This window comes from Vulpes vulpes, unplaced genomic scaffold, assembly GCF_048418805.1.
Source record: "Vulpes vulpes isolate BD-2025 unplaced genomic scaffold, VulVul3 Bu000000661, whole genome shotgun sequence".
In the NCBI taxonomy this organism is placed as follows: domain Eukaryota; kingdom Metazoa; phylum Chordata; class Mammalia; order Carnivora; family Canidae; genus Vulpes; species Vulpes vulpes.
In genome coordinates, this window is record NW_027325741.1 from 13,618 (window position 1) to 157,796 (window position 144,179).

The window sequence follows — 144,179 nt, forward strand, 5'->3', positions numbered from 1 at the left end:
CCACTACGAGCAGTGATGAAAAGGGTGCTCTGAACGCTCCAGTGGGTGGCTGTCAGGGCGCTCGCTGCCTGCTGGAACCCACCGACAGGCCCCTGGACGAGTGGCAAAGCCCTGGCTTGTGTTCCGTGCGCTGGTGTTAACACCCGACGGGCGGAGAAGCTCTTTTTTGGATGTGGTGGTGTCCTCTGTTGAAAGATGAGTTTGCCTGACAGGCAGATGCTGCTAGAAGACAGACACCTTCTCCCTTCTGTCGCCTTCGCTTTCTAGAGGCTGGGTTCCCGGCAAGGCCTTAGGCAGGTTTGCCCAGAGGGAGTGAGGTGGCAACTGCAATCCTGTGGGAGGCACTGGGATGGGGGAGGACTTGGAGAAGCTCTTCACAGGGTCTAGGAGCTGCCCTGGAAGGCAGGCAGCTAGGATTCGGGCTCCACACCAGTAGGGGGGCAAGTCCTCAGTGGACAGAGCCAGGCCCAAGGCAAAGGTCAGGGCCCCCCCAGCAGTCACCAAAGCAACAGGCGTGCCTGGCTTCCAGGGGACCGTGCATGACTTTTCTTTCCCCAGCTTTTTTGGGGTATAATCTACAAATTAAACTGTAAGTATATTATATTTAAAGTGTGCGATGACATGATTTGGTATATAAGTGCATTGTGGAAGGATTCTCACTACTGAGTTAATGCACACATCCATCATCTCACATCGTTACTTTTTGTTTGTTTTCTTTTTTTAGTGAGAACACGTATGATTAATCTCTCGCCAGCTTGGTAGGATGGGGGTGTGGAGAAGCTAGAATTTGATTTAGAAAAAGAAATGTGACTTGTCTTTTGGAGACAAAAATGCTGAGATCCCCATCATAGACAAGATTGAGGGAGCCAAATAAGCCAAATACACTTGGCGCCTTATCTTCTCTGGGCTCCGCACTATGACGTGAGGTAGGTAGGGCACGTGCTACTGCTATATTCTCATTTTCTCAATGAGCAAACTGGGTCTTCGAGTGGTTTAGTGTCCCACGGCTACTAAGAGGGTCTTCTCCTTTTTCCTCCAAATATCACTTCCAAGATTTGTCTCAGAAAAAAGGATATAATTGCTTCTCCCTCTGCCTGTGTCTCTGTCTCTCTCTGTGTGTGTCTCGAATGAATGAATGAATGAACAATAAATAAATAAATAAATAAATAAATAAATAAATAAATATCTTTAAAAAAAAGAAAGGGTGGTGGGGGATCCCTGGGTGGCTCAGCAGTTTAGCGCCTGCCTTCGGCCCAGGGCATCATCTGGAGACCCGGGATCGAGTCCCACGTCGGGCTCTCTGCATGGGGCCTGCTTCTCCCTCTGCCTGTGTCTCTCTCTCTCTGTGTGTCTCTAAAGAATAAATAAATAAATAAAAATCTTAAAAAAAAAAGAAAGAAAAAGAATATATTGGATATGATGTCATGGGAGAGCTTGCTACTCTTAAGAAAGTAAGGGGATGGGTGCCTGGGTGGTTCAGTCAGCTGGGCGTCTGACTTCAGCTCAGGTCATAATCTCGGGGTCCTGAGCTGGATCCCCACATCAGGCTCCCCACTCATTGGGAAGTCTGCTCCTCCCTTTCCCTCTGCCCCTCCCACTGTTCATGCTCTCTCTCAAATAAATAAATAAAATCTTAGGGAAAAAAAGAAAGTAAAGGGATGGGAGTATTTTTGTAATTAGATTCCCCCAAGCTTGGACTCAAAAGGATGCACAGTGACTCAGAAAAATCCTTAAAGTGAGGATGCCTGGGTACCTCAGAGGTTGAGCGTCTGCCTTCAGCTCAGGTCTTGATCCTGGGGCCCTGGGATTGAGTCCTGTGCTGGGCACCTTGCAGGGAGCCTGCTTCTCCCTCTGCCTGTGTCTCTGCCTCTCTCTCTCTGTGTCTCTCATGAATAAGTAAATACAATCTTAAAAAAAAAAAAAAAAACTTGTAGTGTAGGGAATGGGCCCCCTGCATCCATTGCAACCTTCTTCTGTCATTTGCAGCTAACAGGATGTCCTAAGCTCCCTTGAAGCTAGGGTTCTGGCTATGAATTAGATTCCACGCGTTTCAAGTCTTTATGTGAGATGGAGCAGGTGAAAGCGACACAGGGCCATCTTTCCCCTCCCGCCTCAGCTGCTGCATTGGCCCACATGGGCACAGGGACAGGGATATCCTTGCCTGGCCCTTAGCTTCATGGGTGTGAAAGGCAGTAGCAGCAACTCACCAACAGCCATGTCTTCATCCCTGCACTGCAGCTCCGAGGGGAGCTTTGGAAGTCAACAATTCCAGTGGCGGCCTCCTGATTTTCATTTCCTGCTCAGAGACATTAGTTAGCTGACTCTACTAAGACAGTTTTTACAATAGAGGTAGCTAGATTTAACTCCTGCAATTAAAAAAAATTCTGAGACAGTGGAAGGATGGGGAGACACCATTTTATATATTTTTAAAACATATTTTTAATATCTTAATATAAACATTTTAAAAATATGTATATATTTATATATAAACCCATAATTTTAAATATACAAAAATATTCATTATACATATTATATAAAATATTTCTATAATATTTATATTTATATAAGCAAATATAAATATTATATTATATAATATAATATATGCACCAGAGACAGCAGCTCCTTTGGTGAGTCAGTTCAGCAGTGTTTTTCAGAGGGCGTACTTACAGGACTGGTCTAGAGCCCACCTTTTAACGCTTTAAACCCTGCATAAACACAATACATCTCCTGTATTAAATCTCTCTCTACTTGAAACAGAACAGTTATGGGTTTTGTATCGGTACCTTGAATGATACACAAAGTTCCATAAGATAACATAAGCCTTAGAAAACTATACTGGAAAATGAAAGGGGGGCAAACGAGGCATGTGATTAGTACAAAGTGCGTATCATCACACTGTCTCCATCTGCAAGTGGTGGATCGCTCATTTGGTTCTAACCTTTCTAGGAGTGACTCCTGAGAGGAGAAAGAAGCATTTGATTTGCAAAATTCATTAAGCCAAAACATTCCATTTCAGGGAAAAGCACCATTTGTTTCAGGACCGGAAAGAGAGTTCTCTCACGGGTCTTAAAAATGCTGTTAATGACAATAATGTAGTAGGAGTGATCTGGGCACAGTATTTCACTAATTGATTTAAAAACAAAACAAACAGAACCCCAATACTGGTTAAAGTGGGGGGCAATTATTTACCAAAACATCATGATACAGGCACACCTTATACCTTTTATTTAAATTAATCCTATGAATATATGTTTGTTTCCCAATCTTTTGGTAGGGTAAGGCCCTTTCTTTGATTCTGAATCTTCTGCTTTGAGTTATGGTGTCATCTTTCTTCTGTAAATCACATCCACAATACATCATGACTTGAAGTTAAACTGGAGCATGAAATTAAACAAATTGTGAAGTATTTTGAGTGTGTATTTCTTCTGGGGTTTTTATAGTTTTTTCCCCCATTTTAAAAATTGTTGTTATATTCATACCTACACTGAGAGCAATTTTTCTTGGCTACTGATCTTTATGAAGTTTTTCCAAATATTTTCCTTTATTTTTATTAAAATAAATTGCAGTCATACATATTGGAGCATTTTAATGTAAATATCAAAATATATTACTGTGATAAATTCAACTGACATAAATATGTTTGGAATAAAACAACTTGGCTGGTATGAGCACAAGTGGGAGGGCAGACTGGAGAAGAACCCTATTGGCCCAGAGTGTCCAGAAGGTCTGGACATCAGTCTTTATGATTCACAGAGGGTCTAGAGGACTCTGGTGAAAGTCATGCTCAAGTAAGACCATGAGCTGAGTACCGTACTGCTAGAACTTAACACAGGTTATCTCATGTAATTCAACAAACAGCCTATGAGCTAGGAGCTGTTGTTATTTCTATTTAACAGATGAGACAGCTGAGGCTCAGAGAAATTACAGGACTGGCCTAAAGTCTTATACTTAATAGATGGCAGGGCTGGGATCAAAACTCAGGTCTTCTCAGGGCACCTGAGTGGTGCAGTTAAGTGTTCACCTCTTGGTTTCAGCTCAGTTTGTGATCAGGATTGTGAGATTGAGCTCTGAAACAGCTCGGCACCCAGTGGGGAGTCTGCATGAGGTTCTCTCTACCTCTCCTCCTGCTCTTCCCCTCACCACTCCCTCTCTGAAATAAGTAAATCTTCAAAAAAAAAAAAAAAAAAAAACCAAACTCATGTCTTTTCAACCAAACATTAACCACAATAATGTTCTTTTTTATAATATTCTTAATCTAAGGTGGAAGCCAATGGAATATCCCAATGTCTAATTCAGCAAAAGAATTTCTGGGGATTATGGGACAATATAAACCTAGTCTGTGCGCACAGCTTTCTTCTGTTCATGGATAGAACTTGACGTTCAAATGAGAGGGGAGATGAACTAATTATTCTTTAGACAATTGTGCATAAGCATGGTTTCTATCTATGTGGTTTTCAATGGATTCTGAATGTCAGGGAGTTGGAGGTTACCCTGCCTGACAAGTACCTGGAATGCAGCTATTTTCACTGTCAGGATAAAAGCAGACTAATGCTTTACTAATCAGCCCAAAGAGGGGCAAGGATTGACATTCATGGGAGCAGGGGAGTTGCGATCATTGGGCAGCAGTTCGAAGAAAAGGTGATAGCCTATTGTAGTCTGAACAGTTCACATCTAATGTAACCATGGTGTGGTTTGGCTTTATTTTACTCAGAGACAACTGAGCTCTAAAGCATGGGTGTGATTGAGAAATAACTCCTTTCTTCCAATTTCCCTTAGACATCTAAGAAAAGCTAATAATCTTACTTTTTAAATGCATTGAATAAAAACCAATCCAGGCAAACTAATATTCCTTCTACTTTTTTTGTCCTTTTTTTTTTTTTTTACCAACTAAAGGATATTATACTTCCGGTCTTCAATAATGAATGCATGTACCCGCCTAGCACCGCTCTGTACCCTCTCCTATGGATCATCTTTATTTAATAAACTGAATAAAATGTATTATCACATACTTCCTGTTGATTTAGCTTCTTACCCAAACAAAACAATGCATGATATCCTCTACATTTGTTAGAAGTGGACCAAAAATATTAGGTCTTAGACTTCCAGTAGCCAATGTGGCAAGCTCTTATCTAAAAACATCAGGTTTTTGGCATGTCCATCCTATGGGAAATCATATGTTTAATTTATATGGGATGATCTGTCGTGATAATCACCGTATATTGGAAGTTAAAAATGTAAGTTGTAGTATTAATAATATCCCCATTTCTTTAAAAAATTTTTTAAGATTTATTTATTTATTTTATAAAGAGAGAGAGAGTGGAGGGAGGGGCAGAAGGAGGGGGAGAGAGAGAATCTTAAGCATCACTCGTCACTGAGCATGGAGCCCTGCTCAGGGCTCAATCTCATGACTCTGAAATCATGACTTGAGCTGAAACCAAGAGTCAGATGCTCAACTGACAGAGCCACCCAGGCGCCTCTATCCCTATTTCTTAAATAATAGGAATATATATATATATATATATATATATATATATATATATATATATCGAAAGGTATGGAAGGAACCATACCAAAATGATCATTGATTACCTAAGGGACAGTAACAGCTCAACAAATCTTTTCAAAATAATAGTATATGACATACAAGTTAAAAAGAAATTTGGAAACAAATTGGTGCTGGAGAAGTCTGGAAATATTGCAGACAAGGAAGGTGTACTTTCTTCTCTGTCTCCTTACTAAGTCAAAAGGGGAGTCTGCGGTTAAGTGGCTGGGGACTACCCCTGAAGTGCTGCAGGCCTGGGTGTCTTCCAGCAAGAAGAGGCATGAGCCACAGCCAACCACAGCAGGTGGGATGGCATTTTAAGCTTCTGAACTGCAGAGGACTTTCAGTGGTCTTTGTAAGATGAGAGAGTCTGGGGGTAGCTGTGGGACGGGGGTGTAGAAGCCTGGTAAGTAGACTTCAGGGACCCCATTGCCACTGTTTTGGAATTTTCATGTAACTTGGGCTGCAGCAGAGGCAGCAACAAAAGAAGTTGAAAATTTCCAATTCCACTCAGAGGGACTTTGGAGTCAAACAGAATGTACTTCATCTCCCTCTCACACAGCTTCCTCATCTATGTAACATAGATAAATTCAGACCTTTTAGGGCTGTTAGGAGCATAACAAGAAATAATGCAGCTAGGTACTTAGCATTTAATATATGGTCACTTAAAAGAAAAAAAGGGTCACCTACATGGTAAATAGAGGCACAAGTCGGGCAAGTGACAGGCTTGGAATACCTTCCACTATACCACTGTCTTCAACTTTCTCTGTCACCTTGAGACATTATCCATTTCAGAGACCTGGGTTAAGTGGTCACCAACATGTGTTCTGAGCACCTGTTCATCCTGGGAACTTCCTCTTTCCCTGAGAAAGTCATCGCATTTTGCCAGGCTCCTTCCTAAATGCTCATCAGCCTGGGAGGAAAGAAGGCCAGTAGGACACAAAGCTCATGTCTAGTGATCGTGATGGTGAAGACCCCCTTCTTGGATTGTAGGCCAGGACAAAATGCAAGGCCTTTACTGACCCAAGCAGTCTGTCTTGATCGAAACAGGATAATAAATACACAGACAGGAAGTTTGACATGATGTTCAGAACCCCAACTCTGAAACTAGACTCCCTGGATTCAAATCCTGCCCCAGCCCTTATTGACTATGTGGCCTTGGTCAAGTTACCTGCCCTCTCTGTGCCTTAGTTTTCTCATCCATAAAATAAAAACTATTGCATATGCTTGTTGAGAGGGTCAAATTAGTTAATGTACGCAAAGCACTTAAAACATAGTAAGAGCTATGTAAGTGTGCACTATAAGTGAATACACATGCTACATTTCTCACCGACATAAATCGATGACAGCATTCTTTTTTACTGAATCTCTTTGAGGTCTCTGTAGCCTTCTGATCAAAGCCACTCTATGTATTGTTAATTGATTGGTTCCCCAAATGAAAACTATTTTCATATCATATTATAATGCCAACTGGAATGTTTAGAGGTAAGCAGTAGAGAAAGTCAGTTCCCTCATACCAGTTCTCTATGTCAAACACTCTGCAAAAGTAAAAACATATTTTTATTAGAGGCAAATGATGCCATGCAAGGGAGATTGGGCACTCAGACCAGGCAGCTTGCTGTGTGGACACAAGGGTTTTTAGCAGCCCTAGAATGCTTATTCACATCCTGAGACAAGCAGCCATGAAAACGTCCTTTTGCCTGTCCTCATTCTTCATTTGCTATAGAATACGAGTGGCTGCTAAGCCACAGACCACAAAGAAAAAGGTCAGTCTCATAAAATACGCCACAGTCCTGCTGATGTGCTTGAAAAAGCACGCACACTTCAAAGCCAGCTACGGACGGAGACACATGGGTGAACCACTTGAGAACATTTATTTCAACTAGGAACATTTACCCTGAGGACCCAGCCCTTGTGAGGTTAAACCCCTCATAGAAGAACCCACATCATAAAAGCTGCATTTAACCAACAAAAGTGGAATCAACAGTGAAGGAGACATATGGCTAACAGCTTGTTAATTTATAACCAACAATAACAACTGTTGAAGCGAAGGCAAAGTTGTGTTTTCACCCCCTACTCTCACTGAACCGAAATTCTTGATTTGCCCTCTCTCTCCTGCTCTTCTCTGCACTTCAGACCCCACCCCCTCTGCCAACCCAACATTTTTTCTTGTGAGGCTCAAATGAACAACTGTTGTTTGAAACATAAAGGGAAAAATGTTCCTGGAGAGTATGGGGATCTTTGCGTGGTACAAAAGGGAGTGGACAGATGAGGAACCTGCTAGATCAATAGATGATTCTGGAACCTCACATTTAGTTTTTACTTCAACTGCCATTCTCACCAACATTTAGAAGAGCTGGTAATGAGTATCAAAGTGGTTGATTTATCTTTTCTTATATTTTTGAAGGTGAATGAAATGGTTAAAAGATCACCCAAAGCCCAAAAAATGAATAATAAGGGACTTGCCCATATACCAATTGGATTGGTGACATTATTGTTTAGAATCCTAGGATTCAAAGGTCAAGCAAACTAGCACTTGCCTCTCAGCTCCACTGCTCTTAAACATGAGGTTTAAGCAAGATAGTGAGCCTCTGAGAGGCAAAGTTTTTCATCTTTATTTTTTTAATGATGTATTTATTATTTATTTATTTATTTGAGCAAGAGAGTGAGAGGGAGAACAAGCAGGATGGCAGGGAGAGGCAGACAAGCAGACTCCCCAAAAAGCAGGAAGCCTGATTCGAGCCTCCATCCTAGGACCACAGGGTCATGGCCTGAGCTGAAGGTAGATGCTTAACCAACTGAGTCACCGAGGTGCCTGTTTCTTCATCTTAAATGGAGATAAATCATAGCTACCTCCGGGTGGTAATGTGAGGTATAAATAAGGAAATATGTATAAAACAGCCGATGTAGATCCAGGTACACGGTAGACACTCAATAACTATCATTATCATTATCACCATCATCATCATCATCATTGATGATGATCCAAACAAGGTAAACCTATCAGTTATCACTGTTAATTTTATGACCAAAACATCTAGAAAGATCCCAGAGACAATAAGTGAGACTGGATGAGTGTGTGCATTCTGTAAGAGACAGTCAGACGTGTGATGTCATCTTACAAGGCAAGAATATTGAAAATTAATCCATGGAAATTATTTTAATATCTATTAACTACAAACAGGTATGAGAGAAATTGAGGGGAGGATGAGGGCAATGTTCTAAACTGAATCACAGGGATGGATGAACAACTTTATAAATTTAATAAAATCACTGAATTATATACTTACAATGAGTGAGTTTTATGATATGTTAATTATACCTCAATAAAAATGCCAAAAAGATTCTCCATGGACAGGAGCTGAAGGGGAATTCAGATAACAGGAAAACAGAAACTGCCTTGCATGAAGCATAAAAAGACAAAAAGAAGGAAAATGTGAAAGTTGGGTTAGAAGACACTGAGAACAGAGTAAGAGACTCTGTGGTGCACTGAACGGGAATCCCAGAAGAGAAACATGATGGGCAGAGGCAATTTTAAAAGGGCTGACAATGTCACAACATTGATGCAAGACACCAGTCCACAGATTCTAGAAACCAAAGAATCCCTCAGAAGATAAATAAAAAGAGATCCGAGTTTAGATAGACGATAGTGACACTACAAAGACCAAAGGCAAAGGGACAGTGTTAAAATCAACAAACAAAGCAAAATAACTATCCTTAATTTTTTTTTTTAATAAGTATCCTTAAAAGAGCAAATTGATCTGACTTCTCAACAGCAATGATGGAAACCAGAAAAGAGGAAAATAAATGTGCTGAGATGAATGTGCTGAATATAATTGGCATTCTTAAATTCTATTTCCAGTGAAAATACTGTTCAAGATTAAAGGTGAGGGACCCCCCGGGTGGCTCAGTCAGTTGACCATCTGACTCTTGGTTTTGGCTCAAGTCATGATCTCAGGGTCCTGAGATCAAGCCCCAAACTGGGCTCCGCAATCAGCAGGGAGTCGCCCTCTCTCCCCTCCCTTTGCCCATCCCCCTGCTCATACACACTCTCTCTAAAATAAATAAAATCTTGGGGGAATCCCTGGGTGGCTCAGTGGCTTGGCACCTGCCTTTGGCCCAGGACACAATCCTGGAGTCCCAGGATAGAGTCCCGCGGTGGGCTCCTGGCATGGAGCCTGCTTCTCCCTCTGCCTGTGTCTCTGCCTCTCTCTCTCTCGCTCTCTCTCTATGTGTGTGTGTATCATGAATGAATAAATAAAATCTTTAAATAAATAAATAAATAAATAAATAAATAAATAAATAAATCTTAAAAAACAAAAAAGAACAAAGGTGAGATAACACCTTTAGACTCCAAAAACAAGGAGATTTGCCACCTACAGACCTTTACGACAATCCAATTCCTCCTGATGTTGGGTTTTTGTTTTTTTGTTTTGCTATCACTGAAACTCTACATTTCTCCATGAGTTGGGCCTTGATAATCAATAATTAGATGCAATGCCTAACTTCAAGAATCCCCAAATCTAGATAAGAGTTATTAGATTTAGCAAACAAAATAAACCCAGTTTAGTGGATTTAACAAAAATGCAACCCAGTTTAGTTTGCATTTCAGATAAATGATATTAGTATCTGTGTGTGCCAACTAGCGCACAGGACATTTAACTAGGTAGCCTCTGTTTTACTGGCAACCACAGTCTATTTGAGGGGAGAGATGTCAAGATAGCACTGGAAATTGTCAGCTCATAGGTGACGCCCACATCCCAGGGTGGGGACTGGATGAGACAGATCTGAGCTTGGTGAGGGCATGTCAGGTGAAAGAAGACAGTAAAGGACCAGGCCCAGCATTCCAACCTTCGAAGAGTGAAAAGAAGAAAAACAGAGAAGAGGAGGACAGGGAGGGCAGGCCAGAAGGCAAGTTCCAACGAGGAGGACTTTCCCATCACATGAAGCTGCATTCATTCGACACGTATTCAGTGTCTGCTACAGACCAGAGAGCATGGTGGACATTGTTCTAAATAATAAGAAAAATTGAAAAGGGTGCCCTGAAATTTGCACTTTGGAGATTGTATTCTTAAAGTTCCTCGAGAGCCAATTTTACTACTCTAGTGAGGACCAGGTCACCGGCTACAATATGGAGGGATTTTGAGGCCTTCCTGTTATGGATTGAATTGTGTCCCATCAAATTCATATGTTGAAGTCATAATGGTAACTAACTCCCAGGACCTCAGAAGGTGACCTTATTTGGAAATCAAGTCATTGCAGATGCAGTTAGTTGAGTTCATACAGGAGTAGGTCCAACAGGACCACTATCCTTATAAAAAGAAGAAATTTGGATGCAGACATACACACAGAGGGAGAACACCATATGAAGACGCAGAGCTCTGCAAGTCAGGGAATGCCTAAGATTGCCAGCAAATCACCAGAAGCTAGGAGCGAGGCATGGGACAGATTCTCTCGCAGCACTCAGAAGGCGCCAACACTGCCAACACCGTGTTCACCTCCAGAACTGTGAGACAATACTTCTCTGTTGTTTCCACCCATTTTCCCCCGCAACATGCAGTACTTCATTACAGAAGCCCCAGAAGACTAATACTTCCACAAAAATCTCCTTGGATGCTGACCAGATGGTACTTCCTGCTACAGCTTAGCTGGTCCCAAGTTCCCTCATGGGGGGTGTTTCCCCATGCAGATGCTGCCCCACATCAGCCCTCTCCTAAGATCAAGCCTAGAATGGTGGAGGTCTCCCATCAGCAGTTTCTGTACTCCCAGTCCAGGGACTTGTTGGTAGCTCCAGTGCCTTTCCCCCATTCCAGCTATGGAAAGAGAATTTCTGCCCCTGCTCCTTCCTGCCTACACTTCCCCATCCACCCAAGTCCCCCTTTTGTCTACTTCTTAGCTCCTCGCTCCCACAAAGCAGCTGTGCACCCCTCACCAAGCCTGCCCAAAAGAAGTTTCCTCGTTCCCCTTTCCCTTTCTCCCGAAAGAAAGACTTAAAAACCCTCTGACACACCTCCCACACCCTTAGTGAGTGTAAAATAAAGTCCCACTCTGGGTAAAAGTTGTGTTTTTGTAGAGTTCCTATCTTTCCTGGACCCATGTCTTCCCAGATGGCTCTCCCTTACTCCATGCTGATGGGATGTTTAATTATTCATTCAAAAATATTAATCACTCATGAAGCACTGTCCTAGAATCTTCCTGAGTGTCTGAGACAGAGACCACCTGTGTCTCAAGAAAGTTGAAATGTGGTAATCATCTAAGGGTGACAAGGCTTAGGCTAACTCCAATAGATCTGTATGGGCTCCCTGGAGAAGACTGGGACTTCTAAGGCACCTTGGCTCTTTGAGAAAGAGTGATAGATGAGCGATGTCTGCACGCACATGCAGTGAGGGACGTCAGAATGGGAATACTCGCCACCCCCAAAGGACAGTCTCCAATCTGGATCCAAATTCTGGCTCCTTGTCACTCCTCCTAAGTGAATTTAGGGAAGTCTTAAGCTCTCTCACAACCTCCTGAGCAGTTTAACCTTTGGAGTGTTAGATAAATATTTTAACAAGGAAGTGATGATCGCTAAACCTAGCAATCCTAGCACATAGAGGTATTTTATGTTCACTGATTTTAAGACAGGACAGAGTGGGGGATGAGGAGGAGACATACGAACCAAAATAATGACCGTACAAGACAGAAGAGATTTTAAGAGCAGTAAGTATGAGTAACGCCATGGGAATCGAAAGCCATCTTCCAACTGAGATCATTTCCCTGGTCTTGAAAGGTGGCAGCTGAAAGGAAAGGAACAGACAATATGAAGTCTGAATGGGTGGAGGCAGAAAGAGTGGGGCATATTCATGGGTATATGGTAATGTAAGAGAAGCCAGGAAGGAAGGCTTGATCAAGGACAGGGAGCCCTGCATTCCTGGCTAAAAAGTTGGAATTTTAATAAAACACAGAAATCTCCATAGCAAAGTCAAATTTCACAGCAAACTAGTGCGATATTGTTTGCATTTGGGGGAAAAAAAACAACTAGAAGCAAATGTTGACAGTACCGTTCCACATGGGATACCAGCTGGGTTATGCTGGTACAGGAGCATCTTCTTTGTTCCTAGTAAGCCTAACTAGTCTTGACAAAAGTTAGCATTTGTGAGCACTATTTATGTATTAGGCATATGAATGTGGTGTCGACAGCTTCACATTAGTACATTGAGGCAGATCATACTATTATGGAAACTAAGATTTCAAGAGCCGATCTGCCCAATATCACGCATTTTAGTAAGTGGTCAAGACAAGGCTGGAACCAGGACTTGAGCCCAGGTTTAGCCAGGACATCAAGCACCTTGATGCTACTGTGTGATTAGAAGCTGAGCCGGTTGACAGACACATGAAAAATGCTCCACATCACTCGGCATCAGGGAAATACAAATCAAAATCACAATGAGGTACTACTTCACACCAGACAGAATGGCTAAAATTCGCCAAGTCAGGAGAGGACCGATGCTGGCGAGGACGCAGAGGAAGGTGAGCCCTCTTGCACTGTTGGTGGGAATGCAAGCTGGTGCAGCCACTCTGGAGAGTAGTATGGAGGAGGTTCCTCAAAATGTTGACGATAGAGCTACCCTATGACCCAGAAATTGCACTACTGGGTATTTACCCCGAAGACACAAACGTAGTGATCCAAAGGGGCACCCACATCCCAATGTTTATAGCAGCAATGTCCACAATAGCCAAACTATGAAAAGAGCCCAGATGTCTATTGAAGATGAATAGATAAAGAAGAGGTGGGATATATACAATGGACTACTACTCAACCATCAAAAAATGAAACCTTGCTATTTGCAATGATGTGGATGGAACTAGAAGGCTCAGAGAAAACAATTATATGATCTCATTTGCATGTGGAATTTAAGAAACAAAACAGGATCAGAGGGAAAGAAAGGAAAAAATAAAACAGGATGAAATCAGAGAGGGAGACAAACCATAAGAGACTCACTCTTAAGTACAGGAAACAAACAGGGTCACTGGAGAGGAGAGGGGTGTGGGGGAATGGGGTAACTGGGGGATGGGCATTAAGGAGGGCACAGGATGTAATGAGTACGGGTATTATATAAGACTGATGAATCATTGCTCTCCCTCTGAAACCAATAATACATTATATGTTAATTGAATTTAAAGAAAATTGAAAAGAATTAAAAAGAAAGGAGAAAAGCTGGGGCCAGTCAGGGAACTAACTAGAGCCTAATAACACAGGGGCTGTCGACGGGCTTTTAACTCAAGATTTCACACAACGAAAAAGTCTAAATAACACTGAAAACATTCAGAAAGAAAGGACTTCTTTGTTTTGTGGTCAATTAGCATTCATTCCTGTCTGTAATATAATAATGGAAAAAGCTTGGCAGAAATGTGGGTGCTTTCACAGAAAATTGAAGTGTTCCTGGCCACACCATTCCCTCCGTAAAAGGATTCTTCTTCATTGTAGGTCGCACCTTTCACCTTTCTTCCTTTTCCTTTCTGGAGAGAACTTCTGTAGGTTTGGACGCCACGTCAATAAAGAAAATCAAAACTGATGGTGTTTTATGTGCCTAACTCATTTTTAGGAGGATTCTGTGGTTCAGGGTTGTTGTTTGTTTCAAGATGGGAGGACTCGCAGGCCCTGGACAGGTTTCCCTGGTCTGGACAGTATTTCCTAATCACAAAGGATGCTCCGGCCACAGGACAGGACCCAACTAATTGGCACAAATCACCTTCCTCCAAGCAAGAGACAGAGCTTAACTGTTCCAGAAGCAAGTGAGAATAATGGTTGAAGGGTAGAGCATGAACATCTCATGATGGACCAAAACTCTTTTCAAAATCCAAGCCAACAAGAACACACACCAGTGTCTTGGGAGTCCTCATGTCAACCCTGTGGATTACTTTACAGTTCACGTTCATTTTTAGGCAATCTCTTTCAGGAGGAAACATGCCAGTTATATCAGACTGAACCACATGAAATTGCTATTTAGCTATCATTTTGCCCACAAAAACGGTCATTTCACACAAATCAACCTAATTATAATCATAGCAATGCGTAGTATTCTCAAAATGTTTCCTATATTTATTTTTCAATTTACACGGGGACACTGGGTTGCAAAAATAAAAGGAGAAAATACAGCACATACTAAATTCTTAATATATCTGTTGAATCTTCAAGTATATAAATCCTAGTGATGCGACGGCCTTGCTCAGATCCTAGGCCCGCCAGGAACAAACTTTCTAATGTCAGAGTGAATGCACTTTAACACTCTGAGGTTGGGTTTCACTAAGCTTGAAGAAATAACCAAACAATTCCACTTGATTTATATATGTACATTTTTATTAGAATTCTTCAGAACTGTCAACAATTGGACAACATACCAGGAAGAAAAAAAAAAAAAAACACATGGAATACCAACATCCTTTAAACTTGCACCGCTTACTTATTTACACATAAAGTTACTGTATATATAAAAAATATTTTCAAGGACTCATGGGCTTAGGAATATTCAAAAGACATTATTGCTACATTCAATATTAAAAAAGAAAAAAAGAAAAAAGAAAAGAAAAAGCACGGTTTCCTTCAATCCTGTCTGGCTCTTCATCTATTTCTACAACACAGCAGACTTGAGCCAGGGTCGTATCCAGAAACTACATCTTGTGGGTCTCCGCCCCCCTTCAAATATAGGAACATGTACAATTTATAGATGAGTATATACAGATGCTGGCTGGGGAGGCCTTCTCTCCAATTCTCAGCGTCCTAATAGCAAACTCTATTTACAAACCAGGTCAGTAGTACAAAGGCTCATGCACAGCAGCGAGTCTTTATTCATGCTCAGGGAGCATTTTTCCATGGCCTATGTCTCATTCCCAGCATGAAATACTAGATTTCTTAAGCCCAGACATTCATAAGCTTCTGCCCTTTGTTCTAATAACATTCCATTTTCCACATCAAGAGATCAGGTTTCAGCTTCTAATCTTGCTGCATCATCATATCATTATGGATGGTTAGGAGGCCCAAAGGCGACCACTGCCATTTATTCAAATAAACTATCAACTGTGCTTTTCAAACAGAAACTGGAGAAGCCTTGGAAAGGACTCGGGGTGTCTAGCCCATTCCATCCTCCCTTGCTCCAAGTCTGTATTATTTTTTTTTCATTAATGGGGGCTGCCTTGCTATTGGGAATACAATATGCAGTCTGAACTCTTACAACAGGATGGTGGCTGATGACAAAAGTCACTGGCCACTAGTTAGAGTGTGCTTGTAAAGAGGGAGGGACAGAGGGGTGTCCGCTACCCTGGAATAGGATGCAAGCCGAAGGAGGACAGAATAACCAGTATAGGAACCAAAAGAACAGGGATCGCTCTTGTTGGGGAGACCCCCGGCACTCCTCCTGCTTCACACATCTTCGTGTACCAGCAGAGGCTGGGTGGAAGACGCGCTGCTGCCCACGGAATTGATCCGCACGGAATGGTCCACCACGGGGCGCTCTGGGTTGGGGCTGCAGTTCGCGAGGTTGGAATAAATCTGAGGAAAACAAGTCCACAGTTAATATGCCAGTCCCCACAACGGACACAGCAACCAGGGGGGGGGCACATCTGCATTCTCAGATCACAAATAACTCACAAAGCTTCTTAAGGAGAAGAGATTTACAAGACTTTCACAGCCAAAACCCCATATTGATGAAAGAAAATATAAGCTTTGTCTTATTCTTCGTTTCCCCCAAGGTCTGATGCATAAGAAGTGATGGCCAAAAAAAAAAATTTACTTTTTTGCTGGGACACATATGGAAACAAGTACTATCTAACCTATTAAATGGGTTTCTAAACCTCTGTAGCCAACTATAACCCAATGGCTGATGTCATTTACTGGGGAATGGGTGGCCTTCCCAGGGGCCCTCTGCTGAGAATTAAACATATAGGTGGGGAATGCTGTTTAATTTGAAACATGCTCTGACACCCAAAAAGAGCAAGCTTTAACCCCAAAATACCAGTGGTATGCTTTTAGAAAGGATAGCTCCAGGCCAATCCATCCAAAAAGCAGCTTTAAAAAAATCTGAGTTAAAGTAAGGATCACTAATTCTTCCGTAAGAGGGGGAGGAGAAATAATGGATTTGAGTTTTTGAATTCCACCCCTGCCCCCCCAAATCACTGGCAGGGATCTCCCAAACTCAAAAAGCTCTTCATGCTATATGGCTTGTGGGCATGACAGCTAGCTGCCATTTCTGGCTATGCTTGTTTGAGCAGAAGGCTTATTTCACTGCCGTAACAAGCTGTCTTTTCTGTGCTTTTATTCTAGTTCATGTTACCCCAACCGTCCCAAGGCTGAATGGCCCGGACACGTGAGGCAGAGACCACGCCGACCCCATGATCAGCATTTGGGGTGGGGAGGAACCATGGCAAATCTGTATGGCAGGCTCAGGACAGGGGTTGGCCCGGAAGAACCTGTTTCATTGCCTTCCTAGACTCCCCGAAGCCCAGTACACTGCTTAAGCCAAGGAGAGAAGGGGTGGATAACAGAACCCCCCGAGCCTGAGAACCCCAGGAGAAAGCAGGGAGGTTCTATGGCTGGCGGGAATGAACTCACATGATTGGTGCTATCTGAAATCTGCTTCTCAATTAGCTGCACGATCTGCTTGAACGTCGGCCTTTTCAGGGGATCAGCATCCCAGCACGTCTTCATGATGTCATACCTGCAGAGCGAGGACCATTTCCTGTCACTCCTCAACGCCCTTAGCCTGGCTTCTCATGGTGCACGGTGTCATGCGACAGTCTCAAAAATAATTCCAGGGCCATGCAAACTGGACGTATCATGCATGAACTAAAACACCGTGCATGTGAAAGGCTGCTGAAACTTTCTGCATATTTGGTGACAAGAGATTATGAAAAGAAGCTACAAAAATGACATTTGATCACGACACGTCATAGGAAGGAACCAGGAGACACTGCTGTTTCAAACCATGAAACCCTAGTGAAAACCCTCAACACTCAGGTTTCGGTCTTTGAAAAGGAAAATAAAAGGGGAAGCATGATCTGAAGGAAATATCTCGGCCCTTACATTTCAGCAGGTGCATGCTCAGGGCTGAGCATCCGGAACCCTTCCTTGATCATCTTGTAGAACTTTGAATCGACTGGCATCCCAGGGTAGGGGCTGCTTCCTGAGGCACAAACGGTTTGCAAATCAGCATTAATAATAAGCAAGCAGGACCCTGCTAACCCCTTAAAGAAGAGCTCTCGCCCAACCAAGGTGCCTTTGCCCAGGCGTTTTACCTAAAGAGAAGAGCTCCCACAGAAAAATCCCATAGGACCAGACATCACTTTCAAATGTGTACACACAGTTGAAAATGCTCTCAGGGGCCATCCACTTCACAGGTAGCCGAGCCTGTAATGGAAGCACAACAGATCCGGCAATGTTAATTAAGAAGCTCAAAAAAAAAGAATAGAAAGTATTCCTACAGACATCGCTCCAGCTGAGGGGGTGAGGGTGAGAAGGTGACGGCCATCTCACAAAGGCCTTTTACCCTATGACCTCAGAGGACTCCTCCCCACTTCTGAAATAGGTGGCTCACATGGTACTACCCTCATCTTCAAGATGGGGACATTGAAGGACACCTGGGTGGCTCAGTTTGTTAAGTGTCTGCCTTCGGCTCAGGTCATGATCTCGGGGTCCTAGGATCAAGTCCCACATGGCACTTCCCGGCTCAGTGGGGAGTCAGTTTCTCCCTCTGCAACCCCCACTCTGCTCATGCTGTCTCTCCCTCTCAATTTCTCTCTTACAAAATCTGTAAAAAAGGCGGGGGGGGGGGGCACCCTGAGTCCATACAGCATGGTGGTTAAGGGCACAGATGTCAGAGACAGACACACGGGTTCTATTCTTGGCTCCACCACTGGCCTTGATTAACACAGATTTGTTAGTTGCCACTGAATATGTTTTCCCTTTTTTCCTTAATAAGAGAAACATGGTCCTCCTACAATAAAAACTATACATTCCCAGCTCCTTTGCGGCTTAGCAGAGCCATGTGACTCAGGGTCAGGTCATCTGTTGGAAGATAAGAGACTTCTAATAAGACGTGATAAGAGACCACTAAGTGGGAAGTATGATATGGCAGGTGCAGGGAAGCCTTCTTAAGACATGGCTGGCGTGTGCCCTTTGCTCTTTTCCTTCTTGTCCCTCCTCCATCCTACCTCTGACTCTGGTGGCTGGCTATCTGGTGGCCATCGTGGCCCAAGGAGGGCCACACCAGCGATGGTAAGAAAATAGAAGAGTAGATGGACTTGGTCCCTAGTGCTTCACAGAAGCTCTACACCTGCCCTGGCCTATGGCTACGACACTTCTTTGACTCTTCTTTTGGGTTTTCTCTCACATGAAACCCAAACTATCCTTTACAAATACATTGCAAACGTCACTTAAGTATCTGTAAGTAAGCCTCAATATGTTCTTGTGTCAAGAAGAAATAACGTTTCAAATTTCATGAGTCATTTTGCGGGTTAAATGAGATCGTGTGGGTGGCCAAAGGTGCTTAGCACAGTACTGCTGACTCACTAATCTCTAAGCAATTGCCTCGCATAAGCAGACACACAATGAACAGTAGGGGCTTATGGTGACCATGACTATTCCAAGGTGGCGAGCGGCAGTTCGGGTTTTAAATTCAACAGCTGAACCTCACATCCCAAACCCTTTCTGCTAAAATTGAGCCAAACTTGCTGTGACTATTCCTCTTATAGACACTGTGGGTTCTTGGATCTTAATCTACCATAAAAAGCTACATCAATCCTTCTCTTAATCCATTTAGGGTTGAAAACTGGGAAGACCATCTTTTTTATAGCGTTAAAGTTATTTTAGCCAGCAGGAAAAAATAAAGTAAGAAAGAGAGCAAGTGGGTGCCTTGGTGGCTCAGTGGTTGAGCATCTGCCTTCAGCTCAGGTCGTGACCCCAGGGTCACGATCAAGTCCCGCATCGGGCTCCCCATAAGGAGCCTGCTTCTCCCTCTGCCTGTGTCTCGCCTCTCTCTGTGTCTCTCATGAATAAATAAATAAAATATTTTTAAAAGATAGGAAAAAAGCCTTCTAGTATCCCCTTCCCAGATTTTATGCTAGTAGTCCCATGGGGGCTCTTAACCTGAGACCTACTACCGGTGTCTTGGGTTCAGGGGCCTGTGAAAGACCTTTCTGAGAAACCGACACAGGGACATCTCAGTGACTGGATATAGTGAATTTGGGGTGGTAACAAGCTGTGTGAGCTTGGTGAGGAGAGATTTGTAATTGGTTAGTTCAATGGCCCTGAGCTGGAGCCCCCGATCTTGAAGCCAGGTGGGACCTAACCCATCCTTTTTCATTCCAACTATGGTCACTAACCAGTAACAAGCTAGTAAGAAGCTGCAGCCTAACAACCACTGTCATGATTATTTATATTCCAAATCAGCCATCTATAAAGAACAGTTCGGAAGAACAAGTGCCATGTATTAGCTGCAACGTGGCTGGCACTGTTTTAAGCACTTCACATAGATTAACTCATTTAATCCTCACAACGTGATGAGTCAGGTGACAGTTATTATTCCCAAGAGGAGGAAAACAAGCAAAGTTGAGAGGCACTGGGTAATTCTTGCCAAATAATAACACACAGCCACTTAACGATGGAACCAGATTCAAACTGGGGTAGACTGGGTCCTGAACCTGCTGCCTTCCTCCTCGTGCCCTTCATTCTTTCTTCCAATACTGCATGGACCAGAATGGAGAGAACTTGCTTCCATTAACCCTCATAATGATGGAACCTAGTTTTAGAAGAGGTTTATTCGAAATGCATGCATTGAGGGGCACCTGGGTGGCTCAGTGGATGAAGCATCTGCCTTCAGCTCAGGTCATGATCCCGGGGTCCTGGGGTCGAACCCCTGCATCAGGCTCCCTGCTCGGGCTATTTCTCCCTCAGCCCCTCCCCCTTGCTGGTGCTCTCTCTCAAATAAATAAATAAATTAATTAATTAATTAATCAAACAAGGAAAGAAATACATGATTTGATCAGGAAGTAAAGCCAGCAGCATTTCTACAAAACCAAGTCAAGTACAGAGATGCCATGGTGATGGAGGAGAAAATATTACATTATCATAAGGCACATAAATAGTTACCTCCAGAAATAAATCTGGACTGGGGAAATGGGCCTGGGCAAATAGATGTAGAAGAATACATAGATACAGGACTATATGGCTTCCCATACTAATGGGACGTTGCTCTGGAGATCGTGGGCTCTGGTTTCAGCCTTTACCGACCTGTGTCATCTCAGACTTAGCTGATGCTTATTACTAAAATATATAAAATAGACTGAGTTTTAGTTTCTCCAACGCTGAAAATGTGAAGACACTGCACTCCAATGCCAGGGGCTTGTTCTGATGCTACATGGAGAATTGGCAGGGACATAAAGCACTTTGAAATAAAATCACTATGTTCTCTAACCCAATTATTACTTACGAACCTATTTAATATGCTCTCTATTGATTAGAAGATCCAACATTCTACATACCTAATTCTGAACATTATCTTAGATTTTAATCTTTTGCGCATAGCATGTCAATCTCCAAGTTAAAATTCCCCTGCTGTGACCTTCAGGCCCACATTTGTTTCACTTGAACAAAATAGAGTTCATTGCTATTCTCAGGCTATAATGAAAATTAAGGCTATTTCTGTTTCCTTCACATGCCCCATAATTACACAATTAGAATTAGGAATTCTATTATCGGAATGTTAGTTGTAGTAATGTTCAGCCTACCATGCAAATTTTGCTGAAGTACACTTAATTTGACTGCTAAAATACATGGTATCTCAAAGGTAGGATTTGCATTAGGAAACTCATAAAAAGCAATTCTTAGAAAAACTTGAAACTAAAATCCTTCACTGGACTGTCAAGCAGAGTGGGTACTCACGTTTCCTTTGACCACATAATTAGAATCATTCTTGATGTCTCTGGCTAGACCAAAATCACAAATCTTTGTGATTCGACCATGAGTAAGGAGGATATTTCTAGCAGCCAAGTCTCTGTGAATACACTATTAGGAGAGTGGGAGAGAAAAAGAAAACCATTTACATTTATTTTAAACTCTTCAAGAATGAAAACTCTGTTCAACACGAGAATGCTGCTATGTCACACAAATCCAGTACCTTGGCTTTGCCTTGAAACTCTTCGGTGCACCAAAAATAAAGATCTAAATTATGCTCTGAATGATGTTCAAAATTTGTGTTTCACATCGTTTAGGACCTTAATTACGATAATCACTTTCCAAACCAACTCGAATAAATTTTTTTTCTTCTTATGACTCGCTTTCATTCATAGGAAAATACATTATAAATAGTCGTATCATATTTTTTAAACCAAAACCTCATTTTTCATGCTTCTCTTTGTCCTTTTATAGAGTTTTTAAAATGTCTTTGCAACTCCAATTTGATGTCTCCCGAGGACACAGGGAAGAGGCTCTTTATTTCAGCCATCCTATATCCCTCTTTTAGTTTCGTAATTGTTTGGAAATGTCACCAATGACACTTAAGGGTAGGATCTGTTCCCTCCTCCTGGTCTGCTAGTCTCATTTGCTACTGAATTCCTCTCACCCTTCCAGAGACCATGTTCCTTGCTTTGGTTCCTTCGTTCTCTTCCCATTTCTACCTTTGTCCCAAATGCTTATTATTCTCTCCGATTCCTTATTCCCCCACACTTCATGAAGCCACACGATATCTGAGGCCCCTCTTCAACAAGACCCAAGCACGTGCTTCACCAAGCACTGCAATTGCATGAGGTACCTCCTCCCTTTGCTGATGAAACCATTCTCTATTTTCTAAGAGCAGCTCCTGTATTCTAAGAGCCAGGATTTTTAAATGAATCTGCTGCATTAAAAAAAAAATTCATAGAAAGTTCATTTAGACAGGCTTACACTTTAAAGCTTATAAATGAGAATAGGAATTCCAAAAAGATAGCGGTTGGAACATGAAGAAATGAAATTTCCCCTGTTTTAGGTTACCACACTTCAAAACGACACTGTGCATTCTAACTATGAACTCTAAAATGCGCCGCTGGGGTTAGGGGGTTTTGGGGGTTGGCACGGCGCGGGGGGGTGGTGGCAATACTCCTCGAGAACCACTTCCACTCACATTCTTCGAGGCCAGGAATGCCATGCCCTTGGCCACCTGGTAAGAAAAGCTCAGCAAGTCCTCTAGATCTGGAGCCAACTCATCATCTTCCATGATGGCGGGAGTCACATCTCTTTCTATGTATGAGCCTGTTAGGAGAAGAAGGACTTTCTTAGCAATTAAGCCTCAAAACTTGGAAAACAGAAGACAGCACAACAACAATACCAAAGGTTGGTAATAAGGAACTGATGTGACCGCGCAGGCAAGTCACCCACCTAGCGTTGAGGAAAGTTAAGTGCCCAAGCACCAAGTTAATATTCACAGGCTGGGGCTTCAGGGGAGAAGGATGGTGGATAAATACACAAATCTCCTATTATTTTCTTTTTGATGTGTAAAATACATAGTTGATACACATATATCTTCATTCGTGCAGTGAGATGCTCCTATACGATAACGAACACTCTCTCACCCCAATGCTCACTTGGAACCCTGACCTGCCACTGACCAGTGGCTTTGCCATCGGGCCCTCCTAGAAAGGAGAACCAGGGGAATCCCTGGGTGGCTCAGCGGTTTGGCGCCTGCCTTTGGCCCAGGGCGCGATTCTGGAGTCCCGGGATCGAGTCCCGCGTCAGGCTCCCGGCGTGGGGCCTGCTTCTCCCTCCTCCTGTGTCTCTGCCTCTCTCTCTCTCTATGACTATCATAAATAAATAAAATAAAATAAAAATTTAAATAAAAAAAAAAAAAAAGAAAGAAAGGAGAACCAGTCACTATGGGGCATGGTAATGTATTTCCCAGCAGTATGAGTAAGCCTTTGTAAATGAAGCTGTTTTTATTATTTGATAGGTACCCACCTATTCTTGCAGATCTCCTTTTGTCTGCCTTGGTTGGCACAACGTAAGAAACGCCGGGTTTCATGTCCATGTATTCATTAGTACTGTCGCTGCTGTGAGAGATGAAATATCCATCCATCAAATTATGACTGAATAAAATGGGAAAATGGGGGAGTTCCCATGGGGCAAGCTCTATCTCCCCACTGCCTTTTTACGTAAGAGGCTGATTTTATTCAGAGAAAGTATTACTAGGTTTGAATGAAGAAAAGCTTGTTCATTATACAGGAGTTTTTAATATTCAACATCAGGGCCCGATGCCCAGGAATGAGACGGTCTCTTTTGTGTTCATAGATGGGACTCAGGTTAGAAATGTCCCATCTCTTGACACCAGAGGTGTAATGGGAAACAGAGAACCATAAACAGTATCCCCTGTTCCCTCAAAGTCTCTAAATTAGCCCCAAGAGACAAGATGAAAGACACAAGAAAGACGAGAAGAGCAAGAGCTCTGAGATGTGTGATGGGGAGGAAGGCAGGGATCGCTAACATAGAGCGACTGATGGAAGAAGGTTTAAAAAAACCAAGTTTAGTTCAGATAAACACCAATAATTTGGATGATTTTCTGAACCATCTGGACCTCTTGAATCTGCAACATTTGGCTGGAAAGTCTTCAAGATTTCTAGTACTTCCTGCTTCTGATTAGCATAGAAACACTATGACAACAATCTCCTTCAGAGTGTGCTGGTGGTTCCAGTCCCATATGGGATCCCAAAGCACAAAGAACACGACATCGGATGGAACAATTTGAGCCATTATTTCAGCAAGTTGAAAAACATGTATGGGGCCAAGGTTTTAGAAATAAGGCAAAGTGGCTCATTTATTCACATAAGGAGCATATGCTCTGGAGAAACTAACAAAAGGTGGTTTGTAATGTGTTTTTACTACCACTTGACACTACCCAAGTCTATAGGACTAAAAAAAAAAAGGAAAATGAAAAGGCTTCACCTGGGGTGAAGAAACCCTTTAGTCAAGGGGTACAGAAAAGGTCTTTAAGAAGTAACCACCCATCAATAATAGTTGCTGAGGCCTTCTTGAGGGCCTGGAGCTAAGTTTAAGAAACACAGTCTTGCCATCTCAAAACGTAGGGGACAGAACGAATAGAAAGGAGAGGAAAAAATCCACCACACAACTTCAGAAATATAAAGTATAAGGGATTGGGCATGATGAATAGGATTTCTGTTGGGCTGGGTGCATCTAGGAAATCTTTCTCAACCTTTGGAAAGAACAGGCAAGGCCAGGCAGAGAGGAATCCTATTCTGGTTGTTAAGCCACACTAATTGTTCTTAAAGGAATCTGAAGCTCTTTGTACGTCATTCAAATTCAGAAGGATATTAAAGAGGAAAAGAGATGAAAATAAGGTACAGAATTTTTAAACACGTGCTAGAATCGTGCCTTTTTATAGCATGACTGAGTTTTTTTTTTTTTTTTTTTTTAAAAAGAAGGGCAAGGTATACGGAAATAATTCAGCGGTAGATGGTGAGAAACCTACGTGCAGAGATATGTTCAGAGCTCTTTTGCCACTCCGTTAAAGGTTTTCGAGAAATTTACCGAGACAACTTGACAGACTTTAGCATTTTCCCTACAAACAGTGTCTCACTGCAGAGATCCATACAGTACCAAGCCCAACAGAATAAATGAAAGGACACACGAGAATAGAGCCCTGATAAGTGAAAGAATTATTCAAGTGAACAGAACACTTTGAAAAAAAAAAAACTAAAGATGCATTAAAAAAAAATCAATAAAAATCTAAGTTCAACACTATTTAAATCTTTACAAACGCTATTCAAACTTCCTAAATTGTTGACGACACCTAAATGATTTAATAATTCTGATTTGGCGCCTCAAAGTACCTCTGTTCATTTGTTTAAAGAATCAGCCTTGATTGCAAACCCTTTCGACCCCCTGAACTGCCTGTTGACAGCTATTTATGTAAATCAGTCTTACCAGGAAGACTCCTTTGAATGCAGAAGGTTCTTATAAAGTGCCACTTCTCCGTGATCTTCCTGCTTTGAGCAAATAAATGAATCACGTTTCCTTCGCAAAAAATTCAAAAGATCACCATAGCAACAATATTCAATAATGACCAAGGTGGGCCCTGCAGATATGTAAGAGAAGGTTAAAGAGAGGTGAGCTCTCTAGACGATCCTGCCCCCTTTAAATAGACTCAGGGGCCATCATGACCGTTTTCATTCAGGTTCATTGATAAGGCAAATACTTAGCAGGCTTAGCAAAAACCAGCATTCTGAGGAGGACAACTCAACAAGTAAGCCTCCTTTTACCCCTTCCTAAGTGAGGTCAGTGCTCGGGGCCTGGCCTGACTTACATCCAAGTTACCAACTTTCAACAATATCCTACGATCATCATAATTTCCTGCACGAATCCTTCCATCCACTTCGGTCTGCAACAGGGCTTCACGCCCTCTCCTCATGTTATTATGGAAATGATGAAGGGCAGAAAGTGCAGCCTCAGAGGAAAACCAATGGCACGGGATGGCCAGCTGAGATGACCCTGGAGAGGGTGAGCACCTGGCACGCCAGGACACCACCTGCCTTCTGAGCACTACCGGCCACCAGTGTTTCCAGGGCTGTAATTAAACCTCACGCTGCAGCTCTGAAGTCAACAGGCACCCGATTAACTTGGGCAGGAATTTTTACCAACAGGTCATGATGTGGAAGCAACATTTATGGGGCTGTTTTAAGAAGTAAGTTAAGCTGTCAACTTGACCGTGAACCTCAATACATCTTGAGGAATGGCTCATTTTACACATCTCTGTTCCTTTAGACCAAAAGGTTTTCTGGAAACATCACAGAAATCCTTGATGGAAGGCTCTACCTCAGAATTGCTTCCAACTGGAAATTTACTTTTTTTTTTTTGCCCAGGTGAAGTGTTTGTCTCATTTGGTGTGTACTGGAGAACTTGCAGGCTTCAAAGTCTATCTTTAATTATGGATAGTAACCCTTTAGTGACTAGATATGCTCCAGTAAAATAGCTTGAAAGATAAAAGAAAAGTTTTCTGGAGGAGATGAGAGGTTCTCAAGATCCTCAAGAGGTTGATACTGATGCAACGCCCATGACAGTAACAAGGGTATGTCCCCATGATGATAAAACTCAAATATACATTCTTAAGAATGGCTTTTGGGGCAGGGGTGTGAAACATCTACAAGAGGTAACAACCCGGGTAAAAATCTTGCAATAAGATATAACCAAGCACTGTCGAAATCATATTAAAATCTCCCCTCTTTAGATAATTTGAAAGATAATGAAAGTTAATTTGGTCATGGCCCTACCTCCAACGGTGCATGCTCCAAGAAGATTCACAATATTCATATGATTACCGAGGTAACTCAAGACTTTAAGCTCAGACATTAGTGCTTCTCGTTCGGTTAAATGGGCACTTGCTAAAATCAGAAAAAAAATTTCATTTTAGCAAGAAGCAAATTTGGCAAGCCAATGTTGAGGGCATGCAGCCACCTGCAGAAACTTACGTTTGAGCATCTTAACGGCAACGGTCATGGCCGCATCCGACTTAATCAGGCCATATGCAGTGGCTTCAACCACTTTCCCGAAGGCACCAGCACCCAAAGTTTTCCCTGCAGAAAGGAAGAAAAGAGTAAGGGGTGGTGGTAGGACCAAAGGAGCATCTGGGTAATTTCAAAGTCAACAATCAAGGAATTGTGAAGGAATTAAGGACAAATCCAGCTAGAGACATTTCTCTATAAGGTGCTTTATGTGGAATCTATCAAAAGTGATGAAACTTCACAGAAAATACTTATTGTCTCAGTTGGAACAGAACAAAGGAAGCTAATGGGGTTCCCTAAAGTCATTGTTACATGTACACAAAAAAGGTTACATGGAAAGCCCCTGTTTCATACTGACCAAAGCTCAGCCTGTTTCTGGGAAACTCCCATTTGTGATCGTAAGGAAGCTGTGTTGGGTCTATGTAAACATAATTGTTTCCATTGATCTCCTCAACAACCTTCCACTGTACTTCATACATGGGTTTCTGGTCGGGGGAGAAAAGAGAGACAAATCATCTTTTAATGAATAACATCTCGATCATTATAGCACTTAGGGTAGAGAACAAATGAATGATTACCTGTAGATATTTGTAGGTAAGAATCATCACGATAATGCACATCATTCCAGCTGCGATCACAAAGCCAATCAGCAAAGGTGTGAACAGGGTGTGGGGATGGATTTGTTCTAAAATGAAAGGGGAATGTGGAATCACAACGTATTAGCAGGGGTGGAGCTTCATGACAACCACCTGACCCCAAACTCACCCATCCCCCACCTTACAGACCATGGCAGGATTCAAAGCCAAGGGCATCTCATAAACTCCTTGCCTTGCTAATACTACCTTCCTCTGGTTATTCAAAGGGATCTCTTGAAGGAACAACTTCAAACCAGACTACTGTGGAAGTTGAGATTTCTGTAGCCCACAAATAATTTTATGGCTGTTTTGTCAATAAAAAGCAACATTATAAATGAGCTTTGTATTTCAACTAAATTCCTGCCTTGGACAACTTTAAGAAGTTTCCTTTACGGATAGTTATATTTTCTTCCTTACGCTTTCCTGTATTTTCCAAATTTTCTACACTGATAAGAATTTCTTTTACAACCAAGAAAATATCTTTAAAGTGTTCTTTTCATTGCCTGAGGGGGGGAAAAAAAACCTGTGATGAAGAACAATGTAAGATTCTTGCCCTCATTACTCAAAAACCGGAAGTATACCACTTATTGGCACACATCTTTGCCAACTCAAGAAAACAAAACTAAGCCCTGGGAATGTAGATGCCCAGCTTCTTTGTCTTCCAGCTTCATACCAATTCATCAATGTATCCACAAGGATCATTTAACTTAATGTTCAGAGGTAGTCCCTCATGAATCAAATCTGACAGACACGAAAGAAATGGCTCACTGACGTAACTTCATAAAAGGCAATGTTAACTTTCTTGTATAGCATCCAGCAATGTGTTCAAATACACGATTTTCAAGGACTAAAATTTTAAACTCAATTTAAAAATTTTAACTGCCCTAATTCTGGTTATATCTGGCTGTGAAGCAAATATAATTCCCTATTTTCTTTCCCCGCCCCTTTTCAGTAGGAATGACTGGAAATACGCAATTCACTACATACACACACACACACACACACACACGCAAGCGTACATACATACGTGCATATACACATGTAAATATATATGTATGTGGTTAAAATCGCTGCGTACATGTTATTAACAAACTAGTACAGGATGAAACGTAGTGAGTTTGATGACAGCATGGTACAATGTGGAAATTACCAGAAATGACATGGCCATTGATGGAATGGACTTAATCATGATTGATATGGCAGGCAGAGCCTAAACATCCCCTTAAATTGGATTAAAAAGAAATATACCTTTGCTGTTACCTTTAAATGCAAAGTTAAAAAAGGCAGAACTCCTGCCTACATTGTTGTAAGCCCTACACTCGACTGTGCCATTGTGCTTGAAGGCACTATAATCGATGGAACTCTGAACCACTAGTTTTCCAGACGGTGACAGAGACGAGTTTTGCATCTGCACATCCATTGGCCCAATAGGGACAGAACATCTAGAGGGAAAAGAAAATAACAGCCCGGATTTACTCTAGGAAAATCAATCAATCAATCAATCAATCACATTGGAATTGGCATACATTTAAAACTAAGGGAGTGGGTCATAATCAGAAATGTCCTTTTTCAACCAAGGGTGTGAGGATGCATGAGCACTCCCCTGGCGCCGTGAGCAAGAGAAGCAGGGCGGAAAGGAAGAAATGGGGAGTGAGACAGGAGTTTGAATCTGGATTCAAATACCTGTTTTATTGACAAGCTACTTAAAACCCTCCAGGACTCCGTTTCTACAGCTAGAAGGTCGGGATGGTAATACCCACTTTGGAGAGTTACGGAAAGGGCTGGAAATGAATGGAAGAAAGGGAGCTGGCACACAGTAGACCTTTATAAAGTAACTGTGAAAGGGTACATGCGTGAGGGTTGAAAAAAGAGCTTAGAGGAGGAGAGAGTTCAAGTCTACAAGGATGAAGACAGAACATCTAGAGGGAAAAGAAAATAACAGCCCGGATTTACTCTAGGAAAATCAATCAATCAATCAATCAATCACATTGGAATTGGCATACATTTAAAACTAAGGGAGTGGGTCAATCACTTTGGGGAGCGGCCCCCCAAATCCCAGCAGCTGAGATCCTGATCCAGGTTTTAGAGGGAGACAGAGGCCGGACCACTGGCTTGTACTCCAGGTAGCAAAGCCCATCCATCAGGGGCTGGACCCCCATTTTAAATTATGTCCCCCATATACCTAATATTTTTCTATTCCCTTATACCTTGCTTTATTTTTCTCATTAGCACTTAACTGTTTATTTCATCTTTTGCTCACCTCTCTCTACCCATTAGATATAAACTCACAAAGCTGGGACTCCGAGGTGTGTTTGGCTCACTAGACCAGGGTATGGCATACAAGTGGCACCCCATAAATATTTGCTGTATGGAGAACAGTAACTGCTGGGGTTACTTCCACTGTAGGGGCTTTTCCAGGGGCCTCGGGTCCTTCTTACTGTTCCCCGAAGAAAACATTCCACTAAAACGCCGCTGAAAACAACAATCCTACGTAACCTCTTCCAACGTGTTGTGATAAAAAGGACTATTCTGTGAGAAATAAAATTTCTATTATTATCCTGACTATTCAATTGTGATGTTACACTGGGCTTTTAAAGCCCGAGCGCAAAATAGCATTTGATGGATAAAAACAGCCATGGTGACCCCATTTTCATCTTCAGGTAATGTGAAAGGACAATTTAAGGCTTAAGTGCAGATTGGAAGGGAGAGGAAGCACCCTGCCAGATGTGCTCTGCTCAGGGGCCGGGCACCTAATCAAGGAGAAAAAAAAAACCTTTTAAAAACACGCAGCTTACAAATGCTGTATGTATGTTGTAACTGCACGATCATTACTTTTTGGTAACTTGGCAATTAACTTCTGAGGCAATTTTTTTTCATGAAAACTACAGCCACATCTCCCACACACATTGCCTCCTGTGTACAGAATGGAAATCTAATTACTCTGTCCTGGAAAATTGCTTTATCTACCTGCAGGCTAGAAATTGCATGATAAATCCAAAAGATAACCACCAAAACAGAGAAGTAAGTCACTCAGTAATCATTTCTCAGCAAACAAAATTAATGTCTACCACGAAAAATATAGCAATTATGCCCCCCTTAAAAAAGCACATGGATAGGGGAAAAAAAAGGATAATCAAACAAAGCTTTAAAAAAAAGAATCTGAAAACCTATCTGAAGTTCAACTACCCTGCTGTCCTTCCCTCGTGCACGTTAAGTAGTAGCCAGAATAATCCTCTCACCTCTGCTCAGCTCCTGGACAGAAATACCAATCTACTGCGGGCTCTGGGAATCCTGCAACCACACACTGGAGCATGCCATTCGTGAGACTTTCATGGGTCAGGATTTCTGGTTTTGCTGTAGGAAAAGAGAAATGGCCATAGGTCAGACTGCTGGAACACCTCACCAAGGCTCCCCTCCACAGTTTCCAAATCCTTAGAACCTTCTTGAGTTTGAAGAGGACCCTGAGGGAACATATTCAAAGGGGAGCATCGGAACCAGTGAGTGGAAGGCACAGGGAGGCAGAAGCGAGGGTCAGACCAGGAAAGGGTTTCCCCCGTTTAGAGCTGCCTGGCCCCATTGTGGACTGTCCACACTGCAGGTGAGAACTCCCTGTTTGGGGTCGAGTGAACGGAGGTGGGGTTCGCAGGACCCCTGGCCGGGTTTCTGCTTCCAGTTGGGGGGTGGGGGGCAGAATTTGCAAGACTGCTTCTAATCCAAACTTTAGGATTCCAAACTGTTGTGAAGGTGGAAATCGTGTTTAAGATTCTTGCCATCAGACTTTCAAATTACTGAACCTGTCATAGAGAATTTCAAGTTATGGCACAGACTGGGATGGATAAAATTAAGAGGAGTTCTAGGAAATGAGAAGCCCCCCACCCACTTCCCCCCCTCCAAGAATGTCCTCTTTTTTAGGGGTGGGGGCAGAAGGGAGTGGGTGGAAATAAAAGAACTGAATCACCCTATTTACGGAGAAGCCAAAACATAAGAGTAAAATACAATATGGGCTTTTAAACTCCAAATTTGTATTTCAAATGCAAAATATGGACAGAAAATTTTAAGAGGAAACCAGCCCAAGAGTTTTATTCACATGTCTATCTAAACCTGTATATAATCACTGAAAAAGTAGGTTGTATCAGCAGGCATGCTCTAATTTCTGGGGAACGACAATAATCAACTGATATTCATTCAATCAAGGGTGCCTAAAAGCACTGCAAATTCTTGAGATTATTTTCTAAAGTGAAAGGAAAATGAACTTATTACATTCAGTTGTTCTACAGGAAATATAAGTGAAGGGGTCTAAGCCTTGGAGAACGAGTAAGCCGACCTGTAAGGATCTGATGGCAGGGGCGGGGATGCGCTCACCCTGGATCCTCAGTATGACATCAGACACAGAATGGGATGCACCCCACTGTGTGTGTGTGGGGGGGTGAAGGGTGTCCTGCCGCCGGCTCCCACGTTTACCAATAATCTGTCCCTCCATCAAGCCTCCTCGTGTGTCATGTGGGAATAACAACAGTCCCCATTTCATAACGATGCTGGGACAATTAAATGAGATGGAGCACCCAAAGGAGGAAGAATGTTTCGCAGACCCGAGACAGTTTTATTAACCATTAATTTATTAACGATTCAGCTATCATTTCCTATTTTGGAATACCTACCCTCTCTGGTTACCCCTCAACTGTGTTTGCCACCAGGAATATTCTCTTCAGTGATCTAAAAATCTTCAGATAGTGTGATAATGAGTGTCTTAACCCGACGCGTTGGGAATCTGACCTTGATTAGGTTGCAACTGATAGGAAAATTGTACATGGTGAGAAGATAGGGACCGACAGATCGGAAGCTCAGGAGCGTATTTCTTCAAGGGAAGGTACCAGTGTAGAACCACCTCTCAGCACCTCACCTCCTTGCAGGCAAAACGGCTTGACGGGGATCAGTGTCCACATGCATGGCACACCCACCTGTCACTCAACCTGGCCCGACGCATGGGCAGGCCATTTGGCAAATACACACAAAAGAGTGGCACTCCAAAGCGATCTCAAGGTAGGGGCATCCTTGAGAGTTTGGATCCAATGCCAGCTTTCACAAATAGAGCAAGAAGACGAGCCATCGTCTTGCGAAAGTATCCATCTGGCAAGTCTCATTTAATTATCATGGGCAACTGTGTGATTGCGCTGAAAAGTAGGACAGAACACAAAAAAACAGTGGAACTTTAGGAGAATGCTATTTGCTGAAGACGGCAGGCGCCCTAAGGCAGGTCTCTCTGGACTCCATTCAAGTGTCATCTCCTGTTCCAAGCCATCCTCAACTCTCCAAAGCCAAGTTGGTTGGTCTCTCCTCCCTCTTCCCGCAGCATGCGAGAGCACCTGACACTCTTACACAACCTTCTGGGCTGCCTCCTCCATCAGACTCTATGCTCTCAAGGGCAGAACCACATCTCCCTGATTGTACCTCTGACTCGGAGCAGAGTCTGACCTGTTGCAGACACACAAAGGAAGAGCTGTTTGAACCACTAAGTCCCCTCTAAAAAACCAAGTTCCTCGGAGTCCAAGGAATTCGATTAGAATCATAAGAAGGGACCTGGGACAAGAGCCTGATGTTGACTTTGCTGTGTTAGGGGCTCTCTTCCCACTCTTACAAGAAGCTATCCACACATCTACCTGGCCAGGTGAATTCTTCTTTAACACAGAGATTGTAGGTGAGAGGGGAGGTCTACACAGAGATGGCAAAGGTAACAGGATAGGACTTAGACTGGAATCGAGGTCCTAAGATGGATTCCCTCCCATCGACATTCCTTTTGTCACCCATCCTTCCTAATCCAAATGATTAGATTTCTTAGAGTGGAATTAAATATTAATTCAATAGGGAAAAAAAAGGCTGAAAGGGTACCTTAAGATGTTAACGATGGTTACCTCTGGGTAAAAGGATTATGGATAGTTTCTACTTTATTCTTTTGACTTATTTTCTCTCTCTTTTTTTTTTTTTTTTACGGTGAACATGTAGCTAATAATGAACCAATAAAACATTTTTTAATTAAAAAAATTGGAACAGCTCAAAATTACATAATCAATTACATTCAGCTCTGGCTACAAGTGCTCAAGATCCAAGCCTTCCAGCGTGACACCTGGTGGCAGTTACACAACGGCCAAGGCTGGCAAGTGGTGTAGTCCGGTTGGCCTACTTGTTCCCGTGTGCTGGTTAATTGGGCAGACTTTTAAGCTACCGTCTCAGGCCGGTTGTAACCCGAGGCTAGCAGAGCAGCTTTGTCCTGTTGGTCTTTAGCCTGGCCAACCAAGCCCAGAAGGTCTCTAAACATTAATGTGTGTTCGAAGTATTAGGAAAATAAAAACTAAAAAAATAAACATTTCTGCCCCCTACCCCTACCCCCATCCCAGAGATTCAGTAAGCCAAGGATCTGACCTAGCAATGCACCTTTTTAGTGGACCTACAAAAAAGATCCTGACTGGGGGTAGGATGAGGGTGAGGCAAGAGAAGCACATCAGGTGTGGAATTTAAGAAGGCACTCACCCTCCTCAAGGTCTTGCAAATACAGGGCTGGCACCTCGAGTGAGCTCTTCCTTAAATTCTACACCCCAGGCGCCTCGCCCTAATCCCAGTCGTGTCCCTAACATTGGTGATGACAGACCTCATTTTGAAAAGGCTAAATTACACGAGTACAGTTTCAGATCTACATGGCAAGTTGCACTACGAAAATGTTTAATGCATAAAGAATGAGCTAGGTATAAATCTGATTCCTAAAAATGAAAATCTGGGCTCATCTGCATTTTGTAAGTGCCTCAATGCACTGTGTAAGGCATTAAATATGCATTTTGCTTTTAAAGACACATAACTGCAATTCTCCAGGTTAAATCTGAGCTGTGGTTTCTGAGATATTCGGCAATCAGCAGTATACCAAATGACACATTCCCTAATTCCTCCCAGGTTGGAGGTTTGGATAAGCCTAAGAGGTGCATGAGTTATGTATTTCCTGCGGAGATTAAGAAAATAGCCTTTTCTCCTTTCAAAGCGTTGTGGGCCTGGGTCATTCCAGCGTCTGCAACAACACTGATCAACCTGTAGGCTGATTTCAGAGTGCTTACGACTCTACTGAGAATTTATGGCTCGTGCAATTAAAAACCCTAACCATTTGCTGATTTACCCCAAAGATATGTGATCTTGAAAAAATACTCCTTCTCACCACCATCAGGTCCAGACGGGAGGCAAGAACAAAACAAATTTTTAAGACACAGCACAGATAATAAGAGCTGGGGTGGGGTGGGAGGAGATGCACGAGTCATTGATGGGGAAGCATTTCTGAGTTGAGCTCCCCTCTTGCCCCTGAGCACCTCGACCAGTTCCTGCTAATAAACCACATTTGCCCACACTCTATAACCAGCAAAGAACATAGACTGAAGCCTCCACAAGCAATAAAAGACTAAATGAAGAGGGATCATAAGGATGCATTTTGTTTTTACGATTGTGGGTCTGCTGTAGTTTTAATGGCCACACAGCAATGCTTTCCAGCAATTTGGCCCTATTTGGGCCTGGGTCAAATCTACATTCCTGCCATAACACTGCTATGAAAAAGGAACTTAAATCAGCTAAAACAGGACTACAAAAAATTTCAGATTAACTTTCACTTATATAAGGCTATACTTAAAAAACAAAAACAAAATAAAACTGGAATAGATATCCTGAGATTTAGCCCCGCTGAATGGATTCAGGCTCCATGCTCGGCAAAGAGCCTACTTAAGATTCTCTCTCTCTCTCTCTCCCTCCCTCTGCCCTTCCCCATCCCTCTCTCCCCTTTCTCTTAAAAAATAAAAATTAAAAAAAAAAAGATTGTTAGAAACTGGCATATGGGCACTTTGATAGAAGTTTGTTTAACAAATGAAACAAAACTTCAATTGTAGTTGCCTGTATCCAGCTGTCTTTAACAGAGTTTTTACTATTAAAAAAAAAAAAATCACCCTCCTAACACAATGACATTCTAAACTAGGAGTAAGCTAACTTTTATGGTAAAGACTGAGGTGGTAAACAATTTCGGCTGTGTGGGCCTTAGGGTCTCTCTTGCAAATACTCAACTGTGCCACTGTACCACAAATGTAGCCAGACATGCAAAGCCATGTGCACAGCTGTGTTCCAATAAACTTTACTTATGGACACTGACATTTGAATTTTATCTTCACGTCTCACAAAATCTTCTGATTTTTTTCAACCATTTGACCAAAAATCTTAGTTTATGGGCCCTTTGAAAAGAGACTGCAGGCTGACTCCGGCCCTAGGACTACAGTTTGCCAACATCTGTTCTAAACAGCCAGTAAAGATCTCCTAGTCCTGAGATTAAGTTAAAAAAAATTTAAAAAGTGATACAACTAACTGCACAAAGCCTTGCCCAGCCAGAATCACGATGCTCGATTTACAGGGCACCACCGCCATGTGACCCAGACACGCAGAGGGCATGTGTAGACACACACGTGGAGGACTGGCATGTGATATAAGTGCTATTTCTCTATTCAGTAAAAGCAGTGAATTCATTTCCAACATAATTCAAAAGTGGAAGGCAAGGGTTATTGCCATAAAACCCATGGAAAAATCATGCACCTATTCTCGGGTTAATTTAAATTTACACTAAATTATAGGTGAGCCTGGATCCACGTATAAATGAAGGGAGCTAATCTGATGTAAAAACATATGGGCTCAGATAGCAAGGGAACTTCCACAGAGTCGAAGTTCCACTAACACGAGGGAAGAGTACTCACACCGTCTTTAGAAAATTATGCCCCAATTCAGGGTCCATTCCTAGCAGACGCTGACACAGTCATATAACTTAAACCTGTTTCTCCTGCTTTTCTACCATAAGCACGAAATGATGGCCAGACCACACCAACAAAGGGCCCAACGATCTAGACGGGTTTCCTGTTCTCAGTTTCGGCCTTTAACTAGATCCTCCAAATTAGCAATACACCTCACCCGACCAACCTTCTCATGATACACAAAGGAAAAAGAATACTAATACATTTCCTAAATTTTTTCAGCACATAAGAGAATCAAAGTAGACTTTAAAAGTAGGTTGCAGTGATATCCCTTTTTTCTTTCAACTCAAATGTCTACAGCAATTCTTGAAGACAGAGAGATCTTCATTATGAGAAGGAGATATTAAAGTGTCACATCAAAACAACACTCATAACTCCAAAGCATTTAACAACAAAAACTCATTTCAAATTCAGTAACAGAATCTGAAAAACAGAGCTCAGACGCTGTCAGGTATCACAAATGAACATGCGCTACCTATAAAAAGATTAATATAAAAAGACAAGAGACTACTTTTACATAGACTAGCAACCATACTAAGAAGACCTGAAAATTATTCCTTAATTTAGAACTGCCCCAAAAGCCAGGAGAGTGAAATCTTCTGTGACATATGTTTAAGACATGGGCAAGCATGAAAGATAATGACAGATGATAACCTTATTTACTGCCAGGCACTTAAGCTAGGTCACTCATTTGAGATTAAACAAGATAATTATAAACCTTAAATAAGCATTTGATGGGTTTCTTTAAAACCCCAGTCAATCATTTGTGACCCATCCCATACTATACAATGTCTCAAAACTGCACCAGATGTGGGTTTAAAAAAAAATGATGCACTATCCATGCAACAGGATACCAAAATGAGGTTGCAGACAGGTATCTCATGTCATGGAAAGGTGTACGCAATGCATTCATTATTCAGTACCAAAACACAAGCTCATGAAGCATTAGGACCTCAGTTTTGTAAAAAAAAAAAAAAAAAAAAAAAAAGTTAACAAAAAATGTTCACAAAGAACATATACAATAAGGGATATATTAAGCAACAATATAAAATGTAAACCAACTTTAAGAGGCACAATTAAAATGTGCTTCTTGTTTTTGCTTATTTGATTTTCCAGCTTTTCCTATCCTTTGTGTGACATTTTTACAATAAGAAAAAACTGTTTTAATTTAAAACTGTTTTATGTATACATATGTTTGCACTAACCAAGCTACATTTCTGGTTACTGTGATAGCCTTACAGCAAATTTTCAAAAGCAAGTAAATCAATCAGAAAGGAGTTCTATTCAGCACTGGTTTTATTTAATGTTTAAGAATTCCAGTCATTTGGGGGCACTTGGGCGGCTCAGTCGGTTGAGTGTCTGACTCTTGATTTCGTCTCTGGTCATGATCTTGGGGTCGTGGGATCAGGCCCCGGGTGGGGCTCCACACTGGGCTGGGTGTGGAGCCTGTTTGGGGCATTCTCTTTCTCTCTCTCTCTCTCTCCCTCTGCCTCTCCCCACTGCTCATGTGCTCTCTCTCTCTCTCTCAAAAAAAAAAAAAAAAAAAAAAAGAATTCCAATAATTTAATATTAGAGTAGATTTAATAGAATCCACCTAGGGGGATTTCCCTAGGGGGAAAAAACACTAAAAAGCAAAACCTCTTAAGCAAAACTCAATGGTCAAGTGTGTTAGTCATAGGCCTTATTAAAATGCTTAGCCTCTAATGCAAGAATGGTTTGGACACCCAAATGTTTGAAAGGTCCTATCAGCCCTGAAAAAAAGGGAGACAGATGGTAGAAAACATTTCTTCCTCCCAAAGAGGGAAAGTTCTAGTAACTCTGTTCTCATCTCACAGGGATCATGAAAGACACAGACCCAAAGCCCCTAAACTGAGCAATCCTTGAAGGCCAGCCCACATTACCATTTAACCCTGGGTGAAGGTCCCTGAGGACTTCCAGCCAGGTGGGTGACTCAGAGGGCTGGCTGGCCAGGGGGTCTAAGCCATCTACTTACGTGGCTGACTTGACACACCTGCCCTCACCTTTGGCAAATGTGCCACTTTGTCTGCGGGGTGCTCCCCTTCAGAGTGGCTTCTCCCTAGGAGGACAGATTGAACTATGACCAAAACTACATAAAAGGCAGCCCAGATTTTGCAAACGTGGTCAAAGAGAAACTTTCTCATCAAGAGACCTCACTCTGGATGATTTATTACTTTCACTGATACGGGCACGCTGTATGATCTATAAATAATTGCTCATACCAGACAGGATGTTAATTACATGATACGGTGATTTAGAAATAATGCATTATTTAGCATTTCCTTAAATCGTTTCAACCCACTGTTAACACTGCCGTAAATGAAGTAGAGTCGGTGACTTTGAAAGTTAATTTGGTGTACTTCTGCAGTCATTTTGGATAGCCGATCTAGCTTAACAGGACATGTGTTCCACATAAGCCCGATGGTGAAGGGCAAGCCCCTGAGTTCTCTCTATATGCTTGTCCTCCCTCCCTTTCTGTGACCACCCCCTGAGCCACCCCCCCAGTACCACAATACTCTGACTCACCTGGCGAGGTTTGTGATTAAAGGGCAGACCTTTAAGACTGGCCAGAGATCTACTTATGGCCCCTCAATACCATTTACCCCAAATTTTAGATTCACAAAGCTGATCTTGGAAAGGTTACCCGATAATGTGTTCAAGAGGCATTTTAAGACTATGGGTGAATCAAAAAAACCAAAATGAGGTGATCACCCACACCGTTAGCACGTGTATTACCAAAAAGATAAGAAATAACAAACGTTGACAAGGGCACAGAGAAAAGGGAACCCTCGTGCACTGTTGGTGGGAATGCAGACTGGTGCCACTGCAGAAAAGAGCATGGAGGTTCCCCCCGAGAAATTAAAAACACAACTACCAAAGGATCCAGCAAGTCCCACTTCTTCATACATATCCTAATGAAACAAAACTACTACCTTGAAGAGAGATCTGTACTCCCATGGTCACTGCGGTATTACTTACACCAGCCAAGGTATGGAAACAACCTAAATTTCCTTCGATGGATGAGCGGATATAAGAAAATGTGATACACACAGACACTGGATTATTGTTCAGCCTGAAAAAGAAGGAAATCCTACCATTTGCAACAACAAATTAGGTTGGATAAACCTAGAGGGTATTATGTTCCATGTAGAGAAAGACAAATACTGCATGGTATCACTTAGATGGAGTCTTTAAAAAAAAATCAAGTTCATTGAAAAAGAGTAGAAAAGTGGTTGTCAAGGCCTAAGGGATGGGAGGAATGGGGAGAGGCATTAAAGGAATACAAACAGGTGTAAGACAAGTAAGGTCTAGGCATCTAATGAATTACATGGTGACTATAGTTGATAACTCTGTATTACATAATCGAAATTTGGTAAGAAAGTAGAACTTAAATGTTCTCACCAAAAAACAAAACAAGCACCCTGCCCCCCCAAAACCCCAGAAAATCAAAAACAAGAAGGGTAAACATTAACACGTAAGCTGATGTGTTAATTCACTTGATGTGTGTGGGGGGGGGGGGGCAGTTTTTTTCAAAATGTTTACATATATCAAAATCATGTATACACTTTAAAATCTTATTTTTCCCAGCTTTATTGGGGTACAATTGATAAAATTATAAGTTTATTAGATCTTCTTAAAATCATTCCACAGGGGAAAAAAAATCATTCCACAGTTGTGAAAAAACAATTGTTTTATCATATTAATCATACTTTCCACCATCATGTAGGTTACTTCAGGATTCACATGGGGCATTTGAAATTATATGTCAAAATAAACTCATTGAATATGTACATTACTAACATTTAAGTCCACTGCAACGTTTGAGATTTAATCAAGAAATATTGGGTGGGGAGGGAAAAGAGACAGTGGATCACTTAGAGTTAAATGTGCATTTGGCTTTTTATTTGTCCTAGATCTGGTAAAAACCTCAATTGTGTGACATTTATTGCAAACAAAGAGACCATAAGTTTCTAACCAAGTATCATAGGCTACATATAGAACCTTGGTGGTGTCGGTTTTTCTAATACCTCTAAGAATTTTAGAAAGAGTAGGTCCTATTAGGAAAGCACTTTTATTATGTATATTATGTCATTGTAGCTAAATATATTTATTTTTTTAATTTTTATTTATTTATGATAGGCACACAGTGAGAGAGAGAGAGACAGAGACACAGGCAGAGGGAGAAGCAGGCTCCATGCACCGGGAGCCTGACGTGGGACTCAATCCCAGGTCTCCAGGATCACGCCCTAGGCCAAAGGCAGGCGCTAAACCACTGCGCCACCCAGGGATCCTGCTAAATATATTTTTTAAAACAAGAAAGCATGTTCGGGTAGCTCTATAGATTTTAGAACTCTTTCCTCCCAATTTTGATCTGCAAAGGAAACAAATGGCCAATTTTACCAAAGATCTCAAACTTAAAAATAAAAAAAGATTTTATGTATTTATTTGAGAGAGAGCGAGAGAGACCACAGAGGGAGATGAAGAGGGAGAGGGAGGAGCAGATTGGTCACTGAGCGGAGAGCCCGACGCGGAGCTGGATCCCAGGGCCCCAAGATGATGATCTGAGCCAAAAGCAGATGCTTAACCAACTGAGCCATCCAGGTGCCCCTCACACTTCTTTTTGGAACTAAGAACCTGAGTTCTTTTTTTTTTTAATTCAATTTCTTAAAAGATTTTATTTATTCATGAGAGACACACAGAGAGAGAGGTAGAGACACAAGCAGAGGGAGAAGCAGGCTCCCTGTGGGGAGCCCAATGTAGGACTCGATCCCAGGACTCCGGGATCACACCCTGAGCCAAAGGCAGACGCTCAACCACTGAGCCACCCAGGAGTCCCAGAACCTGATTTCTATATACATCTTCAATAAGTAGGGCAAGGGTGATTATAGTAATGCAAATTCAATGTTTTTGTTGTTTGCTTTTTTAATAAAAACTCCGCCCCACCTTCCCCCCCAGCCAAAAAAAAATGGGGTGGGGGGACACCTGGGTGGCTCAGTGGCTAAGAGTCCTACTCTTGATTTTGGCTCAGATCACGGTCCCAGGGTCATGAGATTGGAGCCCCCCTTCAGGCTCTGTGCTGGGTGTGGAGTCTGCTTAAGGTTCTCTTTCTCCCTCTCTGGTCCCGACCTCAACCCCACACACTCTCTCTCTCTCATTCTCTCTAAACCAAACCAAACTAAACCAAAACAAAACAAAAAACCAAAAAACTCCCATCAGTTTCCACTGGGAGTTCTGCTCAAAAATAGCAAACATGTCATATAGCTCTTGCCCTTTATACACCACCTTTAATGCCATGGAGCCAACTAACAGACCCATGTAAATCATAGCTTGGTTAGAGGAGTTAAAAACAGACCTAAAACATTATCAAGTTTAATATGCTACACATTTTTCTCTAACACAAACTGATAGAACATGGTATTTTTTAAAGCCTCCCACATAAGCAATTAAAACACACACACACACACACACACACACGCATACACACGTACACGCACATGCTCAATGTACTCAAATCTACATGTGGAGTTTTTAAAACAAATGAATTTTTCAACGATCAAACATTTAACCATTCAAAATCGGGGATTTTCATAAGCATTTCTCCCAGTTGAATCTATTAAGCAATTATGCAGCAATGTCACTGAGGAAAAGTCACTGAATTTCTGCACTAATATTATGCATTTATTATTCTGATTTTTATCAATTCTAATTTTTGCACAGCAGAATTCCTTCCCTCCTTGGGGCTAAGCTTATTTACAGAACAAATCACACAGTGGATCTACTTGGCTCAGCTGAAATGTTATGTCAAAACGGACACAACCGCTCCGATTTTAAATTTCAAAACTATTTTTAGCTTTTGATTTTAAAGTGTAACATTAGAAACCTTATCCAATTAAAAAAAATCGACAAAGTGATTAGCTAACATTATCTGTAAAGAGCGATTGGACACACTTCACAAGAGGTAGATGTTTTTTAAGTTTCACACAAAAATACCACCTCTGTCAAAGCATGTGGAGCTCAAGAAATCCAATGTGTTAGGTAAATGAAAGAAATGCCTTTTGTCGGTTAAGGGTTTAGAACAAACTGACAGCAACGAAAGACTTCCTGAAAAACTTCACCTAAGTGGGGAGACACTAAACCACCCTTATCTGTGTGCCCAGTGCCATGGAGCAGCTGTTCATCAGTTGATGCTGGGTGGGCATCTGAGACCTGGGCCCCCGAATAAACAAAGTCCTGCCCCAACAGGGAATCCGCCCCCTCCAAAAAAAAAAAATCATTTGGGAAGCTTAATGTGGTTCCCTATCTAGTTTCAAAGAGGCAGGAGTTCACCAGCAGAGGTGACTAACACCAATTGTGCGGATGGCAAATGAGCCTGGTAAGTAAAATGGCAGCAATTTTGTCACCAGAAAAATGGGACTTCAGAGACATCTTTGTAAGGTCAGTGACCCACAGCCTCCTTGACCTTGAAGCCAGGGAAAGACAGATGCAAATGGCACAGAGTTTTATAAAATTCCCCACTCCCAAGTAGGGCTGAAGTGAGGCCTGTGGAGTAGGCCATGGCCATGATCTGCTGTTACTGGTCCGCAAAGAGGTGAGGTGCAGCTGACAAGAAGCACTTAGCAGGAGCATCCTGACAGTCGGTTTTCTATCTATGGAATCTCCTTAAAAAAAAAAAAATTTAAACTTGGGTTTTGCATACATCTCTATTCTTATTCAATTCACTTTCCTAGTGATAGGTTCTTACCATATTTTGTAGCAAGGATTGATCCCGAATAATTTGGAAAATTAAAAAAAAAAAAAGGTCCTTTCCCATAGACAGTTTGAGAAGCACTGCACTAGAGCACCCAAAAATCCAGTTTTGGGTGGATAATATGCATATTCGACTCATAAGAATACTGATTTACCTGTAATCGTCTCTTAAGTTACTTGAATATTGAGATTTTTCAGAAGCAGGTAATTTTGCCCATGTGCGATATGCTAAGCTCTCTGATTAACATCTGAATTAATCTAGAGCTATTTGAAATGCAGGCCAATGAGATACCATATAATCAACACTGTTCTGAGGAAGGGAGACGTTAATGAGTATGATTCCCTCAAAAAAAAAAAAAAAAAAAAAAGGTAAATTCTGTGGTCAAACAAGTTTGAGCTGTATACCCCATCCCACAGCCTCCTCCTGGCACATTAAGAATCCTGACAAAGTCTGTAGTTAAGAAATTCGTCTGGCGGGGGATCCCTGGGTGGCTCAGCGGTTTAGCACCTGCCTTAGGCCTAGGGTGCGATCCTGGAATCCCAGGATCGAGTCCCACGTTGGGCTCCCTGCATGGAACCTGCTTCTCCCTCTGCCTGTATCTCTGCCCCTCTCTCTCTATGTCTATCATAAATAAATAAATAAATAAATAAATAAATAAATAAATAAATAAATCTTAAAAAAAAAAAAGGAATTTGTCTAGCTCCACAGATGTGATTTTAAGGATCCTGACAAGGTCTATAGTTAAGAAATTTATTTAGCTCCACAGATAAGAGCCTCTTGTTCTTGGAAATGAGGACCGAGTTAAAAGACTCCAGATTAGGAATCCAAAGCCTTGAGTATCACTTTTCTGTCTTCATTTGCAGCTGGATCATGCTACCCCTACCCCGTACGGCTGAGCTGCAGCACCAACGAAGTAACTTGTAAAATGACTTCACAGAAGGTCAGCTCTTTGAGGACAAGAAACTGGCACCCCTCCTTTGTTCCCACAGCCCCTCCTGCACCCCAACACACACACAAACACACACACGAAGCACTCAGCACAGTTACTAAGCTATCCCCTAGGGAATGTTCCAGATTGTCTCCTAATCCCCCACCTCCCAACACACACCCCGGATGGCTAATCCCAATGGTGGTCCTGTTGTTGACCACTCCCCTGGAATTCTGTGTCTGTGGAGGCCTCCCATCCCCTGGTCCCCTGGTCCCCTGGCTGGTGTGGTGCATCAGACACCTGCTGTCCTTCCCTGGATGTGCAGATGGGCCCTAGAGGAGAGCCAGGAGGGTGCCCTGCACGGAGCAGAAGCCCCCCAGCTGGCGAGCATGCTCCCTTGGCCTCAACCTCTGTCCAAAGCCATTTCTCTGAGATGCTGCAGGGGCCACAGCAGGGCAGGACTCAGGTGTTCAGGTTCCCACGCCCAAAGCCATCCTCCCGCCCAAACCACCTGCTCCCTCTCCCACAGTCCCCACGTGCTTTGCAGGAGGGTCTCGTTGAGCTGGATCGATATTGCATTCGTCTTAGTGAGAGAACAATCTCAACACAAATAATAACACAACCCTGAAAGAGAAAGCGCTCTAACAGAGAAATCATGACGGAGCCTGATAGCATCTCTTGCCCAACTAACACCATAATCCAGGTCCTATTCAACCTCTGGCTCCCCATTTCAACAATCAATAATAATACATTTTCCCCCCCTCACATGACGGTTATTTTTAACTTCTCTGGCTCCTCTGTTTGCTTCAACGGCAGCACCCGGAATCCGAGTGACCTCTGCAAGGTCACGTGGTCAGTGAAATGTAGGGCAAGGAATTGGTTTTCGTACACATTCTTCCAACCACCAAACCACAGGGTCTTTGTTAAGGTCAAAATTATCATGAAACATTATTTACATAGTACACAACGAGCTCAGTGCTGCAGCTGTTCCAAGCACGAGCCACAACTTAAAATAATAAAAAATAAAAAGATAAGGGACCGTTCGTTTTACTCACTGTTCACATAAACATTAAATGTCACCGAAGAATTGACATCGGAATTGGACACTTGAAATGTGTAAGTGCCTCCTTCGTTCCCTTTTAATCTGGTTAGATGAAGTTCACTCACATATCTACAAAAGATAAAATAGAAAAGAAAAGAAATCAAGCACTCGTGAATGGCCTGCCTCGGGTGAGCATCTTGTCCACAGTTTCTCTCTGGAAACACACGCCTGTGGGAGGAAGAACCAGACTAAGCACTTCACTCAGTATTAACAGGATCCATGTTAACAGATACAAACCTATAGGCATGTATTGAATTTGGGCCCAATGGCTGAGTGGGGAGAGGCTTTCATGGCCTCGTGGAGGCCGCAGCCTCTTTGGCCTCCTGGCTGTCCTCATGCCCAGGTCCCCATCTGCCCATAATCCTTCCCCGGTGTCCTGAACTCACCCGCCCTGCTGCCCTATAACGCTGTGCCCCTGGCAGGGCCCCCAGACGAGCAGGTGCCCACATGGAGGACCCTCACCTTCCTTCTTGCAAAAATCGTAATCTCCCATTTCTCCTTTCACCCCCGCTACTTCTTCCTGGCATCCTTTCCAGTATGTGCTATTCAAGCTTCTGTTTTCCTACCGGGATGATACTAGATACCGCTGTGTAGACTGAGCCCACAGGCCTGCCAAGGGAGTTCCCCACATGGGCACTGATGTGGGTGGAGCGCCCTGGGCAGCCCTTGACCCGTGTGAGCAACATACACAACCGCCCAGACATACACAGTGGCCTCTTCAGACTTTCATCTCCTCTCACAATGCACACGCCCCCGAGCGATCCACTCTCACAATCAACTCCTTGCTGTTTGCTCACAGCTTTCAAATCTTTACCTCTGGTTCAGAGTTCTTGGTCCTTCGCCTCCTCTACAGAGCTATTTGCATGCCTGCATCTCCCTGCCTCGTGGGTACAAGCTTATAATGATTCACACCTGCGACATCCTCCCAAGTCTTGCCCTTGGACAGTTGGCCCCTTTTGGACACTGACTGCCTCTCTAGGTCTAGGGCTGATGAGTGACTGCCCGTGGAGAGGGACAAAAGCTCTGGAGAGCGCCCCTGAGATCAGCCTGCCAATCACCCATCCATCCTTTCTTTCCTCCTTTACCCTTCCTGTCCTGCTCTCCCTCTCCCTTAATGAAGCTCTTGACCCAGAATCCCTGTCTCAGGCTCTGCTTCTAGGGAACCTGCCCTTGATACTTCCTACCTGAATGTCCACACTCAAGAGCCCATGGACATTCTCAAATTCAACCAACCCCAAAAACTCATGGTCTTTGCCCTCCCAACCCTTCCCACTCCTCCTTGAAAGACATCACCTCTCACCATCCAACGTAGCTGATAAATACAGAATCTGAAGGGGTATCTTCAGCTCCTACCTCTCTCTCCTATCCCCTCAATCGCTGAGTCTTACTAAAGAGGTAGCCTGGATATCTCCCGAATCCATCCTCCTCCCTCCAGCCCCTGCACCTTGACCCAGGACAGCCTCATCTCTCACCCATATTCCTACAACAGCCCATAGCTCTTCACTGGGGGAAAAAAAAAAAAAAAAAAGTCTATGAAGGCATCCACTTCTGTTAGCCATTTGACCTTGGTCAAGTTACATCAAGACTCATTTGTGTCTCAGTTTCCTCTTCTCAGAAATGACAAGAATAAAAGTGCCTGTCCATGGGGTTTGTGAGGACTGAAATTATTGACTTAATATATGGAAGGTACTGAGAACAGTGCAGCGCAGGCAAGAGCACCTGCAGCCTACATAAAGTAAGCTACTTTTATGCTTTTGCTTTGTAATTTTTATTATTTTTATTAATTTTATTTTTACTTACTATTTTCATTTTATTTTTTACTATTTTATGATTGCTACTGTTTTTTGTTAGAAATGTCTTGAGGATCAAATAAGAGATGTGGGGGCACGTGGGTGGCTCAGTCAGTTAAGCATCCAACTCTTAGTTTTGGCTCAGGTCATGATCTCAGGGTCGTGGAACTGAACCCCGCATGGGCTCTGAGCTCAGGGAGGAGACTGCTAAAGTTTCCCTAGGCTCCTCGCTGTGTGCGCTTGCTCTTTCTCTCTCAAATAAATTAAATCCTTAAAAAAAAAAGAGAGAGAGAGAGAGGTGTGATGTCATAGAACTTGGAGTGGAGTTCACTGCCTGGACCAAAGCTACTGAATGAATGAGGCTTAGTTTTCATTTAGTTGGTTGTTTTATTTATTTACTTATTTATGTATTTATGTATTTATTTGAGACAGAGAGAGAGGACATATCTATTTATTTATTTGAGACAGAGAGAGGACATGCAAGCTGTGGGACCAGAGTGGGAAGGAGCAGAGGGAAAGAGGAGGAGAGAAGCAGACTCCTCACTGAGCCGGGAGCCCAACTCCAGGCTTGATCCCACGACCCTGAGATAATGAGCTGTGCAGAAATCAAGAGTCAGAGGCTTAATGACACAGGCACCTCTCTTTTTCTGACAGTTCTCATTTTTTATTTTTAAAGATTGTATTTATTTAAAGATTTTTATTTATTCATTTGAGAGAGAGAGAGAGCGCGCGTGCACAAGCCGGGGGAGGAGGAGAAGGAGAGGGAGAAGCAGATTCCCCATTGAGCAGGGAGCCCAACGCAAGGCTGGATCTCACGACCTGAGCCAAAGGCAGATGCTTAACCCACTGAGCCACCCAGGTGCCCCTGACAGTATTTTTAAAAAGGTTTCAAAGCACTCACTTTCCTCTTTTCCTCTGAAAAATAATTTAATGTGTCCCGAGAACGTGCCATTCCCTGCTTTCAATCATCCTCCATATCAGAAATGTGAAAACTGATGCACAGACTTTTTGCACGGGTTTTAAACACGACACAAAAGGAAACACTGGCCTGAGGATTCAGGAAGGAGCCCCACACTTCCTCCTATGCCAGGTGTCCTCTCACACACTTATGGGCCACAAAAATAGGATCTGGTACGCCAAGGGAAGTGGGGGGAAATGTCTAATCCCCAGTGCAAGGCTCTTCTCTTACCTGATATTACTTTCATTGTCAGACTTGGGATAATCTTCCCATTTATCAGTGAAGGTTCTGTTCATATAGATCCACTGCTGGTGCTCCGGTTTGGGATATGCCTCATATTCAACAATCAGATCCACATTCTCTCCATCATTTACAAATATTGTAGTACTCATCATGGGGAAGATATTAATGAATCCTTTATCTAGTTATAACAGAATAAAACAGGGAGAAACTATGATCCACAACCACACAACAGAAAACACAGCTTCACCTTTGGTTATAAGGACAGCGGACTGGGGTCAGGTATTAAGAATATTTTGACTTGCCATTGTACCTTTTTTGGGTCTTTTTGCTCTTGTAGAATCACCATCATAAAGTGAGAAAGGACAGCCCTGAAATGTTCATTCTCCCACCTGTCTCTCAAGCAACTCTCTTAAAGATCTAGCACCATCTTGTTAAAAGTCTTCTAGAATGACTGGTCCTGATGCTTCTTAGGTCAAAAAACCTTTGGACTAAATAGTCATACCCAGACTCAATATAAATGTGATGATATGAAGGTGTCCAAAATCAAGATGAAGAAGAGATCCTAATGGTCAATGAAGATGTTGAAAGAACACCGTTTAGTATTTGAAGAAAAATAAACATCCATCTTCTCATCACATCATGTATCACAGATGAAATGAAGGACAGCACCTTAATAACCCTACCGTATTTTTAACTAAACAGAATTAACTCCTATCAAACTTCTAGGTGGAGAGGGGGAAGGGCAGTTTTCTAGGCTTTTTAGGAACCACGGAAGAAAAAGAATCATAAAATCATAAAAATCCCAAGAATCTGAATATATAAGCTTTTTTAAATGTCTATATAGTAAAAGTAAGGTAATAAGAAAAAGAACATGAAAATATAGATGGAAAATATTTAAACTAGTACTTAAAATAAGGCGTCACTCTTCACTTATTAAAAATAGCAAAACTTCAATAAAGCTGCTAAAAAATAAAGTATATCCATCCTGTGGAAAAATAGGAAAACTAATTTGAAAGAAACTCAATAATTTTGCAAGTGTGGTAAAAGTAGCACGCCGAATTACACGCTGTAAATTGGCACAACTCTTTCAGAAAGCATTTAGCAATATAGATTTTCTATAATTATCTATTCTCCCATTTAACCCTGTAATTCCCATTTGAGATCCCTTTTTAGTGGATAACTACAGACCAAAGGAACAGCTATCTACCCTGGACATAATAATTTTCAAAATCAGAGAACTGGTTTCTCAAGCAGCCCTTAGAAATGGTTAAATGATAATAATATAAGAAAGAGTTTGGAAAAAATTATTGCCCATATTAGTTTTATGGCCACCATTTATGGAATGTTTACTATGTGCCAAGAACTGCCCTATGCAGTTTAGCATACACTCTAATTAATAATTATGGCAAATATATAATTGTATAACAATACTGAAAGAGAACACTTAGAACTCCTAATTTATACATGAAAAATATCCAGTCCTGGAAAACTAAATGGTTAGCTACCCAAAGGCAGAGCCCAGATGGGAGTACAGGTTCATGAGAAGCCAAGGCTGGCCTCTTCTTACAGTAGCAAATTCCCTAGATTCTCTACTTTCAGTTAGAGAGAGAGAGTGACATCCTATGTGTAACTGAAACCCTGCCGCGTTTAAAAATATAAGCAATTCACCAAATCTTAAAAACAGTTATATCACATTAGTAGAAGGGTTTTCACATTTTATTCTTCCATTTCTTTCCCCAAATTTAAGAATTGTAAAATTTAAAATTACTCATTATTTTTGGCACTACTCGGTTGAATATGTTAAGGTCCTACATGAGTTGTCATTCTAGTATTTACTGCCCTTTAGTTTCCTAGAGATTCAGAATAAGAAAAAGAGTCCAACTGCACCAATGAAAAGGATGTGTCACAGATGAGAATAAAAAATCACCCAGGTGAAAGCTGGAGATGGAAACCACCACCCTGTTCTATTCTAATGCCTGAATCATAAATGAAGCTCCCTCTGCCATTTTTAAAGCAAATTTAGATCTTCAGTTAATTTTGAAGGAATAAATCTTTCATCAGAGCGCTATGTTACAGTTTCAGGTTCTTAAGGTCATAAATTGATCCCACACAATGCAAAATACTCAAATATTACGGACCACAATATTTGCACTGAAATGAGTTCCCTCATCATCACCATACATAAAATACTTAAGTTCCTCCTGAGTTTTCCAGAGCCCTTTGGCTCAATATACCTTTATGTCCTTCAAATTCATGAAGTATCAGAATTATTCAATTCAAAGAATTCCATCAGGGTTGTTTTAACATAAAGTATGATTTTTTTCAGGTACTTCTGCATTAAGAAATTGGTGATGCATTAATATTTAATCAGTACAAACGCTATGCGAGGTACTTCTATGAAATCTATTGCCTTTTCTCCTCTCTATAACCTCTGGAGTTAGAGGTAGAGTTACTCAGAAGAGAAAATGCAGGCAGAGTTAAAGTAGGGTGCATTCGAAAGTTGGGTGGCACGGCCCCAACTTAAAACCAGGTGGGGACCATCCCAAAGCCACTCCACATGGTATCCAAATCCTCCTACCCCCAGCCCCGAAAGAAATTACTTTTCTCTTTGTCTCCTCCTGTTCCATGTCCCATCCCAACCCATCCCAAAACAATAAAAAACCAGATTCAGGTTTCAGAGCCACAAGCCTTTCCAGTTACACAGTTATATTCTTGGAAATTGATGAATGGATTTTAAAAATCTGATTACATACAATAATATGTTCAAAACATCCTTACTAATTGCTTTCTGGAGCTGAAGCTGATATATCAACATGCTCCCTAATCAACTTAGCAAATTAGCACTTATGGAGTTTAATATTTTAAAAGCATAGCTTTCCATTCAAATTAATAAATGGTTCACAATCACGTTTAGGGAAAAAGTAATACTCTTTCTGCATGCTGGTTCTATCATTGCAAGTAAAGCGTGTTTCCCACGTTTAGTCTGGTGAGATGCTTTCCATTACAACATGGGCAGAAATGCCAAAATTATATGAGATTATTGTGGGATAAATCACAGACCTCTAACACTGCTTCATAAATTATTGAGGAAACATGGGGGAAAGAGGAGAAATGAAAACAAATATCACATCATTTTATTATTGCTCATGATGAAGAAATCTGCCACCCTACCAGTACTTAATCAAAGTCAAGCACAGAGACTGTACTTGCATTAAAAAAAAAAAAAAGCACAAGAGATTAAATTCAAACAATACAAAACAAAACAAAGAAATGTGTAAATAAAGCGATTTAAAAATTACTATTATTTCCAGTAAATCAAAAAAACATCCAGGACATTCACTATCTTCTGCTCCCATTAAGTAAATCTTGGAAAATAAATATTTAGTGAGATTTCCAGAGTAGGGAAGGAAACTAAACCACTTGTGCATACCAGCTATGATGGGGTTAGGATTATAGGGTACCATGACCCAGTTTATGCTGCGCAGAACCAATGATTCAGGCCCCAGGGGACCTCCTTCCTGAAGGTTCACACTATGGCCTACAAGGCTGGAGGATGGGGTAAAGTGAGCAGTGTCCTAGGAAGAAGCAACCCAACTCAGCCCTTCCTGTGACAAATGAACTAGACCCATGAGTGGTAAAAAGATAAACCAAAGGCTCAGGTGCCCCCCTAAAAGGTTCAGAGAACTACTTCAGGTTCTCAGCATCTGCACTCCTCCACTGAGAAAGTCCACACCCATTTCTAAACTCAAGTCATTCAGTAAAGACTAGAATTTTTGAAAAAGTTCTACTTAACATCTTATTTGTTTAGTAGGGAGGGGAGGGAGGGATGGGAGAAAATGACCCATTTAAACAACTTCAGTTACAAGTTTCTACTTCCTCTTTATTAAACTGGTGGAATTTGCTTTTGTGCTCTGGTTGGAAAAGGCGACAGTGATCATTTTCATTCATTCATTCATTCATTCATTCATTCATGTGGTGACAATTAAATTTCTAGTAATCTCTTCAACATTCTATTAACATAAAAGGGAAGCTATCTAGCAATTTCTTCTTTCACTACTGCCAGTAATTTATACATTCTGATAGAGATATTTACCTACTACTTCCAAGGTTGTTGTGACATTTGCTGATCCAAAAGTATTATTGGCGTAACACATGAACACTCCAGAATCATTAACTCTTGCTGAGCTGATAATCAACTTTTCCTGACGTTCAAAATTGAAGTCACCGTGATGCCAGCTATTACTCTGTGTCTGTGCATTAGTCTGCTGGTTTTGGAAAGAGAGAAAAAAAAAATCAAAGATTACCATAAAATTTATATTCAGGATCTTTCCTAGATAAATTAAAAATAGCAGCAATTAACTTCTCCATATTAACATTCATTATACACTACTTAAGTAAGAATAATAAAGCATCATGACAAGTCTGTCATTGGAACACTTCATATTACAGGATTATATTGAAAGATAGTCATTATTAATGATTGGAAAAAACATGAAAATTCATTTCATAATAACCATGGCATACATAATTCCAAATTCTCTGCAGCACTAAATATTTTAACAGTGCCAAATTTTAGAAGTTACTATATAAGAAATATTACTGAATACTGATACTTTACATTTAGTCAGCATAGTTAGGTCGTATCAAGAACTCAAATCTTCCAGTTAATCAAAAACATCCAGTACATTCACTACATTCTGCTCTCATTAAGCAGATCTTAGAAAATAAATAGTGAGATTTCCAGAGTAGGGGAAAAAAGCGACACCAATTGTTCATAGTTAGGTCATATCATTATCTCTATATCCCAGTGATTGAAAGAAAACACATCACTAATAATAATATTCTATTTTATTAACATTTATATTATTTTCACGAATAAAAATTGAACCACAATGTCTAAAACTAACTTGGAAACTCATCCTACAGTTCTTATCCAGTAGAATTTTGGCAACTATTAAAAAGAGTTCCAAAGTATGTGAGACGTCTAAGACCAAACCCCAAATTATTTAAGCATGAGTGGAAGAGAAAAAGTTGCAAATTTACTCTTGTGATATCACCATTCTACTCATATTATTTGTCTGCAGACAAGACACAGAGAGATTTCTTGTATGGAAAACATCACGGGAATAAAACATAACATAAACTATAGTCACTCTGAAAATATTAGAGGGAGTACTATAGAACTTTCTGCATCTTCCAAATTTTCAGTAAAATGAACACATTCCTACAGAAAAAAATAACAACTGGAAAAAAAAAAAAAGGAAACAGGAGCTGATGTTGACATAAAAGGAGACCAAGGGTAATGCGCTGGCCAGGCTATGGTCAACCTATTAGCATGAGACCATTCTGACACTACTGTAAATCAGAACAATCCCTGTGGAAAGCAATTTGGCTGTTTGTTCATACCCCTGATCAATTCCAGCAAACTTATCTCAAGGAAATAACTCAATTTTTTAAAAAAGCTGCAAAATATTTACTACAGTGAAATCTCAGAGATGACCTAAATGTATACCAAGTATCAAAATTATAAATGTGAAAATAAGAAAAAGGTTCATATTACTTAATAAGCATAAACCGAGTGTACCTTAAAACTGCAAACATGTGGTGATACATATGCATGGGAGCAGAGGGAAAAGAAATATGAAAAAAAAAAGTGGGCAATATAGTATTTATAAAGACCAGACACACAAAGAATACTGAGCTCTTGGAATGCTTGAGGTCCAACTTGTGTTATAAATATAAAGTATGCCCCAGATTTTGAAGCCTTGTTATGAAAAATAGTAGTGCAAAATAACCCATTGATATTTTTTATGTTAATTACATTGATAAGATAATATTCTGGCTATACTAGGTTAAATAAAATGTATCGATTTTACTCTGATCTGTCATGTGCCTACTAGAAAATGTTAAATTACATAGGAGGCTCACATTTTATTTCCCATTGCATAGTACTACAACATGCAATGGTGGAATTATATCTGTTTCTCTTTTCCTCATGTTATTATATTTTTGGAAATTTTTTTTACATTAAAATGAGCATACATAAGAGCAGACTGCCAAAGCGGAATGTTTTGAAATAAAAAGAAGAGAAACCTGCTTTCTTAACTAACTGTGAGATCTTGAGCAAGTGAAGGATACTACTAGTCTCAGCTTTTGTTTCTATAAGGAAATGAGAGGGGGGGGTGCCTGGGTGGCTCAGTAGGTTAAGCATCTGCCTTTGGCTCAAGTCATGAACTCGGGGTCTTGAGATGGAGCCCTGCGTTGGGCTCCCTGCTCAGCAGGAGTCTGCTCTTCCCTCTGTCTCTCTCTTTCTCTGTTTCTCCCTCCCTTGCTTGTTCTCTCTCTCTCTCAAATAAATAAAAGGAAATAAGAAAGCAGAGGTCTTTAAAGGCCTTTTCATTTTGAAGCACAATGCAGATATGAAGACACTCTCTTCCAAGAGATTCTTCTAATAATTGGCAGAAATCTGCCATTTCACTGCAGAAGAGCAATCAAGAAGATGCAGTAGCAAGGTGAGGGGACACTGTTTTGTCCTCTCCCAGTCCACCAGGTTACAGACTTCTCTGCAAAGACAGAGTGACAACAGACAGCTAACATACCACATTCTAGATTTGTCCTATAGATATATGTAGCCCAAGGGTCTATAACAAGGAGCTAAACAGGAACAATGAACACATGTCAGCGCAGGAAGGAATAGCTTGGTCCTATGTGACACAATATCAACACCTAAACCCAAAGACCTTAATTCAGGATGATGTCAAATAACATAATTAAAAGTAAAAATACAAGGGTTTAGAGGCACTAGGAAAGCTAACCAAGATTCACAAGTGTTGAATAAACTCCAAGACTCTCTTAGGGTTTAAAACAAACAACTGCAAAAACTCTAGAATAGTCATTTTATCCTAAATTTCTCTGTGAGTTTTAAACTTATTCTAAACGGTCAGAATCAAATACCAGGAATTTTTAAGATAATTTGATAGCGCTCACAGTGCTAAGTATTCCGAATGAAGCCAAAGGATATCAACAAAAGATTCATGGATGAACCTTGGCATGGAGCCACGAGCCCCATCTGCAAGTCACACATTACATATTGTTTGCATGTGATTTGGTTTTCCTTAACCCTTGAGGTGCACACTGGGATTTCCCCAAAGAGCTCCCAACACTGAAGGCTTATCTAGCAGCGCCAGTGGATTAATTGGGAATGGCATGCAGGACTCCTGGGAAAAGTGGTTCAGAACAAAACTGCCTGGGGCAATTGAATTTCTCATGAAAAAAGGCTAATTTTCAAGTTATACAGAAGCTCAAATACACACATGGTCTAAACCGTTCTCTCATCTGAAATCAAGGATTATGGAAAGCCAATTAATATAGGATTGCATTCCGTAGGGTTAGTCAAAAATCCATACATAAGCTATTGTTTTTATTAAATTATATGATATAGAAACTAAAACTTGTTTCTTTGAGCCACTGGTCTGAAAGAACAAGACTCTAGTACAATCCATTCTCTAGTCAATGGCAGGCTTCATTAGCAAGGTATCATCCATCACAAGTCTATGTGAATACCATCATAGTACTTTGCATTATGCTAATCACCATGGTTACTTATGGAGCAAAGAATTCTTTAAAGAGGCATGAAATTGCCCATGTTGAATACAGAGCATGAGAAGGAAGGAGAAGAGGAGTAAGAGGAGGAGGAAAATATATCATTTCTTTTCTCCCATGTAATGCATATGTGTGTTCTGAAGAAAAACCACTGTGATAGCAAATTACCTTAGATGGCCAAGATTATGCAAATAAAAATTACTGAAAATTCGGTCGATGGGAATTTTAAAGCAAAATATTTGGGAAATTAGAATTTGAAAGACCTTGCTATTAATGATTATTTAGAGAGATAGGGGGGGAAAAAAACTTCATATAACTGGCCAAATTTTACTTAAGATATGCCTTTCACAGTATCTGACATATAGGAGACATTCAATATGCATTTGTTAAATGAATGAGAACTTAAACATGTCCAAATGTTTCAAATTAAAGATAACCATTTTATTAATAGTGACTAAAACAAATAGAAAACCATTAGCAACTTGATCTCAGGTAACCAGCCTCAGAGGGGAGAAGTCAGATCAATAAAAAAGGAAACACAGCTCTCAAATGGATAGGCCACTTTGTGGGAAAGGAGGGAGCGCTCCGGTTAGTATCTGAGATCACTGACTGTTTTTAAATATGGAAGGGGGAAAAAAATTGACAACTTTTCCCAATATTTTAAATCATCTGGCCTGGATAATTTTAAGAGTCTTAAAAATCAAGGTTAACGTACGTGGCTAACAAGAAGTGTTCTTAAAATTTTCCCTACAAAAGTCAAAGAAACAGCACACGGTATAGAACAGGAGTCTGAAGTTCTCTCTTCGGTCTTCTCAAAATAAATTTACAAAATGACACGTATTTGTCGCTAATAATGAATATACACATCCACATATGGTGTTACGAAAGGGGGAAATGTGCATCTCGACACACGCCCAGACAGCCCCACCTCAGACAGACACACCAGCTGAGCCATCCCCAGGATAATTAATAGACTGTTTTAAGGGGAAAACCTTAAAATGTCCCCCACAGAGAGAACAATGTATTGAGAAAAACAAAGGAAACAAGCCACTTACCTGGCTGTTTTCCTTTATCCACATCGAGTCCACGAAACTAGACACATCTTTTATAAAGCACATCACAGAGAAGGCTTCCCCTTCCTTCAGGAGAGAGCTTGTTTTGGATACTGACACAACTGGTACAGCTCTGATGGCTAGAATAAGAAGAAACGTGGCCCTCAAATTATTTGTTCCATGATCATATGCCACTGTCACCTACTGCTTTTCCTCAAATGCACCCAACTTATTTGGGCGTCTTTTAAATAAAATCTCAAGTACTAATCAATCTGTATCACTTGCCTATCTGAAGACATCAGCAATTAAATCTTGCATCCTTCAAGCAAATTCATTAATATTGAGTGAAAAAAATAGGAATGTCTGCTTTGAGATGATAATGCTCCTGGCCAAAGCTATTTTGAAACAGGCAGAAGCCCTGGCACAGGGAAAGTGGCTTTAACCCTGATGGTTTCATGAGGACGTGACCTACGACTAATTATATTCTTTCAACCAAACAGGCATCTTTCCCATGTGCCGTAGTAATAATATCTTGCTCATTTCTGAAAAATCTCCATTTTAAATAGTCAAAGTTTCCTTAATCCCAATGAGCGCCCTTTTTCAAAAGCCTTCATAAAAACCCCTCCGTAGCAGAATGTCACCCGCTGTTGAATTTGATGAGCTCGGAGACACAAAAATCTAGACATCTTCCAGCTACGAATTTAATCAACATAATGCCACGATGATAACAAGGGCCATACTCTGTTGGTGCTTTCCTCCTCAGACTGGGAATAAGTCTGGGAATGCATTAAAATCAAATCGCTGAGGAGAAACTCAATTCCTCTATCAACAGTAAATCAAGAGGTGAATAATGTATATGCTAATCTTTCCCAACAGTGGAATCAAAGCTCCCCAGTGAGGTTCCCTTGGAAGCACACCTCATGCGGTTATGAAACTCTGGGGGTCCTGATGTTGTGAGGTTTCACACTGTCCCCGGGAGAGTCTACACACCGGTTTCTGGCAGATGCACCTGCCAATGGTGGCCGTGCACTGGTGGTGTGGGGCTTGGGGCTACGAAACAAAGAATTCACCGGCCACTGACAGTAGTTGGGAGCTGGGGAAAGTGATGAAGAGCCAGCCACCTGACCGCTGAGAGTAAGACAGACCAGGGAGAGGAGACAAGTCACCCCTCCATCAACAGATGCTCCGCCTCCCCACGAGAAAGAGAGAAAGGGCCCCTACCTGCCCTCACTTTCAGGGTGAATTTCTTGGACAGCACCGTCCTCCCCTTCTGGTCCGCAGAGCAGTGCAAGCAGAGCCGATGATACTCGCGCTTCACGTTTCTGATGGTGATGCCAGCCTTGGGATCAGCGACGAAAGTCAAGTCCTTGGGAAGAGGCTTCCCCTCGCACCCCCTGAGGGAGTAATTGGTCACTTCTGGGTCTGTCAGAGGACAGCGGACCAGCGTATCATTGCCTTCTTTCCCATACAAGGGAAGGTCAACGAGGAAAAGCTTTGCAGGATCTAAAGCATATCAAAAATCAGTCGTCTGAATGGCAGGCCACAGGCACCGAGAACATTTTTAAAAGATCACGGATGACTCCGCATTTTGTTCGTTCTTTGCAAGCATAAGTAGAATTTATCCAAATACTACGAATTGAGTAACAGTTAACATTTGTTATACACTTCCCCTGTGTCGGACACTAAGCTCGGACCATTACACTTTAGCTCATCTCATCCTCGAAGCACCCCGACATGATGGGTACATGCTTACCCCCCTGATGTGATGGGCACTATGCTTACCCCCCGCCCCTTTAGAGGTGAAGAAACTGAAGTCTCAAAAGTGACTCTCCTAAAAAAGTGACATGGCCCAGAAATGGCTGAGCGGAACTCAAATCCCTGTCCAACTGATACCATGATTTGAGCCCCTAAAACTCGGAGGGTATTTTACTACAATAGTTACTATTCTTCTACAACAGGGAATACTCAAGCAGCATGGGCTAAGACTAAGGCTGTGTGATGATACCCATTAGGGTCAGGGAAAGGTGTTCTTTCTCTCCCCTTCTGGTGGTGGGGCGGGGCCTTTCCAGAACTCCCAGTGGCCAGGACCTTTCAGCTTCTGCATAGAGCCTGGGAGACCATCAGCCGGCCACCCTGTACAAATGTCATCATGGCCCCCCCTCTTCCTATTTCTTGAAAGATATGTATAAACATAAACTTCTGGAAATCAAATGAAGCCATATTCCCAAGGGGGGTCTTATGAGTTTCGGGAATGCTATGGCAAATACTTCATCATCCGAACCAGGACACTTGTGAGTGAAGGGGAGTGCTATTAATAATTATGCCAGGACACCAGGTGTGGACTGGAAAAGCCTCGGGCAGACTGGGACCTCCTATAAGCAACGACAAACCTCATTCTGTACACACAATATGCGGCCACCCCTACCGTGTAAAGATAATACAGATAGATGGTTGGGCCAACAGATCATGTTTAAAATGTTTTTTTTTTTTAAGGGCACTGAGGGGGGCACTGGATGGGATGAGCACTGGGTTTTATACTATAGGTTGGCAAATCGAACTCCAATAAAAAATATACAAAAATAAGTAAAAATAAAATAAATTTTAAAAAATTTCTTTATTCATTGTCCATTCCACTTGGAATTCGGTGTCCCACAAAAAATCAATTTGACAGTGGTGAAATAGATTTACCATCTGATTTTAGGAAAAAAAAAAAAAAACAACTTCTAGAATGAATAATTACGCATGTCCCAGCCTCACTCCTTTGTTCTATGAATAAAGCACGTCATGAGGATAGAACTGAGGTCCGAAACCATCGCTGGTTATCATTCCATCTCCTCTTTCTCAGTTGCTGGAAGCCAGCTCCTACAATGCCCCAATCTCCTTCACTGCTGTAACATAAACCACTCAAGTATCCAAAACATCTCAAATCAGTAGTAGTTTAGTGTAGCTCTGATTTATTGAGGAAGACTTCCCTTCTAAAAAAAAAAAAAAAAATCCATGAACTCTGCGAGACTGACTTGGCTACTTGAGCAGTCTCCCCCCATTTATTCAGTCATCTACCCACTGTATGCATATGCAGAATGAGATTTCATTACCACCTGGAAATTAGAGTATCTTCTCGAATGCCAATGACCAGCACACAGGATACCTCCACAATTACAGAAACATACCCAGAGGCTAAGCTGTGCCTTATCAACGGGTAGGTCTCAGTTTACCCACGTAGGAGAATAACAGATACACTGAGGAGAGGCAACCTTCTCTACAGCGAACACGAGGGGAGTCAACTTTATGAACCCTTGAGAAAGCTAGAATTTGCACGATTCTGGTCTCCTGAACGACAACAATTACACCAGGAAGACAGGGCAGGAAACTCTCAGTGTTCTGGTAAGAAACCGAAACTCTTGAGGTCCCTCAGACCTGCAATCTAGGACAGATGTATTCATTATTCCCCCACAATACTGTGGATGAGGCCTCCTACGTAGTCCCGTTTTCACTGGACAGAAACTCAGAGCCAGGACCGGGACTCTATTCTTCCTCCTATGACCTGAGGATGCGTCTCCTAAAGCCCAAAGTACTTGTTTTTACAGCAACAGAAAGAGCCTCCTGCCTCCCACACATTAGCAAACCTCCTCTTGACAAGGATGTTAAGCAAACAGAGGCGAATCACCGAGTTTATCATAGGAAATGAGGTACGGAAATCCAACATTCATATTTTTCTTCTGTTTCTAAAAAGGTCACTATTTTGTTTTGGTTCTTTGTTTCTTTTTCTTTTCTTTTTTTTTTTTTAAACGAATCAACTGACAACTATTAAAGAACCTAAGAGGGACATGGGGTGATTTAGCTGACTGGGTTATTTTTCTGGAATTTGCTCCCTAAAAGTGGGTCAATTCTTTTTGAAGTGTTGGTCTGTTTGGGCCTTCCGAGGCCTTTCGTTCCCTGAAGTGTTTTTACTAAGTGGGAGTATCTAGGATCTCAAGGCATTAAAATGCAGCTTTCCCAAAGGGCCTAATTTATTCTCAGGGTTTACTCAGAGTGCCAGGACAAATGGGCTAACCATATTGTAATCTCATTAGGAAGAGCAGCACAGGCTCACAGACCTTCAGCTGAAGTCATACCCACAGCCACGATGTATCAAGAGATGGTGGGGGGGCGGGGGGGGGGGGACCAACAAAGAAAAATTTGTTTTAGGCTTTCTAGACCTAGCCATATTTTCTCTATGGCTCAGCCATCTCTATGTCATCCATAATTAAGAACAGGATATTAAGTTCTCTAAAGCATAGCATGAAAGAAAGCCACACATTTACCTCTGACAAACACATAAATGGACCTGCTCAAGCCATCTCTGTTGGTGCACGTGTAATTGCCCGTGTGGCCAGCCTCTGCCTTCTCTGTGATCCATTCGTTGTGTGTGTTCTCATTCAGTTGGCCCAGGGTCTCAAAAGTCCACTTGACAAATCCTGGATCGGTGCAGGACAGCCTAAGCTCGTCGCCGACACTGACTATTAACTCTGATTTTGCTGGATGGATGGATGGGAGAGACGGTTCCCCTGGACTCACAGATGGTTGAGAAGAGCCTGCCAAGAAAAATAAGAATCGTGTTGAGTATGATCTTTTCCTTGGCGAAATAAAGCAACTCTTCCAATATTGATTTCCATCTTCTGTGCGCTCTACAATAAAAATAGGACAAAGCTGCCCCACTATTTATAGTTAGAAAGAGTTCTGTTTTAAAGTTTCTTAAGTTCATCGAGAAAATTATTTTCTGCAACTCTCCATTAATCCTGAGGGTCACACTTGGTATGCAAGCCATCCTCGCGGGATGCCACGCATGGCCCTTCTCCGGGTGAAACACACAGCTGGGTCAAGTTTCCACTCTGAATATGGGCCATCGAAATGGTACTGACATGCTGACGCCCTGCTTAGAAACAACAAAAACAAAACCCCACACTATTACAAACAAACAAAAAAACCTACTGGCCTGTTACTCTTCTGGCAAAATGTACATGACCATGACATGGGTTGGCTGTGAATTCAGTTATTTGTGTGAAATTCTCCTTATATGGTTATGTTCCCCAAAAGGAGAACTATTTAAGAGTCTCAAATAATAAGGCAGCACATGAAAATCCCATTTTAAAGATCACACCATGAGGGCAGCCCGGGTGGCTCACACCTTCAGCCCAGGACGTGATCCTGGAGACCCAGGATTGAATCCCACATCAGGCCCCTGCATGGAGCCTGCTTCTCCCTCTGCCTGTGTCTCTGCCTCTCTCTCTCTCTCTCTCTCTCTCTCTCTCTGTATCTCTCATGAATAAATAAAATCTTAAAAAAAAAAAAATCAGACCATGACATAACTCATGACATATGTTGGGCTGCAGCCTAATCAAACTAATGCCTAGATAGGCTTCTTAATATAAAGATGCAAACTTTAGACTCGGAGTATGAAACTTGAAGCTTAGAAAATTCACGGCAGTCCATTCATTCATTCATTCATTCATTCATTCATCCATCTGTTGCATGAATGCAAATGTACCTGTTCCTTATTCACGGTCTGCAAAAGCTTCGAGCTGGGTGCTCGGGAAACATCCACATAAGTGCAACACCTGGTTCTTACACGCACACCAGAGTTTAGAGAATACACTACTCACATGTCACAATAAGTGAAACACAGCTGTTCTGGCTTCAAGCTGAAGAAGAAGGAAGAGGTGGGCTGGACCTTGACCATATCAGAAGAGGTGAAAGAGAAGACAGACATGGGCCGTAGATGTATACCATAGAGACCACACAGACCATACAGAGACACTCGATATTTTCCAGCAGAAAAGTGACATGCACAGTAAGATACCGAGATCTTCTGGATTCAAGGAACTCAGTGAAGAGCTCCAGTCCTCAAAGGTTGGCAGAAGGAATAAGACCTACAGTAAGGATCTGAGACTAAAGGAGCATTATTATACCATCAGAGGAAAAACACATTAATGGTTCTAGTGTAATTAAAACTACAAAGACTGACTCACATTCGACCTGGGTGAGTGAGTGGGAAGAAAGGGTCCCCGGGTGAGGTAGGCTAGAGCAACAGGGTAACAGCACTCCCCGCCGGGGGGTGGAGGGGGAGGGAGCTTTCAATCACTTCTGCAGGGTCATAGGCAAAATGGCATATCTATCCCCTCCACACACATACAAGGTCGGAGACAAGAAGCGACCTGAGTTCTGATGTTGGAGTAAAAATCCTCCAATCCAGGTGGAGAAAGGAGCAGGTGGGAGGCAAAGGCAGCAGGTAAGCCACGCCAGGAAGCTCTCCCCAAGTCTGGCATGACTGGGGGTGGGGAGACATGATCAGAAACGTGTGGGGCCAGGAAGGCCAAGAGCCCTGCTCTCAGGGGCTCCCGGGCCAGTGGATGGGACTTCTCACCTTATGACCTGCATTTCACATGGTGGAGGAAGAGCAAATAACGTGTGAAGTTAAAGACAGGATCAGGGGATGCCTGGGTGGCTCAGGGGTTGAGCATCTCCTTTGGTTCAGGTCATGATCTTGGGATCCTGGGATCTAGTCCCGCATCAGGCTCCCCCGCAGAGAGCCTGCTTCTCCCTCTGCCTATGTCTTGCCTCTCTCTCTGTGTCTCTCAGGAATAAACAAATAAATAAATCTTTAAAAAAAAAAAAAGGCAGGATAGTCAAGGGTGAGGGCTTGTGGAAAAAAGAGGCACACACAAAATACCAATCTTGAAGAGCTCTTCCAGCTAAGAGGGTATAGATTTGAGATTTAAAAGTCAAACAAAAATGAACAAGCTACAACAACAAAACCACCACCAGAAAGGAAGAGGGTGGGAGGGGAAGGCAACACATCAGAAGGTTTCAAAGAGGTGGTAGGGACTAGGGCAGATGCTGAGCGAGATCAAGAGGATGAACAAAAGTGACCAAGGGAACAAACCAAATCTATTTGGTGAGAAAGAGACTGCAGGAAATGCAAGAGTACAATTTCAGGTGAGTGGGAATTTCCATGTGCTCCCAAGGTCAGAGGCTCTACGTGTAGACCTCTGTGAGAAGCTATGGCACCGGAAGGCACAGAAACAGATCTATAGTCAAATGAGGGATCCCTGGGTGGCGCAGCGGTTTGGCGCCTGCCTTTGGCCCAGGGCGCGATCCTGGAGACCCGGGATCGAATCCCACGTCAGGCTCCCGGTGCATGGAGCCTGCTTCTCCCTCTGCCTGTGTCTCTGCCTCTCTCTCTCTCTGTATGACTATCATAAATAAATAATAATAAAAAAAATTTATAGTCAAATGAGGTGAAAAGTTCCAGAAGAGGGGCGCCTGGGTGGCTCAGTGGTCGAGGTCTGCCTTTGGCCCAGGGCGTGATCCTGGAGACCCGGGATTGAGTCCCACATCGGGCTCCCTGCATGGAGCCTGCTTCTCCTTCTGCCTGTGTCTCTGCCTCTCTCTGTGTGTCCCTCATGGATAAATAAAATAAAAATAAAAATTAAAAAAAAGAAAGAAAGAAAGAAAGAAAGTCAGTCCCAGACGAGACTTGTTGACATGTGAGGACAGAAGAGGAGAGGGACAGACCAAAGATGCTCTAGAGCAGCAGTGAAACCATCCCCTGCAGGTGCATATAGATGATGACTGGTCTCAATTCCAATTTGTTACCCAATATTTCATCTGGGCACCTTTCAACCATGGCTTCAATTGCAGCTGCGTGAGGTCATGCCAAGTACACCCCAGATTGAAGATACTCAGCAAACCTCGATTCGCAGAAGGTAACAACAAGGTCGATTACAATCATCAAACATTATTAAGCACCAATAACACATGAAGGGCTATAGGCAAGATCATCTGTCCCTTGCTGGGCTCAGCATCTAAATGCAGGGGGCCAGAATAGGAAACGAAGTGCTTGGGATTGTTTTCAGAGTCATATGCGGTGTTAAATAATGAAAATGGGCACAGCAATAAATGGAGACGCTATTATGTCAATTATTTATCCCCTTTTAAAAAGGGAGTTGTTGCAAGGGAATAGCAGTGACGTTGAAAGAAAATTTAATCCAAAAATCCTTAAAGAATTTATACTGCAATACACTTCAATCAATTTAGCTTTCTCGGGAGGGGATCTTAAGGGCCATAGGTGCATGGCAATCCAGCTGAATAACCATCGCCAACTTCTGGAGAAGTACCGTAACCAATGGAAGCTAAGCCTCGCTGCGTGACCTCAATGGCAGGCCACTCTACTTCTCTGTGACCAAGTTTCCAGATCTGGAAAATGATAAAAATACCCTCATCTCCTAGAGTCCTTATGGGAATCAAATGTGACAAATCCATGCAAAGAGCTTAAGACAGGACAGGGCACTTTGAAGATGTTGGCTTTCACACTGAGATGGTCGAGCATACTCAGTAAGAGCCTGGCTCTGGAGTTAAGACTCTAGATTTGCATCCTGGCTCTGCCAAGGAGTTAAGTGTGTGATCCTGAGGCGAGTTACTAATCAATTCTGTCTCGGTTTCCTCATTTGCAAAGGAGGGACAGCAACAGAACCTATTTCATAAGGCTGTCATACAAAGCACTCAGAACTGTTTCTATTACGTAGAAAATACATAATAAATGTTAGACACAATTATTCTAAAAACAGAACCTCTTATCACCCCTCCAGTCAGTCCTGACTCACTCACTTCCCATGAATGTAAACGGTTCCATCATTTCCCAAATGGGTTCCTGCCTGACTTCTGCCTCCTTGGCAGCAAATCCCAGCCATCTCTCCTTTGGAGCCTCTGCCTCTCATCCTTGCCTGCCGTTCCTCTCCTGCTGCCCCACCCCCGACTAGCCACCTACTACCACCCAGACAGATGACATCTTCTCCTAGGAGATCTCTGTGCTTCCAGCTCATCAAACTCCCAACTCATCAAACCTCATAGCCCTGAGATCCATCAGGCCAAAAAAAAAAAAAAAAAAAAGAAAACCACTGTCCTTCAACAACCCCAGTCCCAGCTTCAAAAACCTCTGTCAGAGGCAGCAGCAGCAGCTAAGACTGACCTCATGGATAGCTCACAAAGCACCTGCATGGGACTTAGTTTCTAGCTGCTTCCTCTGGACTTTTACCTCCCTCTCCAGTAAGACAGAGTCTTAGGCTGGCGGGCTAAGGAGCCTATAAACAACTCCATCCCTTCGTGGGCCCATCTTCCCGCCCCCATTCCCAACCCCGGAACACATCTACTCCACCAATTCACCTTCTTGCCATGTGGAAAGCCCTGTTTTCCATAGGCATTGGTCCCTAACCACGATCACCTGCCCTCACTAACTCCATCCAACATGTCCAGCCCCATCACCCATCCGTTTGTTCTGACGCTCACCATGTTCTAAATCTAAGTCCTACCTCCTCCACCTACTCCAAGGATCTTAAATTGTATTTTCCCCCTGGCAAAGCCATAAAAACATACATTTCAATCCCTGAACATAGAAAAGATCGGAGGAAGGACAGTTTCCTAAGTACCTAGCCCCTGTAACGGGTGTCAACAGTCCACTGACCTATCCCCAAAAGAGGACAGATGTCATTTCTGGTGTTCCACTAAGAAAAGGGAGTGGGGTTCTATGCATCCATTAAACTGCTATGGATGCTTCTAAAAAAGAGTCCTCCGAACTTGAGGTCATTGGTTTCTGCTTTACCTCTAGAGCTTTAGAGAATAAATTTTAAGATAATTGGCACCAAAAGATTAAGGGTTTTATTTTCAAAGTAAATTACTTATAAGTTCAACCCTCAAACTCATCCTACAAAATGAAAATAGAGCTTATATTAGAATGGGACCCTAGGTATTATTTATTCTCTTTTTCCCAAACTATCTTGAATGTTGTTATGAAGCTCTTACAATAAAGACTAGAGATTCATGTTAAAAAGTATGTACCTACCCTTATTATATTTAAAATTCAATACCAATAAGGTATTCCAACTGAGCTTAGAAATTGCCCTGAAATTACACATTTTAAAAAGGTGTCTGGTACATAGCAAGTTCTCAACAAATGTTTGTTGAATTGGGTTTTATCTACATTAGGAGTCTCTGCATTAGAAAATGTACGTCCCTAATCATGTTTGGCTAAGGCTAATTTAAGAGTTGTTTTCTATTCCCTGAACACATGTTAATTAATGAGCCAGAAAAAAAAGAAAACAAGATAGATGGCAAAACCTACCATTCTGGGGGCCAACTACTAGAGCATATGATGGTTCTGGACTAAGAATTCCAGGAACTAATCAAATATTGATATATTTATCCCAGGTACCTGGCTAAGGGCTGAACCTAGAAGGCAGTCCGTGCTCTCAAAGAACAAGAATGAGGGAGAAAAGGAGCATTTATGAACAGTCAATAAGGTTGCAAGAGTTTAACAATATCACGATAAATGCCAACATACCCTCTATAACCCCTTTCGCTCATGTAAAATCCAACCATATCCAAGAGAACCGAGAAAGTAGGGATGCAAACAGATATTTGCACGCCCATGTACACAGCAGCATTATCTACGATAGCCAAAAGGTGGAAACAACCCAAGTACCCATCCACAGGTCAATGGATGGACAAGTGGCAAGATCGTGCAATGGAATATTATTTGGCCATGAAAAGGAAGGAAATTCTGACACAGACTACCACATCCACGAACTTCAAAAACATCCTGCAGCGTGAAATTAGCCAGAAACAAAAGGACAAATGTCATATGATTCTACTTACATGAGGCACCTCGAGTACACAAATCTGTAGAAACAGAAAGTAGAATGTAGACACCAAGAGACAGGGGGAGGGAAGAATGGAAAATTAATGGGGCTAACGGGTACAGAATTTCCATTCACAACATTGTGAATACACCTAATGGCACTGAACTGGACATTTAGAAATGGTACTTTTTGTACTGTGTGTATTTTACCACAATAAAAAAAACCCTAGGGGCACCTGGGTGACTCAGTGGTTGAGCGTCTGCCTTTGGCTCAGATCGTGATCCCAGGGTCTGAGATCGAGTCCCACATCGGGTTCCCTGCGAGGAGCCAGCTTCTCCCTCTGCCTGTGTCTCTGTCTCTCTGTGTCTCCCATGAATAAATAAATAAAATCTTTAAGAAAAATCTTAAAAATTTAAAATAAATTTAAAAACCCTAACATTAAACAAAAAACAATTCTTCAAAGCCCTGGCTGGTGAGCCTCAAAGCTGCTCTGCTCTCCTGGCTCTTTCTTAGCTGACTTCTCTGACCTCTGGTATTGGCCTCAGTGAGCCCCCTGCCTTTGTTTTAAATCACACCATCTAAAAAAATTAATTGTTGTCATTATTTGTATTTGTCCCACACAGTTGTGCTTGCGGGCAAGCATACCATCTTGGTTCCCATCTCTCCGCTACCTGACACAAAGCAGGCATTCATAAAAGTGCTTTCAACTTTCTGGGCTGAATAAGCTCTAAGTTTTAAACCGGGGACTTTGAGTGCTCAAGACTGTGAGGTTCTTCTCTCTGGCACCTCTGCTCTCCTGCTTGCACCATCAGAGTCACGTGGTCTTATTCTCAAACTGTCTACAGAAGCTAGACTTGTGGCGTATTATATATACAGATTAAGTGCATGTTATGAAAATTGATGAAATAGGAGTGTGTGTGTGTGTGTGTGTGTGTGTGCACGCTGAAAAAGAGCTGTTGATTCTCTGGTAACAAAGAAACCCTCAAAGGGTGACTCAACTAAAAGGAGTGTCCAATTAAATGGGATTGAAACATGAGAACCTGGGGGGGGGTGACCACCAAGGGCAGGGGGGCTCTTTATCCCAAGTGCTATTTCATAAGCACTACACTAAAGGAAACTGAAGTTAGAAACTGCATACCTGGCTTGCATTCTGGGTGTGGTGTGTGGTGAGAACTCCCGCCCCTCATCCCAAACTCAAAGTCAACCAAAACTCAAAGAAAAGGTTCTGCTTCTCCATCAAAATGAACACAGCTGTCCATCTTTCTTAAGGGAAAATAAACTATTCAAGATACACCTGTCATCTTTGCCATCTGTCGATTAAAAGACTAATTGAGAGTCCAGGCTGCACTGGTCCTATAGAATGTTCTCGATGGCCAGTGTAAGAGCCACCTGCTTGAGTGCAAGGCGCTCCCTGGTCAGCTCCGCGGTGGCTGGACCACCCATTATTGCAAATGTTGTCCCAAAGATCCCTCCGCCCTAAGGGGTCTATGCACTTCACAAATGTCTAAGCTGCAAAGACTGGATTTATAGCCGGAGTTAAAAGTAAGGAAGTCATTTCAAAACCTTTTCTCCTTTGGACACAAATATAAGGAACCAGGTAAAATAACGGCAGGGAGGAAAACCCACGTAGAGAGGCCTATTCTGGTTTTGAGGAAGTAGAAAAGGACCTATAGCAAAGACAAAGCTCCAAGCTCCATTGTAGTCCAACTACTCTTTAGTTCATGTACTATTTATTTAAATATTCTATTTAAATTCAGTTTGCCAATATATAATGCCCAGTGCTCATCCCATCAAGTGCCCTCCTCAGTGTCCGTCACTCAGTTACCGCATCCCTCCACCCACCTCCCCTTCCCCAACCCTTTGTTTGTTTCCCAGAGTTCAAAGTCTCTCATGGTCTGTCTCCCTCTCTAATCCCCCCCCCCCCCGCTCACTTTCCCTTATAGTCCTTTTCACTATTTCTTATATTCCACGTATGAGTGAAATCATGTTTGTCCTTCTCCGACCAACTTACTTCACTCAGCATAATACCCTCCAGTTCCATCCACGTCGAAGTAAATGGTAGGAATTCATCCTTTCTGATGCACTATTTAACCACAATTTGTGATTCAGGAAAAGGGAAAAAAAAAAAAAGCTCATGATTTGTATATCCTACTGTTTCTGACATACTTTTAGATCCCCACAGGAATAAACTGGATAAAAACCAAGATGGAAGGATCCTAGTAATTGCCCACAACACCCATGAGGCTTTAAAAACAAGTAGATGATACTGGAAATAGAATAAAGCTGGGGTGGGAGGAGAGAGAGTATGAGCTCAGTGAAAACCAAACAAATCTGGAGAAAAAAAAAATGCTCTTGCCCAGAGAGGGGGTGGGGGGGCGGCACTGTAAATCCACTCTGGATCACCCTTACAGAGTGAAGGAAGCCATGCGATGGAGGATCCCAGAATGGCCCCCACTCTACTGTGGTGAGTTCATGCTACCATAAGCACTGAAATCTTTGGCTTCACCATGCATCTGTTGCATAATCATTAAAACGGTAGTGAACCAGATGCTGATGGAGGAGCTCAGAGACAAATGCAATACAAATGAAATAAAAACATGGAAAGGGGATGAACACGTTCCAGGACTCAAAGGGAGCGGCTACTCTTCGGCCTAGAGCACCATGAAAATGTCCAGAGGGATGGGGGCCCTGAGAGCTGGGCCAGTAAGACTTGGTCCATTTGCATGTGTCCATGTTTATGTGTAATCAAGGAGGGGAAAGGCAAAGGCAAAGCTCTCTGAGTGCAGAGGTGTGTGGTAGTCAGGAAAAGCTCCTCCCTACAAGCACCCCTGCTTCCTGCTCCTACCTCACCCTCAAACGGTAAGCTCTCAGAATCCAAAGCAAAGTCTGTGTCCCCAAAGCCTCACAGAGCACCAGAAATACGGAAGGGGACAATAAATGCATGGTGACAGAGTTACTGCATATATTAACTGGGGAGGTGCAGGACAGGGGAAGGTAATTTGGAACACCATCCTACAGAGGAGTGCTTCTCGGGATCTCGGGTGCTTTCACCCCACCCCGTCTTCTGGGAGGTCCATTTCTTGCAGGGACAAATCATTTTTTAAACGCTTTTATATTATCTATCATAACATGGAAAGTAAAAGAAAAATTCTGGTGGAAAAACATGAGCTTTCCGAGAAACTTAACTACCTTCCAGCCACATCCTCCCAAACACAACACCCCAATCCCTAACTTTTAACAGCACCTCCATGGACAAGATTAAACAGTCCCCTACTGCATCACAGAATTCCAGATTCACAACTCTGCTGTTTCCAAAGGATTTTCTGGGTAAGGGGGAGTTCAGATGTATCTCTAACCTTGTAATACAGAGATTAAAGCACTTACCCAGAAAGAGCTCATTGTGAAAATCTACTCGGGTCAGACAGGAGGTAAATACTATAATAATTGACACGATCTCCTCACTGTCTTAAGTCTTTCACTGTCCTAGTCCTGTGTCCGTGGACTCAAAAACCAATTCCTTGGCACGGTGCAAATTTGTACTTAGTCCTTAAAAACAAAATAACTTTGCTATTTGCGGGCCAGGGCTCGGTACTACAAAATCATACAAAACGTGTTTCAGTATTGGAGACAGTTCACAGTTTTCAAGCCTTGTACAATGATCAGCCATTTGGAAGTCAGTTTAAAATCCCAAAATAAGAAAGACTTCACTGAAACACAGTTAAAAAAAAAAAAAAAGGCAGCTCCTTAAGTGTATTCCAGCGTTGGCCTAATGATGATGAACTAATTGACAGAAGGGAACCAAAGGACAGGGAAATAAAAGCTGGAGCATTAGTCATTACTGGCAGAGAGACGGATCAGTAACAAAGCAGGCACTTCTCAAACTGTCTTCATTGATGAACTGGTAACTGAGCTCCTACCAGTGGTCCTGGGAGAGGCTGGGAACCAGGAATACAGAGCAGGGGCTTGGGGCCCAGTGGGGGAGATGGACTCAGAGATAATCACCGTAGAAGCGAGCCAGCACAGCCAACAGGGGAAACTGGGGCGGCGGGAGGGTCAGAAAAGGATTCCCAAAGCTCAAATTAAAGAATGTGTGTGACCTGGTGAAGCCCAGGGGTGGAGGAGGAGAGAGGTCTATTAGGTGTGGGAACCGCAAAAGCAACTATCCCAGACCTAGTAAGTGTGTGCTTAGTATCACAGGATCGTTCAGAATCGCTGCAGCATCGGGGTGTGAGGCCACGGGTCCTGGGGGGCACCATCACCTCAGGGCCCCCTGTGTCACAGTTAAGGGGGTGAGCCCACCCTGATGGGGAGCTACTGATGTGCGCTTGGGGGGAACCCCTCAGGGAGCAGTGAGGGTTAGGACTGATGGGTAAGGGTCTGGGCTGGATCTGGGCAGCGAAGGAGTGAGAGGAAGAAGAGAGAACACCTGTTTTTGGCTTAGGTGATGGGGAGACGGGGTGCCAACAGAAGAGAAGAGGAAGAACACGTTTAAATGCATATGTGGACCAGTGGGAGGCACTGAAACGTCCTGGAGATCAAGCCAGGGGTGGTGGCTGGTGTCAGGGCCACCAACGTCCTCCGCAGCACACCGTAGGCGATGCAGGGGGCGAGGGGTAGTAACCAGCCATGTTCATAAGATCTTCGAGGGTGGGCATGGGGAGTACAAAGAGATGGCCCAAAACGGAATGACAGGTGCAAGGTGACTGGAGTTGGGTAGAGACGGGGAGCAGAAGTGAACAGAGAACCAGGCCCACCACCCTCCACGCACAGGACTGGTCCCTGACCGACGTGAGGAGGGACAGGCCATGGCGCGTCCTGCATGCCTCCTGACAACCCTAGTCGTTCACCCCACGTTCACTCCTGGCATTGCCCCACGCCCATAGCACCAGGCTCTCCCACGGTGCCACAGTCCTGGCAGGTGGGAGAAGGAGCTCTGGCTGGCTCGGGCTACTGGGGGAGGGCAACGTCGGGGCCAGCCAGGGGCAGAGGGAGGAGCAGGGGGAGGACTCTCGGAGCTGGAGAGCAGGGGAGCCAAGGGCTCCTGGGGGGGAGGGGTGATGAGCATCCTCAGGGGCGGGGGGGAGGATCACAAAGAGCAAAGAGGATTGGAAGGCAGGCAGAGAGGACCGACCAGCAGAGAAGGCCAGAAAGTATCCCGGCCACAAGCTGGTGCGCTGTTCTTGCCTGACCTTGGGGGCTGAGGCATGTGGCTATAAGGGGCATTAGCCCACTTGGGGTTTAAAGGCACCAAAGCCAAGGTGAAAACACTAATTTCAGGTCCCTTTTGCTCTGGGCCTACTCATTTCAGAAAAATACCTGTGGCCCAAAGGGGCCAGGGGTACCGCACGTGGGTCCTGCATTCTCACGGATGTCCAAGGAAACAGTGGTTCACCAGGCTCCCCAGTGCTAAGAAAGGGATGTCCCCCCATCACCAGGGGTGGGTGCTCTTCTCCGGGGGGGGGGGCAGGGCCAGGCCGCATCACCCATCCTACCTTCTCACCCACTCGCTTTTCTGTGGGCTTTTCAGCCGGGGGGTGGATTCACCGGTGGTTTGGACCCTTCCTGCCTCTGCAACTGAGAGCGGTTTCCTCCCGGGGGCCGGGCCGGCTCCTCTCCTTTCTGCCTTAACCACGGAACCGGTAGGGTGCGTGCCTGGAGAACCCCAGGCCTGCTCAATCACCTGCGTGGAGCACACCTTTCCCGTTGCACTATTTGCATTCACTGCTTTTCCGGCCGTTACCGGGATCCCTGGTCAAAGTCTGCACACCCGGTCCTCTGCCTTAAAGCACCTGCCACTAAGGTCCCCACAACACTGCACAGCGTGGAGCTTCACTGTAGCCAGAGCCTGGATCCCTCCCTGTCACTAGGTCCTGATTCACAAGCATGCCATCTGATGGCAAGAGAAGACCCCCACCCCCACCCCTTGAGCTGACTCTGATGTTTGAAAAGGACCCCCCCAAGATCAAGGAGATGTTAAACATTCTGCCTGCCTCTTAGGACACTTACACTAAGAGGACCTAGGGGCCAAGGTTCAAACTTCCGGTAAATGCCTTTTCAAGATACAACATCTATGAAAGCTTTGCTCAGGTTGAAGGAGACTAGCAAAATTATTAATTGTTTGGTTTCTGCTACGATATGCAATATTTGTAGGCTTTAGATAAAATGTGTAACAGCCTGTTTTTGCTCTTAAGCAGTTCAGGGAAGGGTGTGAAGGAAAAAAAAAATGTCATGGTGGAGAAATGCAGCTCTGGATTCTAAATCTTGGGCAAGTCACTGAGGTTTCTCTAGGCCTCCATGTCCTCTTCTAAAAAATTATGAAGAGGTCATCAGAAGCTCTAGAATTCTAGGATCTGTTATCAAATACGTAGGCCAGGCAAGTGTCAAGATCCCGGACAGTGGCTGGACAGACCAGGTACTCAGTTCACTGCAGCAAGAATGAAGAGCAGTGATTCTCTTGTGACATAAATAATGTAACTCATCACTTACTTTGTTTTAAAACTACTGTGGGAACAACAGAATAAGGGCCTAGACGTGGAATCTGATCCCTGGCCCTCACCTCTTATAAAAGGAACAGGAAGGGGGCACCTGGGTGGCTCAGTGGTTTAGCTCCTGCCTTCAGCTCAGGGCGTGATCCCAGGGTCCCAGGATCGAGTCCCACATCGGGCTCCCTGCGAGGAGCCTGCTACTCCCTCTGCCTGTGTCTCTGCCTCTCTCTCTCTCTCTCTCTGTCTCTCATGAATGAATAAATAAAATCTTTCAAAAGGGGGAGGCAGACAGGAAGTGTGGAAAGGTACAGATCATTCAACCCTGGAAGAAAGGCCCTTCTCAGCTGATTATTTTGCAAAATTTCTTCTTGCTATGCATACGTCGCCAGCAGCAGAGGCTTTCATAGGACGACTTAATGTATTTCCTACTCACTCACTGTAAGAAAAATACAACCGAGTGTTGGAGGAAGCAGGACTTCCTCTTTTGATCTCAAAGACACACAGGGAGAGGAAACCTTTCTCAGCCATTATGAAGTCGGTCTTTGGGGAATCAGATAAGGTCTGGATTTGACAAGCACGATATATTAGGATCCATCCCTGCAACAGAAAAGAGGAACTTTCTCATTTCCAAGGGGGGTTTTCCCAATAGCCCAGTACAGCTCCTGTTGTAAATACGCAGACTTCCGTGTTTCTGAGTTCTGGAAAGCACTCACTGAAATCGGAACCAGATAAGAAGCATTAAGGGTTTGAATACAATAACCACCACAAGACCCTCGCCATCTGTGGGGTTTGGGGTGGGGGTGGGGGCAGGGGAGCTCTTGACTTCTTTCAACTTGAACTTCCTTAACTTAAAGGACTGAGGAACGACATGAAAAGGAACAGGGCAAAAAGAGTATGGGGAAGGTCATCGACCAGACAAGTCAGTGGCCAGCTCTACCCCAAGACTCACCAAGCTCCAAGGAGAAGCCCCACATGTGGGTGTCTCATCTCAAGGCCGATCCTTCAGGCTGCACGGCCCAGATCCTCGTAAGAATTTGCAGGAGGACCTGTTGGACATCAACTGCCTTCACCTTAGCATTGCCCTGGGAATGGGGAGCAGTGTGAGCAGGTGTGGCCATACCATTTCCTCCCAGCAGGAGCCAAGAACTCCTCAAAATGCAACTCCCAGGTTCAGGAGGGGGAATGAGGCTGAGCTCGCAGCCACTGAAAATGCGAAGACATAATACATACCTGCCAACCATAAGCTCTCTTCTGATTCCACAGCATCTAATTCTAATGATGTCAAATAAAATGCCAATGAGTAGGGGGTTCGGCTCACAAGCAGAAAGATAACCCCAGTGGGGCATTGAAAATTTTGCTTTAGATCGAACCTAAAATCTACCATTTTTACCATTTTTAATGATGCAGCTGAGTGGCATTAAATACACTTACAATGTTGTACCACCAACACTGTTATCCACCTCGGGAGCTTTCTTATCATTGAAACTTTGTACCCGCGGAACAGAAACTCCCCAGTCCACCACCACCTCCCTGCAGGCCCTGGCAACCACCATTCTACTCTGTGTCTCTACGAATGGACTATTCTAGAAACCTCATATAAGTGGAACCATAAAATGGTTGTCCTTTTGTGCCCTGCTTATTTAAATCGGCATCATGTCTCCAAAGTACTTCGGTGTTGTAGCATGTAGCAAAATCTCCTTTTTAAAGCGAAGTAACTAACATTCCATCCCAGTACCTACCCCGTTGATCTTCATCCATTCATCCTGACATCTGGGCTGTTTTCCTACGGCATCTTTTAAACCTTGTCTTCAAATGTGGATCTACGTTTCTGAAAGGCCTCCCTGATTAAGTTCTAAAAAGTGCTAGGAATTATGCTTGGCTCAAATAGATATTTAAGCTAATTTCCCCCATAATGGGTAAATCAGTAAGTTTTACTGATAATAAATTCCAAATCCTGCTTTTAATGGACCTGTCGGATGAAGGAAATTGCACCTTCCCCTCCATCCCATACCCAAACCGGACAGAACGTGTTTTCCTTCTTTTTCCACTTTCAAAATGTCGTTTTCTAGCCACAGGGCTGGTTTACACCAAAGGAAGTAAAAACAAAAGTAATCATTTTTTTTTTTAAGGGAATTTTATCTGAGCCAGTGGCCAGAGAAAAGGGTTAGCAGCATTGATAACTGTCTTTGCAAACAGACTTGAACTAGCGGAGACCACAGTTTAGCTGCAGGTCTGGATAACAAGCTGAGGGATTCGGAATCTCCCCCTCTCCCCCTTGCCACAAAATAGGTAGAAACATGCAAAAAACCCCTCTCTATCTGGCCTTGTAGTGCCCTGTCAAGAACAGGTTCTGGGTTTCAGGTGCTAGAGAGGGCCAGTGTCCGGGAAGGAGCATGAGTTTTAGGGTCTAGTTGAGGGCAAAGTCAAGAAAGCTCAGAGGTGTCCCTCCTTGGAGTCATGGTCCCATGCTAAAAGAAAGAGGGAACCGCCCTGGTGTTGAGGACAGAAGAAGGCAGTCGGTCGTTCTGGGTGGCCCTCAATGCTCTCATAAAATACAAAGCAGAGAGAGAGTTGCCTTCAGAGGGCTCTTCAGGGTGGGAGGCATATTAGCAACTTATTCTCAAATGATATAGTATGTATATACACAAAGGCAATGTGTCGAAATGTTGACCATTAGAGAGTCTAGGTGAAGGGTATCCCGGAGTTCTTGGGCCTCATCTTGCAACTTCTTTGACTGGATTCAGCACCATTTTCAAGGCTTGAAGCCAGCTCAGAGGCTGGAGGTGATGGTGCTCCCCTGAGCCTCTGGGAGCAGGTGCAACAGGGATGGAATGAGAAAAAGGTGTTTGGAGGCAGACAAGCATGGCTTCCAATCCAAGCTCTGGGAGACTTCGGGGAAGCTCCTTGACCTTTTCCAAGCCTCAGTTCTCACGTCTCTCACTGGAGGTAAAATATTTCAAGATTCTGACCTCGTCTCCAAATCCTGCATGTACCTGGCAGTTGCAAATGGTCCTGTTACAAATCACTTGCTAAGATGACTTGGCTGCAACAAAGGAGGGCGAGGGAGACCCAGAGAAAGCAGCAGAGCCAGGCTGGAACCAGAATGGGCCTGAGAGCAGGGGGAGGCAGCAGGGATGGGGAATGAACCACAGTTGAGGAGGGAAGATGGCATCTGATAAACAAAGGACACAGGCACCAAAACATAAAATTACAGCCATGTGTGCCATCCCCGCTCCTGGCCAGCTCAGCAGATTATAGCTATTCTGATGATAGCTGTTTGAGTGAGAAATTGTGTTTATGATTTTTGTTGCAAAACACATTGCATTTATTACATTCGCTTAATCTAAAAGGAGTTTACAATAGGTCTAAGAGTATTTTAAGCCTCAGATGTAAAAAAACAAAAATAAAAAAAATACACAGCATAACAACCAACTACGCTTGACAAATAGGCAACGGATCAGTTCTATTAATAGCAAGATTCCCATAAGCATGTCAGCATCTTTACCCTCTAGGTCTTGAAAACCCTATCTTAAAAAAAAAAGAAAAAAGAAAAATTGAGCCCCTGTTCTCCATGTATGTATTTTTATAAACTACACACGTGCAGGCTCTTGGCAATCCTATTAAATATCAGCACAGCTTACTTGGTGTCTTATACGAGACAGATGCCCCCACCTTGAAGCTACTGCCTCTGGGAAGCAAATGCCATGCTCTCTCCTTCTGGAACAGAAATAAAAAGTCTTACTTTATCCAGGTCAAGACCAACAGACTAAAATAAGGCAAAGGATGACATCTCTGTTCTATTAAATGGACTTGGAAGTGGGTGGGAAGACACATAGCGCCCCAGCATCAAACTCTATTAGCAAAGCAGGCAGCCTCCTTCTTGGAGGCTCTTGAGGGGAGTGGGGACAATAGTCGCTTCCCTGAGAACTTCTCAGGTGCCACTTCCTCCACTAGAGCTGCTGGCTTCTAGCACATGTACTGTGAATGTCTCCAAGATCATATGATCTCTCTCCTTTCCCATACTCCTGGGATAGTAATACTCAAGAACTTCTATTCTTGGATGTCCCAAAAATCAGACCCCAAATTAGAATCAGGTTGTGAGACTCCGCTGCCACTGTGCAAGGGGCTCGCCAGTCCAGTGGTAGGATTCGATGGTGGTGACAATGATCCCATAAATAAAATTTATTAGGGGACACATCTCTCCAAATGCATACATTATCCAGTCCTATGACCCAGGGATAAAAAGAGGACTGTGCCCTCCCATTCATTCCTTCATTCATCCATCTGATAATGTTTACTAAAAGCTTGCTCCTTGCTGGGCCCTTGGGCAGCAGGGAATATGCAAGGTCTCTCCCCCTCTTGGAATTTATATTGAGCTCCAGGGATGAGCATGAGGAATAAACCAATCATTATATAATTGTATAATTACAATGTGATGAGTATGATGAAGTGCACTGTACAGTGAGAACTGACCTGACCCACACTGGGGGGTCAGAAAGGATTGCAAAGGCAACAAGCCAGTTGCAATCTGAAGTGTACTAGAGACCAGGGAGGCAACAGGGTTCCCTGGCAGCTGGCAGAGGGGAGGCTCCTGCAGAAGCCACAGCTCCAAGGAGCAGGATACCTGGAAGGGATGAGGCAAGTGTTGTGTGCAAAACAGAGGTCTGAAGGAGACCCTGGAGGCCTCCAGTGGGATCTACCTGGATTTAATCAGAGAAGGGCATGGTCATATTTGTCCTTTCAAAATACCACCTCAAGGCACCTGGATGGCACAGTCGGTCAGGTCATGGGTCAGGTCAGGTCATGACCTCAGTCCTGGGGGGTCGGCTCAGATCATGATCTCAGGATCCTAGGATTGAGCCCAGGGAGGCTCCACACTCAGTGGGGAGTCTGCTTCAGATTCTTTTTCCCTCTCTCTCCCTCCCCCCTCTGCCCCTCCCCACTTACATGTGCTCACTCTAAAATAAATAAATAAAACCTTTAAAAATTACAATACAATACAATACAATACAATACCACCTCTAGAGGGGCCTTAGAGGGGCCTTCCTGTCCCCTCTCCCTCTGGCACATGCACTGTTCTGAAGGCCCCCTGCAGCCTCTACTCAGGCACCGTCCGCCAGCACTGCGATTGTCTGTTTTCCTGTCTGCACTAACCGAAATTCATATCTATCTTTTTAGTGCAACAGAAAGAGAACTGAGAATTGCACCCTGGTCTGGCACTCACAAGGCCACACGCGCTTTAGCTTTTCAATTAGCACTGCCTGACGCTGTGACAAGGCCCAGTAACTATAGACTCCTGGTTTGCAAACTTCAGCCTGTACCAGAATCACCTGGAAAGTTGTTGAAATGGACTGGGGGGCACTTCCCCGAGCTTCCCATTTCAGTGGGTCTGGGGCAGGGGAGGGGGAGTGCAGGGGAGGGAAGAGTCTGCACTTCTGAGAAGTCCCACGTGATGCCCCTGCTGCGGTCCAGGACCACACTTGGAGAAGCAGTTACTCAACCCCACAAGACCATCAGCTACCAAAAGAAACCCATGCATGGCATTAGTGCCGAATAAGAGAGAGAGAGAGACAGAGAGACAGAGAAGGAAAGAAAAGAAAAGGAAAAAAAATGAAACGAAAGGAAAAGAAAAGAAAAATTTTACCAGTATCTGTATCTTGGAAGTCAGAGCAAACCTACAAAAACAGATTTTCTTGAGTGAGCAAATCTGCCTGGCTTTTACACCTAGAAATCGGCCTCGCACTGGGTCCCCCTGACAAGCTTTGGCAGCCACTTGGGCACCAGATTTCTCGAATCCCCAAGCTTTAGAAGTGGGAAATGTTGCAGAATTCACCAGTCACAGCTACAGGACTCCAAATAGTGACACTGGGTGGCAAATACAACTTCTGCAGCACATCAGACCTCAATCTGGTGCACTCCATCTGAGGGCCCCGAGCCCAAGCCCACAGCCCCTGCTAATCCAGTGCGGGCCTCTGAGCTCCCATTTGCAGCGGGTGAGAAACAGAGCAAACAGCACAGGCTTCTCCCGAGACCGTACGTGTTCTTGCACATGGCCCTATCAAATACCAGACATTTCTTGGTGAGGAGTCAGATACCATCCACCAATTTTCTAAATTGCTAATCAGAAAATTGCTGCAATAGTTAATTCTGCATTCTACATTTGAATAAACAAAATAAAAAATAATTAGACCAAAACAATCACAATGGTCCTAAAAGCACACTAATGGACAAAATTAGCTTATTCAAATTTGTTGCGACATTCATCAGAACACTTGCTGGTCAATTTGCTTAATGAGTGCTCACTTTTCCCTTAATTTTTCTTGGGTGACATTCACTTAGAACAACACATTAAGCTGGCTACCCTTCTGCAAAGAATTCTTAATGACCAGCTCTGTTTTCAAAATGATTTCTTCTCATCTCTTTGTAGAAAATAAGAGAAAGTGTCTGAAAATGATCTTATTCTGTTTTCCAGAACTTTTTAAAAAAAGTTTCCAATATGTCCATTGAGAAAGTTTTACTCCTTCCTTATATGACTTTAGAATGATGGCTATCCTTAAAAGCAGGGGGGATAAAGAGGCCAATTCTAAAATTGTAACCTTCTAGTAGGTAATTTAAATCAATGGCCAGTTGAAAGAAACTCAAGCTGGAGGAAAGAAATTTAGTATTTTTGGAAATCTAAATTAATATTACGTCAAGCCCTGAGAGCATATTTTTTTCAAAGGACTATAATTAAAGATATGTGAATTTTTCACAGGAGAAAAAAAAAGCTGAAAGTGAAAAATGCACCTAATTAAGTAATGATTTTATCTTTATTAGATGGTATTAAAAATATTATGTGGTTTAATGCTTTTAAAACCATAAAATAGCATTCTCTCTTTCACAATTCAAGGAGTATTACACCAAACAATGGCAAAAGCGTGTCACTTTCTGTATGTTTTTCTCAGAAACAATAGCTCAGATATGAGTTTCCTGGTACTCTGATGATTTCAACCATTACATTTTGTCATAAATAAGCTTAGAAAGTTAATGCTAGGTAGACCATAAAGTGTTCAGTTCTGGTTTTCAGATAGCTACAACTACTAACTTTTCTCTCTACACCACATTTTTAATAACTTATTTTGTAAGAAAAATATTTTTAAAGTCAGCTACCAGTGATGTTTCAAGACTTTTCTACTTTGGTCCCAATTTGGTAGACCAAAAAGTTACCAAATCTTATGTTAAAAAGTCTATGTAGAGGCACCTAGGTGACTCAGTTGGTTAAGTGTCTGCCTTTAGCTCAGGGCACGAGCCCAGGGTCCTGGGATTGAGCCCCTCATCTGGCTCCCCACTCAGCGAGGAACCTGCTTCTCCCACTTTCCCCACCCCCAAAAAAGAAAAAAAAAGTCTATGTAGATTCTGGCAAGGTGGCAGCAGTGGTAGTAGCCTAATTATTGAATCTCCCCTACCTGCACCCACCCTAACGCTAAGAAAAAAAAAGACAAATAGAGCAGAACCAAAACCCCAAGAACAACATCTACAACAAACCCAAGGTGATAGAGTATTCCCACCCATCCTATATATGACAAGATGAGGAATATCAACCAACAGCTTCAAGAAATTTCAGAGAGCCATTCTGAGAACACCCCCTACAAACTGGCAGATGACATTACAGTTTTTAATTTCCCTAGTTAAGTGCAGAGGGAATTGTGACCCACAGATGTCTCAGTGCTGCAAAGTCCTGGGTGGGGGGAGGACTGATTCTTATAAAAAAACAAGAGAGGAGAAAGCCCCCATATGGAGGAGAAACTGCTGAGGATGAATCTAAGATGAGCAAAACAGGGGCAAAGGTTGGGTGGGCAGGTGGGAATGGGAACCAAAAATGTAAGATCTTAGACTTTTGAAAAGTAGAGTCCACATACCACTCTGTGAAAACAACGTAAGTGGTCCAGAATTGTGAAACTAGGAAAGCTATACTGGCCCCACTAAAAGCACAGGAAAACCCATAGTGAGCAACAGAAAGGAACCGCAGCTGAATTCCAAAGTTATTTAAAGAAAAAATAAGGAGCAGAATGACATCCCCAGTACAGACAATAAAATCATGCCAGAAAGAAGGAAAACAGATGTAAACTACAACCCGGTATTTCAAAATAAGCTAAAAGAAATGATATCAAAGAAGCTATAAAGAACCACATAAGAAGTTTTAAAACCCAGAAATTAGTTGACAGGAGAGAATGGAAAAGTGGAGGTAGTGAGGAAACCAAGAAAAGAACTAAGAAAAGAAGTAAAAGAAATGAAGGGTAAATTTTTTTAAACACACACACACACACACACACACACACACACACAGCACATAAAATGAATTGTGCCTTAAAAGAACTGGAAGATAGAGAGGAACAAAATTTTTTAATTCACATAAATGATGAAGACACTGAAAGGTTTTGGGCAAAAGTGATCATCATAGAAGACAGGCAAAGAAGATCTAACACACATATAATGGGAGTTCCTGAAGCCAAAGAAAAAAGAATAGGACAAACAGCTAAAGCTATGCTACAAGAAAACTTTCCGGAGTAATTACACATTTAAGTAGCATTATTATGTGACTAGAAAACTCAACACAGAGTGGCCGACACCATAAAATACTACTGGACTTCAAAGAATAAAAGCAAAACACATTCCTTTGGGTATCTAGGCAAACCTACCAAGTTAAATGTGAGGAAAAGAAACTCAGAGTATCAGCAGACTTGGACAACACTTTATGGCAAAAGACAGTACCGTAAAATATTAAAGATACTTGAGCAAAGAAAAGATGAGCCAAGGATTTTACATCAGCCAACCTGACTTTGAAGTAGAAAGGTGACAGACAAGCTGTTGTGAACATGTAATTCAGGAAATACTTCCCATGAGTGCTTCCTGAAGCATCTAGCAGAGAAGATGAGCTTCAGAAAAACAAACAGCCAGGAAAGACAGGACATAAGGACCAGGGGCCAGCATCAAATAGATATTTACCAGGAGAACAGAGCAGTAACAAAGAAGAGAGGAGAACATGTAATTATCATATATTCTGATAAAGCAATTTTAGTACAGCTATCATTAAAATTAGGGGAGGGAAGGAGGGGCATTTGAAAAGTAGTATATTATCAACCGATTGTATAGATAGTAACTGGAATGAAAGGACATGACTTCAAATGCCAAGCTGGGGGTGAAGAGGGAGGGAGAAGAAAGAACAGGCTTCTAGCTAATTTAAATGTTACTCACAGTAGGAAACCAATAGAAAATAGCACCCCACCACCACCACCAAAGAGCGAAACAAGGATATAGAAAAGTATCAGCATAAAAGCAACCAGCAGAATGAAAAAATACCAATCTCTGCCAGCACCCCAAGGAATACCAAAAGAGCAGAAAGAAAGTAGACTAACAGAAGAACACTCCAATTATTAAGTAATCTTGTTAGGGAAAAAAAAAAATCAAACCTGAATATCACCAAATCTCTAAATCACAAATGCATAAGAAATATAGGGAACAAAGAGCCTGTTCACCAGCACCATGGGGATGCAACCAGAAGAATCAGCAGAATCCTGCACAGGACCAGCACTCAGTTCCTTCAACGGAAATGGGGGAATAGGACCTATGGGTGGCCCAGCAGTTTAGCGCCTGCCTTTGGCCCAGGGCGCGATCCTGGAGTCCCGGGATCGAATCCTGTGTCAGGCTCCCGGCATGGAGCCTGCTTCTCCCTCTGCCTGTGTCTCTACCTTTCTCTCTCTCTATGTCTACACTGAATAAATAAAATATTATAAATAAATAAATAAATAAATAAATAAATAAATAAATAAATAAGAAATGACTTAAAGACCACATGAACCAACTGCAATATGGAAATATCATTTGGATTCTGTATCAAATGTGTACAAATTGGTGTGTGTGCCTATTTTCATACCTATTTTTAGTAACCCTAAAACTCACTTAGTACATTACCAGAACTTAATATGTAATCATATATTAAATGTTGTAGGTCATTCACCCTTGAGAACTGAGAAGAGAAAACTGCCTTTTTGAATTATTTGGGGGTTGCTGAGAATTACCCTTGGAAGTTATGACTGTCAACAGGTATTATTTGTGAATCATGCTATGAGCATTAATTTTTACAGTCAATTTGAATCTCACATAGTTATAATTTTACTATATTTTTCTTATACTTGGGGGACTATAAATTGAATAGTAAAATTCTGATATTGAATAAGATTTAAATATGCACAAATATATCAGAGGGGAGAGTCATGATGATAGGAGTACATGATGCTAAAATATTTAGTCAGATCTAACAATTATTTAAATATTTGTCAAAATGTATATGTACCATTAAGGGTTCAATACAGAAATTAAAAAGATACTCCAAGTATTTTGAACAGTAAGAGATATACAAAATTAGGGTTGATGATCATCAGAAGGGCTGGGAAAGTAGAAGTATGCAGATAATAAATTATATCATGGTACATCCAGTCCAGAGGCCAGGAAGTGGCTGCTGCACCCCCCCCCCCCCCACCGCCGCCCTCCCCTCTCAGGAAGAAACAAGAAATTACTGTTTTGGCTGTCTCAAGGCCTGGATGTAACCAGGTAGTGGTACCTATGATCCTTCCCTACAAAAACTCCTATCTATTGGAGTATGCAAATCTCCACTGCTGCCAGAGGAAGGTCCTCTGTACTTCCTCTGCTTTCCAAAGCTAATGTGAGTGCATCTTACTGGCAGAAACTAAATCTGATTTACCACTGTCATGACCAGGGAGTCTGGAAAATACAGATTTTTAGCTTTTAGAACTGTGAGACCTACAGAGACTACAAAAGTAGGTGGCAATGGATGCTGATTGCCAATAGATGGTTTTCAACTCAATATATGTCTAGTTTGCTTAAATATTTTCAATCAGTATCACTGTGTTACACTGTGTTACCTTGGCGTTTTAATGATTGACTTAGAACTCAAACTCTGTACTGGCAGTCTTCAAATCATCCATCAGTTACCCATGGTGTGAGCTCAGATAACAAGTCTTTTTTTTTTTTTTTTTTTTTTCCCAAAAGATCTCCATAAGAAGATCTAGTATTACATTTGAGAAAATTGAACTCTTTCTCGGGAATTAACTAGTTATTCCTAGTATACTAACATGGCCTATTTTATATATCTACAAACATCTGGAAAATAAGATTACAGTAGAAATATTCAAACTGTGTCTTTCCATCATTATCTGTTCACTTTGCCCATTAAAAATGTACTTTTTTTTGCTTATATATTTTTTCACTTATAAAATGAAAAAATACAGTAATTGTATAAGTGGACTATAGCTAATCATTTGGGCTGAAGATTTTAAAATGGGTATAAGGCAGTTTAATAATATGTTAAAATTCATTTTCATTAATTAATCCACTTGCAAATGAACTATAGCTACCTCAAAATGACTGCTATTGCCAGATTTAGAGATCTTATTTGTATAATCTGAAAATCATTAATGTTAATAACAAAATTAGCTTATTGACTATTTCTAAAACATTTTTCTTCTTTTTAATAAATGGCATTAGATTTTGGAGTTAATTTTATAGTTTTGAACACATATGTGTTACTTTGTTTTTGTTGGTGTCCCAAAATGAGTTTATTTAATTTTGAGGACATGGCTTATTGAATTTTTTAAATAGCAATTTTAAAAATTCCCTATTTCTTCTCTGTGCTCCCAAAGAACTCTGTGTTTCTCTGTCATTTGTTACCCGATATCTGAACAGTCTTGTCACCACGTAAGAGAGATGTACCAACACCCTCTTACAAGCTACCAGAACCTGGCAAATAGTTTAAGTAGTCACTCAATAAGCTAGTGATCCTAACAATGCACACATACACACTTAAGACCCTGTTTACTAGGAGAAAACATAAGAGTGTGATATCACCTCAAATCTATCTTTCAGATTTCAGATAAATGCCCCTGGTTGGTTGAATTTAAATCCTATGTGGAACCCAAGCTGCAGGGGGGTCTGGATAATGTTTTATGTATTATATTGTATATAATGATCTTATTATTCTAACCTGTTCTCTAATTGAGGACACCCTTGAAGGAGTCATAATGTCCCCAAGTAACAATCCTCTGTGATATGTGCTATCTACCTTCCCGTGAGCATTCTAATCCGTACCACCTCACAACCCAATAGAATGGTTATTATTATTATTACCACCATTTTACATAGAAGAAAATGGAGCTCACATGGAGGCCTCACGTTGTCTAAGATCATGTGGTTAGCAAATCATAGTGTAGTTCTAACACTCTTCTGAACACGTCATACCTGAACTCTGTATTAAATTTGTTTTTAAATAAGGCCTGAATTAGCTGCTCTTACTGGAGCAGCATTAATAGAATCATAATACAGAAATTAGATTTTTATAATTAGCCATAAATTAATCATCTGAAAAAACAAATTCCTACTTTAAGGAGAGTAATAAATACATTAGAGGTATGTATTGTGTATCTAATTCATAAAATTGGATACAAAAGAAAGCTAACCTAAGAATTTAAAAGTAGATGATGATCTACTTATATTTTTGCTTGAAGTTGTCCAGTGATTTTTGTAACAGTACAAACAGATGGTGAAACAGTATGGGAGATGTTTAGTAACTTTCCTAACCTCACAAAGTAATTTTGCAACTTTGTCCCTGATCACATCTGGGCTTATTCCATTATACCACATACATTCATGAGACATCCTCAGAAACTATAAATATAGCTTAAGAAAGGCTTTTACTATAAATTTTAAGGAGAATGCTTTACTTTCATTATACATTATTTATTATTTCCATTATATATATATGTCTCTATATATCTTTGCTCATATACTTTTATTACATAATAATTACAACTGATATATGGAAAAAATATTTACCATCTTTATTGGGTTGAATGGTGCCCCTAACCCCCCCCCCCCAAATGTATGTCAACCTGGAACCTTAGAGTGTCACCTTGATTTGGAAATTGGATCTTATGTGGAAACATGTAATCCAGTTAAAAAGAGGTCCCACTAACTTAGGGTGGGCCCAAATCCATTGATTGGTATCCATATATAAGAGGAGGAAAATTTGAACAGAGACATGCACAGAGAGAAAACACACACATAGGAGAACATCATGTGACAGTAGAGGCACAGATGGAGGTGATGAATCTAAACGACAAGAGACAACAGAGGTTGCTAGTAACTTCTGGAAGGTAGAAAGAGGCCAGGCAGGATCCTCCCCCGGAGCCTTCAGAGGGAGCATGTCCTGCCAGCACCTGGATTTCAGGCTTCTGGGCTCAGAACTGTGAGACAACACATTTCTGTTGTTTAAGCCATCTAGTTTGCAGTACTTTGTTTTGTTTGGCTTTGTCCTCCTTGTAATCAAATTATCCTATTAAAAGGGGAAAAATGCCCAAGAATGACTCCTCCACCATTTAGCCCATAAAATTAACATGTAAGTGCCATTGAGTTACATCCACAGGAGTTGGTGTGACCTTAAACATTTAGCGAACGTGTTTGACTCATGTGAAATATCAACTTCCTATGCCAAAAGAGTAAATGATAGGCAGCCCGGGTGGCTCAGTGGTTTAGCACCTGCCTTCGGCCCAGGGTGTGATCCTGGAGTCCCGGGGTCGAGACCGGTTTTGGGCTCCCTGCATGGGGCCTGCTTCTCCCTCTGCCTGTGTCTCTGCCTCTCTCTCTCTCTCTGTCTCTCTCATGAATAAATAAAATCTTTAAAACAAAAAAAAAAAAGAGTAAATAAAAAAAAACAGTAATATCTTCTTTAAGAAAAATAATTTACAAAGGTAAAATGCTTTAAACAAACACCAAAAAAAAAACAACAAAAAAACCCAGTTTACTCACTTACTACACAGCAAATCAAAGTCAACCCAAGGAGGGAAAGAGGCTCTTTGGTCAGGAAGGCGGGATACCGGGAAGACTTGGCCTTCCTTTCCTCGTACTTTCTCATCTTGGCCCCACACATTCGTTCGCCGGTGTTGGACGAGGCAGTAAGCAGCAACGAACAAATCGTCTCCTTTAGGAAACAAAATGAAATCCTGAGGTAAGAAGGGATGACGAGGCCGCCGGAGTGGCTCGGTGGTTGAGCATCGGCCTTGGGCTCAGGTGGTGGGGACCCTGGGGTCCTGGGATCAAGTCCTGCATCAGGCTCGGGCCGGGGAGCCTGCTTCTCTCCGGGTCTCTCATGAATAAATCAATAAAATCGAAAAAAAAAGGAAAAAAAAAGAAAAAAAAAAAAAAAAAGAAAGAAAAGCAAAGCAAATAACTTCAGGGACAGGAAAGTAGGGAAGCACTTGCACTGCGAGCTTACTACCGAATCCGCGGAAACCCGCGGGGCAGCCACTGCCGCCCGAGTCAGCAGCCCTGGAGCGCAGTCCCAACAGGCGGTGGCAAGAGCGCACCGGGGAGGCCGCCATGATGCTCCCAGGCGTGGCCGCCCCGGGGGGAGGAGCCCATCCCGCGGGCTGTGCCCTGGGGCTCCGTCAGGACCGGGAGACCCCAGCCCAGAGTCGGGGTGAGCAGCCAGCCCCGACCCCCCCCCCCCCCCCCCACGCAGGGCTGTCAGGCCCTGGAGCCCTGGGGCGGCCCCAAGGCCAGCAGCACGGTCCTGAGGCGGACGCCATCACCTCCCTCGGGATCCCGCTGAGGGGCCGCAAGGCATCCTGGGAACTTAGGCTCCGCCCCCATCCCGCTCTCCACCTGCTGTGACCTGGTCTCCACCAGCAGGGGCGGCGTGCGGAGGGGGTCCCCCGGAAGGAGGAAGGGCGGTGCCGGAAGTGGGCCGCCTAACCTCCCCTGGGCCCTGGCGGGTCGCTGCACAACCTGCCGCCTCCACGTGCCCGTCCTACTGAGAGGCGCCATCTTGGAGGGAGGCCCAGCGGGCGACGGAGGCCGCCGGCACCAACAGGCCGCTGGAACCAACAGGCCGCCATCCCGGTGGTTCCGGGGGCCCTTTGGACGAGGTCGCCTTCTGGTGAGAACGTGCAGATTTTCGTGGGTTTTTTTCCGAGTTATTTACCGTATCGACACGTAGGCACGTTTGAACGAGGACCTGTGAAGATAAAAACACCATTTCCACGTTTGGCAACAGAAACACCTGCTTCAGTATTTGTATTCATGTAGTGCGTTGTTTTTTTTTTTTTTTTTATCAGATATTTTGGATCAGTTTACAGACTAAAATGCAAAATATATTCATCTTAGACGGTTCCTCAGAATCAACGTTTATTTAAACATTTGTGGAAACGGTGGCTTTGTGTGTTAAGATCTGCCCGCAGAATGAATTAGCATGTCCTATGTCTTATTTTGTGTTATTCTTATCGACACATTTCTTCGTTGTGAGTGGTATTGATTCATTTTCTAGATTTGATTTCTTGAAAATGTAGTGGTGGAAATGCAGATTTTAACATAAAATCTTGGGCGGTGGGGGGAACAGTGAATCTGAAGTGCGAGGGGGATATTAAGGGAATTTTTAGCTTGATTCCCAACTTAACGGAAATGTGTCTTTCTGACTCAAAAGTCCCTTAACCGTGTAAGTGTACGGCACAAAGCACTGCCTTTTGTAAAATGAAAAATTTAGTAGGTAATTAATCATGCCAATTGTTTTAAGAAGGATATTCATTTTTAATGCGTAATTTGAATGAAAACTACCAAATTACAGAAATAACACACGAAATCTCTGGCTTATGGGCATTTGGGGAAAGCTATGGGATGGCAATGAACGTAAAACTTGCAGAAGTGATCACAAAGACTTTTTCCTCTCCTGTTAGAGAATGCCTTCGTGTTCAGATTCTGCTTTTTTTGGAACACGAAGACATTCTCTAATATACAAATCCTGGGAAATAAGAAAATGAAAGCTCCATGGGATTTTAACCCTGTTGTGGATGAAGGTGAGACCCGAGGAGGGGTTTGCAGTGTGTACTGAATATAGCAAGAACTCATAGAAGTGACCTACAACTATTAAAGTCATGAAATATTGGCCCCCTTTTTCCTGCTCCTTTGATTGGTATTTGTTTTTAAATAAGTATGGTTTTCAATAGTCTCTTTTTCTCTAAAAGAATCATGAGTTAATGGAAAAATTGGAAGCACAGTATAAATTTTTTTTTTTTTTTTTTTTTTGTACTTTCTGGTCTACCATCCTGAGGTGCTGTAGTGGGCATTCTTTTTACAACCACAAGAAAATCATCAGAACCTGATTTATCCTGGTATGTTGCTGTTACCTAATTGTCAGACATTCAGGTCTTTGCAGTTGTCCCCAAAAATATCTCTTACAGCAAAAGTATCTGATGAGAATTACATGTTACACTTAGTTGTAATATCTCTCTCATCCCTTTTAGTCTGGAATAGTTCCTTAAATTTGATAAAATTGGTATTTTTATAGATTGCAGACCTTCTTTTTTAGAATATTTCTCAAGTTTGGTGTGTCTGACACTGCCTTATGACTAGATTCAGAGCTGCATCTTTGGCAGGAATATCACGGAAGGGATGCTGTGTGCTTCTCATAGCATGCGAGCAAATAGCAGAGTATTTCCATTTGTCCCATTATTTATAGTGTTTAATAATTTAACATGGTGTCTTCCAGTCTTGTCAACTATAAGGTAACTCCTTCCCCCTTTGTGATTATGGGCATTTTGAGAAGGTGTTTTGGAAACTACATGAATATCCCATTCCTCAAAAAAAATTTCAACTCATTCATTTATTGTCATTTTGTGGTTCTCTAATTTATTTGTTGGATTATAATCTATACTGTCATTATTTATTTGATACTCAAATGATGCAGATTTGGTCAGCAGAAGCTCATCTAACCTATTTTTTTCTATTCTTTTGAGATATTTCATCATTTTTAAACCATTTTTTGCAAGTTCTATAGATATTCTAGGCTCATATTTTCCCTTCTCCAGCTCTGATAGCAGCTGCTTCTGCAATGTACCTTTTCTTTTCTTTATAGAAAACGATACACGGAAACAAGTATCTGTGTACTAGCTGGATTCATTGCTTTAGGTTAGCGGTTGTTTCTCAAGACCACAGTGACTTGCATTTGGGAATCTATTTTTGATTTACATATTCATTCATTTATCATCTATCTATCCATCCATCCATGACCCCTCTATTGAAAAACCATGAGTTCATCTCTAATCTGAATCCAACACCACAGAGTTTATTCTGAGATTTTCTTCCCTTCCATATTTATAACTACCATTGCTGGCAGTGAGAAACGTATCTACAATTTTATTTAATATATTTATACATGTGATTAATCCTCTATATGTAGCCTATGTCTGTTTGAACTGCAATCCCTTTTTCTATGTAGTTGCATATCAAAGCTCTGACACTCTGTTCTAGGTTCTAAATTATATGATACCATTTTCATTCTGCTTGGGTTCTGAAATCCCACATAAGTATGTCCCTCCACGAGGGCATAAAGTTTCAGTAGGAGAATAAATTGTTTATGGACGCAGTCAGCTATGTGTGTAAAAATCTAAACTGTCCCTGTCCTTGGAAACCTTCTCCCCGCTAAGAAGTTAACCTACATGAATACTCTCACATGTACACAAACTCTCACATGTACGCAAAGTTGTATGTACAAGGCTTCTAGTCTAGCTCAAAATGGCTTGCTGCATAAAGATCCTCCGACATAGAAAAGAGAGTCAAAACATATAAAATGAAAATAAGCACCCATAAATTAAGACAGAGAAAGAGAAAGGCATTCAAGATGTAAGCTTAAGAAAACAGAATAACTATAAAAATAGCAACTGCCAACAAACCAAAACTGTCGGGGAAAGAGATATAGGAAAGAGAGAGAGAGAAAAGGAGAGGGAGGGAGAAAAGGAGGCGAAGAAGGGGCAGGGGGAGAAGAAGAGATGACCATGACAGGGAGGGAAGGAGGGAAGTAAGAAGATGGCAGATAGATACATGATAGATAGATAGATAGATAGATAGATAGATAGATAGATAGATAACAGGAGGGAGCACATCAGACCTAAAGCATTCTATTTTAGACATTCTCACACTCAGCTATTTTCTTGATAGACATATACAGCACCTACATGCACTTTTAGCCAGATTGAATATCTTGAGTAACTTGCCTTTAGTTCTTTGTCTTTGCCCATTTTTTAAAAAGATTTTATTTATTTATTCATGAGAGACACACAGAGAGGGGCAGAGACACAGGCAGAGGGAGAAATGGGCTCCATGCAGGAAGCCTGACGTAGGACTCGACCCCAGGTCTCCAGGATCACACCCCGGGCTGAAGGCGGTGCTAAACCGCTGGGCCATGAGGACTGCCCCGTCTTTGCCCATTTTATGCCATTTTTTTACCTGGACCATTACACCAAACGTGCTCATCCTTTCCCCATCCTCAAATCCCAGAAACCCCAGAGTCCTTTAACAATGTGACAGATTTTTTTTTTTTTTTTTTGGCCATAGCACGTGTCCTTGACTTGCTCTACCTGAAAATACTGAGTGCGTTAAAATGTTCCCTTTTTCTGATGTAAACAAATATGCATGTAAGTCATTTCTTAGAAGAGAATTACCTAACAAATTGGGCAGTTAAACTGAGCTAACAATGGCACAATGGATTACTTTTCTCAGACCATATTTGCATATTAGCAGATCCCTTCTATTCTTAACCCCTCACCCAGGGCCAAGGACTAAGACCGCGTTAGAGGAGGGTAACCTCACCTTCTGCACACTTCTGTTGGATTCTGTATTGGTTTACTGCAATGTATTTGGTACGTTCTTAAATCAAAATATGTAAATGAGTAAATAAAACTCCGATTTGCATCCAGCAAAATGTAATGCACACAATATCCCACACTTGTTTGTTCATTACCATTTATTTACTTTTAAATATCACTTCAGTCTTAGGAAATAGCAGTATGGTAGCTTGAGAGAGTATATCCTAGAAACTCAGAATTACCTGGGTGTCTCATTCCACATAAACTCTTCCTTTTCCAAGTTTAAAAGGTGGCAAGCTCCACAGAAAGAATTGGCCAGTTCAAAACATTAAAGTCTTTATTCTAATCTGCAATTCTCTCCTTCACTCTCCTTTCAATTTTCTTTAGTATGTAGGAACACCTGTTATCTACCCAGGAGAACTTAATATGATAACTAACTATAGTTTTGGCAGTTTGGAGAAATATAACTTTCCCTGATGTCTCCATATTGGAACATTTTTTATATTTAAATCTCCCATTCTTCCCATTGGGAAAAATTTACTACAGATAATTCAGGAAAATTTCATTTATTTAAAGGCCTTTCTTCCTTCTGTTCAAGGATATGACTACATTGTAGGGGCTTATAGAGGGTTGCAGCATTGGTTTGGTGGGTTGTTAAGGGAGGAAGTCCCTAGCTTCATTTATGGTCATTATTCATCTAAGATGTATACACTGAAACAGCCTCACTTTCAGCTGCCTTATCATCATTGTTCTATGCAGGTAATTACAGCACACTGCATGCTCTGACAAGTCATCACCATGTTTCTCACTCTTTTTTAGCTACTTCTTGCCACTCTTGAACCACAGGAGAAAAACACTAGAACTTTGAAGCTATACCAAGCCTCCCTGCCAACATTGCCGTCTTTTCCATACAGTGGCTACCAGGAACTCCACAGAGAAGATGAGCAACTAGTCCCTCTAATTTTGAGGTATCCTACATTTATCTGGGTTTTCTATTTCCCACCACTTCCCAGCAGGATATTAATGAAGAGACCACAGTTTATTCTCAGGTTCATCTACAAGTATTTAATCAACTGTGTTCTGTTATTACTTTCTCTCTCTTTCTCCAGACCATGTAATTTTTATCTAGTCTAGGGTCAAGGATGAGGATGCCTTGTATCTGATAGAATATATATAGTTTCCAATCAATTGTGTAACCTTGGATGTTAAGCTTAAGAAATATAAAAGTCATATATTTAATTATGTTCTTCTATCTCTATCTTTCCCTGAGACAAAAAAAAAACAAAAAACAAAAAACAAAAAACATTGATCCGTCGAAGAATCAAAAGAAAATTTCCATTTTTAAAAATTTTGCTTCATAAATAAAGAATTCCTAAGGCATCCAATAGCAAATGTTGCCCTTTATGACATCTTGTGTTTATGCTCATTCTTAAAACTGATATTTAAAAGCAACTACAGAGTGTGATTGTAACTCTCAGCCTGAAAATGTCAGAAAAAAATGGCCAACACTAAACTTTGCTCTGAGAAGTTCAAAACATCATGTTACTCCCTCTACCAAACTGCTGCCTCCAAAATCCGCAATTACCACATGGGCGAGGGTAATGATAAAGACATGTAACAAACCTAAACCTGCCTAGAGAGTTTCTTAAATATGCTCATTCTTGGACAACAACCAGAGTTACAGTATCATAATTTTTAGAAGAAAGGGAGGCTAGTATTTATATTTAATAAACAATCTAAGTAATTATTTCCTTCAGTTTGGAATATTCTGTCTTAGAAGATATTATATATCATATGTGAGCTATAAAAACTAGCCATACAAATGTAAAAAATAAAAACCTGCAGACAGAGAATATTTCCAGCCAATTTGGGCTGTGTGAAAAAAAAAATCATTCAAAGGGATAATTATAAAGAATCTCAACAACAACAACAACAAAAAAATAGTGACCCTGTTACTATGTATACACACCAAAAAAAAAAAAAAAAAAAAAGCATAATAGTGCAAATCGATATTCTCAGACATTTACAACCTAACCTCCACAGAGCCATTGATGGTCCAGAGAATACAATACCCCAGTCTTTCTCCTGAGAATATAGAACAATGGAAGAATTGAGTGGGTAACAAAAACTAAACTGAAGTATCTAACTTGTTAAATAATGCTGTTTAAGGAATTTTAAATGGCTATAAAATTAAACCATTCAACAAATATTTAATGAAATTCTCCTAAATTGGGCAGTATGCTAATGTATTGAAATATTATGCTCCTACACCTACATATATAGAAAACTTGCTTAAAATAGATTTTTAAGGACACAGGTTAATGACAAATAGTAGGCATAATATGATTTATATCAAAAATACACATAGAGGTATAAACTTAGATGGACACAGACACCAAAACTTTTAAATTGATGATGTGTTAGGATCCTAGGTAATTTTTGATTTTCTTTTTATTTGTTTTCCACATGTGTTGTTAATTTTCTTTTCAGCCAGGCCCCCCACTCTACCTTGTTCCTCCCAGTGGACATGGCAGGTGCCACCTTGTTATTTTTACCTTCTTACCTGCTCCACTTAGTTTTGATGAATGATGCAGTCTTGAGAAATGACATTCAGAGTGTCAAGGGGTTTGATGATCAGGTAAGCTTTGGCTATCGTTAGGGTTTAAAAATGAGGCCCAAAAACCTGAGCCCAAGTAGGTTTTGGGTGAAATTCCTTTTACTCAAATTTTTTCTCCCTTTTCTCTCTGGACTTTTTTCTTCAGTTATCTTCTCTTTGATACCTCCTATCATCTCTCTTTTTTATCTTTCTTACGTATTTCTTCAGTTCACACTTCCTTCTCTCCACCTGTCTTATTTGTTTCCTGTGGGGTTTTTTGCCTTCATCCCCAAACCTACAACATCTTCCATTATTGCATCAAATGACCAAAGTTTATATCACTTTATAACGCATTAATTTCAGAAGTATGCGGGGAGTGCTGAATTATATGTTTTTGTATAAAATAATTATTGGTTAGAAATACAGAGTCATGCATATAACATGAAGTTCAGGGTTACCAAATGTCAGATGTTTCAGTAGATTGTTCAATTTTCTCTTGTAGGAAAAACAAAAAACAAAAGCATAAAGACATTGAGATTTCTTCACTACTCTTGACTGCAGCAACAACTTGGATTGCAGGAATAAAATGGCCTGTGACATAAATTCAGGTGGGTAGGGGGAAGTGCATTCTTAATGTATAAAGGCAAAAGATTAGTATATATATGAAAGTGGGCAAGTATGATTTTGAGGAGAAATAGGAATTTCTCATTTAGTTCCAAAGGGAGAACTTTCCATAAATAAATTAGACTTCAGAGAGAACATACCCATTGGCAGGCAGAGGCCACCCATGTCAGAGACAGCAGAAAGGGAGCCAGAGCCCATCTGTCTCATATAAGAACAGCAGACATGGCTGTGCAAGGAAGAACAATCTTGCTTCTTGCTCCCACCAGCCTGGGAGCACTTCTCTTGAAAAACTGAACTGTAATTAATGGGACTTGTTTCCCAAGCTCAAAAAATGTTTTAATCCAAGTCCATTACCTAATCATTGTCCTCTAGCAGCCTAGTATGTTCCAGTTGCCAACACACATGCCTTCATCTGCCCTATACACTGAATTTGAAATTTGTCAGAAAGAGAGGGCAGAGACTAAGAGAATTATTTCAGTAGGGAGGAGCAATTGACCTTGACAAAGAGTTTGTGTTGAGGACTCTGGAAAGGCAAGGTTAGTTTAAGGGCAGCAGGAAGTTAAAAGGTGAAAAGGAGAGTTGAGGAAATAAGAAAAAGCAGGTACATTTTTGTGAGACACTTTCACAAAGTTGAGGGAGTATTCATGGATGGCCCCAAGAAAAGAAAGCCTAGGCAGCAGTGTCCTGTCTCTTGTGTTGTGCAAGGGAACAAGACATACAGAGATTAGATCAACCACTTCGTTTTTATTCTTTCCATCCCAAAACACAATTTCATGTATTAAATCTCTTCTGTTTGAAACACCAAGTGTGGTTTCTGTTTTTCTGACTGGTACATAGGCTCATTGTAGAGACAGATGTTAAACAAACAGACACAAAAATAAATATAATCATACAGTTCTCAGGTGAAAAAGGAAAAAATACCTAAATAATCTCATAAGTCTATAGATTTATTTTGGGTTGTGGGTGGGCCTGGATACATTATGAACAATTGCTTTTATTTGTACTATTGTCCTTACAGTTTCTATTTACTTGGTTGGTTTCAATTTTCACTCCTCAGTCAATGACTCCCAAATTGTCATTACTTCTGACTTCTCTCTCGACTCTTCTATTATTATTTCCTCTCTCCTACTTCCTGGAAATCCTTCCCTGCTTTCATGTCAGATTCAGCAAGTTCAAGAATCTTATCACCTTCCCGTGTAGAATTTCTTTGTTGCTTGTCCTTTTCCATATTTGTACAACAACAGTCTCTGCATTGTCACAGGAGACAAAAACTCTGGTTCATTTCTATTAGACTAATTGGGTGAATACTGTTGCTAAACCTCACAATAAATCTCCTGGCTTTTTATTCTCCTCGACTTGGTCTATCCCAAATACATTGCTCATAAATCTTTAAATACAATTCTGGCTGCATCACTCCTTTTTTCAAACTTCTTCAGCAGCTTTCATATATCGACCACAACTCTGACATCAAGGCCACCTGTGAATCACCTATAACCATTTTTTAATTTAATCCCACAACTCTTCTGTGATCTAACCATATTGGACTACTTGCAGTTTGTCAGATGTGCTCTGAAGCTTTCCACCTGCCTGATTTTTGCTCAGTCTGTTCTCTGCAAGGAACATACTCGGCTTTTTACCTTTTGCGTCTTAAGTATACACATTTCCTATTATTATCTTAGACTTCATATTCTCTATAAAGGAATTCCTGGTGCATTTTGAATGACATAATTGTTCCATCAAATTTTCATTATTTTTTCTTTGTATAGTTCACATGACATTGTTCGTGCATTTTTTTTAAATGTGATTTTAATCTTCTCCCATTCCTCCTTGATGTTTGGGATCTCTTACTCATCTGTACATTCTTTAGTAAATGTGGTAGGTGCTTAGCACTGTATCAAAACTCCTCAAAGCAGTTTAATATACAAATAGCACCATTACAAATGGCAGCATCCAGTCAGTGAGTACAATGTAGAAGAGGCATTTCCCTTTAGCTTGGGAAGCCTTGCTTTTAAAGGGTTAAATGGACATCATGGGATGCTGTGGGGAATCATGTGAACTGTGTTTGTTCCCAGAGGGCATAATGATTAAGTACTCCACACTTCAGAACTGCATCATTGCACATGCTGGAACTAAGCCACAGAATCTGTTAGGCAGATCTTTATTTTAACCTTGCTGCATTTTCAGAGAGAGATCATTTGATAAGCTGAAAACTTCCCAGGTCAATCTGTTACAGCTATGATGATGGCTAGAGAAATCTAGTAAGCTCAGAACTCCCTTTCCCGAGATCTTTTAATCCTCCTCCTCCTTTTCCTCTTCCTTCCCCTTTCTCCTCCCCCTCCTCTGCCTCCTTCTTCATACATCAAGTTATGCTTGGAACAATCAAATCTGTTATTTCACTTCTCAAGTAATACCTTAAACTTAGAAGAATGTAGTTCAGGCCTCTTCACGAACCACTGAATACTTAAAAATGAATTTTTTTCAGGTGAAATTCTTTTTCTTCATAATAGATAAATAAATCTGTATGTGCTCTAGCTGGTGAACAAAAGAAGATTGGAAAACTGCCTGATGATGGTGTCTGTGATAGTTAGCTGGTGTTATCAGAGGATTCTTTTAAATGTCAGATCATTTAATCAGATAGTGTAAAGAGGGTAAAAATTGAGTTCTTCAATTCTTCTACCAATGGGAAGTAGGAGGCAATGGGAATTAATCATCTTGGTTCCTTATGTCATTTGATTCCAGCAGACTGAATTTCCTCTGACAAAGGTGGCATGCGGTGTATAATAACCTTTAAACACCAGCATAGCCTGGCTTGGATACAATATTCTCTGAAAACAAAAGTCTGCACCTCAACCTCAAGTTTCAGTAGCAGCATATAAAAATTCTCTTGGCAAGAACTATAAAAAGGAGATTTTACATTCAGTTTGGTCTCAGGCCTTTCAATTCACTTCTTACTGATTGTTTCTTTTAGTTTGGCTTTTGTACAATTCTCAGGAGAAAAATGAAACAAAAAGAAAATAAATGATTTTCCAATACAGACATGTATGTAGTGATTGGATGATGACCCTCTAAGTTAGTGGTATGAAAATAACTTTAAAATGAAATTGAATGGTGGGGAAAATTTTTAAATGAAAGACGGGTAACTATCATCACTTAATCTACAAATATATCTCCTCTAAATAAATGTATTAAATGACAAGAACCTGTGAAACTTGGGTAATATTTTAACTCAAACTGGTTTTCTATTAGTAAAATGTAAAATTAATCGCAATTTCTTGGAAGTTTACCTCAAGTTGTCTATCTCAGGTAAACAATATTCAAAGGCAATTAGAATTAGAATCTAACAGGCACCTGAGTGGCTCAGTCAGTTAAGCATCTGCCTTCAACTCAGGTCATGATCCCAGGCCTGCAATAGGGCCCCTACGTGGGGCTTCTTTTCCCTCTGCCTGACACTCCCCCTGCTTGTGCTCTCTCTGTCAAATAAATAAACTAAAACAAACAAACAATCAAAAAAAGCTAGAATCTAACATCAACAAAGGTGTCTTACTGAAATATAATTTTCCTTGGGGCACCTGGGTGGCTCAGTCGGCTGAGTATCTGCCTTTGTCTCAGGTAATGGTCCCAGGGTCTGGGATCAAACCCCACTTAGGGCTCCCTGCTCATTGGGGTGTCTGCTTCTCCGTCTCCTTCTGCCTCCTGCCCCCCTGCCAAGTTTGTACTCTCTCTCATGTGTACTCTCTGTCTCTCAAATAAGTAAATAAAATCTTTTTTAAAAATGAGACATAGTTTTTCTCTTTAAATTCACTTTCATTTCCAGAGGTAACTAAATCAAGATTAATTCATTTTTAAAACAAATTCAGTTTTAACAAACCTGGCCTAATTATTTACATAAACTTAGCAAGAATAGTGATTGATCATATTGATCCTTTAGAATCTGCTTTGCTGGAACTTTTTATAAGGAAACTCTAGATTAAACTTTTAATATCCTTTTGAGGCCAGAAGAAAGCCAAATAGTTGTCATCAGACTTGACTACAATAGCTGTAGGCTTGGGCAAAGTCCTCTTCTCAAGGTCCCCAAAATATCCTGAGGCTCCTTAACTGCCAGGCTACTGGCAACTTTGTAAGCAAAGTATCTTGCCAACATTTCCAAGGGGGCATCAATGGCTGCATAAAGTCAACCTCAACTCCTTAAAGCTGTCTGGTCATACCTGACTGTATGCGTGTCTCTCAAATGATACTCCAGTCAAAGCCTTGGTAATATAACCTGTGTTTCTAGTGGTGTCCTGTTACAAAGAGAATGGATTCATTTTGAATCCATTATGCAAATAACTAAAATTGCCATGAAAGAGAAGCCTTTCTTAAATCTGGAGGGTTCAGGTAGGGAGAAAAGTTAAATGATTCAATTTGTTCACAAAGGAATATTTTATCATCTTCCTCAATTCATTCAGTCCTGTGTTATTAATTTTTTGTTCTATTTGCAGCTTTCCCATTAGTTTAGTTTAATGATTTTTTAAAGATTTTATGTGTTTATTCATGAGAGACATAGAGAAAGGCAGAGCTATAGGCAGAGGGATAAGCAGGCTCCATGCAGGGAGTCTGACGTGGGACTCGATCCCAGGACTCCAGGATTATGCCCTGAGCCAAAGGCAGATGCCCAAGTGCTGAGCCACCTAGGCATCCCTAGTTTTGTGATTTTTAAAGATAGAAAATAACTATATTTATCAAAAGTCCTTTCTTTGAATCACCTTGAAGATGAACCATACTTTGCAAAAGTATCATCACAATAACTATAAATAACAAAATTAGACCTCAGAAATGGACATGGTTCTAGATCACAGAGTTCAATATAATGTATCTGACAAGGAAATCTACTTATTGTTGTGAATCATAGCATTTTAATAATTAGAGTGTCAAATGATGACCTCCTAACAGAGCATATTAAAACTTTAGAATGGTTTCATATATTTTCTAGGCTAGTTATAGCATTTACCCATAGAACATAACCTAATAAGATTTATCATCATATGTTTGACAATGTTTCCCATGTGACTTAACATACCCAATAAGGCTAATTAGACTTCCTTTACCATTTAAATCTTGGGGAAGTTTATTATAAAAACCTTAGGAAGTTTTAAAGCACATCCCTAAATAGGATTACAGATCATTACAAATTTAATATTCATATTTAACTGAGGTGGAGATAAGGGATTTTACAGGAAGTTACATGGTTGTTAGTAAAACAGCTTCCCCAACATTGAGAAATTTTCACTCTTAGGTAATCAGAGACCTGATAAAGATAAAATTTAGAAGCTTTGGTTTTCTGGGCAAATAAAGAGAAAACACTTTGTTTACATTTTCTTATCAAGAGCAGATCAACAATTCAAGAAAACTTTGTTTTTTAACAAAGAAAAAAAGCAAAATTTCAATTTTATACCACTGCACTTTTAAAAATCCATTGATTTCAATTTTATTCCTGACCATAGATAATTTTTTTTGTCCAAAAATCTCCCTTCACAAACCTTCTATAACTTTCTTCTTCATTCAGATTTTGTCCTAAGCCTTTTCTCTCTAAATAACCAATCTCATTGTAGGATAAAACTACTTGCTTTTTCCCTCAATGAAATGTGTTCCCATCCTTCCATCTTTCTTACTAAAGACACATCTTTCTTGCAGAGTGGCTTTTCTTATTTCCAGCAGTCTTAATTACATACACTTAGGCAAATTTTAACTCTTAGAAACCTTAGTCACCAGTGAAAATTAAGTAGTAATCGATTGTGAACGGTTTGTTACACCAGAATTCTTTAGATAGGCAAGTTCATAAATACATTTCGTAATTTCTAAAAACCATATTTTTTACATAGAACAATCTTTTAATAAAGCAATCATGGTTACCAACAAGCCCAAGTATCCTCACTTTCTCTGCAACAAGAAGCCAAAGTGGATAAACCTATGTTCAGTAAACAGTGCTTTAATACTTACTTAGAAAAGACTTAGAGATCCAATGAATTCAGTTTATCATTTAGCAAAACTTCAAAGTTTCAGGTTACCAAAGATTTTGAAAGCTATTTAAAAGTTTTATATATAAACCTTTTCATTTATCAAACCTTCTTCTTAAAAATTACCGTGAAAACTTTGAGACAGACAAAATTAACCATTATTTTAAGTCATTTTTTTGCTGACAAATTGCAACAGAGATAACATGAGCTTATTTGACCTTTAGTGAACCTTATTAGGATAAAAGTATTATATTTAATGCTGATAAATTGGAGGGAACGTCTATCTTAATTAAACTAACATATTTTAATAAGCTTAAATACCAATTATGTTGCACCTGGGTCTACTGAAAGTCAATCAATTTTTTCCTCATTGTCAACTTTTACCTGGGTCACCTGTGGAGAAATCTGAAGTGGGTGATTTTAAGTCCAGGGAGGGGTGCTCTTTGCTCCTTGATAGAGAGGGTAGGAGGAGCGGGAGCCAATGGTGCTGAAGGTACAGAGGATAGTTATGAGTGGGTTATGCATGCTGCACCCATGGTGGTACAGAAATAGATGAAGGAGAGGGTGGTGGCAAATAATGTGGGTACTCCTGGCTAAACTGGAGATGGAATAAAGCCCCAAGGGCAGATAAAACAGATTCTCAGTCCTAAAACTTGTGAGCTCAGACAGATGAGCAGACATGTGCTTTTCTTTCCACCAACAAAAAAGTAAAGATAGGCAATCCAGGTTAGGCCAGAGAAGATAGGGAGTCTCCCCAAAACAAAAGGAGTTTCAGCAGCTTCTTGGGAATATTCCTTAAAGTCCCAGTCCCAAGATAGACCAACCACAGACCAGTGGCTCCAGTTTTCATGCCATAAACCCAGGAATGAATGGGGCAGAAAACTCACAAAAGAGTCAGGCAGAGCCCCTGGGTGGCCCAGTCAATTGCAATTATGCTTTGGGGTTAGATCATGATCCCAGGGTCTGGGATTGAGCCCCACATGGGGCCCTCTGCTCAATGGGAAGCCTGCTTCTTTCCCTTTCCCTCTGCCTACCACTCCCCCTGCTTTTGCTCATGTTCTCTCTCTCATTCTCTCTGGTGTCAAATAAATAAGTAAAATCTTTTTAAAAAATAAAAAAATAGAGTCAGGCAATATTCATCTAGTCTTCTCAAGATATATTTTAGATATGACACAAAAGAATAACAAAAGGAAGATGAGTGACTCGGGAAGAACAGAGGGAAGCATGTATAGGATCTTGGCAGCAACCTGTTTACAGCAGAGATGGAAGGGGGCACGTAGAGAATATGATAGAACACGAGAAGGTGGCAGATCAATAGAAACAGAAGAGCTTGAGGTAGCTGACCTGATGGTGGACTGCAGGGTAGAGAGTGAGGAGTATAGACAAGTTAGGGTTTGGGCATAGGGCCATAAAAGCCTGACCATATGGGATTTTGGTCAAATGCTACAAAATGAAGAGAGTACTTAAACTAACTAGGAGACCATTACCAAACCTCAATTTCCAGTGGTGTCTCATCAGGATTATTGCAGAAGGTTCCTGGGATTCAGGGTGGCACGAGGCATTCCTCTTTCTTGACTGCTCTGAGAAAGGATGTCGAACTCCCTTCACTTCCCTATTGCGTTCTAGATTACATCGGATGCTGGTGAATAGATTGAAATGCCACAGAGATTGGGCTGCCTCTTGCCATCTTGGGGGAGTCCATATATTTGGCAACCAATAATATCCTTTGTGAGCCTCTAGTTCTAACATTAATAGCTAGGGTACAGGTCTTGGCCTTTGTTAACAAGGGGCAGCTATTTTATATCATATTAAGCATCCTATATCTAAGCTAGAAGTACTTTTAATATGGGAGTAGAACCTAGAACACCAAACAGCCCATGGATAAGAACAAATGAGAGACATGAAAAAATGACAGTCTGGAACTCCTGTCTAATCCAAGCAACTTTCGTATAAGCTTTATCCATGATCCAGTCCTGAGGGAGTGGTCTCCTGTTGAGTGAGTGCCCCAACTGGGTAACAACTCCAACTGGTCCCTTTCAGGAAGCAGGCAGTTAGACATATTTTCTCTTTTATGTTCATCTAAGGTTCACAGCAGCTTATTTAAGGGGAAACCTTACTTGGGAGTCTTGAGATCCATGGCCATCCTAAGACATGTATGGCTGTCTCATGCCCGAGAAGAATACAAGTATTGAAAGAATAGGTAAAACATGGAGAACCTGATTTTTGGAGCCCAGTGCTCTTATGACCAAGGTATTAATGTACCTATGGGAGGCAGGATTTTGTCCCTCCCCATAGCGTAACCACAGACAAGAGCACTCAATCAAGGCACATTCAGAAGTGTCATACCATTCAAGACATCTCCTGAAAAGAAGTAAGAAGTAGAGTCTGAGGGAATAAAGAGACACCAAATTGCACCAGCACTCTTGGCTTCACTCTGTAATCCCTGTGCAGAGGCAAAAATATTATAGGATTATGGAGTGCAAAGACCAAGAAAGAATTCTTGAGATGTTGTAAGGTGTGTCTTAGTAATTTTATTTAAGTGGCACAGGGACAGGACCCATAGGCAGAAAGGGCGGCACCTTTTCTCTATGAAACTAGTGGTTTTATTTTTAGTGCTCAGGGGGGAGGGGATGTGCAGGAAGTATTAGATTATAAATGTCTTCTTCAAATTTCTACTCATAAAACTACTTTTGCAAGATTTCTGTAGTACTTATCATTCACTTTGTTATTAACTATCAGGTCATGAGATTTAAGAATGTAGCAACCAACGTGTATTTGATCCTTATCAGAACTATGCAGGCAATAGGCCAGCCTTCTGGCTAAAAGTGAATATTTTTCTGTTTCTGTTCCTCATCAGTTTAACTGATAATTTCTAGTTTTATTAGTGACATGTATTTTCATTTCATATAAATCACTTCATAATGTACAAAAAAATAACAAAAACTTTGTTTCCAAGAGAAGGACAATCTAAACATTCTTAATATCCCTTTTGCTAAAGACAGCTATAAGTGTTGAAATTCTAACTATACCTTTCCCTCTCCCTCTCTCTCTATATTTATAGATATAGAGATATAATACACATACATACACACACACACACACACACACAACTTGTAACTGAGCTGACAGGAAGCATGGAATCTACAAAAAAAAAAAAAAATGAAGGTAGGAGTCCTCAGATATAAATTGCATCATCTATAGACTCACGGTTTATATTTTGTTTGCTTCCCAAAGTATTATGAGGTATAGGGGTTAAGTTTTTGGCTTATGTAAGGTAAAAAGTGGTGTAAGAGATTTATGCAAAAAGCTAGGGTCCCAAAGAGTCATACCATCCTAGTAAGGCAGAATGAGAAACAACATCATACAGAATGAGATGCCAAGAAAACTTACCTGCTTCAATTCTGATACTGAATGAAGAGCCAAAACTTCTCCTTTTTTTTTTTTTTTTTTTTTTTGGAGAGCCAAAACTTCTATCCTGAGAATTTGTAACCATAAGTCAGACTTCAAATAGGTTTATAAACTAAGTTTAAGTCACCTGAGTTGAGTAATATTCTTCATAATAAAGAAGATTTCAGTTTTGATGTTTGACTAATGAGAGCTTTCAAACCTCACAACCCCCTTTTCCACTTTTGCCCCACATTTGGGCAAGCTGATTAAAAAAAAAAAAAAAAGGGATCCCTGGGTGGCGTAGCGGTTTGGCGCCTGCCTTTGACCCAGGGCGCGATCCTGGAGACCCGGGATCGAATCCCACGTCGGGCTCCCGGTGCATGGAGCCTGCTTCTCCCTCTGCCTGTGTCTCTGCCTCTCTCTCTCTCTCTCTCTGTGTGACTATCATAAATAAATAAAAAAAAAAAAAAATTAAAAAAAAAAAAAAAAAACAACAACAACAACAACATGTCACTTCCATTGTTGCCAGTAGGAAGTTAAAACCATGCAAACCCAAGCCCTCCAATGGGAACCCTTACTCGGGTCCCACCTCTAAACCAGATTCTTTCAGTCTCACTTCACTCAAGTCATCAGAACCAACTTGCACTTGCCTTGCTTTCTGCAGAAAAATTTCATGAGGTGACTAATAAACCTTGGCATGTGCTCTCAGTATTCATGGTGTCATCAGTTTGATGTCTGAACAATACCATTGTGAGGAGTCCTCCCTATCCTGCATGGGTTGACTATAAAACATCCACACTTAAAGCTACAATGGAACTGTCGATTTTTTATTTATATATATATTTTTTTTCTGCAGTGGATGCTCTTCGTGGTGCACCAGATCCCATTTATATGGCGGGTGCACACACATGCTATAATTTTGGCTGCTAGTAATTCACAGTTGTTTCCTCCTCCAAAGATTGGCCATCATCAAATGAATACTGTGTTGCCTAGGAGGTTATGCCCCTCGGGAACCACCCCTCAGCCAGTGATTAACTGATACTGGGGGTAAGGGATATTAAGAAATATAAGATTCTGAGATTTCACTCTACTCACAAGCTAACAAGTTAGCTTGCCACAGTATCATGAATGCTGGCAAAATATATAAAATTTCATGGTCAAAGACAAAGCACTTTATCACTCACAGTAATAGCAATAGCCAGAGTATCAGAGGTGGCCTGTGTCCCAGTTCCCATAAGGCAATATGAAAAGGGCCAAGTAACACTTATGGATGAAATATATCATGTTATAGGAGAAGATATCTTGCGCTTGGGGAACAGAATCTTTTATAATGGGCTATCAGCTTACCTTAACCTTGTCCCAGAGGGAGACATTATCTTTATTATACTGAACAGAAAATAAACCTGTCCTTCAGTCTAGAGGTAGATATTATCTCCAGCTTCCAAGGCTGTTCACTATAGAAACAATTTTTAAAAGATAGTCCAGAACGATTGCAGTCAGCTCCTCTGCTCATAAAACAGGAAGAAACACAAGAGATCTATGGAGAATTAACTCCAGTAGATGGGTTTGTTTTACTAATCTACCATTGTACATTTTGAAATTTTTTATAATAAAAAAATCTATCAATAATCACAATTAATGTAAATGGAGTAAGCTCTCCAAGTCAGGAAACAATGATCATCAGAATGATAAAACCAAAATTCAAGCTATGTACAATTTACAAGAATCATGCCTACAACCTAAGGACACACACGGCAAAAAGGTTGTAATAAAATTGTATGATAATGTACACCAGGCAAATACTAATAGAAAGCTGATATTACTAAATCAAATAAGAGACTACATGTAAAAAGTCTTATAAGAAATAAGAAAAAGAAAGGTTTGGTTTGGCATAAAATATTCCTAAATTTGTATGATCCCAGAAGCAGACTTAAAATACATAAAGCAAATATTGACAGAATTAAAGCAGAAATTAATAAATTCATTATCATGGTAAGAGATTTGAAACACATCTATCTTAGTAATTGAGAGGTCTGACAGGCAAAAAAATCTGTAAGCATCTGCACAATTTCAATAAGACAATTAGCAAGTTTAATTTAATGGATATTTACATAATAGTGTATTCAATAAAAGAATAGTATGGAGCATTCACCCAACTGTCAGATAACTAAGCTACAAAGCCAGTTCCAACAAATTCCAAAGGATTTCTGTCATGGAAATCACATTCTCTGACTACCTGCAACTTTTAGAAAGAGCAAAATGATCACTAGAAACATCCAAAATATTTATAAGTGTTGAACACAACTTTTTTTTTTAATATTTTATTTATTTATTCATGAGAGACATAGAGAGAGGCAGAGATACAGGCAGAAAGAGAAGCAGGCTCCATGCAGGGAGCCTGATGTGGGACTCGATCCTGGGTTTCCAGGATCACACCCCGGGCTGCAGACGGCGCTAAACCGCTGTGCCACCAGGGCTGCCCAGAACACAACTTTATGTAATTCATGTAATAAAAAAGAAAAACTCATAATGGATATCAAATTTTATTTAGGAATTAGTGATAATGAAAATATTGCATATCAAATTTCAGGTGGTATAAGTAAAGCAATTAGTAGCTTAAAATGATAATTCTAGGGGAAAAAATACTAAATATTAATGGTACCTGTTGCTCAAGCCAAAAACAAAAGAATTGCCTTATTTCCAGGGTTCCTGGGTAGCTCAGTCAGTTAAGCATCTGACTCTTGATTTTGGCTCGGGTCATGATCGCAGGGTCCTAAGATCCAGTCCTGTACTCGGCTCCATGTTGGGCATGGACCCAGCTTAAGATTCTTTCCCTTTGTCCCCCACTTCTCCTCACCAATCTCTTTCTCTCTCAAAAAAATAATTATCCTATTTCCTCTACTTTTCTCAGCTTTTTTAAAATTTAAATTCAATTAGCCAACATATAGTACATACTTAATTTCAGAAGTAGTGTTCAGTAAATTATCAGTTGCATTTAACACCCAGTGCTCATTATATCACATGCCCCCCTTAATGCCCAGCACCCAATTATTCCACTCCCCCACCCACCTCCCCTCCAGCAATCCTCCATTCGTTTCCTATAGTCAAGAGTCTGTCATGGTTTTTCTCCCTCTCCGGTGACTTCATATTCAGTTTTCCCTCCGTTATTCTATGATCCTCTGCGCTGTTTCTTATATTCCACATATGCATGAAACCATGTGATTATTGTCTTTCTCTGATTGACTTATTTCACTCAGCATAATACCCTCTAGTCCCATCCATGTAAATGGTAAATATTTATCCTTTCTGATGGCTGAATAATATTCCATTGTGTGTGTGTGTGTATTTAATACATATACATACCACCTCTGCTTTTCCATTCATCTGTTGATGGACATCTTGGCTCTTCCCACAGTTTGGCTATTGTGGATATTGCCATTATGAACATTGGGGTGCAGGTATCCCTACGGATCAATACATTTTTTCCTTTGGGGTAAATACCTAGTAGTGCAATTGCTGGGTCATAGGGGAGCTCTATTTTAATTTTCTTATACATTTTTTTAAGATTTTATTTGCTTATTCATGAGAGATACAAAGAGAGAAACAAAGACACAGAGGAAGAAGCAGGCTCCCAGCGGAGCCTGATGAGGGGCTTGATCCCAGGACCCTGGGATCATGCCCTGAGCAGAAGGCAGACGCCCAACAGCTGAGACACCCAGGCATCCTGGGTAGCTCTATTTTTAACTTCTTAAGGAACCTCCATACCATTTTCCAGAGTGGCTATACCAGTTTGCATTCCCACCAACAGTGTAAGAGGGTTCCCCTTTCTCTGCATCCTCACCAACATTTGTTGATACCTGTGTTCTTAATTTTAGCCGTTCTGACTGGTGTGAGGTGATATCTCATTGTGGTTTTGATTTGTATTTCCCTGATGCTGAGTGATGTGGAGCATCTTTTCATGTGCCCCTTGGCCATTTGTATATCTTCTTTGGAGAAATGTCTGTTCTTTCAGCTCTTACATTCAGTTCATCAGAAACCTCTACCTCATCCTGTATCTGTCCAACTTTCTACATCTTCTCTGCAACCACTATGGTCCAGGTTACTCTGTTCTCTTGCCTGTGATATTTCAACAGCAATGGTTTCCTGCTGCCTTCTTGCCTTCCTTAGATCCATTCTTCCTGGAGTAGCCATCATGATCTTTAAAAGCATACATTGGATCACATTGCTTCATGTGAAAACTGCTGAGAAGGGTCTGCTCTGTGATTTCAGGACTGGCTTTCTAAAATTATTCTCTTCTATTCTAGTTTTCTGTGTGGGTTCTCTCCTCATACTCACAACACAGTAATCAGTAAATTAGCTGGCTGGAATATGTTCTTATCTAGAGCTCAAGGTCCTCTTCCAAGATTATTCATGTGGTTGGCAATAGTTTTCTTGTAGATATAGGACTGAGGCCACATTTTCTTGCTGCCTGTTGATTAGAATTCTCCTAGTATCTAAAGCCAGCTCTCCAGTCTTCCCTATGTGACTCGCAACTTGGTGTATTTCCTCAAAGGCAGTAGGATACTCTCTCCAACTGGTGAAGATGGATGCTAATATAACATAATGGAATAAAAGTAGTGACTATGCCATATTTTTGCTATGTAATGTAATTCAATCTGGGGAGCACCCATCATATTCACAGGTCCCACCTACACTCAGAACAAAGGGAATAATATATAGGATATGTGTACCAGACAGTGGAGTGGAAATCTTTTTTTTTTTTTTTTAGTTTTTATTTACATTCCAGTTAGTTAACATACAGTGTGATATTAGTTTCAGTGTGCAATACATACAAGTGATTCAGCATTTCCATACAACACCCAGTGTTGATCACAGCAAGTGCACTTCTTAATACCCAACATTTATTTTACCCATCCCTCCCTACTACCTTCCTTCTGGTAACCATCAGTTTATTTTCTATAGTTAAGAGTCTGTTTCTTGGTTTGCCTTCCTCTGTTTTTATTTTCCCTTTGGTTTTTTTTGTTTTGTTTTGTTTCTTACATTCCATATGTAAGTGGAATCATATGGTATTTCTCTTTCTCTGAATTATTTCACTCAGCATAATACTCTATGGCTTTATCCATGTTGTTGCAAATGGCAGGATTTCATTCTTTTTTATGGCTGAGTAATATTCGTGTGTGTGTGTGTGTGTGTGTGTGTGCGTGTACACACCACATATTCTTTATTCATTCATCTGTTGATGGACCCTTGGGCTGTTTCCATAATTTGGCTATTGTAGATAATGCTGCTATAAACATATAGTGAATGTATCCCTTTGAATTCGTATTTTTGTATTGTATTCCTTGGGTAAATATCTAGTAGTGCCATTGCTAGATACTAAGGTAGTTCTATTTTTAATTTTTTGAGAAGCCTCCATACTGTTTTCCAGAGTGGCTGCATCAGTTTGGATTCTCACCAACAGTGCAAGAGGGTCCCCCTTTCTCCTTTCTCCATATCTCCATAACCTTTCTTGTGTCAGTGAGAATCTTGAGGTCATGCTAGAATTCTGTTTTCCACAGTATTCTTTTTAAAGTCTCTCTCTCCTTTTTTTTTTTTTTTTTTTTTTTAAGATTTATGTGTTTATTTATTCTTGAGAGACAGAGAGAGAGAAGTAGAGACATAGGCAGAGGTGGAAGCAGGGTCCCTGCAGGGATCCTGATGCAGGACATGATCCCAGGATCCCGGGATCATGCCCTGAGCCAAAAGCAGACATTCAACTTCTGAGCCACCCAGGTGTCCCTTAAAGTCTTTTTTGAAAAATTAAAATAGCTATTCTATTACTTTTTTTTAAATGTAATAGTTTATTTATTTTCTGTAATTCCTCCTTGGTGTCTAATCATCATTAGAGTTGATCCCTTGTGTGGTTTCCACTGCTATTTTTCCATTCCTAGAGCACAGCCTAAAACATGGAAGATAATAATCTGCATGTGCAGATACATACATGATATGATGTAAAAAAAATATGGCTAATTGTAAGGGAGGAAAACTAATTTTCCCTTTGCCTTTCTAGATTCTTGGCTGAACAACATCCCCCTCCCCTTAATACAAGATAGATTAATAGGAGAAAAACAGAAATTTAAGAGCATGTATACCTCCTATATACAAGGGAGATTCCTGGGAACATTGACTGACTTGAAATGGCCACTACCTTAATGCCAACTTCAGCTAAAGACAAAAGAAAAATGTTAGGGAATGGGGGAAGGGGCTATTAATTGAAGTTTATCATGAAAAAGACGGTAAACAAGGGTGAAGTTGTCATGCAGATTTAAGTGTTAGTCTTCTCCACCAATAGAGTTTCTAGAAATTAGTCATAATCCTCTTTCTGATACAGAGCAGGAGACACCCTTACAAATGGAGATTTCTCTTATAATTTTTTCTTTAACAAAAGAATGACTTCTACTCCTCTAGTTTCAGAGCTTTTTCTATATCTGCTGTTTCTCTAAAATAATTAGCTCAAGATAATCCTTTTGCCAAAGAGGCATATTTTGGCATTGGCGTATTGTGCTCTTTCATCACACATTTGAGGGAAAAAGCTATTTTTAACTTACAACTTAACACCAGAATGAAATATAGATGAGATATGAAGTGAAATGTAAAGATATAAAGCACACACAATATGAAGTATACACACACATAAATACATTCTTTGCAAACTGAGGAGGTGTAGCTTTGAATGATTGAAATCCAGGACCCATAAAACATAAAAGACTTAATTAGATGATAAACTTCCTGTATATTGAAAAACACCATTAAAAAGTTTTAAAAAGACAACTACAGATTTATAAACTATTTAAAAATATATGCCATATAATTCAATAACAATAATAAATAACAAATGTATACAAAATTTTAAGATAGGCACACATACACAGATTTTTAAAAACAGACCAAGGTTGTTAACAGAAAAATCTCAAAGGAAGAAAGAAAAGGTCCATTGCTAATAAACATGTAAAAAGTGCTATAATTTTCTATCAAAGCAGTAAACATTACGACAATGAGGTACCATTTTTTTCACCTTCTTCTTGGTAAGGTAAAAACCAGGATGCTATTCCACATTGCTGAGAAAATCTTCTTAAACCCAGTCAGTAGGGAGATAAATTGAGATGTTATTTTTGACAAGAAATTAGGCAATCAATATCAAAATTTCTTTTGATCTATTAATTCAGGAGCTTGGAATTAATTAAGCATTATTTAAAATTATTGTTCTAATAAAAAATTAGAAATAAATTCTTCTTTAAATAATATATTCATAAAATGCAACGTAATTATTCATTTAAAATAAATTATTTTATTTTTAATTTAATTTTTTTAAGATTTTATTTATTTATTCATGAGAGACACACAGAGAGAGGCAGAGACATAGGCAGAGGGAGAAGCAGGCTTCTCGCAAGGAGCCTGATGCGTAACTCAATCCTGGACCCCAAGGATCACGACCTATGCTGAAGGCAGATGCTCAACCACTGAGCCACCCAGGTGTCAAAATTATTTATTTTAAAATAATTTAATTTATTCAATTAAAAATAAAATGCTGATATAGATATTTATTTGCTATCAAGTGACCGACATTTGAAATATACACATATGCAAAATTACACAGATAGACATATACAACTAATTTAACATCCTATCTGTCTGAAAGATGAAAGAAGCTTTTGGACCATTTTACTTTATAACACTTCTTTGTTTTTCTGTTTTGTTTTTTTTAATTGTATTTTTTTGAGAGGGAGAAAGGGAGAGGGAGCATGAGCAGAGGGAAGGGCAGAGGGAGAAGCAGACTCACCACTGAGCAGGGAGCCCTGGGAAGCTCCATCCCAGGGGCCTGGGATCATGACCTGACCTGAGCTAAAGGCAGACACTTAACGGTCTGAGTCACCCAAGTGCTCCACTTTTGCTTTAAAAGAAGAAATGAACAAATGAAGCTCCCTGCCCAAAGCTTAAGTAATCAAAGTTAGCACAGCTAACAATAGAAACATTGTTTATATTATTAATGCTTTCTTTGCCTCTCATTATAAATTTGTAGCTTGTACATTGGAAAACATGTTTGAATGTTAGTTTTAATGAAGTCATTTTCAACTAGCCACTAAGCCCTTTAAACTATCATTTCAAATATAAAGCATACAAATATTCAAAATCAGTCAAACATGGAAATGTCAAATACCTAGGATTATTTTTGTCTTTGACACAGGTCTAAATACATAACTACACAGTTTACCTGAACCAAACTCATTATATGGAAAAAATCACTCCTCTCCTCTCAAAGTTTTCAACACTGCTTCTAACGAGATCACCTTAAAGTCTTTTGACCTCAAACCTGTAGACTTGTGGAAATGAATAGGCTAAAGTGGGTTGAAGAGGTTATGATGAAAAGCAAAGCACAGGAAGCACATACTACAGCCTTAAAGCATCCAATGTCAATGTAAAGGACTGGATTACAAACAACCCAAGAAATAATGTGCAGCTCACTATTGCAACAGACACCTATGAAAACACCCCCAATTTTTTCATCCTAGTGACTCTCAAACTTTAGGATGCATGAGAATCATCTGGAGGGTTAAAACACATATTGCTGAGACCCATCCTCAGAGTTCTGATTTGGAATTTGTATTTTCCCAGGTTTCCGGATGCTGCTGGTCCAAGCCCACACTTAGCAAAGCACTGATCTGTTCTAGTCTTCTAGTGTACTACTTAAGAGTTATAGCTTTCTAAAGTGCAAGTAAGAAAATAAGAAGTTTACATCTTATACTTTGCAATAGAAATAGAAACAGGGTATGATTCTGTCCACTTCTGAATCCCAAAACATAGATCAGGATATAGTACACAGAAAATGCTCAATAAGCTTTGTTATTTGGTTGGTTTTTGATTTTTGGTTTGTTTGTTTTTTAACAAATAAATACATTAATTATTAAAGCAATGAATAAATTTTGGATATGAATTTCAGTGAATGACATCCCACATACAAATGAGATATCATTATTTTTTATAGCTTGTGTTTAATATCACAAATTACAGGATACATTGTCAACTTTTATTATTAAATTCCTCCTGTAAGTATCAAAGGACAACTTGTTATTATAATTGAAACTAGTATAGAAAGTGAAATATTAACATGGTTTTGTCTTTGAATAATGTAGGGAATATATAAGCCACAATAACATTACAGGGATAAAAATATCTTTAAAAATATTGACAGGCATGCATTGACTTTCAGTGCTTGAGACTGTCTATTGTGATAAGATCAAAAGTACGTAATTTTTTATAGCCTTCTCTTTGACTAACGTGGGAAAGATGGAAAAAAAAGTTTTATATAGATGAGACTACTTTTGTTACATTTTCTTTTCAAATTTTCATTATTAAGTAACAACACACTGTTGAAAGTGTTTTATGCATTATACTTTGAAAGCAAGAATAAAAATTTTAAAAACAAATCTCTTCCTATTGTAGTTATCTGATTAGATGAATAGCTATTTTTTATGTTTCCTTTTTTAATTATAAAAATATCCCATCCTTCATAAAAAAAATACACAGATAAAATGGAAAGTAAAAACAAAAAAATACATTCAAAACTTTTCACCCTCCTGCCTAACCACAACTTAGCAGATAATATTTTACTTCCTTCTATGAATCTTAAAATATATATTAGCTATCTGCATATTATTAAACATTTTTTTTTAAGGACACACATAGGCTGACATGAAGGGATGGTAAAACTACACATGAAATGGTAACCAAAAGAGAGCTGGAGTGATTATATTTACATTGCATAAAACAAACTTTAAGTGAAAAAAACCTCAGAAGAGACAAAGAAAGTCATAACAATAGTAAAGGGGTCAATTCATCAAGAGGACATAACAGTTGTAAAAATATATGCATTCAACATTGGAGCACTTAAATATATTAAGCAACTATTAACAGCATTGAAGGGAAATAAACAACTGTACAATATTCCACTTTCAACACTGACTAGATCATCCAGACAAGCAATATGGAAACATTAGACTTGAATAACATTAGAAAGCAAATTAATCTAACAGATAATAGCAGAATGAAGGATGATAAAAGTCATCTAGTCATTGCAATAGATGTAGAAAATCTTTTGACAAAATACTCTTTGGTGATAAAAATATTTAATAAAGTAGAAATAGAAGAAAAAATAACATAATCCAGTTATATATGACAAACCTACAACTAACTTAAAGCTCAGTGATAAAAAACAGAAAGCTTTTCCTTTAAGATTAAGAACAAGACAAGAATGCCCATTCTCACTATTCCTATTCAACAAAATACAAGAAGTTTTAGCTTAACAATTAGACAAGAAAAAGAAATTAAAGCCATCCACATTGGAAAGGAAAAAAGTTCAAGTGTTTTTATTTGCTGTTTACATTATCTTATATATAGAAAATCTTAAAAATTCCACAAAATAAATGCCCAAACCAATTAATTTATTAAAGTTAAAGAATACTATGTCACCATACAGAAATCCGTTGCATTTCTGTGCATTAACAATAAACTATCAAAAAAATTCCAGAAATTAAGAAAATTCTAATTACAATAGCATCAAAAAGAATAAAATACTTAGGAATAAATTTAACCATGGAGTTAAAAGGCCTGTACCTTGAAAACTATGAGATATGGATAAAAGAAACTGAAGAAGATGCAAAGAAATGTAATGATACTCTGTTTTTATGGATTAGGAGAGTTAATATTAAATTGTACTTACTACATTTTAGGGATTCACATGATTCCCCTCAAAATTCCAATGGTATTTCTCATAGAAATATAAAAAAAGAACGCATTTTTTTTAAATGACAAAGGTCACAAATAGCCAAAGCAATTTTGAACAAGAAAAGCAAAACTGGAGGCATCATACTCCCTGACTTCAAATTATTTTACAAAGCCACAGTAATCAAAGAAGTATGGGACTGAAATAAAAACAGACATGTAGGCCTATAGAAGAGAGAGCCCAGAAATAAATCCACATATTTATAGTCAACAGATCTTAGACAAGGGTGCCAGGAAGACACAGCAAAAAAAGGATAGTCTTCAGATGCCTTGGTGGCTAAGAAAGTTCAGTGTCTGACTGTGTTCTGGCTTGGGTTGTGACCTCAGGGTCATGGGATCAAGCTCTGCATCAGTTTGCTTGAGTTTCTCTACCACTCCCGCTGTCTTTCCCCTGGCTCACAACGCTCTCTCCAATAAATAAATAAATAAATAAATAAATAAATAAATAAATAAATAAATAAATGGAGAGTCTCTAAATAAATGATCATTGCAGAAACTGGTTATCCATATGCAGAAAACATAACATACCGTAAGTGTCCAAAAATACACACTATATACAAAAATTAATCAAAATAAAATTTTTAAATAGAATACATGAAAATATAGAAGTACTATAATAAAACATACAGAATAAGTGTCTTGATATTGGGCAATCATTTTTTGGATATGACCCCAAAAGCACAGGTAATGAAAGCAAAAAATAGACAAATGGTACTGCATCCAACTAAAAAACTTCAGCAAAGTAAAGGAAGCATTCAACTTGTGGAAAGACAACCTACAAAATGGAAGAAAATATTTGCAAAACACATATCTGATAAATATATAAGGAACTCATGGATCGCAATATCAAAAAACAAATTACCTGATTAAAAAGGACTTTATCCAAAGAAAGCATACAAATGGCCTACGGGTACATGAAAATGTGCTCAACATCATTAATCATCACAGAAATGCAAATCAAAACCACAATTAGTTATTACCTCACACCTGTTAAAATGGCTGTTGTTGAAAAGACAAAAGATAACAAGCATCTGTGAAGATGTGGAAAGAAAAAAAACCCTTATACACTGTTGGTGGGAATGTAAATTAGTATAGCCACTATGGACAGCAGTATCAAAGTGCCTCAAAAGTTAAAAATAAAACTGCAATATGATCCAGCCATCCTACTTTTGGGTATATATCCAAAGAATTTGAATTTGGTATCTTCAAGAGATATTTGCACTCCCATGTTCATTGAATCATTATTCACAATGGCCAGGATATGGAAACAATTTAAGTGTCATTTGACAGATGAATGAGTAAGGAAAATGTGGTAAATGTATAGAGTGGACTTTTATTCAGCCTTAAAAAAAGAGGTAAGTAAACTCTGCCATTTGCTGCAACTTGATGAAGCCAGTAGACATTATGCTAAATGAAATAAGCCAAACACAGAAAAACAAACTCTATGATCTCACTTATATGTGGATTCTAAAAATGTCCAACTCATGAAAGCAGAGAGTAAAATTGTATTTGCCAGGGATTGGAAGGTGGGGGAAATGGGGAGATACTGGTCAAAGGGGACAAAGATTCTGTTAATGCAAGGTGAATATATTCCGGAGATCTAATGCACAGCATGATGACTAGTTTATAATGCTGGGTTGTGTACTTGAATTTGCTAAGAGTAGATCTTAAGTGTTCTCACAATACACAGAATAATGTAGTAATTATGTAAAGTGATGATATGTAAATTAGCTGGATTGTGATGTTTTTCACAGAAAGAGAAAAAAATATGTATATCGAAACATCACATTGTGCACCTTAAATACATACAATTATTATTTGTCAATGTTACCTCAACAAAACTGATAAGAATAAAACGTAGTTCTAATAGATATATACGTATTAAATGTGTGTATAAGTATATATATTGTTTTATGTTCTATCACCTACATTTTTAAAAATCTGGAAAAAAAGCCTATTAGGCCTGGGAAAGGATAATAATAATAATATTTAAAAACGTGCCTCATACAGATATAATACTATGTATTATAAAGTTTATTTAACTCTATTAAGGAGGGAACTGGTAAGATGTTAACAACCCTTCAAAGGAGAATCCAAAGGAACCACACATTTATATATCAGAAACATTGAAGGAATATGCAAATAGAGGCAAAATTGGCTTCTTTCACATTGGGAGAGGGAAGTAAATTGAACCTCTACAGGACAGAATTAGCATATCTATAAACAAGATTTTGCATTGTTATCAATTATCTATAATTTAGAGTTTTAAAATAGCTCAAAAGCAATATAATGCTGGAATTGAATAACCAAGATGTGTGAGCTCTAACAATGCATAATTTTCCACTGAAGCACAAATTTCCCCCAACAAAACAAGTAGAAAAAAACACATTTTATTACACATACCAGTTAAATCTTTTTCAGCCAACTTTTAATAGGTTATCCATGGTAACAACTAGAAGTGTTCCTTTATGTTTCAAACTTTTTATTTGAATTTCGCACACATATTCATATAGTCACGCACACATATTCTTTCTAGAATGTAGCATGTACAAGATGCAACATGTAGAACATTCATATTGTTGCTACATATTCCTAGAATTGAACACAGTAAATGATGCTTAGAAACTTGCAAAATATAATCTGTGATGCTAAGATCTAGAATTCAGCTTCCCCCTAAAATGGCACCATTTTCTTCTACTCCTGAATATTCTGAATTTAGGACTGATGTGGAACTAGTCACAGTCCCGTGAGAATAGTGGTTTTGTGAATTGATGCTCACCTGAGATATGATCTGAAAATTAGTTGTTTTCACTGTTCGTTGTAGGTTCTGCCCGTAGGGGGCAGGGGGGGAGTAAAATGTATTAAAGGAAAAAAAGTAGGAAATGAAATGAATATAACCATATCAAAAATACCTCACCTGTCTCGAGTGACATTCTCTTTCCTAAATGGAAACACTGACCTTCACCCAAACTTCTTTTTGCTTACTTGTTAGATCTACGGTCTAAATATAGCCCAAGCTTAGCCATTTTTCCAGAATCTGCAGGAGTTGCCTGCTGCCACATCTAACTTTGAAATGATAATCCTTTGACAGCCCTTCTGTTACTTGTTTAGTCTTTACATTCTGATGCACCCAAATTTGCAGTCATCCAGGTGGAATCAAAATCTGGAGGTGATTTATCACTTTGAAGAAACTAGACATATTCTTTCATAGTCCTTTCTTCTTTTTTTCCTCCCCTTCCAGAATTCCTACCCCTAGAGACAAAGGAATGTATAAACTTGACAAACAATAAATCAGTAAATGAAATCAGCATCTCAGATAGGAAGAGTTTCTGACTCAGAAAAACAAAAAGAAGTTCAAAAAAGAAACAACCTGATTAGTTTCATTAGCATTTCAATAGAATTTGGGCCTTCAGAAGAGGGTGGAGTAAGATTCCACCAAGTGTCATTGAAAATGAACACTTTGGAACTCTTGACAAGCTGGAGAAGAAGGTAATCATTTTACTTAATTTGTTTTTAGGTTCACTCATTTAAAAGAACTAACAGTTCCATTGCTCTTGGCAAAATACAACTGTGATTGCAGCTTTTCTATTCACTGCACTGGAAATATCAGTGAGTGTCTCCAACTGAGAGTGAGATATTGGCAGTATATCCACATATTTTGTGCTTATACATATTATTTTTCTCCTCTGCCCTTTGATAGTCCAATTTTGATAAACTTCAAAAAAATTGTAAATAATACAATCAACCAAATCATTGTCTTGTAAGAGTATAGACACAAATGAATATATTAATTCAACAACCTAGAGTATGCTGAGTTGTACTAATCACACCAATGGGTGTTTAATGTGGTTAATTTTAGACACAGCAGGATTTAACCATGTATATACTCCGATGCTACACAATTCTGCATAAGGAGGCATTTGAGCATGAACATAACAAATTATATACTCCTTGTATTATATATAGTTTCTTTTCTTCAAATAGCTCTCCTAATCATGCATGATAGTTAAATAATTAAACACTAACTTGTTTATATACAAAAGTTGAGAATTGATTTCCATTCACACTATGTCATAAACCCCTGAATATTGTATCTTTTTGATAGTATTTTTGATAGCATCTTTTTAGAAATTTTAAATATTTTAGAATTTATTTTTGTTGAAAAACAAAGTACATGTATTCACTTTATTTGGACTGCTGCCTTTTTTTTTTTTTTTTTTTTTCCGAAAGAGAGTTGGAATCATTTAAAAGGATCAAAATGGAGTCATGGAATCATGAAGAGGCAGCACATGGGTGATATATTTGGTTCTTGTTTCTCAACTCTTAGCTATTTGGATAAGGAATAAGAATAATGTAAGACAAAAGAAAAATCAATAATGATATAGTAATGCAACATTAATATAGTACTAACATAACCTAATATTGAAGGAGTTATCTCATTATTAAATGTCCTATTTAGAGTGTATATATGATGTAGGAATTATATAAAATATTTGTCTATGAACAACAAATGAAAGATGAACAAAAATAAAAATACATAGACTAACAGTTATGAAGAATTTAAGCATTTTAATTTATTTTCTAATGAAAATAATATTTAAGATGTAATAAAGTAGTCCCATTCTCCTTATGACATGGATATCAGCTATGATAATATGCAAATTTAGCAATTCTGTAATCAGTATGCTGTACATCTAGTATTGTGCTTGGACTTGTAGAGAGAAAACATAGTATAAAATGCCTACCATAAAATTTATTCCAGTTTAGCTTAGAGAACATTAAAAGCTCACTTTGGACTGTAACTAAGAATGCTACAAAAGAATAACTCCTTTTCCAGTTCTCAATCAATTTGCAGTGGTGATACGTGGCTGATGTACACAAGCTATTGGGTGCCTTTGTACCACCAAAATAAGCAGAACCATAATACAGCTACTATTTAAGGAATACTTTCTATATGCCAGGTGCTGAGTTAATCATTTCGCATTCCTTATTTAACACTCAAAATAACCTTTAGAGTTATTTTCTTACACCTTTCAACAAATAAGGAAAATTGCAGAGATGAAGCACATTTCTCAGTCTCACAGGTATTAAACATTAGAAGAAGGTTGCAAATACCATTCTATTTGTGCCCACCCCCTGCACCCTTTATCACTCTATGAAGCCCCTTCTACAGAGTAGCATGGAGTGTGACTCGGGAGGACAGGGGGAAGACACAACTGAAAGGAACTGGGTGGGGGGAGGTGAGTGAGAGGAGAGAAATAACATGACACTCAAGGCATAGACTTTTTGCTCATCTGAGCTAAATTCTACATGGACAGAAAGATAACTTGATGGGAAAGATAAATAGTTTATGTCATTTTCAAAACACTGGTGTGCTCAAAGTTGACTAAATAATAATGTGTTCTTTCTGGCAGTGCAGATTATTTTAAGTGCCATCAGATGGGGAAATATCAGAATCAGGACTTTGGATCCTGGCAGAAAATTTAGGAGGAACAGTTAAGTAAGGTCACAGTGGGCCTGCAGGCTCCAGCTTGACCTTTTGGGTCTGTTTTTGATGAAACTGAGTCATTTTACAGGTTTAATATTTCCTTCCTCCCTAAGCCTTTGGTATGTCAATAACCCTAATAAAAAACAAGGTTATCATAATGATTACATGATTCTCATATCCAATTCGTACATGCCTAGTCCTGCCTATTTTCACCTTGACCAGAGATCTACTCCTCTTTAATAATATACAGAGACTTCAATATTTATAAACAAATCCAAATGAAATCTGAAATTTGCTTTAAAACACTCCAGGAAAAAGTAGTATTGGACTAGATGAAACAGGAATGACCAACTACTGATAGTTCTTGAAGTTCTATAATGACTATAGGAAGGTGCTCTACATTGCTTTTTTTTCCTTTCTTTCTCTAATAAAAATAAATAGAAAAGAGAAAAAGGTATTAGACCAAACACGGAAGTCAGATCAAGATCTATATTGATACCAATATAGATATTTCCATTCTGAATCAACCACGGTTACTTTTGAACTGTTTTGTGTGTGTGTGTGTGGGGGGGGGGTATGTGTATACATAGTTGTACTTTTGAATATGTACCATGCTTAATCAGTCTGTTAAAAAGCATAATTCCTCTCCTGGTATTTTAACTTAAACTTGTATCCCCTCTTGTGTGCTCACTTCTGTAGAAATAATGTTCTCCCCTTTATTTGACATTTTGATACCGAAATTTCACATTATGAATAAAGCAATACATTGGGGAGGATTGAGCTGTGTTTCAGAAACAAGACTGTAAGTCCTCTGTAAGCTATTTTCTCAACAGTCTTAAGTTGAGGAGGATTTAAGGATTTAGTCTGCCTTTCAGCATTAGCTTCTTAAATACTTGCCTGTTCTTTTTATGAGTAAAGAAAGGAATCCTTTACGTGGAAACACAGCATCTGGAATGCCCTAGATTCTGCAAAACATTTAGAAGAAATACAGCAATTCTCTTCCTGAGGCTTGTCATTTTAAGTTTAGACTATTCAAACAGTTCAGTTTCAGTTTTCTTCAATTAATAAAAGGGGAGTTTTCTGAAAATAACTTGGTATGGAACCACTTAGTTTAAATTAAAAATAAAAGAAACTGAAAAGTTTAGGAGAAGAGGTAGTGACAGAAATATATATTTAAAGTGAGAGCTGTAAGTGATAAATGACAAGTAGGGCAGAATGAAAGATGATCTAGAATGAAGACAAGTGACAAAAAGTTGGCAGGTATGCAATGGGCAAGCTTACCTACCAACTAGCTCCCACCTTAGGAAGGAAAGACAGTGGGAGACTGGGGTGATAAGGCCAAGGCATGCCCTTTTCCAGCTCACCAGTGTACTGCACATTGATATATCCCAATGCTGGTAATGGTTATCTTTAAAATGAAATTTTTTTATATGCAAAGGAATAAATCATTAAACTCTACCCTGAAAACTAATAATATACTGTAAGTTAATTGGCTTGAATTTAATTAAAAAATCAAATAAAATGATTTTTTTAATGGAATTTTTAAAATGAAGTTTGGGAACTCTGTGTGTATCCTTCCGTGCATGTACGCGTGCACCCACATATGCACCTGTGTGCACTTCCAAATTAGCACTAATGAGTCATGCTTTATAAATATCTCAGGAAAAACAGCCTTAAATATAAGTGCCAATGGCAATTTTTATAACAATTCATTTGTATCAATAATACAAATTACAGAGTTGCCAAACTTCTATGAAAGCACTTTGGCTCTACCAAAGGTATCCAAGAGGCCTGAGTTGCTCCGTTAACCTTTTTTCAGTAGATGGGAGATTTAACAATCAGATGATATTTAATTGCAAATGGATACTTACTATATTCTAAACAAAGCACCAAGGAGAATAAAAGTGATGCAATATTTTTTCTTGTATTTCTTTTTTTTTTTTTTTTTTTTTTTAAGATTTTACTTTATTTATTCATGAGAGGCAGAGACATAGGCAGAGGGAGAAACAGGCTCCCTGAAGGGAGCCGGACAGGGGACTGGATCCTAGGACTTCAGGATCACACCCTGGGCCCAAGGCAGGCGCTACAATGCTGAGCCACCCAGGCTTTCCTTTTCTTGTATTTCTTATGCAGATATTTTGTTTCATCTATACAGAATCTTACATTGTTCCAAATTAGTGTCAGTTTGTCATTAAAACAATAATAAATGAGAAATGAAAATAAATATGAAGTTTTCTATATCACAGAAAAAATACAACTTTTATATATGCCTCACTAATTATAATCATATGTTCTGAATCTCTCTGAGTAGCAAAATTATTAAAATATGTGAGCCTTGATATAAATGAAGCTAATATACAATCCATTCAGAATAATTCAGTGGCAATAAAAATGGACAGAAGGAAAATAAAAGAAAAAAATTCAAGGCAGATCTTTGGTTTTGTGTGTTTATGAGGGCCTGGACTATTTTTTTTTTTAATTTAAAAATTGTTTTAAATGCACTCTGGTGATTGTTTGGTTAAGATATAGCAAAAGATAAGAAATAGTTGCAATCATCAGTGTAAAATGCTGGTCACATTTCATTTTTAATTCACCACACCAAGAAATACAACAGACTAGCAAAGGATCTGAAGGTAAATTGCTATTTCTATTTACTGAATTAAATTTCTATCTCTGAGTAATTAAAAGTTTTGAACTTCGAAGAGTTTTATTTGAACACTAAGCTATAACCTTTTCTTTTTTAATTCTTAGGCTCCCAATTCTCTATCAAGTATCATCTGAGTTACTGTTCAGTATTTTCTGGCTTAACCTTCTTTCTAGAAGAGGATTAGTATGAAGTTAATAATATAATCACATCATCCTAATTGGTGTGGATAAATTATACATCAATTGTGCAATTTTTTAGTATCTAGAGCTCATTTTATATAATTAGAATTCAATTATTTAATTGCTAATTGGAATTAAATCAGGTTATTCGGGTCTCAAGACAATATAGGGTAAATACTTTGCAGAAAATTAAGTCGATATTGTTTCCATGCTTTCAGTATTTACAATATAAAGGGCATGTTATATAAGAATAAAATGAGTCAGGATCGTGAAGGAAAAAGACAGACTAAAAGAAACCTCTAAATCATTAGCTTCCATACACAAAAATCTTGATGCCCTTTACTAATCACTGACTGGGAATGCATTGCTTATTTTTTTTATGAGCCTATCATTATTCAAAACCATTTTAGATTTGTCTTACCTGCCTCTCCAGTCACAAAAATAAATCAAACTCATTTCTTTAGAGTGATATCTTGTTTCTGACCAAAAATTGTATAAGCCAGTTTGATCAGGCACATTATTCACCAGGATGGCATCTAAATTGGTTTCTCTTTGGCTACTTCAAAAAGGAAATTCATTCTCAAACAAGGAAGATTTGCTCACCTCGAGGATATTATAGTGATCGTGTCTCAGGTTTTAGAAGAAATGGATGTAAAAAAGGAGAATAAATATGACATCCTTTAAATTACATAATTCCCAGGTATTTAATTGTATCTTGGTCATAGCAAATTGGATAGGTGGATATTAGAGATACTTCAGATGTGATTTTATCCTCTTGAACATCACAAAACCATGTCCTACACAGAGTAGATGCTTGAAAAACTAAATTACTTGTCATAGACAAGCTAATCTTTGGTGTGCCACTTGATTTTTGGAACTCTGAGGTAACAAGCATGGAAGATTTTAACTTGTTCACAGTTATCTGAAGTCATGACTCTTCTGTTCTCTTTCTTATATATATGCACTTGAACACACATACACACGTACAAGTGGGGTCATTCCAAGAATCATTCTTTACCTTTAATGAAAGTCCTCAGCGATATACCAAATACAACTAAGATGACATTAATGAATTTGATAAAAATATATAATCAGAACTGTATTTAGCCACCTGATTTATTGTAGAAAGATGTTGATTAAAATACCAATTTATTCTCCAAACTACATCCTTTATACTCTCAAAGCCTAGACAAGAACACACTTGGCTATATGCTTCAATTATCACCACAGAATTAACTTCTTCTTGGTGTAGTGTTCCTAACATTTAAGTAAAATGTCTTGGTGAAATATTTTGTGGGTAGATGTTGTCACCCTTGGTGGATCAAATGCATTGATTAGGTGTAATAAATGTATTGCAATGGAGTGACAGTCTGTTTCTATACTTAAAATAATATTAGGACTTGGTTTAAACTAAAACTTAGAGTTAATATATTACCAGGACAACAAAATAAAAAAATAGAGATCATAATTAACTCATGATCTAATTAAATTATGATGCCAAAAAATGAATTTGCTTTTGTTATATTTTGTATAGTGTAGTAATACATATTTTTAATATATATTTTTTGAAATGAAAGCTTTTTTAACTCAAAGTGGTTAGCTGTGGGACACCTGGATGGCTCAGCAGTTGAGTGTCTGCCTCTGGCCCAGGGTAAGATCCTAGAGTTCTGGGATAGAGTCTCACATCGGGCTCCCTGCATGGGAGAGCTGTTTCTCTCTCTGCCTATGTCTCTACCTCTCTCTCTGTCTCTGTCTCTCATGAATAAATAAATAAATAAATAAATAAATAAATAAATAAATAAATAAATAAAATCTTTAACAAAATTTTTAAAAAGTGGTTAGCTCTTTTCTAATCATAATTTTATATGGCTAAAATTATTGTTTTAAGATTTTCAGGTGCTTTTCTCTAAAACAAATAAAAACCTTCTGTAATGAAAAAATAAAATAGTTTCACTATAATTATAGCCCATGGTGCACATCATAGTAGAGTTTTTACATTAAGTGAAATTATCCTAAGTTTTTAGTTTATATAATGCTGCCACAAAACTTAAGCCATACTTCTTTAAAATTCAAAAGTGTATGTACATTTCAATTAAAGCTGATATTTTACAATAGTCATTCATCCAAATGCTGTATTAGGTAGGATACAGTCTCTATCATCCAGGAATTTAGGTTAATTAATTTGTTTTTAAAGAGACAGAGAGAGAGTAGGGGGAGGGGCAGAGGGAGAATATTTTCAAGCAGACTCCCCCACTGAGTGTGGAGCCCGATGTGTGGCTTGATCTCACGACCCATGAGATCATGACCTAAGCGGAAACCATGAGCCAGTGCTTATCCAACTGAGCCACCCAGACACCCCCCCCCTCCATTTCTTAATAGCACCTTTATCCAACCCTCTTCATCCGAGGTTCTCAAAACTTTCCTCATTTGATTTCCATTGTTTTCAGAATTACTTATCTCTGATTCAGTCTTTTAAAAATTACATCTATGAAACTGTTTCTAAATTGCATACCTGATAGCTTGATTCCTTTTTTAAAATCCTAATAATTTTCTACTGATCATAAAATAAAATATCTTATGTTTGATGACAGAATGATAGAATATCATTATATGTTTCTGTGTGTTACAGTTTCCAATTGCTGCTATAACAAATTACCACAAATTTACTGGCTTAAAACCACCCAAATTTATTATCTTATAGTTTCTAAAGTTCAAAAAGTCCTAAAATTGAGATGTCCATAGTGTCTTTTAGAAGCTTTAGAGTCTGTTTCCTCACCTTTTCAGCTTCTGGAGGCAACCTGCATTCCTTAACCCATGATGCCTTCCTCCATCTTCAAAGTCAGCAGCATGGGATCTTCAAATTTCTCTTCTTTCTGACTTCTGCTTCTCTCCTTAGATCTCCTGTGATTCTGACTTTTCTACTTCCCCTTCCCTTTATAAACCATTGCAATTACCCAGAGCCCACCTAGGTAATCCAGGATAATCTCCCACCTGAAGACTGTTAATTTAATCTCATTTGCAAAGTCCATTTTGATACATAAACTAACATATTTTCTGGCTCTGGGGATTAGGATATGGGTACTTATTATTTTGTCTACCATATATATGGCATATCAAGCCTTTTAATTAGCACCATTTTATCTTTCTAATACTGTCTCTCACCACACACCACTCCCTCACACCAAACAGCCTCCAGAATAATAACATAAACAATAAAAAAATGTTTTTGTGCCCTTATAATGTGCTCAAGCTGAGTGCTTTATATGCTCTCAACTAATTTTTATGACACCGTGGAAAATGATTATATACCTTTTATAGATGAGGGAATTGAGAGGCTTGAGTGTATACACAAGGGACAGGCACCCAGAGTCTGAATCCAGACTCTGATCTTGGACTCTAAGCCTATCTTATTAATTGTTCACCACTATGCCGTTATGTTTGTGGTTCCTCACAGTACTTTCCCTAACACACCAGGGGGTTTCATAACCCTACTTTTTACTCCACAGCTCTCTCTGCCTTCTAGCCTTCATTTAAAACTCAGCTCAGTCGTGATAACCTCTCTGAATCTTGTTTCAAATCTTCTTACCTCTGTATGCAATATTCTCTTCTATTGCATCCATCATATCATCTCTGAACATTTATCTACAGGTTTCCCTTTATAGGACCTCAAACTCTCTGAGGAAAGAGATCATGTCATTAGCATTGTATTTTCTGAGAACCTTCTGCTATAACTGAGATATAGGAGGTACTTAATAAATGTTGGTTGAATAAATGAATCGAAATGTAAAGTATAATAGGTGGAAGTGATAGCCTCTGCTTAGGAAGGCAAGGTCACAAAAGGGTAAAATATCACAGTTTATTTGAGAATCACAAGTATCCCAATATGACTGGAGTAAGTATATAATGAGGATGAGCAACAGGAAGGAGGTGGAAAGACAGGGAAGAGGCAGATTACAGGAATCTGTATCAAACCATAGAGACCCAGAGGCTCTGGGAATACAATGGCATAATTTAATCATAAAATTGATATTAAATTTGTATCCTAAAGGATCTTTTTTAATAACTGATTTTAGAACCATATGTAATTATTCTTTCTCCTCCAATTCAGTATGGTAGGATTAAAAAAAGTCAGACAAATTACATCTTTAATCATCAGTTCTATCACAAAATAGCTCAGTTTCAGTACCTCCATCCTGTTAACTCTGTGCATCACCAACTTTTTGACATACTACAGACCTGGGTTTCCTCAATTCAGCTCATTAAGGGGAAAGAGAACACTCCCCCCCTCCCCCATTAGCAAGTTTTGTCAAAGGGCATTCTTTATTTTTAAGAAATTTCTTAAACTTAAATGTTTTGGTGTTGGAGTAGCCTCAGAAAGCAATTACCAGGGATCCAGCAAATGTTGCATCACAAACTATGGCTATGGGAGAACAGAGCAACCTGGATTATTCTCATTTGTTGGGGAACTTGAAGACTTAAGAATGATGATGATGATGATGATGATGATAGCAGCAGGGCCTTTTTGGTTTGGTAGAAGGTGTCATTTAAGAAACTAATTGACTGGGGCACTTGGGTGGTTCAGTCAGTTAAGCACCTGATCCTTGATTTCAGTTCAGGTCATGATCTCAGGGTCCTGAGAAAGAACCGCATTGAGCTTTATGCTGGGCATGGAGCCTGCTTAAAATTCTCTTTCCGTCTCTCTCTCCTCCTTCTTCACCTCAGTGTCTATTCTCTCTCTCTCTCTCTCTCTCTCAAAAAAAAAAAAAAAAAAAAAAGAAACCAATTGACTTCTCTCATCAGCAGAATTAGAAATCTGAGGTAGATAGTTAATATTTTTATGGGGAGAAATTGGATTATTTTTCAGCCTATACTAGGATCTAGATGAAAATTCTCTTCTCTTCTTTCTCTTCTCTTCTCTTCTCTTCTCTTCTCTTCTCTTCTCTTCTCTTCTCTTCTCTTCTCTTCTCTTCTCTTCTCTTCTCTTCTCTTCTCTTCTCTTCTCTTCTCTTCTCTTCTCTTCTCCTCTTTCTCTTCTCTTCTCCTCTTTCTCTTCTCTTCTCCTTACCTTACCTTACCTTTTTTCTTCCTTCCTCTCTCTTTTCTTTCTCTCTCTCTCCTTCCCTCTCATAAATATGTAATCAGCAAAAATATAATTAGGTATTATTATGCCCATTTTTGCATATTAAGAAACAGATGCCTGAATAGGTTATTTCTAAGATCACAAAATTGGTAAGCAGTGGAATCAACACTCTGCTACATTGGCCTTGCGAGCCTCTGAAGCCTATGGTATTCTCCACATTTTCTTCCTCATTCAAGGGAAACCAGTTAATATTTGTTATGTGTATCTGGTTCTATGAAACAGCACAACATCTTGCCTTTGGGAGCCTCCAACTCAAACATGTAATTTATAATCTCTGTCTTATAAGCCATGGTCCTAAAAAAAAAAAAAAAAAAAAAGCCGTGGTCCTACTTTTTATCACCCAGGAAATAGGAAGCTACACAGTCTCAAAATTGATTCTTAAAAACTAATAATTTTCAAAAATAATATCCATAGGTGTGGCACAAATAGGGCTTTTTAATGTAGAAAATTGGGGAGAAATTACAAGAGTGATAATTAGCTATTAAAACTTAACCATCATTGCAGGGTTCAACATATTTAATATCTTAATTAGAAAAACCTACATTCATTAATGCCTAAAATATGTTAAGTACTGTGTTAGGCACTGGGGAGTCCATGACAAGCCATCACCACTGACCTTGTCTTCAAAGAAAATGAATAATTTAATAAAGAATTACAATAAAGTTTGTTAAGTACTATGAAAATGTATTTCAGGGGGGCTTTTAAACTAATCTAGAGTGGTCAGGAAAAGTTTCCAGGTGGAAGAGAAGTTAAGTTAGACAAAAAGAATTAGTAAGAATTAATAAGAGGAAAAGGGATGAGTAAACCATTGGCAGATAGCCCATGTCATTAAGGGATGCAACTTTTAAGATTGAAAGCAAAGAGAAAGTAATAATCAGTTATACCAGAAGTCCTGTCTCACAGTCTCTTACAATGTCAAGAAATAAAAAGCACCAGAAGTGTTGTAACAGGCATGATCTTTCAAGTTACAACAGTCTGTGTAACAGAGGTATTTAAAAAAATATATTTTGTCTTGACCAAACTTTGAACCTTTGCCAGAGAACTTATTGTATGAGCTTTAAGGTAAATTCTGTCCTACTGCACGGTGTTTTAGGCCACTTCAGAAGAGCTTAGCCACCTCAGGAGCACTTCAGTGATGCTCAAAGGTTCATTTTTATGTCATTGTTCTCTCCTTAAAAGGTCTTTCTTCCTTCCCATTTTATTTTGAAAGTCATGTGAAATAGTACTGGTTCCCAGGTGTAGTTCAGCACGGAGCATGTGAGGTGGTGGCAAGAGAAGGAGGGGGCTCATGTCTTTAGGGTCTTAGCTGAACAGCATCATGGTAGGAATCACACAGCCTGTCTTATTATACTCCAGAGCTGGTCTGGGCTGGCCTATGTGCCCAGGTCTGTGTGTCTTGGACAGAGCCAGGCACTGGACTTTGCACCCATCCAGCCCCTAAGAGTTCCTCATGGGTCTCATGTGTAGTGCATGCATACCTGTCTGAGGTGAGCACCCTTTGCCTTGCAGTAGATTTGTGGCTTACTCTCCCAGCTAGCCCTGCAGGTCATTCTGGGCCTATGGGGGAACTTAACAGATCTTCTTAGGCAACCTTCAGACCTGTGGGAAACTAAGGACCTTATCTGAGTACCTTTCATGCTTAGATGTCACTGTCTTTCTCCAGGGCATATTTGTTGGCTTGTTTTCTTCTACTGTACTTAGAAAACATGTCTCTTCTTCATTTAGGTTTGCCTATGTCTTGCAAGGAACATCTTGGTTCCTTCCTCTTAATTTGCATTGGAAAAGGGGACACAAACATCAGATTTCCCTACTATGCCTTTCTCCACCTTTTCTCTCAGTGTTCATTTAATGCCCACCTCAGGTTTCTCAACCCTGGCACTACTGACATTAGAAGCCTGATAATTCTTTGTTGTGGGAGGTTATCCTCTGCACTGTAGGATGGTTAGCAGCACCCCTGGCCTCTACTCACTAGATACCACTATCACCTCTCCAAGTATAATAATAAAAAAATGTCTCAGACATTGCTAAATGGCCGATCCAGGCAAATTGCCACCCCACCACTTTCTTCTCAAAGTAGCATTTTTGTCTACTTTGGCCAAAGGAAGTAAACTGATTCTATCAAAATAAGTTCATTTAAAAGTGTTGTCAATCTCATGCCTAGAATCTAGGTTTTATTTTTCTTCTCCAATCTTGGGGAGACTATAATTAATTTATATCTTTTATCTGCTGAACCTTGGTAAAATCTCTCTTTTGTCCTCCAGGGGTAATTTTGTTTTGTTTTGTTTTAAGATTTTATTTATTTATTTGAGAAAGAGCAGAGAGAGAGAGAGAGAGAGAACACAACATGGGGTGGGGTACAGAGGGAGAGGGAGAAGCAGGCTCCCTGCTGAGCAGAGAGCAGGATTTGGGGCCTGATTCCAGGACCCTGGGATCATGACCTGATTAGAAGGCAGACACTTAATCTATTGAGCCCTTCAGGCACCCCAGCACAGGGGTAATTATAACCCCAAATCTTCCAGATTGAGTCAGAAGTCAGCAGAACAAACATTTGTCAATGGTTAGTGCTTCTATGCCACAAGTTAATATTTTATATATCATCTGCCCCAATAGTTTTACCAAACATCCAAATAAGGATTCAGAGTCAAAAGTTAAGTAATTTTTAAAAAATTTCTAGGATTTTGAGCAATGCACTTATTTATTTACTTAATTTTTAAAAATTTTCTATGTATGCATAGAACCTACTTTTAAAAAATAGCCTCCAAATAACTATGGTTCTCCCTGAATAAATCTCTTTATTACTAGTCCTGCATTCTATTCTTTTACCTTGGCCTCAGTTATTATCAGATTGTTTACACTCAGAATCTCAAACTGTCATTATTACTCCATGCTACTGATCTATCACATCTTATCTCCTGTACTTTCCACCCTCTGCTGTGACAGAGGCAGAATGATTCTGAGAACCAGCCCATATAACTCTTGGTCAGATCGAGCTGTACTTGTTTTAATGTGATACACAACCCAGTAGATAGACTTCTAGGAGCTACATGTATCATTTTGGCCTGGCTTAAAGCAGTTGTTTTCCATCCTGTAGCTATGTGCTTAGTAGTTTTACAATTAATTTATGATATATTTTGGAGTAAAGGAGAAAAGCAATTTGCAAGAGGAATACAACTTTAAGTTTAATGCAAACTAATGTACAATCAATCAGCAGTATTAAAAGAGAGAGAGAGTGAGAGTACTGCAACCATTGTGGATATGCCAGGCTAGTTCATTTTCATGTTCCGACTATAAATGTCTGGGTTCACACATTATTATAAACAGGAATCTAAATCACTGCAGCTGTTTTAATGGCATAAACAAAACATTAATAGGAACAACAAAATCAGGAGCAATAATGCATTTTCAAATAAGGGTATTTATCCTGCCATGTTCTAAAAACCCAAACATATAAGTAACCTGATAGCATAATTCTTGAAGTATGCATTATACCAAAGAATAATTATTTTTCTATAAAAAATATGGTTATAGGATTAAGCTTTAAAAGGTCACTTCTATTGTAAAATGAAGCTAATTAAAATTATACATAAAATTGGTGGAGGTTAAAAATTTGTTTCTGAGTCCTTATTCATTTTGGAAATACCAATATCTAGTACAATTTCAGGCGCATAGTACATGCTTAGTAAATATGCATTAAATGAGTAGGAGTCAAAGTTTTACAGAATAAGTTGAGTGCTAAATAAAGTAATGAGAAAGGAAGACTCATGTTATAGTTCTGAAGTATGCCTGTACATAGTGTTCAATAAATACTTGTGATCTAAGCTGAAAATATTCTCATGGAAAAGATGAAGAGAGAAACCGCAGAGTGTTGACAAACAGTTTACCACATGGGGTAGGCTCCCAATGAGTTGGGCTCCCTGGTATTTACATCATTGTGTAACCTCTTTCCTTGAGTAGTTCTTTTCTAATGAAGGGAATATGGCATGAAGGAGTTTCATTTCTGAAATTAGGTCATAAAGAGGTATGGCTTTCATCTCATTTGCACTCTCTGGATCTTGCTTGCTCACTCAGATGAAGTCAGCTGCTTCCTTCTGAGCTACTTTATGGAGAGACTCACATGGCAATGAACTGAGTATGGCCCCTGGTAAGAGCCAGGTCTGAAGCATGATACTAGCTCAAGAGCCAAGATGAATCATGAAGGGGTTAACAGCTGTAGCCTGCCAGCTAACTGCACACTTTGAGCTAAGTGCTGTTATCTCTTTAAAGGAGATCTGACTCTTCACAGTGGAGAATCAAGGAAGGCTCTCTAAAATGTGGTGCACTTGGACTGAGCTTGGAAGGATGGAAGACTAGGGATGAATGAGGCCGGGGCCCAGGGGAACTGCATGTTCAAAGACACAGAAACTTGAGGCAGCACTCTTTGAGGCTCAGAAGGGCTGGAAGGAAAAATGTTCCAGGAGAAAAAAGTAGAACTGAGTATGGAGGTAGGCAAGTGCCAGATAATGAAAGTCCATGTGCCTCAGATGGTTAAAAATTCATCTTAAAAGCTATAATAATGTTGAAGAATTAAAGATTTGGATCAGAGAATTATAAGAAGATTGACATTTTTATCAAGTTTTTGCTTTGAATCAACATAAGGAAAATCACCAGTTCATTGTTGGTTTCTGAACTCCTGAACCAGTATATAAAAACATAACCTATTTGTTCTGTGATAATATGATTGCTGAATAGTAATGTTTGTATGGCCTTGATTTGCACTGTCTCTGCCTCTCTCTGTGTGTCTCTCATGAATAAATTAAAAAAGAAAAAAAAAGTGGATGACAGCCTCTTGTAAGTCCAGCTTAAGCTTCTAGGATGGATAGGATATATAAAGATTAAAGTAGTTTCTGGCAAGTTCCTGATTTGCCTAACATCTAAGAATCTAATAGAATAAAACTTGAACCATGTACACCATTGTGCTCTAGACCTAGATTTGTCTGATTAACTGTAAGGAACTTGGGGTAGACAACAAAGATAAGACTTCAAGGATGAAGAATAGGACCATAGAAGAAAAATCACCATCAATAAGAAGCCACATGGCATAGTGAGCTTCATGTACTCAGAAAGGGCCTAGATACATGAAGGGGGCAGGAAAGCTACATCAGAAGTTACCTACTCTTTGAAATTACCTTTTTGCCCTGGGAAGGAGAAAGATCTGTTAAACAGAAAGAATTAACCCTTGTTTATCTTGCTAGCTTCATCTTATATATATCCTTGTTATCTACTGCTTATCTCTCAGATTTTTTAAATGTTACAATCTCACTAGACTAGATCAGTGCCTTTGCTATATATGGTCTCTTTTCTGTCATTTTTTAGAAAGATTTTATTTATTTATTCATGAGAGAGAGAGAGAGGCAGAGACAGAGGCAGAGGGAGAAGCAGGCTCCCTGCAGGAAGCCTAATGTGGAACTCAATCCCTGGACTCCAGGATCACGCTCTGGGACAAAGGCAGGCACTCAACCACGGAGCCACCCAGGCATCCCGGTTTTTCTGTCATTTTTAAGTAACAGTTAATTTATTACATTGTTGTATAACAATATCTTTATAATTTAATGTCATTTACTTTATTAGTTATTTATTTCATTAATTAAATGTTTATGTCAATCATTATTTTTTTATCATTATAATTTAAGCTTTATGAAGGCAGATATTATATATATGTACCTAGCATGATACAGTTACGTATTAGGTACCAAATAAATATTTGGTGAAAAGTAGGTATAGATAGAACTGGGATATATAAAATATCTCTTTCTTTATCCCAGATTTCATAAAATGACATTCAGAATTGTCCGAACTAGAAACCCCTAGACTCCTAACTCTCTACCTAAGAAGTCCCAGGCTCCTTTAACTACCTTTTTTCCCAACCTGGCTGGTCACTCACTAGTTCTGAAAAAACACAGTATGCATGGGAATTTGTGGTGATTTGTGACCTACTGTATGAGCCTAGAAGGCAAAATCAGGCTCTGTTGGTTTTACTTCAGAAAAACTTCTGAATCCATCTCCTTTCTATCACTATTACCACTGATATCTTAATGGAAAAGAGTACTATACTGATTAGACTCCCATAATCCTTTTTAATTTTACAAATAGAACGAAATAATGACCTTCTAATTAGTGTCCTGTATTTCTTAATTGTACAGATTTTAAATGTTCCATCATTAAAGCATTTTGTTAAATGCATTATTTAAGTCTACAAGTTAAATAACTTGTAAGAACTTTACAGGTTTAACTTATAACTTTAATGTCTTTAATGATCATAATAACACTTTGAAGAAAACCATTCTAGTTTTAATCCCATTTTTACAGATAGAAACATTGGGACAGGTGCATAACTTTCTGAGGACACCTAGTTTGTAAGTGGAAGTTGCTAGCAGAATTCAAATCTGTTAGTAGGCTGGGAACTAAAGGAAATGATGGACTAGTGAGATTGGAATGTAACAGTCTGGTTGCAAATTCCATACTCTTAAAGCGCTATTGTTTCTGCCACTCACTAAAATCCATCCTTCACGTATTTGGCATAATTATCTTTCTAAAACATACATATGACTCTGCAATACTCTCATCTCCTTCCCCACCCCTATTGGTATCAAGGGGATGCAAACTAAGTCCTTTGGTATGATATGCAGGACTTCCAAGAGCCTGATGTCTTTCAGCCTTCTTGGCCTCATCTCTGGCTACTCCTGGTTTTTGCCTTGCCGTCTTGCCTTACACAGCTGGTCATAAATTTCCATACATGCTGTGTTTCTTCACCTGTGCTTCTGCATGTTTGCTTATGCTATTCTCTTCCCCAGGAAAAGCTTCCCTTATTTCTGAGCTTGGATGCTTGGGTAAATGTCAGCCATCCTTCAAAATTTAGCTTCGGTACTATCTAATCTAGACAACTTCTATTATTTTACTTTCTCTGTTACTTTAAAGTAAAAAAAAAATGATTCATGTGTTTGTCTCCTCGATGGATTGTAAGCACTTTGAGAGCAAGAACTGTATCTCATATTTTGACATCCAGTGGCAATCAGTGCTTGGCACATGGTAGGCATCCAAAAAGTAATTATCAAAGAACATTAGGAAGGGATGGATAGGAATCAGAAAAAGCAAATCTGTGTTGATTTAGACCAAGTACTATAATAGACATTTCAAACTTGTCATTTCATTGTCATCCAGTACTTGTGAAACTGGAATCTATATGGTGTTAGCAGTTCTGTTTTATAGATAAAGAAATAAATGTTCATTGAAACTAAATAACTTTCCCAAGTTTTCATTATTAGGGAATTCAAATGTAGTTTTTACTCCACAGTTAGAGTGCTGGATATTATGTATAATCTAGCTTTCCTAGGAAAAAAATCTTTATAACAATGGCCACCATTTACGGTGTAATTACCATGTCCAACGTACTCTGCCAAGCACGTTTCTTTCATTCTGTTCATTCAAACAAGTGCTTATTAAGCGTATGCTATAACCAGGACTATTCTAGTGACCTAGTGACTGGGAATATTAGCAATAAGTAAAACAGGAAAAAAATCCTTGTCCTCTATGGAACTTATGTTTAAGAGGAAAAGGAGAAGACAATAAATTGATAAATTCATAATACATCAATTGGTTAACAAGTGCTATGGAGAAAGATGATGTCTGAATGAGTATTGGGTGTGCAGGGGGAAAGTGAAAGGGTTGCACTTGTAAATAGGGTAGTAGCGAAAGTCTTACTCTGTGACATTTGAGTTGGGATTGGAAAGAGACATCATGTGCTCCCTAGCATGTAGACAACAAGGAAGCTAATGTAGCAAGAATGGGGGAAGGGTAGATGATGTTAGTGGGAGATGAAGACAGAGAGGTAGGGGCTAGGGTGGGAGTTGCACACAGGGTAGAGCACTGGCTAGCACTCTTAGACTTTGACTTATATAGACTGGAAAATTGTTGAGCAGAAAAATTACACAATCTGATATGTTTTGAAAACATCTCTGTTGTGCTGACAAAATACTTCAAGGCTGCAAGGCCCAAAGGCAGACCAGTTAGGAAGGTATTTCAATAATTTATGTTAGAGATTGAGGTAACTGAAATCAGGTGGCAGTAGAGGTAGTAGAAGTGCAGAAATTATGAATGTATTTCAAATGGAAAACAGAAAGTATTTGGTACGAATTAGATGTAGTTTATGAAAAGAAAAAGAGTCAAATGTGAAATATCTTTGTGGTTCTTGATTCACTATGTAAAATGGACATGTAAAGAAAAAGTCCAATAGGATCCAATAAAATGTGAAAACATTTAATACACTTTTATCATTATTTTTTATAGTAATATATTTTTGATATTTCCATATTATTTGAAGAGAAGTCTATATTAGGGTTAAATTATCTAAGTGGTCAAATTGCCATTTCCAAAACATTTCAAAAACTGATTACCACATTCTTCCTTCTATCTTTATTTTATGGCTTGTATTGGTAATTGTTCTACTTAGTGCAAGTGTACCGTGTCTCAAGGAAATTTACAATCAAGATTTTTTTTTTTTTTTTTTTTTTGGTGGGAGGATGCCTGGGTGACTCAGTGGTTGAGCATCTGTCTTTGGCTCAGGCGTGAGGGTGGAGTTCCCGGATCGAGTCCCACATCGGGCTCCCTGCATGGAGCTTGTTTCTCCCTCTGCCTATGTCCTTGCCTGTCTGTCTCTCATGAATAAATAAATAAAATCTTATTATAATATATATATATGTGTGTGTGTGTGTGTGTGTTTCTTTTTTTACTTTTCAATCCAGTACCAGTGAGACATCAAATGACTAATAGTAGGAAGCAATCATAATGTCTCTGATTTGATTCTTGGGAGAATGAACCTACTTTCATGGCCTGTGAAAGACAGGACTTCTCGTATTTATTGCCTGAGAAGACCTTGAGCTCTTTTTATCTGGTATGCATGCATAAAATTAGAGTTTTAACTAAGGCTATTGAACAGTGATATAAAAATTATCATCAAGGACACTACCATTTTTTTGACTGTAAGTGTCTTTGTGTGACTGTAAAAGTGATATAATAAAGCAATCCAATGGATGCAGTGTGAAACCAGAGAAGAAAAAAGGAAAGAAGGCACAGTGAATGTAGAATTAAGAAGGTGTCATTAAGATCACAGAATTAAAGAAAATATCTTTTTTTTTTTTCCTTTCGGATGGTGTGAACACCTGAAAAAGAACTCAATTAGACCAACAATCAATGGCAGTACCTCTTTGGTTATGCTTATTAGGTGATTTTAGTTTAGATTCCAACTAAGCTGGAGGCACCCAAGGGAAGAAATGTCAGCGGAATGTAATGCTATTGATCTGACATTTACTCATGAAATTATCTACCAACAATCTTTGCTGAGACATCCGATTATTACCTTTATACTTTTCCACAATGCACAGAAAAGTAAACTCAGTTCATCTCTAACATTAGAAATGTTATAGGAATTTGGTATGAACTTTCATTGCTGTTTCAACACTCTTGTAAACATTATTTGGGTAAGGCAACAGGAGACATGTTGCCTAAAAGTGGGATTGATTATTTCTCAGGAGAAAAGAGGGAAGATGAGGTAGATGATAATAAATCAGATTCTCTCAACTTGGTGGTCAACATCTGACAGTATATCAAATGCATATGAAAGTTCAATGATAGTTGTCAGTACTGCATAGTCATTTGTTAAATGATGTGAAAGATTTGGTGTTTATTTTTTTTTTTTTTATTTTTTTTTTTAAATGTCATTTTTTTTTTAAATTTTTTATTTATTTATGATAGTCACAGAGAGGGAGAGAGAGGCAGAGACACAGGCAGAGGGAGAAGCAGGCTCCATGCACCGGGAGCCTGATGTGGGATTCAATCCCGGGTCTCCAGGATCGCGCCCTGGGCCAAAGGCAGGCGCCAAACCGCTGCGCCACCCAGGGATCCCCAGATTTGGTGTTTAAAGTAACAAGTATAAGATGGGAAAAAATAATAAGACTTAGAAAAAGGAAAATATATTACTAGTCAAATGAAACTTCTCTTGCCAAATAGTCACTCTGGAAGAATGTACAGTAATAGAGTGTATATATCATTGAGAAAAATTTGGGGAACTGCTGTTTTGGAATTGTCTTGAGGATAAGTTTTTAAACTCTCCGAGAAAATGAAGAAAATGAATTGAAAATTCAAACTAAAAGATTACCAAAAGAAATGAAGCATAATAATAAAAGCTGCTAAAGTGAATAGGCTCAAGCAAGGGCTTGGGATAAAGCATGAATTACCACCAACACTCTATTCTCCTTTTCTTCCCTCTCCTACCGTCCTGGTCCTGTACTCCCTACTCGTGGACACAAGGAATAATAGATTCTTGCTAAAATGGGATAATTACTAATATCATAGTTATAAAAGTATGGAGAACCTATTCTAATCGAAAAACTAAGTGACTTTGGATTGTTCAGCTTGACCAAATCTTTTTTTTTTTTTAAGATTTTATTTATTTATTCATGACAGACACACACACACACAGAGAGAGAAAGAGAGAGAGAGAGAGAAACAGGCAGAGGGAGAAGCAGGCTCCATGCAGGGAGCCCAACATGGGATTCCATCCCGGGTCTCCAGGATCACACCCTGAAGGCGGTGCTAAACCACTGGGCCACAGGGGCTGCCCAGCTTGACCAAATCTTAATTAAGATTCCTATCTGCTCAGCTCAGGCCTAGTCAAACTCAATGAGTTACACCCACACAATAACCCAACAACTTGAATATTTCTCTTTTAAATGAACCCATATAAAATAAATGATTTTAAAACCAGAGTATCTTCCTCTGAAAAGAATCACTATAGATTGACAGATAATAGTTTATAAGTGTGAGTTACTTTCTGATATATCTAATCATGAACACAGTTTAGCATCTTGAGATAGAATTTCGCAAATGCTTTTTGATTTCCATGTTGTAAGTGCACAGACTTTCCATTTCAACTTAGTAAACTTTGAAGATAATAAAAGATGAGGAAGATGAGGGGCCCAATTAACACACACACACACACACACACACACACACACACACACAGAGCAAAGGAATATATATAAAAAGGTTTATTCCAAAGGCGACAAGAATTGAAACAGTTCTCGTACCTTGAATCGCAAGCAGTTCAGAGTGGAAGAGGTGATAGCCTGAGGGTTATGGCACATTGTAACATTCTGAGTAGGTGTTGATGTATTTTTAACTGTTGGGGTGGGGCGGGGGTAAGAAAGCAGGCTGATTTACTTCATTTGGAACCAGAAACTAGCCCTGGCAGGTGTTTTACTGCATTAAGCATATGGACCTCAAAATATAGATGACACCCCTACTGCTTTCATTTTTTAAGTCAGCCTATTAATAACACTTGACAGCTGGGTCAAAAGCATATGCCATTTAGCCTTATTGTGACATTTTGGCTCTTCAGGACACCACCAGTGATTATTCAACCTTGAGAGTTGCGATCTTGTGTCTTTTGAAATTATGACTGCTCAACAGAGTAAAACAACCTATAAATTCCAGCCAGAACATTTTATAAGGTTGTCTATATACCATAACTGAATTTCCTGGCCAAGTAGTCAAATCCTTTTATGTGTGAAACAAAATCAGCTCTTAGAGTAGATGGAGTGGATAGACCTATAATGTTACGATTTAAGGGGTCTTGACATGGAATACTCCTCAATACAAACACCCTCAAAGATGGTACATACCATTTATTATCTGCTGATAATAATTAGAAAATCTTTACAACTAGGTTGAGCATACAGAGGAGAAGGTTAAAGAGTTTAAGGGGGAGGTCATTTAAGAAAAGGAGCACAAAGAAGAAGGGGATCTACAATGATAAAGACGACTGGTAGTACTAACTATAAAATCCAATTCTGCCTGAGACTCCCCATGTGAACTGCTTTATGCACTGTGCATTCACTCTTCATTGTCCATTTACTCTTCACAGTCAAAGGAGACTAAATACCAGGTATTAAATGCGTAACACACAATTGTTGGAAATCGAATCTGGCACAAGAATTGAACACCTGGGTTGGTGGAACAAACTAAAATAGCTAATGTCAACACCTGTCCTTCAAAACAGACACTGGAGCCGGGAAGCTCAGAAAAAGATAAAGAGGAGCGTGGTGTGTGTGAGCATGAATACATTCCTCTGCTTATGGACCAATAACCCAGAGTTTGATTTGTTGGATTCCACACACACACAAAGGAATAACAAATCCCGCTCAAAGAAAAAAAGTAAAAACACTCCTAGATCCTATTTATTTGTTGCATTCTTTCTTTTTGTTGGTATTTCCTCTCAATCTTCTCTAAATGAATCTAGGTTCTTTGACAGTGAACCCTGAGTGGGCAGAAGAAGTAGGCCCAGAAGAGACATGGTTCAGAAGCCAACACTTATTTTGAGCATGTCATTAAGAGTTGCCGGCATGATTGTGCCAATCTCGAACATTCCTTACCTTTACGGGGTACAGGATAAGCATTGGAGTGCTTCCTATTAAGGCAATAAGAGCAGTAAAATACGAATTTTATGACCATATTTTGATGCTGGGGCCAGAGTCCCTGCCAGGTCTCCTGAAGGGGCTTTCTGAAAAGAGTTTTGAGGACTGCAAAATCTTAGAACACCCTGACCATCAAGTATCAGGAATAAAGTCAGCAATTAAAATTATTGAAGTCTGGGGAGAAAAGCACAGCTTCTTCCTTTCTTAAACGATTAACCAGAGTAAAATAGCAGCAGAGACACCTCCTTTTACAGAAGTGCATCTGTTTCATTTGCTCAAGGCAATACCAGGAGTATTGACCATTTCCAACGAAGTACTCTTCACTGAAATCTGAAGTTGTGTGTGTGTGTGTGTGTGTGTGATGAAAAATTTCCTGTATATCTTCAGTGAACTGGAAAAAAATGTTAATTGATAGTATTCAACTCTAAACCCATAGTAACAATTTACATTTTATCACCAGGCTCAGTAGAGAAAGTTTAGTTAAATTTCTGTCCATTTGTGTGGGTGGGTGATTTCTAAAATATGTCACTTATTTTAAGTTAGTGACTCTAACATATATATACAAAACTAGCTTAACTTTTAATTAAGACATTGGACCCATAAGTAAAAAAAATCTAGAAGTCATCAAAAAATGCACCGTTCTGTGGCAAATGTTTCAACGTTGGTCTTCAGAGGTATGCATTATAATTTGTTTGTTTTTTGCTTTTGTTTTGTAGAATGCTTGGTAATGTGTGAGTAAAGCAGCTTTTCTGTCTCCAATAGCATCTGCTTTCCATGCAGTGAAACTGACTTATAATGAATCTGAGGGAGAAATGTGCTCTCATAGACTATATTTGGAGTAATCCTTAGAAGATGCAGCATTTGAAATACCATATAACCATAACAGCAGCACTTTTTTCTTTCCCTCTGGTGACTGAAAAGAGAAAGTACACTCCCCTCCCTTATCCCAGAACCAAAGACAGTACACAGTAATTATTTCTTATTTCACTGTGATTTGTATTTTACCTGACACCATTTATTTATCCAAGTTGCAAACCCATGCACTTAAATATTTTAACCAAAATGGTATTTGAAATTATTTTAATCACCTAAATTATTTTCTCTAAGCTTTAAAAGCCACCAGTGTTTTCTTACTCCCCATTGCCAAATGGCTGAGGGTATGTGACAGTGATCATTTCTTTTTATGTTTAAAAAATGAAATGCTAGTATGAAAACACAAGTGTTTAATGTAACTACTGCTTCGGTAAAGAAAATGCATGGTTAGGAAAGGTGAGATCAGCGAGAGAAATGCTTGCCAGCTTGCTGACAGCATGCCCCAAAGTCCTCATGGTACCTCTGCCCAGTAAGCACATCACTGCCGGGGGTCAGGATTCCGATGTGGTTGGTAGTAGAAGTCAGTAAGAGCTGCCACGGGGGCTAATCCTAGCTGTTGTCACTTTAGGTTGGGCATATCACCTCTGGAGATTTTAGAAACTGCCCATAAGTCAACCTTTCTCCTTACTCTGTTATGAACACCAGCTATCATTTCTGTAATGAATCCAGTTACTTAAAAAAAAAAAAAAGATTTTTAATTATTTGTTTGAGAGAGAGAGCACAAGCAGGGGGACGGCAGAGGGAGAGGGAGAAGCAGGCTCCCATTTGAAGAGGGAGTCTGATGTGGGGCTCGATCCTAGGACCTGGGGATCATGCCCTGAGCTGAAGGCAGACACTTCACCTACTGAGCCACCCAGGCGCTCCATGAATCCAGTTACTGATCTGGATAATATTATGTATTCCATTTCTTTGGTGTATTGGGACACTAAACAAATGTAGAAATAGCTTACCATTTGAAGACAAATTGAGGCCATCTCAAGACTCATTTTCTCCAAAGTAAATTCATGAAAAACTGGCTATTGTTATGCAGTGGCAATATCACAGCTGCCCCTGGGAAGGCGAGAAATCTGAAGCCACCACCAGCATCTACACTTCTGTCCCCTCTCCACCTCTCAAAGTCCTGCCTCAGTTATTGTG

General features: G+C 40.1%; 1 protein-coding gene across 1 annotated transcript; it reads right to left on the reverse strand.

Annotated features, from left to right (window-relative positions):
* Positions 1–15,349: 15,349 nt before the first annotated feature.
* LOC112912780 (mast/stem cell growth factor receptor Kit-like) lies at positions 15,350–88,534 on the reverse strand. The gene is made up of 22 exons (XM_072745217.1): positions 88,412–88,534; positions 87,963–88,134; positions 61,249–61,518; positions 58,166–58,447; positions 56,948–57,084; positions 52,384–52,555; positions 48,279–48,468; positions 45,253–45,368; positions 30,930–31,044; positions 28,939–29,132; positions 27,634–27,740; positions 27,414–27,540; positions 27,023–27,127; positions 26,825–26,935; positions 25,482–25,632; positions 23,502–23,593; positions 22,672–22,799; positions 21,456–21,578; positions 17,813–17,924; positions 17,601–17,700; positions 17,130–17,235; positions 15,350–16,070 (listed from the first exon to the last, which is right to left on the reverse strand). The coding sequence occupies exons 1-22, from the start codon at positions 88,532–88,534 to the stop codon at positions 15,942–15,944; spliced, it is 3,162 nt and encodes a 1,053-aa protein (XP_072601318.1). The 3' UTR covers positions 15,350–15,941.
* Positions 88,535–144,179: the final 55,645 nt, after the last annotated feature.

Coding starts and splice junctions, on each gene's coding strand:
- LOC112912780 (XM_072745217.1), bottom strand. CDS start 88,534: ATGGCGGCCTCCCCGGTGCGCTCTTGCCACCGCCTGTTGGGACTGCGC. Junction 31,045..45,252: donor ATTTAATGTTTATGTGAACA/GTGAGTAAAACG, acceptor CTTTTCCTACAG/CAAAACCAGAAATCCTGACC. Junction 16,071..17,129: donor TTTCAGATAGCACCAATCAT/GTGAGTTCATTC, acceptor TGTTTTCCTCAG/ATTTATTCCAACCTCGCGAA.